Below are 121,896 nucleotides of genomic sequence, written 5' to 3' on the forward strand. Positions count from 1 at the left end.
TGCTACCTACCTTGGACACAAAATTAAATCATAGATCATCCTGCTGAAATGGTTAGAAATTCATCTATTGTTGAAGTTGTGAAAAGTGAAGCTTTCAGCATTATAGTTGATGAGAATAAAGACATTAGCTAGAAGGAACAAATGTACCTTGCCATTTAGTGCTACTACAGTGGGCATGTACATGAACGTTTTCTTCCTTTCGAGGCAGGAGAGCACCTGGATGCTGCTACGCTGACACAGAAAGTCATTGAAAGTTTACAGAGAAATGGTCTGAACTATAAAATTCACTTAGTGGGGCAAGCATATGATGTGTACTGAGTTATGAGGTGAAAGAACAGAGGTGTACAAGCACTTTTTTGGAGTGACACCATACGTCACACACTCCAGAGGAATGGCATGCATGGGTATTGTCCACGGAGCAAGCCTCTCCTAAAGCCCAGGCACATAAATAGCACGCCTAGAATTTACCAGGGCCCATTCTAAAAAAGATTAAGAGTACTGGGACTCTGTACTCAGGAGTAATGAGATAACAATCCGTTTTTGGAAATCATGGCTTCAAAACTGTATGGCGTGACAAAGGTAAGGATTTTAAAGACAAATCCATGGTTCCTACAGTGAAACATGGTGGTGGCAGTGTCCTTATGTGGGGCTGCATGAGAGCTGCTGGTGTCGGGGATCTGCATTTCATTGATGGCATCATGAACTCACAGATCTATTGCTCTATACTGAAAGGGAGAATGCTACCATCACTCTGTGCCCTTGGTCGTCATGCTATTTTCCAACATGACAATGATCCAAGACACACATTTAAAGCTACTGTTGCATTTCTAAAGAAGAACGGGGTGAAGGTGATTGAATGGCCACATGTATCTCCTTATCTGAACCCAAACAAACATCTATGGGGAATTCTGAAGAGATGAGTTGAGCATCATTCTCCAGGCAGCATCCAGGTTTTAAAAGAGGATGTTCTTAAAGAATAGAAAAAGACAGATGTCGCACTCTGCTGCCAACCTGTTAATTCCATGCATAGAAGACCTGGTTCTGTCCTTACAAATCACGTTGCTCAGTCAAAATACTAGATGTAGTGGTTGTTGTTGCAGGGTGCATTTATAAAATATTTATTTTTATGTTTTAACTAATTTAGTAAAACTGCAGATTTTGTGATCCAATTTATATTATTAACCTTGATTTCATATCAAAAGTTTTATATAAAAGATTTTTGGACATATTTGTTTGTGTTTATTAAGATGGTGATAAAAATCTGACTGTTCATAGGAGTGTTAAACGTTTAACAGCAGGAGGAGGCGTTGAGCTGTGTTCTGGATGTGGCTGGAGAAATGAAAACCTGATGATTGTGCTGAACTGAAATGAGGGTCTAAATGATCTGTGTCTAATTTAACTTTATGATTGAATTGTGTTGGAATGATTTGAATTTGATTCTAGCTACTTTTGAATTTCGACCTGTTTCCAGAAAACCTTCAGATAGTTTTTGTTGTAATATATGTAAATACACTTTTAAATAATACAACTATTATTTGATACTGTAGTAAATATTGAATATTTAAAATACTTGACAAGAGTTTGCTTTTTGAACCTCTTCGGAAATGAAAACTGGTCCTAGAATATGGTTTTTGTTGTAAACCTGAAGGTCAGCCCAAAAAGCTTGGCGGTAAAACAAGGTCTCTACCCTAATTTTGTTTACTAAGTCGCGAACTTTGACCTTTACACCAATTAAATATAAAACGCCACAAGACTAAAGGAATTAACTAAATAGCTCTTTGTCTTAAAATCACCAGAGAGATGACACTGAGGTGGTCTGGAGCAGTCCTTCCAGAGGTTAACAGGCTGTCCAGTGGACAGGAGACATGGAGACATCTAGATGTCTACAATACAAGAGAGTTACATCAGTAACATTCTGACCCACATGATTGATATAAAATGTAAAAGGTGTTGGTTTTCAGTGCAGATCCTGGAGAAACACCTTTTGTGACATATAGAAAAAAAGAGAAAGATCATTGAGATGAAGACACTGCTTTTGACCAGAAAGATTATTTCTAAACCAACTGATTATTGGGACTGAAAGGCCTATTTAACTTTTACTGTGTACTGCAACATAAAAACCTGTTTCTTGCTCATCTTTGTCCTGTTTTTCATAGTTTTGAAGTTTAAACCATTTGAAAGGCCACTGCATGAAGATACTGGAAGACACATGTCTAACTTTGCAGTGCCTGGCGAGAAAGGCCTGTTTTGATTGACACAAAAAATGTTTTAAATGATGTGACACATATTAAAGACCATACTGCCTGCATCTGTTCATTTTGGAGGGGATCAACTAATTTCCTTGTACATATGATGTGCTGTTCTGTATGAAACAAGCTCTGAGAGGTCAGGTAAGTAAAATATAAAAGCAACATTTCTTCCTGCCAAGTTTTAATGTAATGATTAACTGCTTTGCTCTGGGTGTGCACTTGGTCACAGTTCAAATACAAACCTATAAGAAAGAGGACAGTCCTTTCAAAGAACTGTGTATAGGTTGTGTAATGCTGACTACACAATATTTTAGAATCGCATGGAGGGGAGGTTAGTGGGAAGTAACACTGAATGATGGGTAGTAGTCCAGAACACTTAATTGCTGTTTTTTCCTTTAGAATAAGTAATAACTAAACAATATTGAGTAATAAAGAAATAGTCTAATTCAGTCTGGCCTTTAAATTTGATATTGCTACTATCTATGAACCAGTTTGAAGTAGAGCCTATTGAACTGTTATCAATAAAAGCTGATATGCAAACCGCCAGCAGAGATAGGTAGGTCATGATAACCTGCTGCACATGACTTACACTTCGCAGCATGTATCTGTAACTTGTTGAACAGCATATTAGAACAGGCTTTCTGTGTCTGTCTGTAAAAACCGAAGATTCACATATGAGTTATCACATTGCAGATCTGAAGCTGCAGGGCAGAGAAAGTTTTGTCAGTGTGGGAGGTATGATACAAGGTTACCGCACTGACCAAAGGTCTGTACAGTGTGTGCAGAGCAGAGCGGTGCAAAAACACACCAACAAGGAGAGGAGGAGTAACAAGGGGATTAAAGCAAAATGCTTGTCTGTGGTATTATGGATATAGAAATGTTTAAATCTTGATGATGACTTAGCAAAATTAAATTAATTGTCACACTGCATCAAAATGTTTGAACGTAGCTTATTTACATGCTCATCGTTACTATGATTTGCTTATTATGTTGACCCGCTATGCTGGTCACTTACATACTGCATCATATTTCATATTAATATTAAAATTTAGCATTTTACTCCAGACTCAGTCCACTGCTTCCGCAGGTCCCCCAAGGTCTGGAATCGGCCCTTCTCCACAATCTTCCTCAGGGTCCGGTCACCTCTTCTCGTTGTGCAGCGTTTTCTGCCACACTTTTTCCTTCCCACAGACTTCCCACCGAGGTGCCTTGATACAGCACTCTGGGAACAGCCTATTCGTTCAGAAATGTTTTTCTGTGTCTTACCCTCTTGCTTGAGGGTGTCAATACAGGTCCTTCTCAAAATATTAGCATATTGTGATAAAGTTCATTATTTTCCATAATGTCATGATGAAAATTGAACATTCATATATTTTAGATTCATTGCACACTAACTGAAATATTTCAGGTCTTTTATTGTCTTAATACGGATGATTTTGGCATACAGCTCATGAAAACCCAAAATTCCTATCTCACAAAATTAGCATATCATTAAAAGGGTCTCTAAACGAGCTATGAACCTAATCATCTGAATCAACGAGTTAACTCTAAACACCTGCAAAAGATTCCTGAGGCCTTTAAAACTCCCAGCCTGGTTCATCACTCAAAACCCCAATCATGGGTAAGACTGCTGACCTGACTGCTGTCCAGAAGGCCACTATTGACACCCTCAAGCAAGAGGGTAAGACACAGAAAGACATTTCTGAACGAATAGGATGTTCCTAGAGTGCTGTATCAAGGCACCTCAGTGGGAAGTCTGTGGGAAGGAAAAAGTGTGGCAGAAAACGCTGCACAACGAGAAGAGGTGACCGGACCCTGAGGAAGATTGTGGAGAAGGGCCGATTCCAGACCTTGGGGGACCTGCGGAAGCAGTGGACTGAGTCTGGAGTAGAAACATCCAGAGCCACCGTGCACAGGCGTGTGCAGGAAATGGGCTACAGGTGCCGCATTCCCCAGGTCAAGCCACTTTTGAACCAGAAACAGCGGCAGAAGCGCCTGACCTGGGCTACAGAGAAGCAGCACTGGACTGTTGCTCAGTGGTCCAAAGTACTTTTTTCGGATGAAAGCAAATTCTGCATGTCATTCGGAAATCAAGGTGCCAGAGTCTGGAGGAAGACTGGGGAGAAGGAAATGCCAAAATGCCAGAAGTCCAGTGTCAAGTACCCACAGTCAGTGATGGTCTGGGGTGCCGTGTCAGCTGCTGGTGTTGGTCCACTGTGTTTTATCAAAGGCAGGGTCAATGCAGCTAGCTATCAGGAGATTTTGGAGCACTTCATGCTTCCATCTGCTGAAAAGCTTTATGGAGATGAAGATTTCATTTTTCAGCACGACCTGGCACCTGCTCACAGTGCCAAAACCACTGGTAAATGGTTTACTGACCATGGTATCACTGTGCTCAATTGGCCTGCCAACTCTCCTGACCTGAACCCCATAGAGAATCTGTGGGATATTGTGAAGAGAACGTTGAGAGACTCAAGACCCAACACTCTGGATGAGCTAAAGGCCGCTATCGAAGCATCCTGGGCCTCCATAAGACCTCAGCAGTGCCACAGGCTGATTGCCTCCATGCCACGCCGCATTGAAGCAGTCATTTCTGCCAAAGGATTCCCGACCAAGTATTGAGTGGATAACTGTACATGATTATTTGAAGGTTGACGTTTTTTGTATTAAAAACACTTTTATTTTATTGGTCAGATGAAATATGCTAATTTTGTGAGATAGGAATTTTGGGTTTTCATGAGCTGTATGCCAAAATCTTCCGTATTAAGACAATAAAAGACCTGAAATATTTCAGTTAGTGTGCAATGAATCTAAAATATATGAATGTTAAATTTTCATCATTACATTATGGAAAATAATGAACTTTATCACAATATGCTAATATTTTGAGAAGGACCTGTATATTGGTAAAGCAAATTTATGATAAACATGTTATAAGAGATAAAAACTGTTACCAATGCATATAATCAACATTAGCTGTTGGTGCTATTTGTATTGTTTTTGTACCCCTGTTAGGTCTAAAGTCTCTTCCGCTGTTCCTTTGGGGTAGGAAGCATAAAAGTTTGGGAACCACTGGCCCAGATAGCAGACTGGACTGGGGACAAAGCAGCACAGCACAATCTACAAGAAGGGACATAGGAGACTATAGTCCTTGAGGAAGCTTAGGTCATTTAGCGCTGGCAGTAAAATGAGCTTCAAGAGCAGATTGTACAAAGAAGGATGTTTCATAAAATAAATATTATAATGAACAGTCCTAGAATCTTCTTTGAAAGGCTGTAATACAACAATAGTGTCAGTTAGAGTCTGAGTTAGAGGCTTCTTCAGATACATTGCAATAGACTCCTACAGAAGATCCTTCCCACCCACAGCCATCAACATCAACCATGACCAGGAAGAAACTTGGGTGGTTTGAGTTAAAACATTCAAATTCTCCTTAGGATTAATAAAATATTTTGCTTTAATTTAATTTATTTTATTGTATCTTATATCTAGAGACCATTCTTCTTAGCAAAATAGCTCAAACTAAGTCAGATTGGGTAGAAAGTGTCTCTCAATATCCATTCTCAAGTCTTGCCACTGATTCTCAGTTGCATTTATGTCTGGGGTTTGGTCCATTCTAACAAATAAATATGCTATGATCTAAATCATTCCATTGTTGCTCTTGCTGTAAGTTTAGCTCTGTTGTCGTGCTGGAAGTTGAACCTACAACCTGCTTTTGTGAATAGGCCTATTTTTATATGTAAGTTTTAGTCTTTACTTTACTTTTTGATGTTGGGGTTTATATTTTTACTGAGCACATGGCATTCAAAAAAACAGCACATCAAGTCAGGCTCTAATGATGTAGAGCCTGAGCACTGGTATGAAATTTAGACAGGATGTAGGAAACTTTATTTTTGTTATTGATTTTTACATTTGAATGCATTTTACCAGATTTCTTCTGTTTTTGTTTTTACACTGTTTCAGATCATCAAACAATGTTAATATTCATCATGTATACCCACTTAGAGTTATAGGAAGGTGCTGGTGCCTATTGTCTATCTCCAGTGATCACTGGGCAAGAGGCAGGTTTAAAAACCCTTTAAGTTGACAAGAAATATTGTTTCTGTTGAAAAATAAACGCCTTTATCTTCATAAATATGAAATCTTTATTAATAATTTCCGATAAAATAATGCAAGGCAAAATTGATTCCTGATTTGCTCATTTAACTTTATTATTTACCTAATCAAAATTATAAAAGAAGCACTATGTAAATACTATTATATACTCTCAACTGTAGAGAAATGCGGTTTATATGGGATCCAACATAACACAAACTATACTGAAATGCGTGACAAGTTACTTCAAGTTTTGAAGAAAAACTGAACACATTTTTGTAAGTTCAAGAAAACACAAATAATCTGACATTTTAATGTTTCAGATCAGTTTATTACCATCCGCAGTCCTTTATAAAACAGACCTATTTTTGTCTGCATTTCAGAAATGAGAAACATACAGACATTTATAAATCATACTTTATAGATCAAATTAGCAAGATGGCGCCGATGATGGCCGCCTCGGAGCTTCTCTCTCTCTTTAAACTCGGACCTCCACGGATCAGCGGTTCTCTGCTTCACCGAGACATGGCTGAGTGAAAACATCCCAGACCGTGCACTGCTGATGCCGGACTTCCAGCTGCTCAGAGCAGATCGCAGTGCGGAGCTATTGGGGAAGAGGCGAGGAGGCGGAATCTGTTTTATATAAATGAAGGGTAGTGCAGAGACGTAAAAGTGCTGGAGAAACATGTAGTTCTGATCTGGAGTCATTTTCCAGAATCTGTAAACCGTTTTATTCACCGAGAGAGTTTTCCTCGTTTATAATAATTGGCTCATATTTTCCACTTCTGCTGCTGAAAAACATCTTGCTGAGCTGATTACAGACCTGGAGAAAAAATACACGGACTCTTTCATCATAATACTGGGAGATTTTAACAGAGCAAACCTCTCTAATGAACTCCCCAAATACAGACAGCATATTAAGTGTCCCACCAGAGACAAAAACACACTGGACCATTGTTACACAGCTTTAAAGGACTCATATCATGCTGTTACCAGGGCTGCTCTGGGTTTTTCGGATCATTCTCTTATCCACCTCATCCCAACCTACAGACAGAAACTAAGAGCTTCCAAACCCAAGGTTCACACTGTTAAGAAGTGGACTGAGGAATCAAAGCAGACGCTACAGGCCTGCTTTGAATGCACAGACTGGACTGTTTTTGAAACTTCAGCCACTGACTTAAACCAACTAACTGATGTGGTGACATCATACATCAGTTTCTGTGAGGATATGTGTGTGCAGACCAAGACCTTCTGCACCTTTGGGAACAACAAGCCATGGTTTACTCCACACCTCAGGAATCTCTGCGGGGAAAAGGAAGAAGCTCACAGCAGTGGAGATTGGGCGTGGTACAGGCAGGCCAGGAACAGACTAACAAAGGAGATCAAAGCAGCCAAGAGAAGCTACAGTGAGAAGCTGAAGAACAACCTTTCTACTGGTGATGCTTCAGCTGTATGGACTGGTCTGAGAAACCTGACTGCCTACAAGAGCCCCTCCACCCATCCTGAACAGAGTCGTCTCCTGGCCAACCATCTGAATGGCTTCTACTGCAGACATGACAAGAAGCCATTCACACCTCAAACCATCTCCTCCACATCCCATTCAGGAACAAGTTCTTCCCACAAAGCTACCAACCCCCCACCAACAGATCCTCTGCCTGCACTAAAGATCTCCGAGGAAGATGTAAACAAGCTCTTTCAGCGCATGAAAACAAAGAAAGCTGGAGGACCTGATAATGTCTGTTTGTAGACTTCAGCTCGGCCTTCAACACCATTATACCAGACATCCTCCACCAGAGGCTCACCCAGCTCACCGTCCCAGCCTCCACCAGTCAGTGGATCAACAGCTTCCTGACAGACCGACAGCAGCAGGTGAGACTGGGGAGCATCTTCTCCTGATCCAGATCAATAAGTACTGGTGACCCCAGGGATGTGTTCTATACCCACTCCTCTTCTCCCTGTACACAAATGACTGCACCTCATCGGACTCGTTCGTGAAACCCCTGAAGTTTGCAGATGACACCACTGTCATTGGACTGATCCAGGACGGTGATGAGTCTGCATACAGACAGCAGGTGGATCGGCTGGTACACCGGTGGGGTCAGAACTACCTTGAACTGAACCCACTCAAGACTGTGGAAAAGGTGGTGGACTTTCGGAGAACACCACCCCCATACACCTCACCATCCTCAACAACACTGTATCGGCCGTGGACCACTTCAGGTTCTTAGGAACCACCATCTCTGAGGACCTGAGATGGTCTTCACACATTCAATTCAATTCAATTTATTGGAAATATGAATCTGAGAATATTATTTAATATTTAATAACCTAACCCTAATAATTTGGGATTTAATCAATTCTGTTCTTTCAAACCATAAAACAAACTATAAAGCTCCTGAATGGATACATGCATCAAATTAGGTCAGATATTAAACTAACTGCAAAGTTAATTCGATTTCAGATTGTGGTCTTATACAAAACACAGCCTCTGGATACAGATGTGCAGCAACTGTCTGGATGGTGAGGTTAACTGAAGTTAAACCAAGTCTCAAGTTATTGCTTACACAGAAGAAACCAGACTGAGTCCGAACATCTAAAATTTTGCCTATGTAGCAGAGTTGATTGTTACTAGCACGGAGATATTTGAGTTATTAATTTTGAGGAACGTCTAAAATTGTGAACTCCTGGAGTTGTCACGAGTTATAATGTTCTCTTAAATATAATCAGTGACATCTGATGTTAGAACTCCGATGTTTTGAGTCCTATTGTGACCAGTGACAGCTGGTTTTAAGCTAATCACTTGGTACCTCAATAATGTGCAGTTGTGGTTTTATTCATTCACATTTATGTACAGTGCAAGCTGTTCATAATAATGCCCACCCAGGGACGCCACTATATTGGAAATATGAATCTGAGAATATTATTTAATATTTAATATTAATATTTTAATATTAATATTTTAATATTTTACCAAATAATATTTTGGCCTGTTAAGGATTGTCCTGTGAATACCAGCCCTATTAAGGCGATGGTATTAGGACAGAATAGAAAGGTGTGAGACGAGCTCTGGCATTATTGAACAGCATAAACTCTGTACACATATGGAATGAATTCACACAATTTCTTAAAATACAAGAATTTATTAACAAAAATAAGTCAACTCGAAGTCAAACATATTTCAATCAACAAACTCTTTACTATGCTAAAACAATTCAACTAAACTACCAAGCAGAATTAAAGAATAATGAAGACTAATGGACTATGTGCAATATAAACAAGTTGATTAAAGATGATTGGAAATCATGACCAAAAGAGTGATGCAACATTAGCATGCAATGTTTATGTTTGAGAACCAAGGATTATCTTGAAGAATCTGGAAGTGAAGTTAAGTTAGTTTTGGAACTAACTTAGAAAATAATCAGCAACATTTAGACAACCCTTCACAATGCAAAATCAGATTAAATATTATTTTAATAAAATAATGTTTTGAATAATGATCTGCTGAATAAAACCAACCTCCTGGATGACTAATTCTCAACAGTGTCTAATTAACTGCCTTTATTTATTAAAATAATATTTGAAGAAATATTATTGAGTACTTTGGAAAAGAGCCAAATCTTTCTGGAGAAATGGGGCTTAATGGTGTTTACTTAGTTATCAACTCTAGCAAATGATGTTCAGGGACTATTATTCACTAGCTTGAAAACTAACAACCTTTCTGTTGACTAGCCGTAATGCTAGCACACGTGTTCTTACCGGCTAGCCGTTGGGCTAAAGTGCTAAGCTAGAAGATAGCTTAGCACCAGAATCAACACATACCTTTAAAATACCAGGGTTACAATGCATAAGCGCGGACGGCGCGTTATGAGCAATGTTCTGGTTAAAACCACCCTTTAAATAAAGTTTATCTTAGCTTTAAAACATACAAAGAACACAAACCGGCCTGTGTGCTACAGGTAGCATGCTAGCACCAAGATAGCCGAGTTCCACAAAACAAACTTCATAGAATGAAAACGTTCAGATTATTTCATCCTAACTGTTAATCTGTTAATCTGCCCAAACCCAACCTCTGAACCTGTTGAGGGAATGTTGTCCAAGGGCGAAGTTTGAAGAAGATATCCGTCGTGAACAAAGAGTTAGCTTCCCGCTAACTTCCTCAGTTTCCTCCGATCAGAAGGTGCATTCGTTCTGTGAACAAAGGTTAGCTTCCCGCTAACCTCCAGCTGTGGATGAAGAACGAACGTTGTCCGCTGCGGTCTCCGCCGTCTTCGGGGCTTCTCTCGAACAGTTTTGCTTCTGTGGGGCCTCGAAGAGAAAATGTAAGAAACTCTTACACCTTAACTTCCCCGTTCATGAATGAAAATACCGGATACACAGACAGTATTTCATTCTACTTAACTTTGCATATGATCGGTGATCGTATGCTTCGGATCCAGTTGAATTTATGTCTTTTTGCCAGCAAAAGACATCAGCGCGCTTTCCCCTCCTATCCGGTTCCTATGGAAGGCCGCGTGGAAGAGAAAGATTTGTGTAAAGGTGGGGGCTTTTATTTGGGTAATGGCGCCACAGGAAGTCTGCAGTTACCCCCTTTCCTGGCTGTGCTGGAAGAAGGTTAATGCACTTTATTTTGAAAAGTTCCAGGAAAGTATGTACCAGAGTTTTAGTGTTGAAACCCATGGCTGTGGTCCCAATAAATTCAAAAATACTTTATTAATCCCAAAGGGAAATTAAATGTTGTTATAGCTCATATTATGAGGGTTTCCTCAAAGAGTCGTTGTAGATGCTGATGGCTGTGGGCAGGAAGGATCTCCTGTAGCGCTCCGTCTTACAGCAGATCTGAAGAAGCCTCTGACTGAAGACACTGTTGTTATAGGACAGTCTCATAAAGAGGATGCTCAGGGTTCTCCATAATGTTCTTCATTTTATGAAGAATCCGTCTTTCCACAATGATCTCCAGAGGTTCCAGAGGAGACCCCAGAACAGAGCCAGCCTTCTTTATCAGCTTGTTGAGCTTTTTTAAGTCCCTGGCTCTGATGCTGCTTCCCCAGGAGATGATGGTAGAAGAGATCACACTTTCCACAACAGACTTATAGAAGATATACAGCATCTTGCTGCAAACACCAAAGGACCTAAGCTCCCTCAAGAAGAACAGTCTGCTCTGTCCCTTCTTGTCGATGGCTTCACAGTTGCATCTCCACTCTAGTCTGTTGTCCAGGTGAACACCGAGGTATTTATACTCCTCCACCACCTCCATTTCTTCTTCCATGATAGAAATAGTTTTTGACTTATTCCTGTTTCTCTTAAAATCTACAATCATCTCCTTTGTTTTAGTCATGTTCAAAATGAGATGATTGTTTCCACACCAGGCCATAAAGCGGTCCACCACCTTCCTGTACTCAGCTTCTTGTCCATCTCTGATCCACCCCACGACTGCAGAATCATCTGAGTATTTCTGTAGATGACAGGAGTCTGTCTTGTACTGGAAGTCTGAGGTGTACAGATTGAAAAGGAATGGTGAGAGTACAGTCCCCTGTGGTGCTCCTGTGCTGCTGACTACCTGGTTAGACTCACAACCCTTCAGTCTCACAAACTGTGGTCTGTTTGTCAGGTAGTCTTTGATCCAGGAGATTGTTGAGGCCTCCACCTGAGTCTTCTGGAGTTTCTGACAAAGCAAATCAGGTTGGATTGTATTAAATGTTCTGGAGAAATCAAAGAACATGATCCTCATAGTGCTGCTGGCTTTGTCCAGATGACAGTGGGTTTGTTGAAGCAGGTGTATGATGGCATCTTCAACTCCAACTCCACAGCGATAAGCAAACTGAAGGAGATCCTGATGGTTTACTGTTTGCTTACTTAGGTGGGCCAACAGGAGTCTCTCTAGGACCTTCATGATGTGAGATGTCATGGCAACAGGTCTATAGTCATTGAGGACTGATGGGTGAGTTTTCTTTGATACCGGAACAAGACAGGAGGTCTTCCACAACACCGGAACCTTCTTCTGGGCCAGGCTAAGGTTGAAGAGGTGCTGCAGAATCTCACAGAGCTGCTCTGCACAGGCCTTCGGGACTCTAGGGCTGACATGATCTGAACCTGCAGCCTTATTCCGATTCAGTCTCTCCAGTTGCCTCTTCACCTGACATCTTGAGACACACAGGTGGAAGGAGGAGGCAAAGGAAGCATCAGCATCTTCTGATATGGTTGAAGGCAAACATGTAGAAGCAGAAGGGTCTAGGGCTGAGGTGGAAGATAAAAAATGTGAGATGTTACTGGACAGCTGTGGGTCCTGTGGGTCAAAGGAAGGTGGAATGTCTGTTTGGCTGTGAGCAGGAGAGGAGGATGTGAAGCTTGTTTCTGAACTGAACCCATTGAAGAAGTGTACCGGAGTCAAATTCTTTGTTTGTATGTACGAACTTGGCAATAAAGCTGATTCTGAAATTACTATCAACAGATACCTTAACTTAAGATTTTAAATTAATTTGATCTACTAATTCTATTTGTTAAAATCAAAAATAAAGTTAAAGTTAATCAAAATACAGCTTATATACAGAAACTGTTGCAGTTACAAACACATTATAGCATGAAGGTACATTTAAGTAGTTTGTACGTGATTGATATTGCTCCAAAACATAGTTATAAGTACCCGGAATAAAGAGTCAGGATGTAGAAAAACAACTAACTTAATTTTAGATTCCATACAATGCACAATGTAATTAAATTAAAATGAACACAATTTTTCAAATGCTCTGCAAACAGTAGGGATGTGAATTTAACAAGGCTGACAGTTTGATGACATATGTCTGATTGAGAAATTAAATTGTCTGAAAACATGTTGCTGGGAAATAGTTTGGACCCCACTTTCATACCTTTAAAACTTCCCTGTAGAAAAAGATGGAACACAAATGTGAAGGATCTTACCCAGTGGCAACCAAAAGACGCAAGAATAAAAAACAATTGATATAAAATATAAAGTATCAAAACTAAGTCTAATAATATATATCACATTGACATTTTCATAATACCCAGCAACAATCAGGGAAAAATCAAAACATTTTGGCTTTTATGTCCCTGTGTGAAATTAGAGATGAACATCATTACCAACACCTAAAATGTAAAACTCTGAACTCACAATCACAGGTTTTAAATTTTCAAACTAGGGTTCTGTTGAGAGGTTATGAGCAGGTAATGTCTTACCTGCTGTGCATAACTCTTTTGGGAACTTTCGTTTTGTATTAGTATTAGGTGTTTGATGATAAATGAAGCTCTTGAGACAACATATAATGTTATGTTCGTGGCAATGAGAGAAAAAGATATTTGGAGGAAAACATAGAGTAAGAATTTCACAAAGCAGAAGCCCTGCTTTGAAGAATGTGTAACACGTGTAAAATGATAGTCCATACTTGTCTACAGGTTTTTCTCTGTTTCTAATGTACTCTAATGCTAAAAAAAAGAACTCACAAATGCACAGTTTTGTGTGCAGAAATAAAAAGAAGGGCATCTGTCTCTATTAGTGCTGCATGATAAGTAACAAATCTTTAGTTGGTAATATTATTGCAAAATAGGGTTATGATTGCAATTGCAATGTATACACATCCTAACATCAGCATCGTTGTGTTGATGTTGAGCCAGTGTGTGCATCTGATTTAATCTGCTGCAACTTCATCCTTTCGATCAGAATTTGAACTAATAATGTAACAAGAAGGGCTCTTAACTTAAAGGTAAACTTCACTAAAAACGCACCATCACTCAGATTGTTCGGTGGTGAAAGGTATGAGGCAGCACCGTTGTTTGTCATGTACAGACAGCGGTTATCATTCAATCAGCAACCTGTGCAGCCTACTGTTTTTTGCTGGTTGTATCTATTCCAAGGTATCATGGTCCCAAACATCGTCCTTCAGTGAGTTGCTTTGTCTCATTTTCCTCTGAAATCAAGGCATCTCCAGCACTTGTGGAAGTGTCTCCTGTTGGGTGAGAAGCAATCTTCTTCAGGAGGTTCTCAGATTGAAGCAGTTCCTGGGTCCAAGCATGACAGACATCTTCTATTCCTGAACCATTTCCTCCATACTCTGGAGGCAAAACATCTGGCAAGAAGAAGTCACTTAAAGTGTGGTGAAAGTCTGTACCGTGCATATGGACCTACAACAGAGAAAACATATTGTTTTACCATAAACCTCAGGAGACATCCACAGCAGATATTTGTGTGTAAACCAGAACATAAGAAAATAGTTCTTTGCTGCATGTGGTATAGTAAATCATTGTGTGAAAGAGAAATATGATGATGAGTCTCACCCTCTGCTTGATCTTATCTGGCAAAAAGGGCCGAATCATTGCAAACACTGGACGGAAGAACATTGGCTCATTGACCAGATGAATTCCTCTCACTTTTAGTGGAAAGGAGTCCTGAACAAAGGAATATAGAATCACATTAAGTGTTGCACACAATAATATTGTTAATCCAGTATTATTTATGTGTTTAATTTGTTCAACAGGAAAGGATAGAAAGGTTAGAATTGAGTCTTGGATGTCATTTTCATCCCATGTCACGTTCATACCGAAAGCACAGAGGATATCTTTCTGGCGAGGGAAGGGTTAATCTGCAGGGCATGGCCTAAACTCCACCCCTTTAGGTCAAATACTGCCTTAACACCTCGCCTCTGGGTTTCTGTCTCCCTGGAGATGATTTCCGATGTCATCAGGCTGACCCTGAACACCTGGAGGGCTGACCAGTCTTTTGGGTTCCATTGCCCTGTAGAAAGGACACAGTAGGATTTTGGATAAACCTTAATGCCAATAGATGAGAGGCTGGGTACACCCTGGACAGTTCACCAGTCCATCACATATCAACACAAAGGCACAAAAACATGCGTACATACACTCACCTAATGACAAAAGAGAGTGGACAAAAACCTAACATGCATTATTTTGAAGAGTGCGAGGAAGTTGGTGTAGCTGAAGAAACCTCTTGTGAGATACACCTCATACACCCACAGAGGACTCTGTGGGTGTATGAGGTGTATCTCACACTAAATGGCCCTGGCTGATATTTGTGCTGTTGTACCATGCTGCCTTAAACAAACATTCCTTAACTGGTCCAATGTCAGTAGGTAGTGGCGCCCCTTGAAGTTGGACACATGCTACATCCTGTTAGTCCTCTCCTGTAACAGGTTGGACTGAAAATGTTGTATTTTATTTTATTTGTTTTAACCTTGTCCTGTCCGGCAGAGTAGCACTCAGAATTGTTGTTTGAATGCCAAGAAACTGCATATGTTGTAACTTGCTCTTTGAGGTCAGTCAGATAAGCACTTGATCACAGTGTACATCTGAGCTGCTCCCACAAATGTTTGTTTGCTAAGATCAGGGATCAGCCTGGCCACGGATCAGCCTGGTCAAGGATCAGCCTGGTCAAGGATCAGCCTGGCCACGGATCAGCCTGGTCAGGGATCAGCCCGACCGCGGATCAGCCTGGCCACCAGCCTGGCCACGAATCAGCCTGGCCACGGATCAGCCTTGTCAAGGATCAGCCTGGCCACGGATCAGCCTGGCCACGGATCAGCCTGGTCAAGGCTCAGCCTGGTCAAGGATCAGCCTGACTGCGGATCAGCCTGGCCACCAGCCTGGCCACGGATCAGCCTGGCCACTGATCTTGCATAGACATGTCTTTGCAAGATCCTATTGAGGTCCTGGTTACTTGTGTTAACCTTATTTTCATTAAATTTCCAACTTGGACTCAGTTTTCATTAAAACATTATTTTTTATCTTCTTTGGTTTTGCTTTCCCTGCCTGCGTTGGGTCCTCTCACCACACCAACAACAACATCCCACACAGTTGTAGCTTCAGTCCAACAACAGGTCTCGAATGTTAATGCAATGGGACAGAGAACCAATAGCACAGCTCAATTACATTGTGGAATAACACATGTTAAAAAACGGATGGCAGGCGCAGATATCATCAGGTTGTGAAATGATCCTTCTTCGGTGTGGTCTGTCATATGGAACCAGAACCTTTATGATCTGTGTAGTTGTCATCAGGTACTTGCTGGTTTCCAAAGTCAGGCCAGTGTGACATCTTTATGCCTCATACCCTGGGTGATTTCACAAAAACAAAATCACCTGACACAAAATATCTGTTAACAGCTATTAGTTGTGAACTCTACCAATCCAGGCTTTATAGAAGCGGATGTGTGACAGAAGACGGAAGAAGAGTGACAGGAAAAAAAACCTTACTTGAAAGAAAGCCATGTTTGCCAGAAGATATGTAGGTGACACCACAAACATGTGGAAGGGGTGCTTTAGTCAGATCAGACCAGAATTTTACCATTTGGCCTTTGTGCAAAACTTTTGTTATGGAAAATAAATATTACACATCACCCAGAACACAAGATCTGCCTGGTAACATGGTGGTTGCAGCATCAACTCTTTCTGGAGGACACTTTTTCTCTGTCTCCCGCACCCCTCCCATATCTGCCCTGCTTCAGCTCTGTGTCTTGTCTTCTTTTTGGAGCCTCTTCTTGCATATCTTCCAAATTCGTAGTTATGGATTTGGTCAGCTGGTCTCTCAATGCAACTGATCAAATTTTCTCGACGAGAAGACAGGGTGAAGGAGAGCCCAACTTGTCCGGACTGGACATTTTTCTCTAGATACACAATGGACTCCTGGCAGAAGTGGAGGATTCTGTGTTTGTCGATAATGTCAGTCGAGGATGTGAAAGATATGTATATAATTGGATGTTTGATATCAGGATTTCTGCTTTTTGGAGCCAGCGGTTACCTGGCATATCGAGAGATTCACAGAATGTCAGCAGCTGTTCTGGCAACTGTGAGGCTGCCTGGTATGTGTGATGGGATCTTCAGGGCGATCAACACTCTGTCTCAGTCTGCAACAGACTGAGATGTTACGTGAGCTGAATCGCAGACTGGATGTGATCCTTAGGATCGCAGGCAGGTTGCGGTTCCTGGACTCAGGGGTGAAATGGGATAAATCTTGGAGAATGTTGTTCGCTCAGATCGGGCGAAAGACCAGGAATTTGACTGTTTGGATTCCCCATTGAGAAGCACCAGCGAGACTCTCAAGGCTGACGAAAAATTAAGAGTCAGCCTAACCCAAATAATTATTGTTTTTCTGAATCTGGCTCCCCTGCACGGCCTTGATGGCTGGCTATCTTCAACTTCTCCTGGAAGTTATGTAAACATGACGCTCTGCTCCCTCTGCCCCCCTCCCTTCCCTGAGGACATCTGTGGACCTGCTCAGAACTTGGCCGTTTGATGTACATTCCAACGAACCATCAAGGACAATGGCCTCTGGGACAGTGCTTCATGGACTTACTTGCACACACTCACTCGCACACACACACACATGCTCAAGATAAACATATGCACCCCTCACACCACCTTCACCGTTCCCGGCATGATGTTGTTTGGTCAATTTGTTGCTTCTTTGTTCTGAGGTTTTTTGCAATCTCAAACTGTATCCTGCTAAGGATAAAGTGTGAAATATGATTTTTTTCCTCTACTTACCTAATGTGGTCTCTTTTCTCATCTAACAAGGGCAGCACCTGTAAGTGGGCAGCAAAGCCTCGGTGACCCGTCCCCCCCTTGTCTTGTGTCATGATGTATGTTTGGATGGGTTGTACTGGAATTCTAATTTCCCCTCGAGGATCAATAAAGTATCTTTGAATTGAATTGAATTGAATTGAATCATACCATACCATACCATACCATACCATACCATACCATACCATACCATACCAGCTTTATTTATAAAGCACTTTAAACACCCACAAGACCAAAAACACTCATAAAATACAATAGTCATAAAGTAGAGAAGGTGAAATATAAAAGCAGTAATAAAATAAATAAAATATAAACACAATAAAACAAAGTCAAACATCTCAGATTGTGCCAAAAGCCAAAGAAAAGAGAGGCTCTTAAGAAGGGATTTAAAAACAGCAAGTTAAGAGGCCTGTCTTATGCCCAAAGGATGGTCATTCCATGGCTTTGAGGCTGCTACAGAAAAAGCACGGTCCCCTCTGAGCTTCCGCTTTGTCTTTGGCACCATCAGGAACAACTGGTCAGCTGACCTGAGGGTGTGTAAAGATGTAACAGCTCAGACAAATAGGGAGGGGCAAGGCCATTAAGAGCTCTAAAAGCAAACTAAAAGGATTTTAAAATGAATCCTAAAATGTACTGGCAACCAGTGTAAAGAAGCTAAAACAGGGGAAATATGGCGAAATTTCCAAGTACCTGATAAAAGACATTTTGTACCCTCTGAAGCTGGGAAATGCACGAATTACCAACTCCTATATAAAGTGCATTACAGTAGTCTAGCCGTGTGGTCACAAATGCATGAATAACAGTTTCAAAGTGCTGTCTAGAAAGAATAGGTTTTACTTTGGCTAGCTGCCTTAAGTGTAAAAACTGGACTTTACAACAGCTCTAATGTGAAATTCAAGCTTAAGACCAGCATCCATCTTGACCCCTAAATTTGTAATGACCAGCTTGACATACTTGGCCAAGGAGCCAACATCGGTCAGGGAATCTTCACTGGATCTGCCAAAAAACATTACCTTTGTCTTATCTTCATTAAGTTTTAAGATGTTTAGTGCCATCCAGGTCTTCAAATCTTCCAGACATAAAAACAGAGACTGAAGAGAGGCAGAGTAAATGGACTGAACTTATATAGTGCTTTTCCAGTCATACAGACTGCTCAAAGCACTTTACACTAGAGCCACATTCATCCAATCGCACTCACTAACGCTCACACATTCATACACTGATACGCAGATCAGTAGGCAACTTGAGGTTGCACAGGGGCACATTGACATATGGCAGGAGGAAGCTGGAATTGAACCCACAACCTTCTGATTGCAAGACAACTACTCTTCCTACTGAGCCAGGAGTCTGCCTTCTTTAGCAGTACATAAATCTGTGTGTCATCCGCGTAGCAATGAAAGGATATCTCATATTTCCTAAGAATAGAGCCAAGAGGAAGGAGGTACAACAGCAAAAGGAGAGGGCCTAGAACCGAGCCCTGTGGGACACCACAGTGGAGCAGAGGAGGACATATGGCCATCCAGAAATACACAAACGTACGCTTGGCCAAATAAGATTTAAACCAATAATTCAAAGCTATATGACCTATGCCCACCCAATGTTCCAAATGGGAGAGTAAAAGTCTGTGGTTGACTGTGTCAAAAGCAGCTGATAAATCTAACAGCACCAGGACAACATAGTCACCAGAGTCAGTTGCTAAAAATATATCATTAAAAATTTTTTAAATAGCTGACTGCGTGCTATGAAATGTTTTAAAACCAGACTGAAAAACCTCTAAAATATTTTGTTCAATGAGATAGTCCATCAACTGATTATAGACTACCTTCTCAAAAATGTTTTAAAGGAAAGGTAACAGCAGGATCCAAAGTTGGTTTCTTAATTGGAGGCTGGACAACTGCATGTTTCAAATTCTCAGGAACAACACCTGAACACAAGTTGCTATTTACAAGGGCAAGGACTGAAGGACCTATAGTAAGAAAAACATCGTTGAATAATCTAGGTGGAATAGCATCATCCAGAGAACCAGTTGGCCTTAAGTGACTAATCACCTCCTGCAAAGATTGCAAGGTCACACATTCAAAGCTGTGGAAAACAGCAGAACAAGGCACAAAAACTGAAGGGTCATAAATAGAGGGTATGATCTGGGCCCTCATAGAAGTGACTTTTTCAACAAATATGTGTAAAAAGCTTTCACATACAGCAGGTGAAGTCTCCATACAACCACTATGTGGAGCATTTAGAACAGAGTCAAAAGTTTTAAATAAAACAGAAGGATTGTGACTGTTTTGATAGAATCATGCGCAGGGGATGCTTTTCTTCAGAATGGACAGGGAAGATCTTTATTCATAAAACAGTTCGGAAAACCATCCTTGTACTTTATAGTGAGGCAATATGTTTGGTTGGTATATTATAAAATCCCAATAACAAATGTCGAAGCTTCTGCTCATAATGTGATAAAATGTAAATAAATAAATAAAATAAGATTGTAAATATTTTTGGAAGCTACTGCATTCTTCAAGGTAATAGTGTCACCTACCTCATGTCTGCAGAGCTTTAACACAGCATGCACAAACACAAACACACAGCTATACACACCAATCCTGTAGATAAGCACCCTGCTGCCAGCGCGATCCCGTTGTGGGAGAACAGCATGGTATGATGTTTTGAGGAGGCCAAACACAGATAAAGGAGACAGGCATGTGCTGATCTCAGGACTCTCCTTCCTCCAGTGCAGGTAGTTCAGCAAGAGCTGAAACAACATGTTAAAGAATTCTTACAGCTGTGCTGTCCCATACATGATCTCTGCATTTGACTGGAAAGTCAATTTGATATACAGTATATACAATGATATTCAATAAATTACAATATACATTTTGATGAGACTTGTTTTTCAGATTAAAGTACCTTTCTACCTTTCTTTAGTGTATTGAGTTACTGAAATAAGTGAACTTTTCAATAAAATTCTAATTTATTGAATATATATATATAGTCAGTCAGTTTCTACCACTTATTCCATAGTGGGTCGCGGGGGAGCTGGTGCCTATCTCCAGCAGTCTATGGGCGAGAGGCCGGGTACACCCTGGACAGGTCACCAGTCCATCACAGGGCAACACACAAACAACCATGCACACACTCATTCATACACCTAAGGGCAATTTAGAGTGACCAATTAACCTAACAGGCATGTCTTTGGACTGTGGGAGGAAGCCGGAGTACCCGGTGAGAACCCACACATGCACGGGGAGAACATGCAAACTCCATGCAGAAAGACCCCCGGCTGGGAATTGAACCTTGTTGCTGCAAGGCAACAGTGCTACCAACTGCGCCACCGTGCAGCCCCCTATATATGTATTATATATATATATAATATATATATATATATATATATATATATATATATATATATATATATATATATAGGATATATATATATATATATATATCCTATATATATATATATATATATAGGATATATATATATATAATATATATGAGCTAAGGGCGCACTGCGATGTGTAGTAGTGCAACTTTAAAAAGTGACACCGAAACAAAAGAAGAGGACTCCAAGCTATCACTAAACTCTGCAGTGGAGAAACAAAGGTGAACCGAACCTGAGCTTTCAGCGTTTATAAACAATAAAAAACAACAATAGAAAAAAGTCAAATTATTGTAACAGCTATTTCTGTGGTAAAGTTAGACTAGTTATGTCACAATTGCAGAGCCCTGACCCACTTGGCTGGGCTCACACTGCTTTTCAGTCTATGCAGCTCAGTTGTTTGTCAGACATCAGTATTTTTCAGTCTGTTCACACTTTAGGGTGGTCTGTTTCCAAATAAACAAGTAATGGTTCTCTTAGTATACAGAGTAAAAAGAAAACAGAGTCAAACTAAGCCAGATTTCTAGATATCATGTTTTTTTAGGGAGTAATTTATTTTTCACCGGAATTCTGAAATGTTGCTAAATCAACAGCTGGACTTGCGAAAGTAGTCAACAATGTTGTTTGTTTAAGCTTTATGTGTTTTACATAATTATATAGAATGGTTGTCACAGCTCATCTTTTTTGTGTGTTAAATATTAAACCAAACAATATTACTGCAGAATTCAGACTGTTTAATATCTTTGTTTTTGAGATTATTTTTCCGGCACTGGTGGCCTTCAATTTGTTATTTGTAAAAGTTACTCGGTACTTGAGTAGTCATTTTACCAAACATTTTTTAAGTCTTACTTGAAGAATTAGTAGGATGAGTACTTTTAAAAATATAACGCTACTCTTACTAGAATATAATTTCTGAATGCTCTGCCAACCTCTACTTACACCTGACACAGATGATGCTGCCCAAGATGCTAAAGGTCCCAGAGAGAGGTGGAGGCATCAAAAGAGGGAAGAAAATCAAGATTTAGCACAACTGATATATCATTCCATGATTAAGCAACAATTTCATTATCGTATAAGCTTCTAACAGGTGTAGCACTATCTGGCTTTAGCAGCCGTAATTGACATCTTTTCTGTGCTGTGAATAAGACAGATGTTCATCCTTACATTTCAAGCACATTGTCTCTCTTTTCATTGGAATATTTCTCTCTGTTGATGGTGTCTGACTTAACCGGACAATTATTAAATCTGATTTTTTTTTTTACTTAAATGTTTTCTTGTTGATCTTTTCATGGTGTTGCGTAGTACTAAAATACTTAAACATTCTTTGCTTATTTTGTATATTTATAATGACTAAATATATGAAAAAACCTACAAATAAAACAAATAAAAGCCTCATTTACACAGCTAAGAAAATCAAATGCACAACAACTGAGACGACATTGTTGTAAATATATAAATAAATAAACTGAAACTATCTGTGTAGTTATGCTGCTATAGGTTTAGGCTGCTGGAGGACATAATGACCACTTTCACCCTCTTCGCTACATTCTCATACTACTCTCAAATTTTGCATTATTTGCTGGTATTTCAGTTTTTAAACTTTATGTTCTCTCTCTTTTCTCTTCCTAGAAGCTACACCTGGCCTGACTCTGTGTCTATCTGTGACACCTTTCTGGAGAGGGGCATCGTCCGAGCTTCTGCTGGCAACAACTTAATGCTCACCCTCTACCGATGATCCACATAGCCCTGTCTTTTAGTGTTTAACCCTTTCTCTCTCCTAGACATGGCTACTGACTGAGCTTCTACTGTAACTAACTCTATGTGCTCTCTTTCAGACTCTAACCTTGAAAACTGGCTCAGAGTTTATCTGTTCTTTCTTTCTAGATGAAACGACTAAAGGAGCTACATCCATTAATATTTACTTTTCCTTCCCATAGAAAGGACTCCTGGTTCAGTACTTCTTTGTTCTCTTTGTGTCTCTGCTCTGTTCTCTCAAACCTCCAGTCGGTCGTGGCAGATGGCCGCTCACACTGAGCCTGGTTCTGGTTCTGCTGGAGGTTTCTTCCTGTTAAAAGGGAGTTTTTCCTCTCCACTGTCGCTACATGCATGCTCAGTATGAGGGATTGCTGCAGAGTCAACACCAGTGACTGTCCACTGTCTCTACATGCTCATCCAGGAGGAGTGAATGCTGCAAGTCACTGACTGGATGCAATCTGCTGGGTTTCCTTAGATAGAAAAACTTTTTATCCAATTTGAATAAATAACTGAATCTGACTGAACTGTTCAATGGTTACGATTAATAGGAATGTATGAACCTGACTTTGTGAAGTGCCTGGAGACGACATGTTGTGAATTGGCGCTATATAAATAAACTGAATTGAATTGAACTGTTGATGGGCAAAGGTCTGGCACTGAAAAGATGAGACAGCTTTAACATTCTTATTCAATCCTGCTTATAACCAAGACCTTTTAAAATATATCTGATTAGTTTGCAATTACCCATATTATTTTTAATGTTCTATTTTTATACTCTATCTTTGTGAATCGCATTATGAAGGGGCTAGGTAAATAAATGTAGCTAGGCCATTTATTCCCAGCTCATAGTTAACTATAAAACAAGCTATGGAAAATTCACAATTTATCAGGTCTGAATATTATAAAGGAAATAACAGTGATGCTGTGGAGACTGGACTTAACTGGACTTGTTGGTTCTCAAATTAAATTCTGCTCCATTAAACCTTGGTTCGACTGATCCGTGATATGATAGAAATTAAAGCTCCACACATAATTTTTGTAGCAACACAACTAGTTCCATTGTCTAACTTCTAAACTGTTTTGGTCTCAAACTTTAAACCTTTGGCACTTTATGTATAAAATGGACTGCAGTTTAAAACGTAATATCCTTGTCAACAGTTTTTAATAATTGAAAATATTTGGACTCACTTGTAACTTTAGTGCTAAAAACAAAGACAGCAACCCTGAAACTTTCCCAAATAACCGACCGAATTAGTATTTTCCAGCTGGGAATGAATGCATTGGTCCTGTACCTTCAGAGAGAGCGCCAGGTCGAAGTCTCTGGCGCGGAGGAACCTGATGAGAAAGCAGTCGGAGAAGGTTCCCACAGCGGAGAGCTCATCGGCCTGCAGGGCTGCCCGCCTGAGGTTCACCAAGTACGGCCTCAGATGCTCGGAGTCGTCCGGGAGCTCTGTGAGCTGAGAACCGTTCATATCGCACTCAGGTCGGGTTTCTGTTGCTGCTGAGCTCCTCTGAAGGGTTCTAGAAACCGGCAAAAGGGGCCGGTCTGACCCGCAGAGGGCAGGGACGGGGTGGGCGGGATTGTGTGAGTCGGTGTGCTCTTGTTTACTGTAATCAAGGAATTTAACTTTTAGTTTTTCTTTCATACTTTTTCTGGTTTGTTTCAAGCTCCAAGTTATGAACTCGGTTTAACAACAAACATGTTTCACCACATTATAAACTGAATAAACTTTAAGAAGTTTTAGAATATTTCCCGTCATACATATACTGATGGGCTGATGGGTACTCCAGCTTCCTCCTACAGTCCAAAACATGATTGTTAGGTGAATTGGTCTCTCCAAATTGCCCTTAGGTGTACATGGTTGTTTGTCCTGTGTCCTAGATGTGTCGTTCCCGTAGACCGCTGGACCCTGTATTCTAACATCTCTATGTCTATGTCTGATAACAGTTATTTATCGTCACAGAAACAGTTTTCTGTTTGATTGTCTGCTGGTTGCATTTAACATTAATCACTTACATTTGTTCCAAATTTAATTGGGATTAAATGCAGAAAAACTAAAGGTATGTTGTTTTCAAACAAAAAGGAAGTCCCTGTAGTTTCCTCTGCTATTATGTCCACACGAGGTATCCCAATTCAATAGTGGTATGAATATTAATGTTATGAGTTGTGTTAAGAATATTTGGAATTTTAATTGATGAAAATGTGTTTTAATTTCCATATTAGTCTTTTAAAAATGCATTTTTTGGAGACTGAAATCTATCACAGGATCGAAACGTCTAACCCACAACTGCACTTTACCATCCCTTGTAAATTGGCCCAAATCTTCCACTGGTTTACTACCAGTGTAACTAACTTCCTATATGTCACTTAAACAGAGAAATACATACATTATATAGGTAATAATCTGGCTGTGGATATTTTATTAATTACTAGATTTCCTATACAGAAGCAACAATAGAAAAGCAGCATTTCACATTTTGGAGCAAATGGAACACTTTGAAGTTTTTGTTTTACTTCCTCAGCATTAGTTGTCACAACAGTTTGATGGGAAAGTCAAATTTTATTCAGTGGTGCTGAAAATTCACAAAAACATAAGAAACGAAGAATTGCCCAGCAAAAACCAGTGTTTTAAAACAAAGGGAACAAGGTTTGATGTTTCGTCTTTGCAAGCTTAGTGGAGATTATCGAAATCAAATTAGTGTATGGTTAAATTAATTTTGTTTCTGAAGTTGTTTTAAGGCTTTGTGTGTTTTTGAGAAGAATATTGATATGATAGAACGTGCTTTGTGGAAACATTCAGTTTGTATCCTAAGTATTCTACGCTATCTGCCTTGAGGACACTACTGACTGTACTTCATATCAGAAGTAATCCAGACATAACAGGAACTGAAAATATTTGCTTCATTTTAATATGTGAAGACATACTGAGAAGTGATATCTTTAATTTTAAAATGTAAAAATATTTTTAGAATGTTTGATAAGTTACTGTCAGTCACAGTTATCTTAAAAAGTGAAAGATTTAAATATTTGTTATCACACATTTCAGAAAGTAAAACTCATATGTTGAATAGATTCATTATACATAAAATAAAATAAAAATTCAAGGCTTTATTTCTTGTAATTTTGATGATTCTGGCTAACAGAACCAAACAATCAAAATCCCAGTGTTGCAGAAAATTACAAAATTGTAAAAAAGCAAACTCAAAACATCTGCAAAGGTTTCCTGAGGCTCTAAATGGTCTCTCAGTCTGGGTCAGTAGGCTACACAGTCATGGGGAAGACTGCCGACTGGACAGATGTCCAGAAGACAGTCATTGACACCATCCACATGGAGGATAAGCCACAAAAGGAGTTATTGCTAAAAAAGCTGGTTGTTCACAGAATGCTGTATCCAAGCATTTTCATCGAAAGTTGAGTGGAAGGAAAAAGTGTGGGAGGAAAAGGTGTGGCAGCAACAGGGATAACTGCAACGTTAAGAGGATTATCAGACAAAATCAATTTAAGAATTCTGGGGGACCTTCACAAAGAGTGGACTGAGGCTGGAGTCATAACCCCATAGAAAATCTATGGAGTATTGTCAAGAGGACTTGATGAAGGCAATGATGACCTGAAGGCAGCTATCAAAGCAATCTGGGTTTCCATTTCACCTCAGTAGAACCTCAGGTTCACTGCTGCCATGCCATGTTACATTAATGCAATCATTTATGCAAAAGGAGCCCAGACCAAGTAGTAAGTGAATAGAAATAAACATAGTTTTCAGAAGCTTGACATTTTTGTATAAAATGTCCTTGTTTTTATGTAATATTCCAATTGTTTGAGACACTGAAGTTTGGATTTATTTGTCAGTAACAGTTATAAGAAAGAAGGCGTGAAATATTTCACTCTATCTAAAATGAATTTATAAACTATATGTGTTTCACTTTCTGAAAGGAGTGACAAAATATAATAAACTTTTTCACAATATTAAAACTTTGAGATGTGTCTGTATGTAAAACCCAATTCTGCCAACTATCACTTGGCATTTTAATTCTATCCTTTCAGCGCCATCTGCCTGTTATAAAGTGAAATCAGAAACTACTCTTTCAGAAAGAAATCCATGAAAAACATCTCATATTTATTTTGCTCATAACCCCACTTTTCTGGACAGAGGATGTTTGTATTTACATCTGGTGTCCCTATCAGTGCATATAAGACACTTCGCTGGTCATGATCAGATGTCCTCATGGGAACCAAAGTCCACTCCTGAAACAGTTTCATGTAATTTTGGCTGTGACATTGCTTTGTTGGATAATTGTCCCATTTTGTCTAGCCATGAGCGCTTCCACAGGTGTCTAATTTCCCTCATCTTCCTCTGTGTCTTCAGAGTCTGACTCTAAGCATTTACAGCCAAAACGTGCTGTTCATGCATTGCTGGTCTGATGCAGTAGGATGGAAGATGGCACACAGTCTGGCATCTTTAATCGTACTTTGACTGGAGTTACTATCAAAATTTTTTGTATTAAGCTCACACAGTGTGGTACGTCCAATTCCTGCATAATTGTTGAAATCTCACACTGTGTGCTAGGCTTTAGAGATACTCCAAACATTTAACATGTGGAAGTGAACAAATCTACATCAGTGCAATGAAAGCATCTGCACAGCATACCATGTTAGAAAGTATTTTTATTATTTGTCTATTGATGTGACATCTGAGTGAGACACATAAATTCTGTAATAGTTGCACATGCATGTAGTTTGATGTATGGTTTTGACCTACATCTACATAATATCAGTGGCAGTCTGGCTTAGCTGGTGATCAAATAGTGTATGCTAGAGCATCACACCACACAGGACAGGGATGCTGGAGCATTATTTAACTAAGGCAGCATGTTTTCAGACTTCAACTGAAACCGAAATTCAAGAAAGACACAACAGCGTGATTGGGGATATTAAAATGAAGGTGTTGGGGTTAAGCTGTCAAATTAAAGGAAGAAGCATAGGGGTTCCCTCAGGGTACAGATTTGGTCCCAGGCTTCCTATTATAGTGGAACAATTCAGTAGCATTTTTATGGGAAGTGTTACGTTGTTTAGCACAAATTCATTGATGGAATCCTTGCCAACAAGAGAAAGATGCATTACAATAATCACAATAACAAATTTCTGAAACATGCTGTCCATAAACAGCTCAAGGGACAGCCCATCACTGGGAAACAGGAATTTGTGTTGAGAATGAGGACAAAACTTTTGCTTTGAGTATGCAAGCATCGGTTAGCCCTTAACGACCACCCAGAACCCCCTACTCTGTCAGGAACCACCACAAAATACCTCAAGTGACATCATCTTAGCCAGATGCTCTAAAGACAGCCAAGCCCCCGTGATCCATTCAGCAAGTTGCTCAGGGTGAAGACCCGATTCATTGTTGTACTGCCAGGACAAAAACCATACTTTGCCTCCTGAATCTGAGCTTTTACAATCATTTGGCGACTCCTGTTGGTCTTTACAGTAAATGCCTGCATGAGAACTAAACCAAATTGAACTTTTTATTTTCTGATATTAACATCTGGATACATTTAGGATTCAGAAAGGTTATTTACCAATGCTTTGAATAACAAAGGCTTTTAATTGATAGGTCATTTAAATTGGGTCTTCTATGAAACCTGGGGCTTTTCAAAAAATGCTGCCAGCACAGGGAGTAGGAGTCAAGCTGAAAGGTGGAGAAAAAGTCCCACAAACAACACCTCTTTCCAGACGCTTTTTTACATCATTACATGTTACTGAGCACCATTCAGTAATAGCACTTTATTTTATCTATTTGTAAAACTAAAGTTTATCTTTTTTTTTTTTTGTTGAATATGAAAAAAAAATCTAGAGCTGGTTCTACTGAATTTACAGGAATGATGTGCATCGTTCAGCCGTATTTTGTAAAGTACTTTCCTGAGGCTGGGGAAGCACGTCTCTGACTCCCTGACCATCAGCACCGGTTCCCCCCAAGGCTGTGTTCTCTCTCCTCTGCTCTTCTCCCTGTACACCAACAGCTGCACCTCCAGTCACCAGTCTGTCAAGCTTCTGAAGTTTGCGGACGACACCACCCTGATCGGACTCATCTCTGATGGTGACGAGTCTGCGTACAGATGGGAGGTGGACCATCTGTTGGACTGGTGCAGCCAGAAGAACCTTGAGCTCAACGCTCTAAAGACAGTGGAGATAGTTGTGGACTTCAGGCAGAACCCAGCCCCACCTGCCCCCATCACCCTCTGTGACTCCACAATTGACACTGTGGAATCTTTCCGCTTCCTGGGAACCATCATCTCCCAGGATCTCAAGTGGGAGCCAAACATCAGCTCCCTCATCAAGAAAGCCCAGCAGAGGATGTTCTTCCTGCGGCAGCTGAAGAAATTCAACCTGCCAAAGACTATGATGGTGCACTTCTACACAGCCATCATTGAGTCCATCCTCACCTCCTCCATCACCATCTGGTACGCCGCTGCTACAGCCAAGGATAAGGGCAGGCTGCAGCGTGTCATTCGGTCTGCTGAGAAGGTGATTGGCTGCAGTCTACTGTCGCTCCAGGAACTGTACACCTCCAGGACCCTGAAGCGGGCAGGGAAGATTCTGGCTGATCCCTCCCACCCCGGTCACAGACTCTTTGAGACTCTCCCCTCTGGCAGGAGGCTGCGGTCCATCCGGACCAAAACCTCACGCCACAAGAACAGTTTTTTCCCATCTGCCACCAGCCTGGTTAACAAAGCCCGGAAACCACCCTGACACTCTCCCTTTCTCCCCCCCCCCTTTTTTTGCTGACAGGACACCTGTAACCTGTAACTCTATGCGTTACACTAACGCTCAGCATGGACTCCTGCTTTACTTGCACAATGATCACCTGCACTGTTGTACTGCTATATTTATATTATATTGTAGATATGTTTATACTGTTTAATTTGTATTGTATTGCACTGACTACGCCAAAACAAATTCCTTGTATGTCCAAAAACGTACTTGGCAATAAAGCTTTTCTGATTCTGATTCTGATTCACGCTTTCATTTCTTTTTAGATGTTTCTTTGTTTTTATGGAAACTCCAGATCTGCAGCAACGTGAGTTTGATGCAAATCACATCAAACATAAATTGATAAGGTTAAGGAGAAGTGGATATTAGCCTTTGGAACTCATCTTAAATGAACACCCCAAACAGGATTGGTGAGAAAGGGCAGCCCTGGTCCAAACCGCACTCTGAAACAGACCTGAATTTGTGTTGAGAAAGCACAGCTTTTGCTTTGGGCATACAAGCGTCAGTTAGCCCTTAACCACCGCCCAGACCCTGTACTCTGTAAAAGGTATGACCCAGACCCTGTTTATGTATACTGCATCAAAATACCTTGAGTAACATGATCTTAGGTCCTCTCCAGGTCCACAAAAGACAAACAAACTTCCATGATCTCTTCAGCAAGTCAGGAAGAGTAAAGATCTGTCCAACTGCCAGGACAAAAACTGTACAGATCCTCCTGAATCTAAGGTCTGAAAATCAGTTGGTACCTCATGTTGTCTTTACAGTGTTGTGGAATTTTCTTATCAAAGTGGGTAGAAGTTGACTCATAACAAGAGAAAATCCGGACTTTTTCTCAATAAGTTTTATTCAAAGGCATTCAGCGTTTGAAGACCCTGACACTGAGGTTAGTCAGTGAAACAGAGCCCCGAACGCTATTTACACACAGTATTTATACCAGAACAAGACAGTGTTATCTCAACTGCAAAGAGTCTGTGTTTTACGACCCTAACCCCTTCTCGGGTTCAAAGGTGACAAGGTTACCTAGGAACAACCATCTACTCTCCCAAAGGCATCACCCTGAAAAATGGCCTTAACCATTAAACCTCTGATAATGACTTTTACAGCTTTCTCCAATAACACAGAGGTTCAGGAGAGTGAGGTAACCCAAACGTCATACACTGTGGAATGCTTACTGCAAGAATTTCCATCACACTCCTTTCGTCTGATTACAAGATAATCACAACTAAAGGAAAATTATTCCAAACCCTCAGCTAACAGATAATCCAAAGCCATTCTAGTTTGCAAACTCATCGTTCTAATAGTTTAGGCTGATTGAATAAGTTGTGACCGTAGGTAGTAAGTGAGCTAGATAACATACTCCAGACCAAGTAGCAGGCAGATACAGATATGATCTATTTCCACACATCCAACCCATGTTCTTAGGACACAAAAACCCATCTCTACTAGGAAAAGTAACAAGAACCCTGGTTAATTTACCTGCCATGCCATACAATTAACCTCCATCCGGTAAGGCTGTAAGATTAAGAGTTAACACAAAGAGATCTGGAGCCAAAGATTCTGAAATAGTATAAGGATCAGTCCTGACAGGACAAGGTCTAGATGTATTAATGTGGGTCAAGGCACATGAAACTGGTATAATAGTTTTACAACCCTCCGTCTTTCCAAGGAAATAAGGTGTACTTTCCTCCTGTGTAATACAAATATCTGGATCATTAATCGGATTTCTAATACCCCAAATTCTATAAAGAGTTCCTGTAGACGCACACGTTAAATTAGTCTCACTAGAAAATCTACTAACATTTCTGCTTTTTCTTACAGTATAATTCCTCACAGTTTTGATGCATCAGTTGCCACCAAACATTATCAGTATGATCATAGTAGTCAGAAAAGTGATGAATCTCTCTTCGAATCCGCTGATGAATATTATTAGTCAGATTAACCACACATTGTCTTTGCTGTACCTTTCCCAAAATGAACACAAGAGTTATAAAAAATATTTGCAATACCAATCATTAGCATCAGAACAGACCATCTTCCATTTAACTACATCGTGACCTTGAAGTGGAATGTCCTTTCTTCTGGTACTGAAAGCAAACAGTTTTTTTTTCAAAGAAAACAAATTATAAACACAACTTAAAAAACAAAAAATCCTGCTGTCTCTCCTGAGTGGCTTCAAGCTGCCCTGTTACTAGTCTGGTACAGGTGGGCGGTTGTAGGAAAAATATATTTAGAAACAGGAACTCTAACCTGCTGGAAGTTAGGCTTCCATAGTCCAACTAAACAACGGTGGAAATGAACACATTCAAATTTGTAATAATACCATAATGATAAATATCAAGCAATAACCATAAAAGTTAGATAAAAGCATCCGAGATTTCCTCCTCAGAGTCAGTCTCGCTGTCAAAGTGGGAGGAAAGAATCTCTCACTGTGGTGTGTGTGCAGTGAGGCAAATGACCTTATGATTTCTAACTTTCAGGCAATGCGATGGCCTTAAGTAGATTCTGAAATAACGTTGCACTGCCCAAGGGATTATTGTGCCCTTGTAAGAACAGTGTTCTTCAACCACCTGTTCAATCACTCGCCAGTGATCAGCTTACAGTTCTTTGTCTTGTGGTAGTCCGCTGTCCTCACACCTTTCAGCCGTGGATGATCCAGTTAGAAGATGACTTGTGTCCTGGAAGCCAGATGAAGCTGGAGGAGCTGGAGCTTTCCTGCAGCTTTCCTGCAGCTTTCCTGGGTGTCTAGTAGGATCTGATATGGGCCATTCCAGCGCTGGACTTCCAGTGTTTTCTCCTAAATTCTCTGAGCAGAATCCAGTCGCCAGGAATAAAGGACTGGAGGGTGGAAGTGGCTGTTTCTGGTAATGCAGCCTTCACCGTCTGTGAAACTTGAGAAAACACAGTGGACAGGTTTTGACAGTAAAACAACATCCTACCTTCACACAAAGATGTGGAAGAAAATGATCTTGGCAATATCCCCATGTCCAAATTAGGAGACCTGCCACACAGCACTTCAAAAGGACTGAGATTTGCCTGTGTCCTTTGTCTCAATCTCATATAAGTGAGAACAATAGGTAGAACCTTCACAACACTTGGCTAATTTTCAATTCAAAGTCCCATTCTCAAACCTAAGTGCTTAACTACATGAACTTCATCAAAACATCCAACAAAATCCAAAGAATTGATCTTCTGACTTCACCTGATATACTAGCAGTAACCATCAGCTAAATATTCTGAATATCAAAAATGTGACATGATGTTTGAGGAAGGCCTGATTACACGTAAATATTTCATAGTTTCAGAATACCCAAAAAGAATTTCAAAAATGGTCTAATCTGTGGAGATATAAAATTTCACAAAAGAATCAACAGCATAAATTCAGAGAGGTTTTCGGAATGTGGTCTTAGGAAGCTATGCACCATTTAAAAACAATGTACAACGTCTCTCTCGCGTTGTCACTAAGTCCTCACTGGAGGTATGAGCTACCCTTTTTTCCATGAGTGCTAAAACTTTTGGAACCCCATGTTGCTTTATTCTGACATTCCCCTCTTCTGGCGCAGGGTCCAACCCATGCAACAATCCAGCAAAAGGTTTGTACAAAAATGTTCTAGTAACCAAGATCACATTACATAGAACCAAAGAAATTAATTCTGACATAACTATGTGTCATTATGAATTTAACGAAAGCAACATAAAGAAAATCCAGATGTTTTTAACTGCAATTCAGTTCCATTAACAACTAAACACAAACTTTAATTATTCAGTTCATCAATGTCTCACTTAGAAACTAGTCACATATCATCCTGATTTGTCTTGTATGAAGATGAGTATTAGATTAATGGACATCTAATGTAATTCAGATGCATAAACCCTACAAATTGAATATCATAAATAATTCCCACCAAGTATAAAGTCATAACAGATTCTTTATCAAAAATATATTCCTTACTTTTTGCATATCTTGAATTGTCAGCTAGCTTAATGGCACCAGGAAAACTTCCAATCTAATAAATCACCAATGATTCTGCATGCAAAACTAATTCTTCAAACTAGTTTAAACTATTTCATTAACCTTTTAATAGTAAAACACATAAATCTAAAAGTCATGCTACATCCTTAATTATTATACAAAAAAACATGTTTTTAAGGCAACAATCACTACAAGCATTTTGATTCTATTGTCTCTTAAACAGTGTTAAAACTCAGGAAGGGAGGTGCTGAGCGTTTCCATGACAGCAAAGGTATGAACCAACCTGGTAGGTGGGCGGAGTCAGGCAGAACTAACCTTTGATTGGCAGCTTCTGGGCGGATCCACAGTTTCTTCATTCCAACCCATCTTAATGAACCTTAAACTACAAAACTGTTAACATGCACCTACCTCAGAAACAAGCTGCTTCTTAACTCTCCTGAAAACTCAAAGTTTTAATCAATCTTGGATTTAGAAACATTATTCTAAACATGGATTATTGTTTCATGCAACATATAAACAAACATTCATTCCATCAAAACAAAGACAAAACATCAAAGACAGACAAATGGCCAAATTTGAAGCTTCAAGAATTAAAAGAAATTTTTAACAATCTCTTTTCAGAATATGTTTTCTCAACCATATCTTTTATTGCTGTAATTGATCAATGTTGTTATGATAATCTTCAGGATCCTTTTTAAGATGAGTGCACATAGTCCAAAAAATCTCAAAGTATTTAGAAGCACAGCAACAGTTTTCTCTTATATGAATCCAAATTTACTGATGCTGAAACCTTTTGCTAATTCTTTGTACTGTAACTCTATAATAATAACTACAATCCTGAGAGTTATTGTTATACAGGTCCTTCTCAAAAAATTAGCATATTGTGATAAAGTTAATTATTTTCTATAATGTAATGATGAAAATTTAATATTCATATATTTTCGATTCATTGCACACTAACTGAAATATTTCAGGTCTTTTATTGTCTTAATACGGATGATTTTGGCATACAGCTCATGAAAACCCAAAATTCCTATCTCACAAAATTAGCATATTTCATCCGACCAATAAAAGAAAAGTGTTTTTAATACAAAAAACGTCAACCTTCAAATACTCATGTACAGTTATGCACTCAATACTTGGTCGGGAATCCTTTTGCAGAAATGACTGCTTCAATGCGGCGTGGCATGGAGGCAATCAGCCTGTGGCACTGCTGAGGTCTTATGGAGGCCCAGGATGCTTCGATAGCGGCCTTTAGCTCATCCAGAGTGTTGGGTCTTGAGTCTCTCAACGTTCTCTTCACAATATCCCACAGATTCTCTATGGGGTTCAGGTCAGGAGAGTTGGCAGGCCAATTGAGCACAGTGATACCATGGTCAGTAAATCATTTACCAGTGGTTTTGGCACTGTGAGCAGGTGCCAGGTCGTGCTGAAAAATGAAATCTTCATCTCCATAAAGCTTTTCAGCAGATGGAAGCATGAAGTGCTCCAAAATCTCCTGATAGCTAGCTGCATTGACCCTGCCCTTGATAAAACACAGTGTACCAACACCAGCAGCTGACACGGCACCCCAGACCATCACTGATTGTGGGTACTTGACACTGGACTTCTGGCATTTTGGCATTTCCTTCTCCCCAGTCTTCCTCCAGACTCTGGCACCTTGATTTCCGAATGACATGCAGAATTTGCTTTCATCCGAAAAAAGTACTTTGGACCACTGAGCAACAGTCCAGTGCTGCTTCTCTGTAGCCCAGGTCAGGCGCTTCTGCCGCTGTTTCTGGTTCAAAAGTGGCTTGACCTGGGGAATGCGGCACCTGTAGCCCATTTCCTGCACACGCCTGTGCACGGTGGCTCTGGATGTTTCTACTCCAGACTCAGTCCACTGCTTCCGCAGGTCCCCCAAGGTCTGGAATCTGTGTCCCCAGAGTAGAAATTTTTGAGTATTATTGCATTTCAAAGCCACCAAATGACTGGAACTCATCATTGGCTTAGATCTATTTTAATAAGTAATCAGCCTACCTTTAATTAAGTATTATAATTTTATGGACCAAAATCTATGGCTTACAGGCTTCAGGAGTCCAGGAACCACAAGTTGAGTACTACTGCATTGAACAATGGTGTTAACGTTCTGCAGAGATTGAAGGATTGGCTAAATATATTGTTTCTGCTTGGACCATAATCAGATTTAAAATTATTAGTTCACAGCTCCTAATTTACCTCAGATCATATTTGCTTCTAGTATTCCAGTACTTTAATTAATCTGCATTATATGATTTTTCTTCTTTTTTCTTTTTACTATTAAATACAATTAAAGTAGGAACATAGTAACCTTTCCCAAAAGTGTTGTTTAAAAGCTAGTAGTGTTTGAATTCATCTGCATTAATCTGCATTTTATCTGATTTTGTTTTTTAGTTGTTTTTGTTTTTTATATTAAATACAAAAATAAATAAAAAAATAAGGATAAATCTACCCTCCTGTGTGTATTTTCTCATTATTTAACAAGTAATCGGCAGAGTGAGCATAAGGCAGAGATGGCAGGAAGACGGCTGATGAAGAAAGTATATTATAGCCCTTCAAATCCGGGAAGTTTTGGGGGTGTAGATAGGCTGAGGAGGGTTATGCAAGATGAAACGGGAAAGAAGGTTGCGGTTGAAAAAGTTAAAGATTTTTTATCAGGAGAAGATACCTATACTCTACATAAACCTGCAAGAATAAAGTTCCCGAGAAACAGAGTTTTTGTCACCAGACCATTGAGGCAGTTCCAGGCTGATCTCTGTGACATGCAAGCTCTGGCCATGGAAAATGATGGTTATAATTATTTATTAACAGTCATTGACATCTTTTCAAAAAGGGCGTATGTACGAGTTTTGAAGAGGAAAACAGCCGCTGAGGTGGTAAAGGCATTTGAATCAGTTTTTAAAGAAAGTCAGATCCCCAAAAAACTTCAGACTGATGCCGGTAAAGAATTTTTTAACAAGAAATTTAAGGTTTTAATGGAGAAACACGGTATTGAACATTTTGCCACAGCGAGTGAAGCAAAAGCTTCAGTGGTCGAGAGATTTAACAAGGATTAAAAACAAGTATGTGGAGATATTTTACAGCTAACAATACCCGGCGGTACGTCGATGTACTGCAAAACCTAGCTAGAAGCTACAACCATTCCTACCACTCCGGCATTAAAATGAGCCCTTTGGAGTTGACCCCAGAAAATGCCTTTCAAGTGTTTCAGAATCTGTATGATGTCAAGTCCAACAGATATTGCAAGGACTCAGTGACAATGTTTAAACAAGGGGATCTTGTCAGAATATCCAAGGTCCGTGGAGTGTTTGACAAAAAATACGAACAGAGTTTTACGGATGAAGTGTTTACAGTGTATGACCGGATACCCCGTTCTCCTCCTGTATACAAACTCAAAGATTTGGATGGAGAACCTATCGAGGGTTCCTTTTACGCTGAGGAACTTCAAAAAGTAAAAATATTTAACGACAAGATGTATCAAGTGGAAAAAATATTAAAGCGACGTACGGTCAAGGGAGTCAAACAGGTTTTTGTACGCTGGAAAAATTGGCCTGAGAAATTCAACAGTTGGATCAAGTTTGATGAACTTCGAAACGTATAAAAAAGGTTTGCACTAAACCTCACAGTTGACACAGCATCATGAACCGTCAGGTAGAGGATGATGGCTTTTACGTTACTCTTCCATCTAATGCTAGCATGGAAGTGTTTAAAAATAATACCAGTTCAAGTTTCCGTGTAAATGTAGCTCAACATATTGATTTAGAAGGCCAATGGATGGTTGCATTAGCAGAGATTTCATACCCTCATACATGGCATAATTTACCGGATTATGATTTCTACTTTGAATGGAGGAAGGTTGGTGATGTGGAGATCAATACGCAAAGGATCAGAAGTGGCTACTATAACAGCGTTATTCAACTCGAGACAGAGATGGAAATCTTTTTCAAAAAATTGAAATCGGGTTTACGCATTAAATTCAGCAAAGTTCAAAAGAGATTTGCATTTCAAGCAAACAGTCTGTATGAAATACGCTTCTTCAGCACTCTAGCTTATATGATGGGTGTGAAACCAGGGGAATGGATTCATGTTTCTGAACCAAAACTGGCTCCTTTTCCGGCGGATATAAAGGCTGGTTTCTATCACCTATACTGTTACAGCGACGTGGTCAGCCCACAAATAGTAGGCGACACTTTTGCACCTTTACTGCGGACCGTCAAAGTACAAGGCGACTTCAGTGATATGATTACTCAGACGTTTAACCCCGCCCACTACCTTCCAGTTTCCAGAAGACATATTGAAAATATCAATATAGAAATTAAATCGGACCAAAACGTTCCTGTAAATTTCGTCTATGGAAAGACCGTCATAAGACTACACTTCAGACCGGTGATATCACAACGTAGCCTGAGATAAATTTTATTTGTATAAACTATTCCAGAGATATATATAACCTCTAAGACTGATTGATTATCATTCATATTACCCTGGTCCTTCAACACTGCATCAAGCAGGCAAGAGAGAACATGGCACATCTAAGTCTGAGACGTGATCCGAATTGCTTTGTAAATTACTATGTAAGTCAATCAGGTGGTAATCTGCCAGGGTTTTATGGGGCCCCGGTCATGTACGGACGCGGAATTGAATCATTATTTTCAAAATTATTCCGCTTCGTATCCCCTCTGGTTAAAAAAGGATTTGCAATTGCAAAACCCCATCTTAAAACGGCTGCATCAAATATCGCTTCGGATGTCATCGGTAGAGCCGTGAGTAAAATGAGTGGTTCTACACACACCGACGGTCAAGAAGGTTCAGGAATTATGGTTTTATCCAAAAGACCCAGAACAAGACCCCCTGGTGATCGTTTAAGGACAGTTAAAAAACAACAACAAACACGAAAAAGGAGATCAGTCGCAGCTGACAAACAAAGAGGAAGGAAGTCATCCGCAAGTTTTGATATATTTAAATAATGGCTCTTTTACATAACAAATCATCAGAGTGCACGCTGGTAGAGTTGGACTTATTTTCTGCCCCGATGACGCAGCTATCGATCGAAGATAAAATTTACACCGAGATCCAGCCTTTATCAGCAATCACTGATGGAGGCCCGATCGAGTTTTTCATTCCGGGAGACGGAGAAATGTATCTGGATCTCAACGATACGTTGTTGCATCTAAGAGTGAAAATTACTAACGAGGATGGAACAAACCTGCCAGATGATGCACCTGTAGGGCTCATCAACTACCCGTTAAACACCATCTTCAGTCAGTGTGATGTCACTCTCGGAGATCGATTGATTTCACAATCCAGCGCTACACATCCATATAGAGCCATGATTGAGACATTGTTAAACTTTTCTGAGGATTCTTTAAAAACCCAGTTTAGCTCTGGTCTTTTTTATAAAGACACTGCAGGTGCTCTGAACTCTATTGTTACAACTAACGGCCCTAACCAAGGTCTTAACAGCAGAGCAGGCTTTACGGCAAATTCCAGGGAGGTACATCTCCTAGGCCCCCTGCATGCAGACATATTTTTCTGTGAAAGACTTCTTTTAAACTCTGTTGACCTCAAAATTAAACTTACAAGAGCCAACGATGCCTTTTGTCTCATGGCAGCAAGAGACTCTACTTTCAAACTCAGGATATTAGGAGCATCTCTTTTTATCAAAAAAGTTACTGTCTCTCCAGCTGTACGACTGGGTCACACTACAGCTTTAATGAAAGCAAATGTTCTCTATCCACTTTCACGTGTGAATGTAAAAACATATTCCATCCCTGAAAATTCAAGGGTATGCAACCAAGATAATCTTTTCTTAGGTGTCTTTCCCAAGTATGTGGTGATTGCATTACTGGATCATGATGCTTTTACAGGAACACGCAATCTCAATCCGTTTGACTTTAATCATTTTGATATGGAATATTTAGCTTTGTGTAAGGATGGCAGACAAATTCCAGCTAAGGCCTTCCAGCCCAATTTTAACCAAGGTAATTCAGTGAGAGAGCATTACAACTTGTTTACGGCTACAGGACGACATCTAAAAGATCTTCCACTGAGTATATCACGTCAGGAATTTAATCAAGGATACTCTCTATTCACATTTAATCATTACCCGGGTGAGGACACAGATGCTCTATCTCCAGTTTCCAGTGGGAATTTAAGACTGGAAATGCGTTTCAGAAACCCGTTGCCTCATACCACCATGCTGATCATCTATGCTTGTTATGACTCTATTTTAGAGATTGATTCAAAGAGGCGTGTTCTGGTGGATTATTATTAATCTAATCAGACATGAATAATCATGAAATTAAGAACATACTGCATCATCTGCTGGGAGATTTGTTTTGCGGTGTGTGGCCGTGCGACCAGCTGCCGCTGCTAGCTGATAAATTCCCAGGGCCGGCCTACTTTATAGTGAACACACATCCTTCACACATGCCTGGAGAACACTGGCTAGCTCTGACTTTGGATGAGAATGGTCAATCCAGCTTTTTTGACTCTTATGGATTCTCTCCGGATTTCGAGTTCTACCCGTCAAGCATCGTAACATTTTTAGAAGACAGATCCTCAAAAATATTGTATCATAATAATCAGCTTCAAAACACTATGTCCACTGTGTGCGGTCACCATTGCATTTTTTATCTATGTCATAGAGCGTGCGGATTATCACTGCAGCAAGTGTTGTCGAAATACATCGGAGGTGTGATTAAGAATGATTTAATGGTATCTAACTTTGTGAAAAAATATCAGAAATGTGTCGTTAATCAAAGTTGTACATTTTATACTCACGGAACATGCTCTTTGGAGATGTTTCTGGATTGTTATGGAATTTAAATTGTCTTTTTTTTTTTTTTATTGTTTGTTTTTTTCTTATGATTTAATATTTGTGTAATGACATCATATGTTAGTGTGTGAAGTAGAGAACGAAGTTAGACTTGAAAAATATAATCAATAAATATTTTATTGAATAAAAGAAATAGGCTACATGTTTCATTTTTTTATAACAGTTTATGGTGAAAATGTAATCCATCGGGGTGGTAGTGTCGTCTTACGAAGAGACTTTTTTGACTTCCCATCAGCATTTTTTGGATCTTCCAGCTCGACCAGTAGGGAGAATGAGTTATCTGCCTTCTTCTTTTTCTTCTCTGCTTAACGCTGGGGGTGTACCCCCATTTTCAATAGATGTACCCCCTGTTTTGAACCGTCTATATTCATCACGAGCATAAGGGTTAATGACTGAAGATATGGGGATGTTTACCTCTGACAAGGTATGTAGAAAGTCTGACCACCCTTGGGGTAGCCATGCTCCAGATGTTTTAAACGGAAGCATGAGATTTTTCAACAAATCAATCATGTGGGACCCTTTTATAACATTTCCTTTAAATACAAATTCACCTCGCGAAGTCCAACTCTCACTTGTTTCGGATAATTTCTTCAAAATGTACTCGGCATTTTTACGATTGTGTTTAGGAAGGCTTTTCAGTACATCCGTAAGAACCTGATCCTTAGGGGCCTCGTCCTGCCCTGGGCCTTGTTTTTCTTGGGACCGCTCATGTTCAGGAACCTCTGTGTCACGCTGCAGCGTTAAACTGACCCGCTGTTTTTCTTCTTTGACACCTTGCTTAAGTAAAGTCAGATACCTCTGGAGAAGAGCATCGTATCTCTTGATTTTTTCATAAGAAATCAAACCGGGCTCGTTTAATATCGCTCTCATTTCAGCATCCAAATTCTCCTCCGCCGTCTGTCTGATGGACGTGTCTGACTGGGTCAGACGCTTGAATTGATGAGGTGAAATGAGAAACATCTTCTGCGATGTTCTGAGAGACATTATCTCCTGATGATTCCACCCACTAGATCACCGATCAAGGGTGCAAGAGCCGTTAAGATGGGGAGAATAAAACCACCTCGTTGCTTTTTGAGAGCCAACTGTTTAGTTTTTATCCCGGTTCTTTTATCACCCAACAATCTGATGATATTTCTTTGTTTCTTCAATTGTCGGTGTTGAGAGGGTGATAGTTTAATGTTACCTTTTAGGATATTCAGTGCAATCTCGCACAGAGCCTGAATAAAGTCGGGAGAGCAGTGTGCGAGAATATCTTTACGTTTCTGTGGACAGGCCTGGTACAAAGCTCTGAATAATGGTAAATTCCTTTTTATACGCACAGACATGATGACTTACTTTGTTCTGGGCACGTACACAGCAGGCCACTGCTGAGGAAGTATCCCCGTTCTCAGTCTGAAATGTTCTGGGCAGGTAGGCGTAAAATCAATGATTAAATATCCATGAGCTTCTCTCGTTGCGTCTTCAAAACTCTCCAAGAAGAGACCCTTTTGAGATGGAAACATTTGACGGGCCAGTATATTCAGCTGGAGTTTATCTCTCGGGTTCTTAAACAACACCATATAATTACAGTTCAAACTAATAGTGCGACTGAACTTTCCCTGATGAAAAACATTCTGAGTCAACATCATAACACTCATATTACGATGGTGACGAAACTGGGTAAAGACCTTCATCACGTTTTCATCATCTGAGGCTTGAGCGATAACATTGTCTAGAATAATCAGATGATTCTGATCAGGAGGAAACAGGTTTTCATCTTCAAAAGAATGAGGCAATCCTTCCACAAAGGTAATATTTTTATTCATCTTCTGCAATTCAGCATACATGGGTTGAAAAGATGTGTAAATCCATACAATATTTTCTGGAACAATATCCATGACATGATTACAGTTTTGTAAAATACTTTTTACAAAGAAAGTTTTCCCACAGCCGCTGGGTCCAACTATCATACATGAGAAAGGGACTCTAAATCTAGGATCAAAATCAATCTCCTGTAAATCCATGTGACTTTTTATTTTATTTCTTCTTCAACTCTAATAACCGAAAGGCAGAGTTGTCCCGTCAGAAAAAAGGCATCTCTTATCATACACCAGTCGAAACTTTTTAAGAAATGTCGCGTTTGTCAAACGGAATCTCTTTTTATCCCTCCTGATCGTGTGTTGAGGGATTTCAATGACACCCTCAGTTGACCCCTGTAAGTAGCCCTCGACCAGCCCTTTGATGCTGTCAAAATTGACCCTCTCGCTGCATTCATGCGTCTGAGTGAAGCCTTTAGCACGTATCATTACATTTTTACGGTTTTTGGTCTGGTATGCATAACTCTTGGGTCCTGTCGATGCAAACTCCGAAATGCTGTCACCATCTAACTCGTCAGTAAGATCACCCAGATAATTCCCCAATTCCAGAGGAGTTTCACCGCTTTTTGTCACATAAATCAAACTGTCCGTGTCAATATAAATCAATCTGTCTCCTGTAACTTCTCCATGCTGCTGAGAAGTTTTAAACGTGCATAAGCGGTGGTGAATGCTGCAATAAACACATTATTTGTCTTACTTGGTGGATATATGACACGTTTGCTGTAGTTCCACTGCACTACACACATTTCAAGGTTGAAAAAATGAAAATACTTAACCCTGTATTTACTCGAGAACATGAAGCTGAAAAAGTCTTCAGGGTTAGTGATGACTGTGGTCTGAGACAGATCACTTCTTTGCGCAAATTTCCCCCAAAAACTGTTTAAACACAATTTTGCAACCTGCCTTTTGGCAGGATTCACCTCGATTTTTTCAGGGTCTAATTGGATGCCCTGATGCAGTTTGTAGTCGCTTATATACTTTGACTTACTCTCCTGATCCACTGCTTCAGACGGGTAGCCTGAAGCCTCCTGCTTACCCTTTAAAAAGCAATGAATGTAACCTTTAAAGATTGTATCACTTCTCTTTTCAAAATGCCACACCTCTGTGATTTTAGCAAGACGATACCCACATTGTAACGCTTTACAGAGTTCTACACTCACCCATACACCCGTCAGAGCTCTGTCCTTATCATTATGCATGCAGGGACCTGACTGGTTATTTATTTCAGCGCATGTGCGGCAGAGAGTGAACACAAGTTTACCTTGGGATGTTCTGTAAGGTAAAACAGGGAACAACAGGTTACGTGGTGGGTAGACCACAGCTTTGATTATACCGAAGTAGCTGCTGGGGTCATCAAAATCTTTGTAAATGATGGTGGGGTGTCCGAGGGGAAAAACGCAGTTGGCGTTTACATAAGGGTACAGAGATGTGTAATCCACATAGTGTACAGTTTCACCCGGTCCCGCTGTGTACCTCAACTTCATAGGACAGGTGCGTCCACCATACAGAGCATCCCGGGGGGATAGCGGTTCGGGTGCGTTAACTTTCTCAAGAAAGCTGATCACCCCAGGGTCTGATTTTTTCATTTCAATCCACTCATGCTTCCAGATGACCTCGAGACGAAGGCCGTACACAGTTTGGAGCACCTTGCTTCTCTCAACATTCGTGGCGTAAAACTGTTCAAATGCCACCCCTCTCAACGGACACTTGTCATGAGGCATGTAACACCTTTTACAGCCGTGGAAAAAACAGCCGTAAAATTCAAATGCAACTTTGACACCGTTAATCTCTGCATACCCATCCACTGAATATGGCCCGATTTTCTTTTCACCCCTATTTAATGCATGCTCGATAAATATGGCTCTGCTGTCTGCAATCCAGCCGAGCCATTGAATGGACGCGCTGGAGAACGTTTTACTGCTACGTCTGTAGTCCAGAGGTGATGGAATGGCTAAGGTTTGAGGAGGAAGGAAATTGGTTACAAAAACCTTCATGTAGGCTGATGCTATTGTGATACTTTTAAACGGATCCACACTTGTCTCCTTAAAGAACTCGTCTCTGAATTTTAAGCATCCTTGAAAAAGAATTTCAACGTCATTTTTACAATAACGAATAGCTTCTTTTTTAAAGTCAAAGACCTCTTTGCTCGCTTCTCTGTACCAGCTGCTAAACACCTGTTGTTCTTGAAGACTCATGCGTTCTACAGCGTAGCAGGGTGGAGGAGGAAAAGGCCCCACATACTGGAGACGTTGTTCAGAGGAAAATAGTTGGGGGAAAAAACCCTTGCTTTGATCGGTAAAGCCTAACGCTTTCGGCATGGCGCTAAGCTTTTTGCACATAAATGACAGGCTATCAATGTATTTTAACCTGTAATCAGGGTCGGTTAAACAGAGAAGTTTACTTCCTACCATGACGAGATGAGGTTTAATCCCTAACTGCAGCATTGCATTGAGGATCAGGTAACCATCGTACCCCCGCGCATTGTGCGCTATTAAGGTGAAGCCTCTGTACTTTGGCCTCCTGAAATGCAGGAGAAATTTTTGGGTGCAATTCAGTCCATAAGCGTACCATTCATCACCTTTCAACGTTTTAGCACAGACCAGAAAGGGGGTATGCACGCCGCTCTCATTGACGAGGCATTCGAAATCATAAAAAATCAGTTTATCATCAAGCTGATTAATTGCACTGCAAGGCAGAATGTAACACTTATGATCATCGCATGTAATGTCTAGGCTGGGGGGTACATTCTCACCGCAAATACTGCATTTTACATTACACACGTGTGGTTTATTCGGTTTACTGATTGGAATAACGTATATCCGTTTGCATACTTTACACAGTTTTACCAACTCACAGTCACTCATAGGCCTTTCAGCACTATTTCTGATGCGCGGTTCCCTGTGTCTGCTGAAACATGAGGAATTACGACAGATTCTTTGACAGCCTGCACAGCTTACAGGATTGCTAATTTCTTGCATACATTTATATGTTCGACACACTGGACAATAACCTTCACAATAGTGTGTATTTGCATTATCATAGCTGGTGTAACAGTAATTACAAATATATCTGCACCCCATAAAACCTTTGAGATTTTTTATCCCATAGTAATGACCTTGAAATAACAGCAAAAACAGAGGGTTTGAACGATCGGGGAAACTGGTCTCAAATTTACACAGAGCAGTAGAGCCCGTGGTTCTGTGAAACACTACAATTTTTCTCTTCAGAATGGTTTCAAATTTACCAATATCACTAAAAGTAACTGCTGTTTGCTCGTCGAGGCCTGCCTGATGCTGCCATCTCCTCCCCAGTTCTACAGCACGGTGATCCGTGAGCTCAGGATCAGAGACGTGTGCGAGGCTGATTGCAAAACATAACTGATTACCGGTATTGTTTATAACATACAAATGACGCATTTTCTTATTAAACAGTTCACAGTCTAACGTTCCTGCAGCTTTACGCTTAGAACCTCCTGCTGGGTCATTAACAACCTGAAGAACAAATTCCATGTTATTATCTACAGGTATATTTGCATTCGATTGTACTAAATCGTCGAGGAAGTTTTCGAAAGCAGGCAGGATCATATTTCCATCATCTGTAACAGTAAATGTGATGTGACGATTGAGATTTTCACCCACTAATTCCAGCTGCACAACGTCGTTACGTCTGGTTAAAGATCTTGCAGCGTCGGCTAATTCAATGAGAATACGCATGATGTTTGTATAGAATGCGGCTAAATCTGGAACGTTACTTGGACAGGGCGGCGGTATGGTAAAAGGTCTCCTTATTTCATGGTTATTAAAATGTTCACGTTCAACCACGGCTGGAGGGTTTCGTCCTATTTGATCAGAACTAACTGCTACGTCCGTATTGAAATGACCCCCGTGATGATCTGCGGCAGGTGACGTAGAAGGATTCTGATGAGTGTCAGGTGGATCATTTTGCTCAATACTGAGTGGACAAAATGCGCTATTTAAATCGTAAAGAGCCTGATTGATTACGTTTAAAACGTCACCGTGCCGATCTGCGGCGTGTGACGTAGAAGGATTCTGATGACTGTCAGGTGAATCATTTTGCTGAAAGCCGAGTGGAGAAGGTGCTCTATTTAAATCTTCAAGAGCCTGATTGATTACGTTTAAAAAGTCACCGTGCTGATGTTCATTTATTACATTTTCACTGTTAGCAGGAGATGCATTTAAAACGATGTTATCTGCTACTTCTGCATTAACGGGAATTTCGTTAAGTTCATTAACTAAATTTCTTATTTCATCCAGGGCAAGTCTGATTCGGTTATCCATTTCTATGAACATAAGAAAAAAAATAAAAAATAAAACTAACCTACAGAAAAACAAAAACAAAACACAGTGATCAGTTCAGTTTAAAATCACCTTAATGTCACCAAAATGCTTCTTTAACAGAATCTGACATGCTGCCAGAAGCGTTAACGATGAGGCCTTATTACGAAGATCCCGTGAGGCTGTAGAGACTGTCTTCCTGCGTTGTCCGTTTCTGTGGCCAATCTGTCCTACCATCAACGTTACCTCTCGTAAGGAGAATGAACAAAAAAATAAAAAAATAAATACAAATATGTATATATATTGAAATAATCACATTAAAGCTGAAAAAAACCCCAAAAAAAAAACAAAACAAACAAAGGAATTCAAATTAATTCAGTATGTATGTATGAATTAAAACGTACCGTTCATTAATCCACTCACTAGCGTAGCTCTGGTTTGTAGCGCAGAGAGTTGCTGTCTTCTGGCCGGGGTTAAATATTCTGTAAAAACCGAAGACAATAAAAGTTATCTTACGCTGCGCAGCACAGCGTTCATAAATAAAACGAAAATAGTTTTTAAAATACACAAGTTTTTTTTTTTAATCTTACTCCGATTCTTTGCGGTAAAACCTCCAGATTTCACTTCTTGTTGGACTGAAACGGTGCCTCTCTGCTGAAAGCTGTCTTGATCTTTGAAAAGCGACCTTCTGGTGGGCGGAATCAATGTGGCATCTTTGGATGTATCTGTAAACAGGTTTATATGGCATTTTATTGAACTATGCTTAAAATACATATATATATATATATTGTTTTTATTTAATTTTTATTTTTTTCCTACCTTGCTGCTGCTGCTCGACAGCTGTGTCTTCCACAGAGCTCTCAGTCGAATCTGTAAACAGTTTTTATCTGAGGTTTAAAATACATTCACTCTCAAAGAAAAATAGTTAGTTCTTAGGACTTACTTTCTGGAGGTGCCGGTAACTTATCCGGTGTGTCTTCAGGGGAAATGATGATAATTGGCGGAGGAGTATTCAAAGAATCGGTTTTAATTTCTGTGTTAGAAGAAAGTTCAGTTGTTGTTGGGGGTTTCTCTTGTTTGGAAATAATTCGCCTCCTCAATTTTGACTGTCGATTCCAGCCGCTGAACCCTCCAACTTGATCATTCGGGTTTACCTCTCTCATCAAATCTATAAATTGAAACATTGTCAAGGGTTAACTATAATATATATATATATATATATATATATTTTATTGCATTTAACATTTACTTACCATTTTCTGATTGTGTCAAGATGAAATCATCAAGGTCATCAGCGGTGGGTTCTATGACAAAGAAACAAATATATATAAACAAAATTAGATAACATTCACATGCATTTAATGATTTCTTAAAGATGAATACTTACTTACTTACGTTTAAAGATGTCATTGTACTTTTGTGAATTATCAGAAATAGAAGCCACAATTTCCAGGTTTCCTGAAATATTTACCGACATTTTTTTTTGTCAGTACTGGTATTTTTCAATGTAACAAGTGTTGTGTTTCAAAGACATTCAGCATTTGAAGACCCTGACACTGAGGTTAGCCAATGAAACAGAGCCCCCGAACAACATTTACACACAGTATTTATACCAGAACATGACAGTGTTATCTGCTGTGGAATTTTCCTAACCATCAAAACTTCTGATAATGGTTTTTGCAGCTAGCTTTCTCCAATAACACAGAGGTTCAGAGGCAATCCAAATGACAGTGTTATCTCAACTGCAAATACTCTATGTTTTAAGACCAAAACCCTTCTTGAGTTCAAAGGTGATATGTTACCTAACTGCCCTTCCTGACATCGCCCCTAACAGATGGATATAGAATAACTGTAACTCCCTGAATAACCTTTTACTCTAAGATGAAAAGTAAATGTTTTAGAAAAGCTACAGGTAACTAAAATTATCATTCCTTTTTCCTAAAATGGAGTCTCTCATTATTCAAAACAAACACATCATTGCTAGAGTCAATTTATAACTTGGAAACAGTATACTGAAGTTCTTTTTTTTTCTGTTAATCTCATATTCGTCTTACTTCTTTCAGCTGCTTTTCCAGTATGTTGACGCAGAAGCTGAACGTTTTTCTCGTTCCATCGATGTAGTGAAGCACAATCTTTTAATTTACTTTTAGGTCTTTTTCTATTTTGAACTGATTTAGACTGGCTCATATATTCAACAAATAGGTCCTGCTGTAAAGCAAAATGAACTTACAATTCTGTCAGGTTACACAGTTCATTTATTAGGATTTCATGTGATAGGTCAACATTAAGTTGATTATACCTTTAAAATATAAAAGGATGCACGTCTTTTTTGTTTTTAGATGTATTAACGCCTGAAAAACATACAGATTATTAATAACACCCTTAAACACACCCCTGTGTGTTTTAATTGGCTCATTTAAGGCCCTCCCCGTAACACCCTTAAACACACCCCTGTGTTTTAATTGACTCATTTAAGGTATCGCCCCTAATGACGACAACCAATCAGCATCCACGGTTACGCCCCCTTGGACACACCACCTGCTTGACCACATGACCTCCCGCCCACATGGCGCCAACCGGAAGTCCCGCCCTCACCGGACGTCCCGCCCACCTGTCAAAACGTTTGATGAAAGGGTGTACTTAAATTCTCTCTCATGTGACACGCTTGCTTGACGTTGACAGATATAGCGGGTTAAAATATTATTTTAGGGTTAGAAAAGTATCTTTAAAAGGGTGATAACTTAACTCATTTGATACTTTCCAGTTCATTCTTTTAGAGAAACAAGTTCTCTTTCGACGTGGAATATTCAGGGTCAATTATTATAGTTATTACAAGTTATTAAAAAGCAGAGGAAGTTACAACATCTCCAAAACTCAGCAGTAACCATGTGTTTCTATGTTATTCTCAGGACAGATCTGATGAAGGAGCATTTTTTAAAACCCAGCGCATGCGTAAAACCTGATGGGTCTCTTTCAGGTATTATTTTCTGTTGTCAGATTTTGTATCCCATAAATCTAATGGGTAGAGACCTCATTAAAACAGGCTTAGTTCTACTGCAGATGGTCTTCATACAGTCTCTGACACAGTATTTACAGTTTGGTGCAGTTTTTGTCCGCAAGTGCTAACTGACGCTTATGGAAAGTACAAATTCATTGTTTTTCACCTCTTCCCAGCAGCTGCTGGGAAGAGGTTATATTAGGTTTTTCTTCCCTCTTCTGATTCATGCAGCGTGTTGATTTACACTGTACCTTATATCAGGTCCTGACAAAAACTATGAAAGGCTTGGTTCTGCAGGTCCTTTTTTCTCCCTTTGGAGAAGGAAAGGAAACCTGATCAGTTCTGTGTTGCATAGGAATATTAAAACACTTGTTGTTTTCTAAGATATCACCAGCTAAAAACTTTTAAAACTTTTGAGAGTAATTGGTTTTGTTAAACACATTTTCCTTGGTAAAACAAACCTTTAAAATGAGAATGAAAAAATTGGGTTATTTGTGAAGGTAAGAAAGAATCTGATTGGACAGTGGTACCACACAAAAATTAAACTAATCTCATGTTTCCTAAAAGACTCTGCATGAAAAGGCCTTCAGAACCGTGGAGTTATTTTCCACCACAGTACCAAGTTTTTAAGCATGCTTTTTCTTTATTTTAAAACAGATCTGTGTTTTTGTTTTGTTTTGTTTTTGGCTTTTTAGCATAATGTTTGTCTGAAGCTTCTTATGAACTGGGATAGGAGCAAATATGATCTGAGGTAAATTAGGAGCTGTGAACTCATAATTTTAAATCTGATTATTGTCCAAGCAGAAATAATATATTTAGCCAATCCTTCAATCTCTGCAGAACGTTAACACCATTGTTCAATGCAGTAGTATTCAACTTGTGGTTCCTGGACTCCTGAAGCCTGTAAGCCATAGATTTTGGGTCCATAAAATTATAATATTTAATTAAAGGTAGACCGATTACTTATTAAAACAGATCTAAGCCAATGATGAGTTCCAGCCATTTGGTGGCTTTGAAATGCAATAATACTCAAAATTTCTACTCTGGGGAACACAGATTGGGGTTGAAGAGTTTTGTTTTGGAACCAAGGTTAGGATTTTTATAACGGAATAAAGATAAGTAAAATCCTTCATTTTAGGAAAAGAAAAGAAATAAAGGCCCTCTCAATACTAAAGAGGATGGTCGACTTAAACTCAAGTCTCCTTGTTTGATTTCTTAGGGTTTAAAGATTAAAAGAATACATAGGAGTTGAAAGGTACACAAGATAATTTCAGATTACTAAGAGATAAAATATTGGAACATTTATCACCATTTGGATTGTAAAAGAGGGGTTCTAGTAATAATTTTCTCCCCAACTCTCAAAATTTAAATAGCCCAAATTAAAGAAAATTATGTTTGTTCTTTTTGAAACACTATGTGGGAAAAAGTCCAATTTGGAGTCAAGCTTCTTATCTTAATTTCTGATTAAGTCAAACACTGCAGTTTTGTTTAGTTTGGGTATAACATAAAAATGTCAATGCTGAGTTTTCTAATTTCCCCTCGGGGATCAATAAAGTATCTTTGTATTTGAATGGAATTAAATTAAAAATACTTCTTTGCATTTAACTTGAAATTCTGCAATACAGCTGTGATCAAATTGAGCAAAACAAAAAGTGAACTATAACAATAACTCTCAGGATTGTAGTTATTATTATAGAGTTACAGTACAAAGAATTAGCAAAAGGTTTCAGCATCAGTAAATTTGGATTCATTTAAGAGAAAACTGTTGCTGTGCTTCTAAATAGTTTGAGACCTTTTTGGACTATGTGCACTCATCTTAAAAAGGATCCTGAAGATTGTCATAACAAAATTGATCAATTATAGCATTAAAAGATATGGTTGAGAAAACATATTCTGAAAAGAGATTGTTAATAATTTCTTTGAATTCTTGAAGCTTCAAATTTGGCCATTTGTTTGTCTTTGATGTTTTGTTTTTGTTTTGTTGGAATGAATGTTTGTTTATATGTTGCATGAAACAATAATCCATGTTTAGAATAATGTTTCTAAATCCCAGATTGATTAAAACTTTGAGTTTTCAGGAGAGTTAAGAAGCAGCTTGTTTCTGAGGTAGGTTCATGTTAACAGTTTTGCAGTTTAAGGATCACTAATATGGAATTGAGACAAAGGACACAGGCAAATCTCAGTCTTTTTGAAGTGCTGTGTGGCAGGTCTCCTAATTTGGACATGGGGATATTGCCAAGATCATTTTCTTCCACATCTTTGTGTGAAGATAGGATGTTGTTACTGTCAAAACCTGTCCACTGTGTTTTCTCAAGTTTCACAGACGGTGAAGGCTGCATTACCAGAAACAGCCACTTCCACCCTCCAGTCCTTTATTCCTGGCGACTGGATTCTCCTCAGAGAATTTAGGAGAAAACACAGGAAGTCCAGCGCTGGAATGGCCCATATCAGATCCTACTAGACACCCAGGAAAGCTGCAGGAAAGCTCCAGCTCCTCCAGCTTCATCTGGCTTCCAGGACAAGTCATCTTCCAACTGGATCATCCACGGCCTGAAAGGTGTGAGGACAGCGGACCACCACAAGACAAAGAACTGTAAGCTGATCACTGGCGGGTGATTGAAGAGGTGGTTGAAGAACACTGTTCTTACAAGGGCACAATAATCCCTTGGGCAGTGCAACGATATTTCAGTCTCTACTTAAGGCCATCGCATTGCCTGAAAGTTAGAAATCATAAGGTCATTTGCCTCACTGCACACACACCACAGTGAGAGATTCTTTCCTCCCACTTTGACAGCGAGACTGACTCTGAGGAGGAAATCTCGGATGCTTTTATCTAACTTTTATGGTTATTGCTTGATATTTATCATTATGGTATTATTACAAATTTGAATGTGTTCATTTCCACTGTTGTTTAGTTGGACTACGGAAGCCTATCTTCCAGCAGGTTAGAGTTCCTGTTTCTAAATATATTTCTAGGGGAGCTTCCTACAACCGCCCACCTGTACCAGACTAGTAACAGGGCAGCTTGAAGCCACTCAGGAGAGACAGCAGGATTTTTTGTTTTTTAAGTTGTGTTTATAATTTGTTTTCTTTGAAAAAAAAACTGTTTGCTTTCAGTACCAGAAGAAAGGACATTCCACTTCAAAGTCACGATGCAGTTAAATGGACTGTTCTGATGCTAATGATTGGTATTGCAAGTATTTTTATAACTCTTGTGTTCATTTGGGGAAAGGTACAGCAATGACAATGTAAGGCTAATCTGAGGAATTATGCTAATAATATTCATCACTTTTCTGACTACTATGATCATACTGATAATGTTTGGTGGCAACTGATGCATCAAAACTGTGAGGAATTATAGTGTAAGGGAAAGCAGAAATGTTAGTAGATTTTCTAGTGAGACTAATTTAACGTGTGCGTCTACAGGAACTCTTTATAGAATTCAGGGTATTAGAAATCCGATTAAAGATCCAGATATTTGTATTACACAGGAGGAAAGTACACCTTATTTCCTTGGGAAGACAGTAGGTTGCGAACCTATTATATCTGTTTTATGTGCTTTAATCAACAGACATAAATTTGAGTCATGTCCTATCAGAACTGATCCTTATACTATTTCTGAATCTTTGGTCCCAGATCCCTTTGTGTTAACTTTTAATCTTACTGCTTTATCTGAGGAAGGTTTCACTGTTCTAACTACGGAGCAGCAGGCTATAAGAACTATGAGTTTGCAAATAGAATGGCTTTGGATTATCTGTTAGCTGAGAGGGGTGATGGTTTTGAAGAATTTTCCTTTAGTTGTGATTATCTTGTAATCAGAAGAAGGGAGTGTAATGGAAATTCTTTTATTAAGTGTTCTAAAGTGTGTGACCTTTGGGTTACCTCACTTCTGTGAACATCTGTGTTAGAGGAGGAAGCTGTAAAAGCCATTATCAGAAGTTTAATGGTTAAGACCCATCTTTTAGGACAATGTCAGGAAGGGCAGTTAGGTCTGTTCCTAGATAACCTTGTCACCTTTGAACTCAAGAAGGGTTTGGGTCATAAAACACAGACTCTTTGCAGTTGAGATAACACTGTCATGTTCTGGTATAAATACTGTGTAAATGTTGATCGGGGCTCTGTTCAACTGACTTGCTCGGTGACAGAGTCATTCAAACGCTGATGCCTTTGAATAAAACTTATAAAGACAAAGTCCGGATTTTCTCTTGTTATGAGTCAACTTCTACCCACTTTGATAAGAAAATTCCACAACAAACTATTCCTACAAAATATTAAAACTATTGTTATCAGGTCCTGGTTTGATTAAGTTAAACAAAAGACAGCAGTCTGAGGTTTTATTCACACTCTCAGTTGCTGTGTATGGCCAACTGAACACTGGTGTCTGCATGAATACCTCCAGGAGGTATTCATGCACACCCACATCTGCTGTGTTAAACTGTCCAAGTTTAACCTGGCACTTTTGTCTATCATAGAGAGAGAGAGAGGGAGAGACGGACCACACTGTCTAAAGACATCAATATTGAGTTGATTGGTCTCTCTAAATTGCCCTTAAGTATAAGTGTGCATGGCTGTTTGTCCTGACACTAAATGTCACTATACAAGAACAATGCCTTAGAAAGGTTTTTAGCACCAGATCCAATGATTGAAATGTATATACTTATAGATATGATTAAGTCAGCTTAATCGAAAACAATCAAAGTTGAGATGTGAAATTATAAATCAGAAAATGGGACTGGAACTCTGCTATTTTGTGTATGTATAGGCTGAATATTTAGAATGTATTGGAGCGTGAGGTAATGGACAGAAATCCAGCAGGAGCAGGAATAACTAGGACAAAGAAAATTCTCCCATACTGCTCTCAACCTGGAGTTTGCAACACGCAACTATAACAAGGAAAGCTCCAAACAGGAAACATGCAAAAGAGAAGTGTTCTTTTGCAAACTTATGATTAAGTTTGGGTCATAAAAAACAAATCTGGATATACCCAATTTGGGGCTATTATCAGATTTACTGTAAAATCGAGAGAAAAGACCTTTAGGTAAGAACCACACTTTGTAAGCCATTTCACTTGTTTAATCATCTGTTGTTGGGTTTTTAGGTTGTTGCGTAGTGACCTACTGTCTTGAGTTTTTGAGGCAAATCTACTTATGTGATCATTAGACTGAACTCTAGATAATAGAAATTAGAACTTTGTCTTACAAAACAATAATATTTTAGGGTCTGACTTACACAAACCTCTGGGCACCCATCATACAAATTAGATTCTGTCAATCTGATTAGATCACCTCTCTTTTTCATGATTAGGTTATACCAAACATCTCATTGTACAAACAGTAGGTAAGGACACACACACACACACACACACACACACACACACACACACACACACACACACAGTCACATTCTTGTTACAGAACAAAAACACACACCCTAAGGCTGACTGTAATAGGACCATCTAATGGACGGGCCTGCAGGATAAGCAAATGATCAGTTTTGTGCAGAAAGGTGTAGATCCATCTGAATGCTCAAAACAATAGAATCAAGTAGACTTTTTGTTTAGTATTTCAGCCCATCAAAGAAGGTAAGGGGTTTAAGCATTAGTAACAATGATCAACTTTTCTTACTAGGGATAGAAATTTATTATCTGAATAAATATGCTTCCAAAAAATGAGCAAAATACAGAAGCATCTGCAAACGCGGATAGTGGACAAAGATTAGGGAAGATGGGAAAGAAAATGTTCTGGAATTGATGTACACACAAAATAATTCTTCATTCAGCATCAATTTTACAACTCCTAGCATTTTCACAGAGTGAACAATAAACGACCTGATCAGACCTCTTTGCCATAATGGAATAGGAAATGATTCATATAGTGAAAATTCACAACAAATGTCGTCTCAAGACATTTTACAAAAAATAACCCAAAAAGGTTAGTTCAATCCAATAATACAGAGAGATTCCAAGTCAATTACATTCATTCCAATTGATTATCAAACAATGCTGTCAATTTCAGTTTATTATTCTAATTGGTTACAAGTTTTTTATATATTGAAATCCAGCAGATCGCAGCATTTAGTCCTCCTGGATGAGCATGTATCAGTGGACTGTTGCTTGCATTGTGTCGTTGACATTGAAGCAATACCTCAAACTGAGCATGCATATGGCGACTGTGGAAAGGAAAACTCCCCTTTATTAGGAAGAAACCTCCAGCAGAACCAGGCTCAGTGTGAGCAGACATCTGCCACGACCGACTGGGGGTTTGAGAGAACAGAGCAGAGACACAAACAATACAGATCCCAGAGTACTTTTTTTGCTAAAAAAGTAGAGAGTAAATGGCAAGGGTAGCTTTTAATAAAATTAACTTGACTGCGTTGTTTGATAACTAGGATCAAATTGTATTGTATACAATTGAATCTGTCAGTACGATTAGATTGAATGGAGTTTAGTAAAGTGCCTTGAGACAACATTTGTTGTGAAGTGGTCCTGCATAAATTAACTGAATTAAATTAAACAACTAATGAAAACATGACATTTAAAATGAGACATTTTACATTATTACATCAGACCAATAAAAAGCATCGCTTTAATACAGAATTGTGGGCTAAACTAAGAAGTATGTTTAATTCCTGCTTTAAGGTTTTTTCAAAAGGTACTTTTAGTCTGAAAAATGAACTATGCATATTCTAACTTTGTGACTATGACTGTATTTTAATAAAAAATGTGGGATTCCTATTTGTGTTTTGTCAATTTTTTTTAATTTATTTCTCTGTACCCTTGCAGCAATAATTAATTCCAGAACTACTGCAATGAACTCTCTCACTCAGTTTTCTTTAACATAGAAAGTACTCCAGAACCATCTATGTTTTTTTCTGTTTTTGTTCTGTTCTCTTAACCCTCAAGCAGTTGTGGGAGATGGACCAGGTTCTAAACAGTGGTCAACAGGGGCCAGTGCCCCTGAAGACCTGGTCTTGGCCTGTACTGAAGACATAATACTAAATCAGTTTAATATGAAGATATGTGCAGGGATAGAAACCGTAACTGATTGGTCCCTTGGACCAATTTTATTTTTTACCTTTACAGTTTTACTTTAACAATGAATTAAAAATTAAGGTGTTGCACTTTTAACTTCAGCCGTATTAAGAAAAGAGTAATATATGAAATAAGGAAATGTTACCCAGTTATTTTGTTTCATTCTTTTTTTCTGTGCGCTCATGAAAAAACAATGGCCCCACCCTGGCCCCCCTGGTAAACCTGGGCAACAACTGGCACTGAGATGGACACTCCTGGGGGTTTCTTCCTGGTACAAGGGAGTTTCTTTCACTGTCCCAAATTTGTTGTTCAGAAGGAGAGAGTCAATGCCTGAATGCAATCAGCTGGGCTTCCATAACTGTATTATGAATTGAATTTGACTGCACTTTATTATCACCAGGATTAAACTGCAATGCATGTCATAAAATTTTAATTTGTCTTTATGATTAGACTGCATTAGTTTGTATTTCTGTATAGGAACTGGATGTGTTTGCCTTGAAATTGCATTTATTGTGGACTGATTTGTACCAAAGTAATGTCTGCATTATAGCTGAATCTGAAGTTTGTTTGAGGCCCTGATGTGTTTTAGGTGACTATAGATGAACCAGTCGATCATTAAAAGATTTTAAAAATTCATCTGGAATAAACTTGATTTGTAACTGTTTACAGGTATACATGTTTACTTTTTTATGATTGTAATAGTAATTATTTGCCACATTTTCGTTCTGATTCATTATCCCCAAAATATCATGTACTAAATAAAATAATATCATGGCTAATATTTGACAGAAAAAATAACCTAATGTTTAGAAGCCATCATCAATTTGGCTGCAATACCAAAGCATCTCTTAACCGCTGGTTTAAGGAGGTTTCGATATTAAACGGTGAGGCCACAAAAGCAGGGAGGAGAGGCCACGCCACGCCACGCCACTGGGTCTACCATCTTGCCACGTTCCAGGGGAACACGGGGGGCGGGACAAAGATAAAGACTATCCACACGGTTGAATAAGCCCAACGCTTCTCGAAACCTTATTGGCTTCCAGATCTGTTAGACCCGCCTATTTCCGTAGGCGCCACTTTTTATTGGCTGTGAGAGCTGCCAGGCATACAGCGGATGGGTTTGTCCTCCTGGTTCATAGAACTCGGATCTCAAACAATTTTTGATTTCTTTTCTCTGCTTGAACTGCAGCGGTAAACTGATCCAGGTTCAGTTCTTTCATATACTCAGCATGGCTTCAAAGAAAAACGCAAAAGGAAGCACAAAATCCAAAGGTGCGTTGTTGCTAATCTTGTTTATTGTGTTATTCTAATGCGTTCAACGTCAGGTATCAAAGCTAGGCCCGCGGAAGTTTGGTAGCTGGGTTTCAAGTTTCCCTCTAGTGAATACTCTGACATTGCAAGTGATGTCACCGTGCTGTGTTCTGAGTGTTTAATGGTTACTCCGCAGATTTCTGCACGCATGTAAACAGTTTCAGCGCAACCTCACTGCTAACACGTCAACACAGCTGCGTCAGAATGAGTGCTCCTTAGCTTTGGCTCTATGGTGTTAAACGATTTGCTCAAACATGCTTTAATTGCTTGGGATATTATGTCAAGCGTTTTAATAGCAGCGTGTTCAATGATCACCGCTCTACCTTGGTCTGCTCGGTAGTTGTGAGGGTTGGTTGGGTTGGTTGGTTAGTTGGTTAGTTGGCGGCTGCAGCGACAGAGATTACTGTGGGACGCCGCTTCTCACGCACAGATGACGCCGGTCTCCTCCTGCTCTCTGCAGCATGGAGGCCTCTTGCGTCTCTCCTCGGAAACTCTGGGTCACACACCGACTTTTCTCAGTGTCTATCAACTGTGCGACAGTATACCATCCTGCGGGTGGTCCCGTGGTCCAGTAACCAATCAGCACTGAATCAGTTGTAGAATTACGTCTCCTCTAGCGTCAGGCACAGCTGCACAGGGAACTAATGCTGCAGTAAGTCTTTAATGTTGTTGCATGACGGTAAGAAATGATGAAGACCATGTCAGAATTCCCAATAACTCCTGAGTTGTTGAGTTGACAAACAGTTTTCCCACATTTTCTTATTGAGTGCAACTTCACCCTTTCCTGAGGAGGCCAAATTTCTTGGTTAGGTTTGAAGATCCAACTCCAAACTCCAAATCAGTGAAGTTCTCAAGCTTCTTGCTGAGTGATTGAACAGTAAAAGGAGTGTTTGAGTTAATTGATCTGATGGACTGTAATGTGCACTTTGTCAGCATTACTTCAGTTGTGTTATATGATGAAACCCTGGCAGTGGCTCGTCAAATACCTCAGCTTACCAAACCGTGGAGTGCAAACAGTGACCTGTTTGCCAGGTGTTTGAATGTCTGATCACTGGACTCTCAGAATGCTTTAGGGCTTTCTTTGTGACTAGTATATTAGGTGATTAAACAGTTTATATTCAGAAATGAACATACAGCCACCATAGGCTCCTAAATGATTTATTGAACTTTTTCTTTTCTCTTCAGGGTAGAGTAATATCACAACTTCTACATTATCAAACCAAGGCTGGTTGCACAAGACTTAGTCTACTGTGTATTTTTTTTTTCCTTATCCAAACAGGGTAAATATCCATCTATAAATACATCTCTACTAATATTTGATCAAATGTCCATTTGAAAAGTGCAGGGAAACCACATGCTGACATTTGACCACTTTTCTTATCAGAAATGGTGGAATTAGTTTCCTGGCAGAGATCTGGTGTTATAGGTAGTCCAAATATTTCCAGCATCAATAAGGAAGGGGGCATACCAGAGGGGATCATTGTCCTGTTGGAACACCCAGCTGTGTCCAAGCAAAATGTTAAGGAATTCCTCATTGAGAAAGCAAAATGGGTCATCAGCATACTGCTGCCACCACCATGCTTGACAGTGGGTACACTTTTAAAAAATGTTTTAGACATGTTTTGTCATTGTGGCCAAAGCTCTCACTGTTTCTGATCTTACAAGCATTGGGCTAGTTCCTGTGGGCAGTCGCAAATTTCAGTTGAGCTTGAAGGTGTTCTTGTTCAGAACTTTATGTCCAATGCTGATGTTAAAATCACTTCACTGTGGAAAGTGACCTTGGCTCTCCACCATCTTCCAGTTTGTAATCGGTTGGACGGTTGGTGATTTCTCTGTTGTAGTTGAACCTTCTAATCAGTTTCCTTTTATCTGGGAACAGTTTGAGTCAGATTGGTTGGCATGTTTAGGACCAAGCTGGGAGGTCCAACAGGAATGGGCAGTGGAAAGGGGAAAGTAAAGCTTTTTGTGTTGCTCCCAACCTTAACCTTATGAATATGTATGGGCTAACTAGTTCAAAGCAAAGTCAGTGTCAGGAAATTGACCAGTTTAAATGAACTTGACCATTTCTGATAAAGAGCGGTCAAACATCAAGGCGGAATTATGCCAGAAGTTTGCTGATTGACCATGTGTGGAACACAGATAATCCCTAGCCAATTCAAACATACGTACCCAAGTGTTGTTTTTATAATCTGCTGAAGTTATATAATTATTCCTCTCTGAAAAGAGGACAGATCAACTGCATCATTAAAGGCCCCAAATTAATGCCATTAATGAGTGAATTTAAATCTGGAGCTGTACAGGTCCTTCTCAAAATATTAGCATATTGTGATAAAGTTCATTATTTTCCATAATGTAATGATGAAAATTTAACATTCATATATTTTAGAGTCATTGCACATTAACTGAAATATTTCAGGTCTTTTATTGTCTTAATTCGGATGATTGTGGCATACAGTTCATGAAAACCCAAAATTCCTATCTCACAAAATTAGCATATTTCATCCGACCAATAAAGAAGAGTGTTTTTAATACAAAAAACGTCAACCTTCAAATAATCATGTACAGTTATGCACTCAATACTTGGTTGGGAATCCTTTTGCAGAAATGACTGCTTCAGTGCGGCGTGGCATGGAGGCAATCAGCCTGTGGCACTGCTGAGGTCTTATGGAGGCCCAGGATGCTTCGATAGCGGCCTTTAGCTCATCCAGAGTGTTGGGTCTTGAGTCTCTCAACATTCTCTTCACAATATCCCACAGATTCTCTGTGGGGTTCAGGTCAGGAGAGTTGGCTGGCCAATTGAGCACAGTGATACCATGGTCAGTAAACCATTTACCAGTGGTTTTGGCACTGTGAGCAGGTGCCAGGTCGTGCTGAAAAATGAAATCTTCATCTCCATAAAGCTTTTCAGCAGATGGAAGCATGAAGTGCTCCAAAATCTCCTGATAGCTAGCTGCATTGACCCTGCCCTTGATAAAACACAGTGGACCAACACCAGCAGCTGACACGGCACCCCAGACCATCACTGACTGTGGGTACTTGACACTGGACTTCTGGCATGTTGGCATTTCCTTCTCCCCAGTCTTCTTCCAGACTCTGGCACCTTGATTTCCGAATGACATGCAGAATTTGCTTTCATCCGAAAAAAAGTACTTTTGACCACTTAGCAACAGTCCAGTGCTGCTTCTCTGTAGCCCAGGTCAGGCGCTTCTGGTTCAAAAGTGGCTTGACCTGGGGAATGCGGCACCTGTAGCCCATTTCCTGCACACGCCTGTGCACGGTGGCTCTGGATGTTTCTACTCCAGACTCAGCCAACTGCTTCCGCAGGTCCCCCAAGGTCTGGAATCGGCCCTTCTCCACAATCTTCCTCAGGGTCCGGTCACCTCTTCTCGTTGTGCAGCGTTTTCTGCCACACTTTTTCCTTCCCACAGACTTCCCACTGAGGTGCCTTGATACAGCACTCTGGGAACAGCCTATTCGTTCAGAAATTTATTTCTGTGTCTTACCCTCTTGCTTGAGGGTGTCAATAGTGGCCTTCTGGACAGCAGTCAGGTCGGCAGTCTTACCCATGATTGGGGTTTTGAGTGATGAACCAGGCTGGGAGTTTTAAAGGCCTCAGGAATCTTTTGCAGGTGTTTAGAGTTAACTCGTTGATTCAGATGATTAGGTTCATAGCTCGTTTAGAGACCCTTTTAATGATATGCTAATTTTGTGAGATAGGAATTTTGGGTTTTCATGAGCTGTATGCCAAAATCATCCGTATTAAGACAATAAAAGACCTGAAATATTTCAGTTAGTGTGCAATGAATCTAAAATATATGAATGTTAAATTTTCATCATGACATTATGGAAAATAATGAACTTTATCACAATATGCTAATATTTTGAGAAGGACCTGTATATTATTGATCCAGGATCACTGCTCTCAGCTTATTTGTCCTTACATGTCTATATTGCTGTCCCTCAGGACTCCTCCTCCCCTGTCCACCATCCTGGGAGCTGCTGAACTGTGGAGACATGGAAGGGTAACAGCCTTGTCTGTTCCTCTGGGACTGCTTTGTGATGCAGTGTTTTCAGTTTTTCTTTTTTTCATTGAATTTGCATAGTGTCACTGAAATCCCTAAATGCAAATACCTGAATATGACCTTGCATGGAAGTGCGGTGCTGTGTTCATTTGTTTTTCACTTGGAGCTGCATTGTGTCTGCAGTTAAAGAAAACTGTACTTAGTAAGTCTAAATCCAATTCTGCAGCCTTGTTTCTACTATTGGGAAGCTGATTCTGTTGAGATGTATTCAGAACATTATTGAATTAAGGTGTTTTAGCAGCTCTAGACTTCGTGTTTGTATCCTTAGAAATTTGGACAACAAATAGTGAAAATCACAGTAGGCCCCTTTATAAACTTTTACTGGAGACTGAAGAGTTTCTAGTGATAACGTGATGCTGTTAGTTTGAAGAATTAGTTGTTTAAAATAATTCTTCATGAAGAATTATTTTAAACAAGGCATAACAGACAGTAGAAATGTGTATGTTTTAAGCTGTTTTCCTTTATTTTCAGCTAATACTAGGGGACTTTCGTTCTTCTCCCAGCAAACCCAGATATGGGACTTGTTTCTTACTGCTTTTGGTGTGCCAAGGTCCCAGCCTCCCATCACTGGAATGTACTTTCCAACTTCTGATTCCAGTGTTTTAAAACTGAATCGGCCAGGGTTTCTGCTAAGGAATACTTGTAATAGACAGTGTGGAGTCCCACGAAGTGGATAATCTGATGATCCCCACTTTTTAAAAACGAACGGGTAAAAAATAAAAGGGCCACCAGTTTGTGTCAAAGGGTACAAAACAAGGAGAGCCGGAATGTAGTCAGTAGGTTTCCAAAATACATGTGAGTGTGGGACGCAAGAGCATGCATGCTTGTAAAAAGCCTGCAGGGGAAGAACTGGGTTTAGGAACTCAGCAGCACTTACATAAGGCTTAAGAGGAGTAGCTTGACTTGAACAATGCGTAGAGGGTGTCACAGAGAGAAGAGTCTCAAAAGCAAGTTCTCCATTTGTTTGGAGAGGACTGTGAGGGCACGAGTGCAGCTTTGTGTGTGAATTAACGGCTGGAGTAATAATAATAATATAATATGGAAGACATAGAAGAACAGAATGGTATGTTATGCAATGTTTTCTGTTTTGGCACAGCTGTTTCTGTTTGGTGTGTCTGCATTTGTGAAGGCGCAGGATAGCAGGCTCTTTGCACGAAGTGTTCTGTATACATATTTTACTTGGGATAATTATTAGACAGCACTGGAAAAATGTTCAGTATTATGCTGGTCACATTTTTCCCCATAAAGATGAGCAAACTGAATCCTTTGGACTACAACCATTTCTTTTACAGCTAACACTGAATACTGCCTTGCAGTATCAAGTTGACTTGAGTGATGTCAATCATTTAATGTTACACTAGCTGTCTAAGTAGGTACATTAACGGCTGCTGACGGGGGTGGGTTAGGGCAGCTGGATCAATACATTTTTTGCACAACTTCGTATTCTCCAAAAAGGAGCTTAAAAAGGGCTAAATTCACAACAGGTGTTTGATCCATGAATCAACCAATAAATGTCCTGGTCCAATCAGAATTGATATTTAAACAGTCCTCATTATACTGATCACATTTTGACATCATGAGACCAAAACACCTAACGACTGATCAACAGAACCTCACCATTGTGAGGCTTCAACCAGGATGTTCTCAGACAGAAGTGGCCACTGAGCCTAGAGTATCACTGATTGTCATCACCAGGTTGTAACAGAGAGACTGGAAGAGTCACAGAATGTGACGTGGCAATGGTATCTAGAACCTGTTCTAAACAGGAATACAAAAAAAAAAAAACCAAAGTATGGAGCAGATAGGAAGGGGAAGAAGGAGAGAGGTGAGTAAGTGAGAAGAAGTTTGAATGCAATATCAGTCATGTCTTGAAATGTTGAATATTAGTTAATTTTCTGTTAGTTACAGAATGCCGTGGGTGGAGGCCCAGCTAAGATGATCATAACCTTCCATGACTGTAAGGTTAATCGTTTACTCTAAAATTTCCCTTAGGTGTGTGTGTGTGTGTGTGTGTGTGTGTGTGTGTGTGTGTGTGTGCATGGTGGTTTGTCCTTTATGTCTCTGTGTTGCCCGGTGATGGACTTGCCTCTCACCCCATGACCGCTGGGGATGGGTACCTGGGTACCAGTTCCCCTTTGACCTTGCAAGAACAAGGGGATTAAGATGACAGATGGCTAGAATTTAGTTTTTTTTTATTAGCTGTAAGCAAACATTACTACCAGAAGTGAGTTTATATTTTTAATTAAATAACTGAAAGAAGTTTGCTATTACAGAACATTTTCATTGAATGAGACACACCCATATATAAGTCTGTGCTTTTGTTAATCAAAATAACTTTTTAAATCTTAATACATTAGTTTTGCCAGGATACTTCGAGCATCGAATTAGTGGTCTTTAAATAAGTTGGTTCTTTTAGGGTGTTTAACTTGTTATACTCTTGTCTGTATTCATTGACATTAATTGTGGTTTAATCTGTACTTAGAATTTTCAGTTTGGTTTGATTTGATCCAGACATTAAAGTGCTCATCCTGTTTAAGCTCATTGGTGCTCAGGGAAACATTTGTCAGAATCTTCTTGCATGAACCAGATTTTCTGGCTCTGCCAAATGTGTTCCAGCACAACTACAGATGTCACAGTAGGAGTGTTATTTAGGACTTCGCTTACTTTGTGGTGGTTCAATTTAAAAAGGAACTACACGTTTTCTTTTTTCTCTAGCCACATTTATAACGAGTGCTAGAATGTTTAATTCATGTAAATTGATTTTATTCAAAGCACATTTTATTCAAACTTTTCTGTAGCTGTGAATTTACATCAAAACTTACAAAAAAGCTGGCTCAGGACTGAAGAAAAACTCTTTTGCTACTTTGATCTCAATGATAAAGAACCATAATTTTATCGTCATATCAGCTCACATTTACATGTATGTTAAGGTATGAAATTTAGACTAAGATCCCGGTTAAGAAACCTAATACTTAAGTAAAAAGAAAACTAAGTATAACATACAAATCTTAAAATAAATGGAAATCAGTAAAAATGTATGCAATGAAGAGCAAAAAAAAGAAATATGGACAGTTAAATAGTGAAGCTGAAATTAACTATGCAAAGTACTAAATATACGTGCAAAGCATGAGGTAGTCCTAAATGTTGCAGCTATAAGCAGGTTTACCGCTCCATGTAATTGATCGTGGCACGCAAAATAAAACCTGCCATACCTTCAGAATAAAGTTTTATATATATAATTTTTAGCAGCAGTGCAGCTACCGTGCCGTAAGGTGATGCAGGTGCAGAGGAATAAACAACCTTCTGTCCAAAATACAAGAATTTATTAACGTTTAGTTAAAATGTTTCATTCAAAAAAAACTCTGACTAGGCTAGTAACATTCAGCTGTACTAAGTTAGAATCAAAATAAGAAGAATTTATTAACTCAAGGAAAAAATGGTGAAAAGGAACAAATAAGAATGAAACTTAAACTAATAACCAATAAAATTATGCAGTGATATCGCAGTTCAGTGTGAGTATTTATATTTAAGAATCAAGGTTTTAGAGCAATTGCGGATAATTCCAAAGTAGCGCTGAAAGCTAACTGAGAACAACTAGTGTTGAACCAGTTCACAATGCAAAGCAGAAGGGGAAAATAATTTTTTTGTTTTTGCTAAATTATAAATTGCTAACATTTTGCATAATAAAATGTTATGTTAACTAGTCTTCACAGTGACTAATTGAATAGACTACTGGATTACCAAGATGGCGGTGAAAAGTGGCTATGTACTCACAATTTGGCAGATGCACTGTAGGAGTGATGATGTCACATTTAGCGGCTCAGCTAACGCCCAAAGACAGTAGCACTGCAGCGCTATTCAGCAACCCCTCTAATTCCCACATATACGTCAAGTACCACTAATACAAAAATTGATGTGTGTGTGTGAATGCTGGCAGCGTGCTATGGCCGATCATTGCACGAACAGAGCGAGCTGTGTAGTAAACACAGAACTAATAGTGGCTACCTTCTTAGCATTAGCAAAACTGTTGCAGCTAGTGGAGGCACACTTTAGCACATTTATTTATTATGTAAGGACTAATCATTTAATTTCCCTTTGGGATTAATAAAGTATTTTTGAATTTAATTGAATTAATTAGACATATTATATGCAGGTTAGTGAGAGGAGATCAAGGGACAAAACGGAGCAAGCTCATGTTACTGGACCATTGGTGTTTAAATCACTTATTGAAATAATATTTGTCGCAACTTTAAAGCACAACCTAAAACAAATTTTGTAGCATCAGGATTAAGTGGCGTAATTCACTCAAACAGTTGAGCACCATAAGCAAAGCAAAACGCATCAAAGTAGACTGTATTTAAATTGATATATCCTAAACCAGTTTTCTCTGCCCAGACGCAACCTCTGTCTGAGAGCATGCTGAGTTCAGCAAGTTCGATGAACAGAGAAAACGCACCTACAAGTTAACTGGACCGGTTCTACTCATTTTCTGTGGCATACATGGTCCATCTGACCTCACCTCTGAGTCTGGAGGTGGTGGTCTGCAGATTAAAAGCATATACCTTACAAACTGAATTTTCAGTAAAGAGATTATTGCTCTTATTTCTCATAGTCACTGCAGACACATGGTGCAACTCCTTTTTAAATTCTAGGGTTTTATATAGTGTGTGTGTGTAGAGCTTGCTGTATTAATGGAACAATAACTGACGGAGACTGGAAGCAGTTTGGCTATTAATTCCTGATAATCAGGGGGTGCCCCAACTTGGACATTTTTATTAAATTTGTAACTTTGATAATGATAATTACTTTGGCAGTTTTTAATAGTTATTTATAGCCAAATTTAGACCCGGAGTGTGCAGATGACTCCAATGGTCCAATGACTCACTCGGTAAGGGTTTGATTGTTGCTCAAGTAGGAGGTTAATCCACAGACAGTAGTAGTTTATTCCACACAATGTTTCATGGATATTGCTGTAACATAAGATTTCGAAGATTTTTGGCTTTTTAATAAGTTTTTGTCTCCACTTGGGAGCAAATTTCCATTGACTCTCCCTCCACTTTGTTCCAGGCTGTGGAGGACAGTGACTGTGTTCCTTTCTCTGTCTGTATGTCAGGGCCAGCTGGTTTAACAGCACTATAAATAGCTGTGAATGACCTCTGCATCCATACCAGGTGCACAACAAGAGTAACTTACTGACGGACCTCAAAGAAAACAAGTCAGGAGGGAAGGGCCAGATAGAAACACAAAGGAAGAAGCAAAGGCGGGGACTAAAAGCCGCTCTTTTCACTTAAGTTAAGTCAAGCTCTCATACTGGAGGGATGGGTGATCCGGCAAACCTGGTGGATTCCGTCACACCGCCTGTTGTCACAGCGATTCCTGCAGGAAAAATGCAAGGTGAGGAACGGGTCTACCCATGATCCGCTGAGTGGGGCTTATGGAAGCACAGGGCAGCTCCAAGGTCATTGAATGGGACTGATTGTTGGGTACAAAGTGAAGGACAGTTGTCTTCTGAAGCTCCAGTAATTTATCCAGGATTAAAAACTCGGCAGTCTGTGTTTCCAGGTCTTTCTTTCTTAATTGCTTTGTCGGTTATTATTACCATATATTATAAGCATTTGTCATAAGAGTTTAATGGATACTGGTACTGTAATGTATCTAAATTTTGGTCACATTTGTGAAATTAAACAAATCAACCTGTAAATAATAACTGACTATTCCATCTGGATGGTGTAGTTTTTCTGCTGTTATAAGTCTACCTGTACATTCATTTTTTTTTTTTTTTTACACAATAACTTATTTGTTTTCAGTTCAACAAATGGAGCACATAGCTTTGTATCACAGTAAAACTTGTTCTGTTTAAATCCTTCCTGATGCAGGGACCTCCCTGAGAGGTTAAAGGCTTTTTAAACATTCCATGCGTTTCTGCCGGGTTGGTTGGCTTTCAGTTTGGAACCGGAACACTATTTGGGCATGTCTCTGAAGTTTGATCTTGCAAAACACATTACCCCTTTAACACCTGTTCATTCTTTCTGCCATATCTCCCATCATGCATTGTTGGATGTCTTTGGCACACCCGGAATAACTTTCTGGATCTGGTTCATCCTTATTTGTTTTTTGCTCCGTCCTGCAGAGGCACTCTTGTGGACTTTCTGGAGATGGATCAGTTTCATTTACCTGCACAGATTTACAATATTTTAACTTTCTACTTGAAAAATTTTATTTGGGATGCACCAGTTGATAGTCAAGCTATGGAAAATTTAACTGACCCATGCTTAAATGTTTCTTACTGGGGATTAGCAAGTCAAACCCTAAAGTCTTTTATTTTGTTTATTTAATAGATCAAAACCTAAAATCCCCTCTTTTACTTAAGTATGTAAATGACCAATAAACAACTAGTTTTATTAGTAGTGAAAATGTTGTGCTATGACAAATGTGTTTAGTTTGTCTAGAACTGTCAGCATAAAACTGCTGATACAGAAATGAGTGGATTTGTTGTTTGAACTGCTAATATTACTGCTGACTCAGCTGTTCACTGAGAACATCTGTATAAAGAATGTGTTTTTTTAGACAAGGTGAACTGGCGCTTGCATAAAATAATTGCTGTTCAGTTAGTCGTCATTTAAACGTTCTTGCAAATGAAAACTTAATCCAATCTTAAACCTGGTGTTATGCGTTTTTGTTCCAGATGCTACTAAAACCCAGTCAGCCAGTAAGAATGGGAAGAAGGCAGACTCTGGCTCCAGCAGCAGCAGTTTCTTCACCTGGTTCATCGTGCTGGCCCTGCTTGGTGTCTGGACATCTGTAGCTGTGGTCTACTTTGACTTGGTTGACTATCAAGGAGTTCTTGGTGGGTACATGTTGGAACATATATCCACAACTAGCAAGAACGTAGCATGTGGTTTGCCATGAGGGAGCTCCTCATTTTTTTCCGGTCTTCATGTGTGTTTAAATACAAGTTAATGTTGACCATTTGATGGCAACTAATCTAATCCACTTTAACCATGTTAAATAGTAGCTATTGCTAATATACTTTACCATGCTTGTTTGGGCCCTTTTCTATGAGCGGTAATTTTAACCAAATTCTTTAGGAAAAATGATTAAGTGACTTTAGTTAGGCCAATCAAATAAAGTCAATAAAAAAGGCAGGCTATGCATGCAACCAGCTACCTTTTTTAAAGGGATAGCTCAGATTTTAGAATTGGAGTTGTGTTAGGAGGTTATGACATGTTAGTGCTGCGTTGTTAGCGTCTTCACTTTGATAAAACAGAGATTATAGTTCCGCCCTAAGGTCGGAAGTGCTACCAAAGCAAAAACAGGTTTGTTCCACCCTAGAACTACTTCAGCCTCAATAAATGTCCTGGTGATTTATGTGCCTGCTTTTATAAACCTTTGCACACTCAGTGTTTGCATTAGTCAGGTGTTGGCAAATTTACACTGGAGACTATGGTAGGGTGCAGTCTGTAACATTGACTTTCCTATGTTAATCTACTGTAAAATGAAACATGTTTGCCATATCCAGCCAGGGTGACTGTTAGGGGTGGAATCTTTTGGCATTAGTGAATCTATTCAGTTCCGATTCAGAGGGCCAAGATGCAACTATAAATCAATTGAAGTAACTGTCACTTGCCGCTGCAGGGAGTTATTTTAACAGAACTACAAAAAATCTAAACTATGCGGTTGAGGGAACAGAAACTGCACCAAGACAGCATTATCATAAAGTCATGTTGGTAGTGACTGGTGAGAGCAGTGTGCCTTACAATGGGCATGGGCCAGTATGACATTCACAAACTATGATAACCCTGAAATACAGATCAGTAAAAATGCAGCCTTTTAAAAATGTGTAAATGTAGTAGTACTTTTAGATTTTGTTGGTGGTTCAGCAATGTTACCAAAATGTGCACAGTACTAATGAATACAAGATGTGTTTGGTAACTGCGGCTCAATATATAACATCTGTGTATCTGTTAACACCTGAATCCAAACGGCTGTGGGTCTGAGTGTTGGCGCGCTTGTGAATACAAGGTTTCTCCATTTAAAAATATACAGTAGCAAGTGTGAGGAGCCACAGACCTGCCACCCTGAAAAAGAAAAATGTATTTAAGTAAAATAATAAAAAATGCAAACACTCTCAAATAATAAAAATATGTGAAACTACCCTCCGTTTGTGTAATAATTATTTCCAAAATGAACCTCTGCAATTTTTCTGTAGTTTAAACACCGATTTAAAGATCTTAAGCAGAGTTCTTAACAAAACTATCTGTAAACCAGAGGAAAAACAGGTCAAATATAAACCAGTATTTATTACTGTTTAATCTGGGAATAAATGCTGCTTTTTATTACAAAGTGGAACATCTAAATAAAAAGGGGGGACGACAATTATTATGGGCTGCAATAAATCCGTTTCATCTTCATCTATTTTTGCTGTATTTCCACAGTAGTAGCATGCCACGATGCATGACTTGCAAAACTTAATATGGTTGCAAGTTTAAAATCCTCAGATCTCCAGGTTTGCTTTGAACTGTCAGTTCCTGTAAGTTGATTTTGTTTGCTGTGATTCTGCTTGGTTCTGCACTACCAGATCACTCTATGCTATGAGTTTTGTGAGACTTATAAGTTTTCACATTTTAAAGGTATATCTGGGGAATTAGTGCTGGATTTTCAAAGGAAGAAAATGTTTGAGAAACTTGATTTATAAACCTAATCTTGTTGTATCTTTTAAATGCATGTCTGTATGATTTTTAGATCAGTGACTTCTGATTAATCAACACCCTAATAAAAAATACTTTCTTGTCTGTATGTATCTTTGATTGATGTATGCCATATGAATTTGTTCTGTTTTGTTTGCTAACCTTGCTGTTCTTCCAAATTTCTTGTTTTGCATGCAGACAAGGCTAAGGGCATACAGATTAACCTGTCTGAAACATTGCAAGGTAAAAACACAAGACCTGTTTCTGTTTTTTATAAATCAGTATTCTACAGATGCATCTATTCTAAAATGCTCAGTATTGCACAAACCTGTTTTGCAAGCCAAAGTACATTCTGCACATTTCAGCACAGCATGCCTTTGAATGCGCTGAACTGGACTGCCTGCAGTTCTGACCTACCCCCCCCCTGTGAAACATCTAGTGCATTATAAAGTGAACTGGAAGCAAACGAGGAGACTGCCAAATGTTTTCCTTTCACATCAACTAATCTTGTAGCACGAATAAAATGTTTGCTCATATTTGAACACGTTGGAAATATGTTTAGGTTTGGCAGGTCACTAAATCATATTTTAAGATAAGATTCCTTTGTCATTGCATACACAGAGCATAGCGTACACAACGTGATTCAGGTACGCTCCACAGGTGCCCAGATGGAGAGCGCAAAGCGTGAAAGTATGCACCAGCCTTTTGTTCTGACCAATTATTATTTTTACACTATTAAGGCTGTTTGTGGCATTCAATAAGATCTAAGGCTGTAAATCTCCAGACTGCATCAGTCCACAGTAAAACAATCTCCAATTTAAAACACAAACTGACCTGCTGATTGCTCTTATCTTAGCTCATATTATAGTTAGAGGTAACATAAAAGAAACATTTACCTCATAGTGAGGGTCTGCAGGGAACGTCTGGCGGACCCCTTGGCCAGGGATGTATTCAACTCCCACCTCCGGGAGAGCTTTGACCAGATTCCGGGGGATGTTGGAGACATAGAGTCCGAGTGGACCATGTTCTCCGCATCTATTGTCGATGCTGCTGCCCGTAGCTGCGGCCGTAAGGTCTGCGGTGCCTGTCACGACAGCAATCCCAGAACCCGGTGGTGGACACCGGCAGTAAGGGACGCTGTCAAGCTGAAGAAGGAGTCCTAACGGCTGTGGTTGGCCTGTGGGACTCCTGAGGGGGCTGATGAGTACCATGAGGCCAAGCGTGCCAGGGCCCGGGCTGTGGCAGAGGCAGAAACTGGGGCCTGGGAGGAGTTCGGTGAGGCCATGGAGAAGGACTACCGGTTGGCCTCGAAGCAATTCTGGCAAACCGTCTGGCGCCTCAGGAGGGGGAAGCAGTGCTTCGCCAACACAGTTTACGGTGGGGGTGCGAGGCTGCTGACCTCGACCGATAGTCGAACCTCGGCTTCAGGAGGAGCAGTGTGGTTTTCGTCCCAGCCGTGGAACACTGGACCAGCTCTATACCCTCTACAGGGTGCTCGAGGGTTCATGGGAGTTTGCCCAACCGGTCCACATGTGTTTTGTGGACCTGGAGAAGGCATTCAACTGTGTCCCTCATGATGCCCTGTGGGGGGTGCTCCAGGAGTATGGAATCGGGGGCCCTTTATTAGGGGCCATCCGATCTCAGTGCCGGCAATGCGAACCAAACCCCTGCTCCGCTTGTACAAAGTCGGACCTGTTCCCGGTGGATTTCTAGATGCAGCCAAGGGCCGGAGGGGGTCTGGTTTGGGGACCAGAGGATTTCGTCTCTTCTTTTTGCAGATGACATGGTCCTGCTGGCGGCTGGGATGAGGATCAGCTCCTCCAAGTCCGAGGCCATGGTTCTGGACCGGAAAAGAGTGGCTTGTCCTCTTCAAGTTGGAGGGGAGTTCCTGCCTCAAGTGGAGGAGTTTAAGTATCTCGGGGTCTTGTTCACGAGTGAGGGAAGAATGGAGCGGGAGATCGACAGACGGATCGGTGCGGCTGCCGCAGTAATGGGGGCACTGTGCCGGTCCGTTGTGGTGAAGAGAGAGCTGAGCCGAAAAGCAAAGCTCTCGATTTACCGGTCGGTCTACGTTCCTACCCTCACCTATGGCCATGAACCCGGATACAAGCGGCTGAAATGAGCTTCCTCCGTAGGGTGGCCGGGCACTCCCTTAGAGATAGGGCGAGGAGCTCGGCCATCCGGGAGGAACTCGGAGTAGAGCCGCTGCTCCTCCACATCGAGAGGAGCCAGTTGAGGTGGCTTGGGCATCTATACCGGATGCCTCCTGGACGCCTTCCTCGTGAGGTGTTCCAGGCACGTCCCACCGGGAGGAGGCCCAGGGGACGGCCCAGGACACGCTGGAGGGACTATGTCTCTCGGCTGGCCTGGGAACCCCTTGGGGTCCCCCCGGAGGAGCTGGAGGAGGTGTCTGGGGAGAGGGACGTCTGGGTGTCTCTGCTGAGTCTGCTGCCCCGCGACCCGGTCCCGGATAAGCGAAGACGACGAGTACGAGTACTATTAAGGCTGTTTTTGGCATTCAAAGAATAAGATCTAATGGTGCGTTCACACCGAATGCGGATTCTTCCAATATTTCGCGTCATTTGTGTGCTTTTGCCCGCTTCACATTCCGCGTGAACTCAGCGTTGCCAAATGGCAACGCTTCGCCGCATCATCAAATAGGAGGAGCTTCTATGTGCTGCTTGCTGGTTTCAACTGAACATGGCGGACATGGATTTCATGGACTTAATTATGGTGTTTTACCTGTGGAGAGCCGAAAAACGCCGCCGACGTCCCTGGGTTCACCAGATTCTTCAGGGATGGGAACAGTTTGAAGAGTACCACCACCTTCTCCAGGAGCTGCGTCTGGATGACGGTCGATTTCAGCGGTACTTCCGTCTATCTAGGACCCAGTTCGAAAATCTGCTGTCCCATGTTGGGAGACGAATCGGCCTCCGGGACACCAATTACCGGCGTTGTATCCCCGCTGCTGAACGCCTGTCCATCTGTCTTCGGTGAGTAAATAAATCTAAGCTCAGTAAAAAAAAAACAGCCGATTTTTAATGTCCACATCTCCTAAATATAAGATATTTGTGCCTAAACATTACCAGGCCAGGTCCTTTCTGTACTTGTCTCGGTAAAAGTAATTAGTTGAGTCATACGACTCTGGCTTGCTGGACACTGCCACTATGATCTGGTCCTCCATCTTTACTGACAACCGCTTCTTCTCTGCTGTGGTCTTTCACCCTACGTCACAGCCACATCCAGTCCCTGATTGGTTGACGCGACGCGAATTTAGGAAAAAGTTCAGATTTTTCAACTCTTCCATCACTCTCGCTCCCGCTTCGCTTGTCGCGCCTTCCGCGCCACGTCCTTCGCCTCCTTCGCACCGCTCCGCTCCCGAATGCGCCTCTACATAGGGATAACATGTAAATCGGCCGCTCCTATCGCAGAATCCGCGTTCGGTGTGAACGCACCCTAAGGATGTAAATCTCCAGACTGCATCAGTCCACAGTAAAACAATCTCAAATTTAAAACACAAACTGACCTGCTGATTGCTCTTATCTTAGCTCATATTATAGTTACAGGTAACATTAAAGAAACATTTACCTCCAGTGTCATGGTTTGGAATATTGTGAATTCTCAGTTCATTTGACACATTAAATATTTCCTTTCATCATTTTTGTAAACAGGATTTTCCTCTTTAAACCCAAGACTTTCAATACATGAACCTGGCTATTAAGCTCTCTGTGTGGAACCTAGTTAAGATGATGGTAGAACCACTGGATTGTAGTAACATAATGAGTAGTATCCCAAGAACTTGGTTGGCATTATTAAAGAATAACTTTACTTCTTTGTTAGTTTTGTTACTTTACCAGCCAGCAGGGATGTATAATGATATTGCATGCAGAGAAATGCAGTAATTATAGAGGTGTAACGGGAAAATTTCCGCTACAGCCCTGTCAGTTCAGTATGCATGTGTTCCAAACAAATAGTGTTGTTTCAGATCTGAATGCATCTGAATGTGTGCAATGTAATGTTCTCTAGTGCACCTTTTAATTGCCAATTTTAATAAAAGTGGCACCAAGACAACAGTGAGCACTCCCGGCTGTTACTAAAATCTGTTGTTTGGGAACATTAAGGTTTCTAATGCAGCTACAGTGGACAAAGAAAGGTGGACCGAAGCAGAACGTTATTTCAGTGTACGCATCTTTCAACAGAAATAATGTATATAGCTCGCTCTGCACTTAACCTGAATTACTCACCTGAAACAACATCAAGCTTAATGGAAACCTCACTGGTACTGGAGAAAAAGGAGCTGATGTCCAAATGGCTCCCAGTAGCATATAGTCAGCCCAAACTCTACGTGGTTTAAAATGCAAGTCAAAGAAATCTCAGCTGGAATTTTCCCAACAGCTAGTCATGCTGCATTCAGGTACAGCTGGTATAATCCAGGCATTTGAGTTGCCTGCATATACAGGTCCTTCTCAAAAAATTAGCATATTGTGATAAAGTTCATTATTTTCTATAATGTCATGATGAAAATTTAACATTCATATATTTTAGATTCATTGCACACTAACTGAAATATTTCAAGTCTTTTATTGTCTTCATACGGATGATTTTGGCATACAGCTCATGAAAACCCAAAATTCCTATCTCACAAAATTAGCATATTTCATCCGACCAATAAAAGAAAAGTGTTTTTAATACAAAAAACGTCAACCTTCAAATAATCATGTACAGTTATGCACTCAATACTTGGTCGGGAATCCTTTTGCAGAAATGACTGCTTCAATGCGGCGTGGCATGGAGGCAATCAGCCTGTAGCACTGCTGAGGTCTTATGGAGGCCCAGGATGCTTCGATAGCGGCCTTTAGCTCATCCAGAGTGTTGGGTCTTGAGTCTCTCAACGTTCTCTTCACAATATCCCACAGATTCTCTATGGGGTTCAGGTCAGGAGAGTTGGCAGGCCAATTGAGCACAGTGATACCATGGTCAGTAAACCATTTACCAGTGGTTTTGGCATTGTGAGCAGGTGCCAGGTCGTGCTGAAAAATGAAATCTTCATCTCCATAAAGCTTTTCAGCAGATGGAAGCATGAAGTGCTCCAAAATCTCCTGATAGCTAGCTGCATTGACCCTGCCCTTGATAAAACACAGTGGACCAACACCAGCAGCTGACACGGCACCCCAGACCATCACTGACTGTGGGTACTTGACACTGGACTTCTGGCATTTTGGCATTTCCTTCTCCCCAGTCTTCCTCCAGACTCTGGCACCTTGATTTCCGAATGACATGCAGAATTTGCTTTCATCCGAAAAAAGTACTTTGGACCACTGAGCAACAGTCCAGTGCTGCTTCTCTGTAGCCCAGGTCTGGGGAATGCGGCACCTGTAGCCCATTTCCTGCACACGCCTGTGCACGGTGGCTCTGGATGTTTCTACTCCAGACTCAGTCCACTGCTTCCGCAGGTCCCCCAAGGTCTGGAATCGGCCCTTCTCCACAATCTTCCTCAGGGTCCGGTCACCTCTTCTCGTTGTGCAGCGTTTTCTGCCACACTTTTTCCTTCCCACAGACTTCCCACTGAGGTGCCTTGATGCAGCACTCTGGGAACAGCCTATTCGTTCAGAAATGTCTTTCTGTGTCTTACCCTCTTGCTTGAGGGTGTCAATAGTGGCCTTCTGGACATCAGTCAGGTCGGCAGTCTTACCCATGATTGGGGTTTTGAGTGATGAACCAGGCTGGGAGTTTTAAAGGCCTCAGGAATCTTTTGCAGGTGTTTAGAGTTAACTCGTTGATTCAGATGATTAGGTTCATAGCTCGTTTAGAGATCCTTTTAATGATATGCTAATTTTGTGAGATAGGAATTTTGGGTTTTCATGAGCTGTATGCCAAAATCATCCGTATTAAGACAATAAAAGACCTGAAATATTTCAGTTAGTGTGCAATGAATCTAAAATATATGAATGTTAAATTTTCATCATGACATTATGGAAAATAATGAACTTTATCACAATATGCTAATATTTTGAGAAGGACCTGTACTACTATATTCATTGAAAAAAGAATATTGTAGTATTCACAGACCAAATCTGCAGTCAGTTTTTAACTCTCCACTTAAGTTTTAGAACCCGATGAATCGACTTAATTTCAGAAATTTTAATATATTATATATATATATATATATATTTGTTCACTGCTGACCAAAGTAAAAAAAATCATACAATCACATTTATTTTTCTCAACTGAAGTGTGTACAGAAATCGTACTGAACCGTGACTTTAAAACCCAAAGAGGTGATTTTTTAATTTTAATTTTTTTTGTGTGTACTGTTACACCCCTCAGTGAATGTTGCTGATTGTGTTGTGAGATACATGTATCTTGAGAGCCTCTGTGAGAACAAACCTATACTGAATATTTGTGCCTTCTGCAGGTAAACTGGCAGCATACGACACAGATGGAGACGGGGACTTTGATGTTGAGGATGCCAAAGTGCTGCTTGGCAAGTGGATTTATCTCGTTTATAACCAACATAGCATTTATTTGACCTGCTAACAAAGGGAAAAATAATCTTTTGGATTTTGGATGGTTAGCTTGTGTCCGCTTTGAATTAGCAGTGCACTTAAATGAGATTTGGGTTTCTTTTGCTTGGCTAACACTGAGATAACTGTTTATTCTGATAATATAAATGTTTTTTCTAAAAATCTTTACCTTTTACATCAGAAAGCTTTGGGTCTTCTTAGTCAGTCCTAGACCTGCCCAGTAAAATGATTTTAAGGGCATTGGAGCAGTAAAACTCTCTGAAGTCTCAGCATTACAAGGTTTGTGCTCTGCAGTAAGGCTTAAAGTGATCCAACAAACTTCCTTAGAGCCGTCGCTTTAACTGAAAGCATCTTTTAAAAGGCCACAATATAATGTATAGCAAAGCCTCTCTTCCCTCATGTCATTTCTATGTTTTTTACATGGAGCCTGGTGATTATAAATGGCAAATTGTTTTTGTCAGAACCTTGAAACATAACATCAAATAATAATATGGGATACTTCCATTCATACCAGTCTTGGCTTTTATTATGTACGTTTAAAAGCTCACCCTCCCTATTCCTTATTTTCTTTCTGGAAATAAATTCTCTGTAGCACGTTTTAAAAGGTTTCAGTATATAATTTGGGTCCTAGACTAGACTGATTGTTTTTAACACACACACACACACATTGAGAACTACTGCAGGTCTACACACAAACAGCTTTGGAGGAAAACTATTGTAACTTTTTGTTACAATACAGATGAAATTCTTATGTGTCAACTAAAAATATTGATGTTGACTGATTTTCGAATTATCGAAGCCCTGCTGGCGTCCCCTGTCGCATGTGGCTCAGAACCATAACAGCTGCGTGTTGACTTTATTCCTCAGTGTAACATTTGTCCTTTCGCTAATCAAACTGGTAGAATTGCTGACAAGAGATATCTCAGGTCCAGCCTGTAGTGTTTTTGAACATGTCTATAAACTGTTACATTTTATCAGCTACTTGACTGTGCTGCATTCATAGACCAGGAGAAGAAACCAAAAATACCTATTGAAGCTTCAAATCTACCAGCCTCTGGTCAGGTTGTTCAAACAGAAAATTGGCCAGTTCCAATGCACTGAGGAATCAGTGCATTTCTACTTAACAGCAGCATTGTTTTTTAAGACATAGGTCAGTACTTTGCTGACCCCATCAATTATACTTTGCAGAACTGGTTTCTAGTGTTTCATATTAAACCCTTTTGCAATAATATTTAGTATAAATAAATATTTATACTATATATAGTAGAATATAGGAGCTGAGTAAAACTATCCTGTTAATTCTTTAACATTTTACTGGACCTTGTTTAAATGGCTTTGTGTCTCCTATAGCCCATCTATACCAAATGGGAATGTGTTAGATTGGCTCTTTATCTTTTTTTTTGTGTGTTTACGTATTTTTGACTCAGATATACATTAAAACTTATTTTTAAACATTAAAGCATATTTTTAAATGTCGCAGTCCTTGCTGGCAGTTTGTTCACTGTTACACAAAGTGTGCTCTTTTCAGCTCCTACATAACATGGGCTTTTTGGTGGGATTCCACTGCCCATGAAACATAGTAGCTTTATATTTTTACCATATTCTTTAATTTATTATTTATTTTTGATTTTTTTTATTAATTAGTTTCTTTCTGTTCACTGTTTCTCGACCTCCTCATTAGTTTGTACCTTTCCGGGTGCAGACTCAGGCCACAGTAAACCCATGCAGCCTTAGTTTTCCTCTAGCTTTCAGTGTATTGTCTGTTCTCATGGCTGTCTGCACATTGTGATCAGTGTAATGGTTGTTTTTCTTTAACAGTTTAAATTTACCACATATGCACTCTTCATAGACATTCTTCTTCATAATACCATAGCTTTAACCCGAACCAGCGGTTTCAGTGGATCATGTGCAGATAGTCTGACTGTGGTTCTAGTGGTGTGAATAGTTCCCTTGCTGCCTAACCTTCGTTTTAAACTTCTCTTGCCTTCTCCTCTTGTTTCTCCCCCTCCTTCTTTCTCCTCCTACCCCTTTCAGCACATCTTTTCCCTTCATTTGATCAACCTTTCTTTTTTTTTTTCCACCTCATGTATGTTGTTTACTGCTTTTCGTTCTCACCTCCACACGTTTGGCACCTGAACTTCCCCCGCACTTCATCCAACCCCTCACCCTCTTGTTTGAGTAGGCCTGACCAGTGTGGGCCACGTTGAGGGGGAAGCCCAGATTCTGGATTGGTTAGAAGAAGTGGAGGAAGGTGGCAGTGATTGGTTAAACAGTTTCTTCACTTTCCTGTACGGTCTGATAAACCCACTGGAGTCCCTGGAGGATGAGGAGGATCATGGCACCTCAAGAGGAGTCATGAAGGGACACGAGGTGGATGAGGAGGATGAAGATGAGGAAGAAGTCAGACAACGAGGGGCCAAGGATGATGGAAATAAGGGTCAAAAGATCGTCATAGTCGGCCTCCATAACCAATAGCAAAAAGCCAACAGTGGCAGCCCTGTGCACCTTTTAGCTGAGGGGCTTCATCATCCAGGAGACACAGTTGGTTAGAAAAACAGTGCAGTGTTTGTTCCCTGCAGGTACTGTTGTTTTTATTTAATTTTTTACAGTAGTTTTTTACATGTACCAATGCCTCCAGTCTGGCTGTGTTGTAAAGCCCAACCCAGGGTTCCACCTGGAGTTTCTTTAATCACAGCCTATAAACCTTCTCTGTTTCTTTATAAAGCACAGAATTGTGCCAAAAAGTCACCTCAGGGCACTTGACATTCACAAGGGCCAATCAAAAATCAACTTATGTTCAGTGCAATTCAGTAAAGTTCATTTCATTCTCTGCAGTAAGACTCAAATGCATTCCAATGACACAGAGTGCAACTTAATCAGTTATATTACAGTTCCAAGCAGTCAGGTTCAGGAGAGCATACTAATTAGTAAAGTTATCTAAGGCCTCCTGTCATGTCTTTACTTGGATGAACCCCCCTTATGTTGAGCTAGCACAAAGTGACAGTAGAGAGGAATGGCTGCTTTTTAGCAGGAAGAAAACTACATCAGAACCAGGCTCTGGATGAGCAGCTGTCTGCTACAACAGACCGGGGGATGAGGGAGTGAACACTGATGCGAACTTTACTAACTGTATTCCTGCATCAGCAGATCTTTTCCTATAATGTCAGATCCTCTGCCTTGGTAAGGAGAGGATCCTCAGGACTGTTACAATTTCCTACCTTTTAAGAATTTATAAATACATTTCTGCACAAGCCTGTTGGCAAAAGCCAGTAATACTGTAAACAAGATGAAGTGTGGTGAGGCTTTGCACTTTTCTATGGCGGCAGAAAATGGTCACTACAGACTGTTGTATAGTTTGCATGCATTTGTACTTTTGCTCCCTCTTTCAAGCTTTTTGTTATTATATTGAGCCAATTTTCTTCCCTGGTAAGAATAAAGCTTTTGTATTTAGATTAAAAGAAGGCACAAATGTTACCGTACATGAATGATTCACCAGAATGCCACTGGAATGTGGATACCACAGCTGGATCTTCTTCTGGCATTGTATGATGTTTCTCACCTTCATGCTAAACTGGAAAATTGTCAAAAGGCATGAAACGGTTTTATGCCATGAGACACACAATGCAACATACTTCTTTTTGAAAGAAACTAGAATCATTCTCATTGTGATTATAATGTTTTAATGGGTTGGTTACTGTTGGAGGTAACTTGGACATATGCAGCTCTGAGCTCCTTATAGACATTGGCAATTGCAAATGTTTTAAGTTGAACTCTTTTGACCGTTTAGCCTGAAGTATATTATGAAACCCTAATGAGGCTCACTCTTGTTGAAGACTGTGTCCATTAGAGATGAACAAAATAGATTTAAAATGTTGCCGCAGTATTTTGTGGTATTAACTACTCTAATAATAAAGGAGATGTATGAAGGATCTCCAAATTCAAGAGTTGTTTTTTTTGTTAAATATTGCGATAACATCTGTTCCGATATATGCCTTTTTTTCCTCTTTCCTCTCTCTCTGTGCTTCCAACACTCTGTGACCTTTAGCATCTTGGCCACTGTCATTCGTGTCCAGTGTGAACGTCTTAGGCTGTGGGAGTCAGTCAAACTGGCTAAATATTACATTAGCATGGAAAATACAAGGTCATAACATTTTGAATATATGTTTTTTTTGTACTTTTTATATTGACATTTATCCATAGATCAAGCTCACTATTAAGGTCAAGAACGCTTATCTCCTTATTAAGATGGATGAGCTTGATTGTCGGTATTTCCAAACAATAAACATTGAGTAAAATGACTGTATACATTATATTGATAAAAGTATTCACTTTTCTTCTTTCACACACATACAAACTTGAACAATTACATGTTCATCTTTGCTAAGAGTGCTTCATACAAATATTTTATCAGTCTTCCAGAATTACATTTATGAGGTCAGACCTTGACGTTGGACAACCATGCCTGGCTTATAAGTCTTCTTCTAAAGGTGTTCTGTCAGTTTAAGGTCAGGACAATGTGCAGGCCCACCAAACTTGCTCATCCATGTCTTTACAGACCTTGCTTTGTGCTCTGGTGCACAGTCTTGTATGAATGGGAAGGGATCATCCCCAAGCTGCTCGCACAAAGTTGGATGCAAGTTTCCAAAGTGTTTTGTTATACTAAAGCATTAAGAGTTCCTTTCACCTTAACAAGGAAGCTGAGCACTTAAACACTTAAACAACCCCAAACCATCCACCAAATTTTTCTCTTGATACAATGCAGTCAGGCAAGTGTCGTTCCCCTGGCAACTGCCAAACGCAGACTCATCCAGTGCATTGCCAGAAAGGTATGATACACCTCCCCTACTCTAGAGTCCAGTGTTGGTGTGCTTTACACCACTACTTCTGACGTTTTGCATTGCACCTGGTGATGGAAGGCTGGGATGCAGCTGCTAGGCCGTGGGAACCCATTCCTTGAAGCTTTCTATTTACTGTTCTTCAGCTAATCTGAAGACCTCATAAAGGTTAGATGTCAGTAGTTATTGACTCAGTAGAAAATTGGCGACCTCTGCACACTATGAGCCTCATCATTCTCTGAACCCGCTCTGGTTTTGTCTGGCCTACCACTTTGTGACTGAGTTGCTGTAATTCCCAATAACTTCCACTTTGTAACAATAACCCTAACAGTTTGAGTGTGAAATATTTAATAGTCAGGAACTTTCCCGACTGGTTGGAGCCATGCTGGAAATCACTGAGGTCCTGAGAACTACCCATATTTTCGCAAGTAGTTGCAGAAGCCATCTGTATGCCTAGCTGCTGGGGTTTATATACCTGTGGCAGTGATTGGAACACCTCAGTTTAATGATTTGGAGGCGTGAGTAAATACTTTAGTTAATAGTGTATATTAAGCAGTGATCAGGTTCTTGTATGTTCTAAAGGAATCCAGCTTCACTTTAAAATTTGTCCCTTTCTCTTGTGTTAAGGTTGGTTGGTTAAAAGTGAGAAGAAAGACTCTCCTTTAGCAGACTGATGTTTTATAATAATTGCATTTTAAATGCTATATTCCTGTTTATTTGCAAATAATCTGATTTAATTTACAAGTTTAATTATGTAAAAAAGGATACAATGTCGATGAGATGCAGTGTATGAAGTAGTGGTGTTCAGTCTCTAAGCTTTTAACATGTTTCCTATGTTCCCTGTCAGGTATGGAAATGGGTCATTACTGTCATGGCTACTCCTAAAACACTGCTCAGTTTATTGCAGGAAACCTTTTCTCTCATATTCAGCAAACTGTAAAACTGCTGCGAAGTTATAAAAGATCTGAAGTTGTTGCTTTTACTTTATGGATCCGGTTGTGACATTTAGATGGCTCAAAAAGTGACATCAGCATAGAGAGACCTCTTATCTTAGTTCTATTTTTTTTTTTTTACAGCCAATTCTTCACCCGAGTCTTACTCTAGTCAGTATAGCTGTACTGCTAACAGCTGAGCCTTGTCCTTTATCAAAGGCTAAAGCTATTGGTCAGATTATCACAACACTAGTCTGTGTGTAGAGGGCAGCCATTTTTCCCCTCTATGGTTCATGCTGTCAGTGACTGTTGCAGGCTTTTAGCTGAAACCTGCTGCAGGTGTATGCGGTGAATGTAAAACAGGGTGTGTTTTTTTGAGTCAGAGTTTGGCGTGAACTCTCAGGGTTGTTATGAATGCAAGGCTGACACCTGAATTCAAAAACAGGCTTTTCTTGATGTTAAATGAACTGCCTGCAGCTTTAGATCATTGCACAAATTACACTTCACAAACCGAGACAGAGCAGAAAAACCAGAGCTTTATACAGAACTTTATAGCGAGTTTCACCTGGGCGGCCAAGTCCCCTTACTTTAGGCCCACCTGTTAACCAGGAAAACACTTTTATGCAGAACATGCTAAACTAGTCATACATAGGTATGGGCCCATTTTCTCACAATATGATAGAGGAAAAATACCATAGTTTCACAATATCATGTTTTCTACACAATTGGTTAAAATAAAAAATGTAATTGGTTGACACTTTCTGCACCATAACTGCCCACGTTTATAGCAACCAGAAATGGCAGCAGCTGAAGTAAGGGCAGCACTGCCCTTAACGCGTGCTTCAGTCGGGGAAAAAAAGTCCAGTCACACAAGAGCTTCCTCTGGCATCGGCTGTTAAGGAGTTTTAAAGCATTGGAAAGGAATACCGACAGCGTTTAAAACATTGATGCATGTATCTGCACATGACTGGTTACACCAGATGCCTTCTTATCCTCATCTTTTGAGTTATTACATATTACAGTTTCTGCCAGAAATACCAAGTTTACATAGCAACAATCCAGGGTTCCTCATTTGAACTTTCTTCCTCTAGTGACTGGTGCATCACTGGGTGAAAACGTTATAGACATAGAAAAGATGCAAAACTGATCCTCAATCTCCGCCATTTCAAGCCTGATAATCATGTTTTATATCTTAAAGATCCAAGCTGTCTGATACCTTTTAAAAAAAGTATGTATTACTCTACAAATTCCTATCTTCATATTCAACTGACGTTTGTCATCCTTGCTTTGCTGAGTTATCAACTTTTAAAGGTTGAATCAATGACATGAGGAGATCAGAGGGCTGTTTAAAAGCATTGTTTTGACACACTACGGTTCAGAAAATGTATGTAATACACACCTGTTAATTGTGTGTTACCAGCATATAGTATCGCATGACTTTTGCCATTGCTAGTTTGGTTCCTTTTTATCCCTGTTCCTCATTTTCTGTGTGTTCAGTTAAGCAGAGCAGGGAAGGAAACAAAGGTTGACAAGAACAGATATTTGGTGCTCAGGAATTTTAACCCTTATCTGGTTTTTTATGTAACATTAGATGATAAAACTGCAGAAGAGGCATGCAGAGGAGCTAAAAAAGGTATAGTTGCAACAGCCACATGCATGAAGCTGTGCTCTGTTACAAGTGTAGCCTGCACTAACGAGTGCTGTTTGACCCACTCATAAATGATTTTGGTCTTGGACTAAACAAAGTTTAAGAATACAAACTAAAACTCCCTGTTTTTGGTTTTCACTTGAATGAAGTCTCAGTTTAACAAGACTGGTTTGTAGGGATTCACAGCTGTTTGCTATGGGTAGACATCCTGAATGTATCCTGTGACACTCCCATGACAGCCTGCTGTGAACCTGAGCATGGTCTTGTTCCTCGGTCTTACTTTGATTGGTGAGACACCAAACAGTGTTGTTGATGGTTCTATCCCAGAAACACCTTCTCCGAGAGATGTTGGCTTGAAGCTTCGAGAGGCTCTGAAGCAGCAGCTGGCTATCATCCATGAACGTGTGGAGGCCAAGAAGCTCGCTAAGCTTGCCCTAGCTGAAGTCAGGCATCTGCTGGCAAAAGAAAAGGAGGAAACGGAGCTGGACCTGGGAAGGAAAGAAATTACTGCCAGAGTGAAGGAGAGAGTGGCCAACAGACTAAAAGAGGAGGAGGAAAATATGGAAAAAGAAGAGATTGACAAGGCTTTGGAAAAAGTGCGAAATAAAAAGGCTAAACAGAACGAAGAGGAAAAGGAAGAAGAGGCCAAAAAAGATGGAGTGGGGAAGAAAGCAAAAAAAGGAGGGGAAACGGTGCTGGGAAAGGAAGTAAAGAGTGAAGAAAAGGAAAAAGGCAAATCAACCATCAAAGAAAAATGGAAGAAAATGAATGCAGAGAAAAGTATTAAAGGAAGAAAGAAATAAACCCCAACTCTGTACATTTTACATGAAAGTTAATCCCATATGCAGCCATTTTTATTTAAAGTCAAGTCATGTTATGCTGAATGGTATTTATCTCGGCATTAAGTACCAAAAACCTACTGAAAGGTGGGATTAGTGGTCTGGGTCCGCTTTACCTTTTTTCAGGCAAGATTCCTGTTTTTTTTTTTTTTGTTTGTTTCTCCAGTGTTTGAATAAGATAAGGTGGACATTGGAATCAGCTGAGATTTGTGTACTGTTGAACCAGTTCATCTATTTGCTTTTGTGATGAGACTGATACCAGCTATCATAGAGCAAGAGGAACAGTGAAATAACCTCTAATATGACTTATTCACTTCCTTTCCCTGTGAGGGAAAATGGGAACAGTTTAGCTGAGTGAAAAAAGATTTTCATACACTTTTTGTGATTACAAATGTTACTTTCTCACCATAGAAATATTTTCTAGGGTTTTTAAGTGTAAAATAGCCATAAGTGTTGAGTGAGATCCAGTGAGAGGGCTACAATATAGCTGTTTTTACTTATATCCACTCTCCTTGCAGCAACTCTCCTCCAGGATTTATCAGAAAAATAGATAAGACTGCCTAAAAAAACATGAAACTGTTTTTGCTGAATTAAAAATCTTTATTTCCTGTTAAAAATGTCAGAATTTATGTTCTGAGGCTTAACATTAACAAGCATTTATGTTGTACCTTTTTATGACTTAAATTATTTCAATTGAAATATGAAAAACTGGTAAATGGTACAGAATTAAAAATGGAAAGAATCTGATGATCTACTAACCATAAAGCTCCAGGGTTCCTACGTTTTAACTTAGATTCTTTGGGATAGTCAATTCTTTAGAAAAATAAATTAACGAATGTAGCTTGTAAAATGTAAGGTAAGTTTATTTATATAGGGCTTTTCAGCAACGAGACACTCAAAATGCTGTAATAAATTAATAAATGTAATAAATTGAATTTTCTCTAGCCATTAAAGACTTCTCATGTAACTACTTTTGAATTATTTATTTATTTTTTTGTAGAAATTGGCATGGGACATTGGGTGTTCTTCATACATCCATAACTATATTTTGTATCAGGAAAATATTGCTTCCCATAGCCTTACTGCACAATGGATGCTGTATCATACACCGTTTGATCACAAGCTAAGCCAGCCTGCCGCAGATTTTTTTTTTTTTAGGAGATTATTTCAACACTAGTGCTGCAGGACCTAACTGTCATTTATACTGCAAATATGCAACACTACTACATAAACAATGCATCTTCAGCTGAAATGGTTCAGCAATGACAACTTTACTTAATCTCACACTGCAGACGTTTTACTCACCACTGAAAGCTGGATGTTTCAGACTGATTGAAAAAACTTATGCGATTACTTACTTCCTGACCCAGCCAGGAAGTAGCAGAACACTGAATTCCACTGCATTGTTCTCGGTATACAAGCACTATTCAGAACTGGAGATAATCAGAAACAACACACACTTCAGACATTACGGCACTTGATGTTTGTTACTCAGTCTCTTTCATGTTCTCATGCTTAAACTCATGTAAAAGAAACCGCCAACTTGCATAGCCAGATGGGAAATGGTGTGACGGCACCTTTCGGTTTTCACTGGTAACTTCATAAATGTTGCTCCCAACGGTACCCATTAAATGCCTGAACAGTTTTTAATTGCAGTTTCATTATTTCTTGTTAACCACATTGTTTAACAGTGGAAAAAAATGGGAGAAAATCACCCCTTTCAAATGTATAATGTAAACTGTAAGAACCTTCATTACTGGATAGACAGGATTACAAAAGGACCCATACCTCAACAATATTGTAATGTTGAATTGCAAAGAGAAACCTCAGTCTGCAAAAGAAACCCAAAGCCATTAAAAGAGGTTGATCAGAAATGGTTAGTGGGAATTGTGTTGTTCAATAACTGGTGTTGTTCCATTACACCGTAACAACACCAGTTATTGCTAGGGTTGCGTTAAGCAGTGGGTTTACTAGACCGGGTTCATAAATATGACTTTTCTTCAGTAAGGTCACAAATGTGTATCTTCAGTAGTCAAAGATTTGTTACCTGACGAACGTTTTCACATTTTCTCATGTTGCAACAAACATCAGTGTAAGTTGATGGGTTTTAGTGAACATACAGCTAAACACATTGGAGACCAAGGAATAAAGCAGGTCTGGGAAAAAATGTGGAGACGTTTAAAGCAGGGTTTAGTGATAAAATGATGTCCCAAGTTTTAAACGCCTCACAGAGATGGTAGGTTTGCAGTTTTGCCATACTCTTTCTAAGACCTGTATGTCCACCTAAACAAAACTGTCTGAACTCGCCAACCCCACCATGAAATATGGCAATGGCAGCATCATGCTGTGGGACACCTTTCTTCAGTGGGGGCAGGGAAGCTGGTCAGATGGATGGAGCTAAATACAGGGCAATCCTAGAGGAAAACCTGTTATGTTAAGACAGGCTTGGAACTGTGCTGGAAGTTCACCTTCCAGCAGGACAGCCAGAGCTACACTGGCATTGTTTAGATTAAAGCATATTGATGTGTTAGGGTGAGTCCAGTCAAAGTCCAGACCTAAATCCAATCTGTGGCAGGAGTTGAACATTGTTTTTCAGATGCTCTTCATCCAATACAGGTCCTTCTCAAAATATTAGCATATTGTGATAAAGTTCATTATTTTCCATAATGTCATGATGAAAATTTAACATTCATATATTTTAGATTCATTGCACACTAACTGAAATATTTCAGGTCTTTTATTGTCTTAATACGGATGATTTTGGCATACAGCTCATGAAAACCCAAAATTCCTATCTCACAAAATTAGCATATCATTAAAAGGGTCTCTAAACGAGCTATGAACCTAATCATCTGAATCAACGAGTTAACTCTAAACACCTGCAAAAGATTCCTGAGGCCTTTAAAACTCCCAGCCTGGTTCATCACTCAAAACCCCAATCATGGGTAAGACTGCCAACCTGACTGCTGTCCAGAAGGCCACTATTGACACCCTCAAGCAAGAGGGTAAGACACAGAAAGAAATTTCTGAACGAATAGGCTGTTCCCAGAGTGCTGTATCAAGGCACCTCAGTGGGAAGTCTGTGGGAAGGAAAAAGTGTGGCAGAAAACGCTGCACAACGATAAGAGGTGACCGGACCCTGAGGAAGATTGTGGAGAAGGGCCGATTCCAGACCTTGGGGGACCTGCGGAAGCAGTGGACTGAGTCTGGAGTAGAAACATCCAGAGCCACCGTGCACAGGCGTGTGCAGGAAATGGGCTACAGGTGCTGCATTCCCCAGGTCAAGCCACTTTTGAACCAGAAACAGCGGCAGAAGCGCCTGACCTGGGCTACAGAGAAGCAGCACTGGACTGTTGCTCAGTGGTCCAAAGTACTTTTTTCGGATGAAAGCAAATTCTGCATGTCATTCGGAAATCAAGGTGCCAGAGTCTGGAGGAAGACTGGGGAGAAGGAAATGCCAAAATGCCAGAAGTCCAGTGTCAAGTACCCACAGTCAGTGATGGTCTGGGGTGCCGTGTCAGCTGCTGGTGTTGGTCCACTGTGTTTTATCAAGGGCAGGGTCAATGCAGCTAGCTATCAGGAGATTTTGGAGCACTTCATGCTTCCATCTGCTGAAAAGCTTTATGGAGATGAAGATTTCATTTTTCAGCACGACCTGGCACCTGCTCACAGTGCCAAAACCACTGGTAAATGGTTTACTGACCATGGTATCACTGTGCTCAATTGGCCTGCCAACTCTCCTGACCTGAACCCCATAGAGAATCTGTGGAATATTGTGAAGAGAACGTTGAGAGACTCAAGACCCAACACTCTGGATGAGCTAAAGGCCGCTATCGAGGCATTCTGGGCCTCCATAAGACCTCAGCAGTGCCACAGGCTGATTGCCTCCATGCCACGCCGCATTGAAGCAGTCATTTCTGCCAAAGGATTCCCGACCAAGTATTGAGTGGATAACTGTACATGATTATTTGAAGGTTGACGTTTTTTGTATTAAAAACACTTTTCTTTTATTGGTCGGATGAAATATGCTGATTTTGTGAGATAGGAATTTTGGGTTTTCAAGAGCTGTATGCCAAAATCATCCGTATTAAGACAATAAAAGACCTGAAATATTTCAGTTAGTGTGCAATGAATCTAAAATATATGAATGTTAAATTTTCATCATGACATTATGGAAAATAATGAACTTTATCACAATATGCTAATATTTTGAGAAGGACCTGTATGTCTGAGCCCTGGCTATTTTGCATGAAAGAATGGGCAAAGCTTTCAGATGCAGAACTGGTAGAAAGGTGGTTCTACAAAGTCTTGATTCAGGTAGCCTGCTTCCAAATAAACACATTTTCAGACTTTAATTTGTGAAGTGTTTTTAAAATTAATTATTAATTCATTCACAACCTTTACTTATATACAGGGATTGGACAATAAAAACTGAAACACCTGTCATTTTAGTGTGGGAGGTTTCATGGCTAAATTGGACCAGCCTGGTAGCCAGTCTTCATTGATTGCACATTGCACCAGTAAGAGCAGCACAAGAATCTAGCACAAGAATACTTGTGCTAGATGGGCGCGTCATTGCCAAGGACTACCGAACCATTCTTGAGGACCATGTGCATCCAATGGTTCAAACATTGTATCCTGAAGGCGGTGCCGTGTATCAGGATGACAATGCACCAATACACACAGCAAGACTGGTGAAAGATTGGTTTGATGAACATGAAAGTGAAGTTGAACATCTCCCATGGCCTGCACAGTCACCAGATCTAAATATTATTGAGCCACTTTGGGGTGTTTTGGAGGAGCGAGTCAGGAAACGTTTTCCTCCACCAGTATCATGTAGTGACCTGGCCACTATCCTGCAAGAAGAATGGCTTAAAATCCCTCTGACCACTGTGCAGGACTTGTATATGTCATTCCCAAGACGATTTGACGCTGTATTGGCCGCAAAAGGAGGCCCTACACCATACTAATAAATTATTGTGGTCTAAAACCAGGTGTTTCAGTTTCATTGTCCAACCCCTGTAAGTAAGTCCCATTGAGAAACAAGGTCTCATTTTTCATGAGAGGCCTAATTAAGCCATCATAGAAATCCTAATTCTTACTTCTACTTTAATTATTTTCTACCTCTATCACAGAAAAGTCCCCCAAAAATGTAGAAGTTTGAGGGTATAGTGTGACAATGTGAGAAAAACAATTACAGGATGTGAATACTTTTTATATGGCACTGTACATATGACAGTATTAAACATACAATGCTCTTTATACCTGTACTTTACACATACATAAGCCCTATCAACAATATGCTCATTATTTAATGTAGGGCTGAAAGAGAAGGCTGTTGTCACCACCACCTGTAGCCAGGAGGCTGCTTCTCCTGTGGATGCTGATGAACCTGAACAAACACCTGAAGGTACCACATGTTCTATATTTGGTCTTCACAAACAGATTGCTGGTAGAAGGAACCAAGGTACTGAGTGGGACATTACTTCATATTACAAGCCTTACAGATTAAAATGTATCACTGAAACGAGGTAGATGGTATTGATGTATTTCAGAAATGTATTTTTAAATGTATTTCTTTAACAAATGATATAAAACAGTAATGACCTGAAAGAGTCCTCATCCTTAAAGAGATCCGTGGAATTTCTACCAGGGTTTTCAGCCAGTAGCTCTTTGGTGCTGAACTACAATTTTCTTCATGTCCTGATCTTTTGCCAGCCATAATTGAAGTTGACCCTGTGCCTGTGGAAGATGTGACTGAGGAAGAGATTGAAGCTGTTGTGGCAGAAAATACTGTTGCGCAATCACCAGGTAACCGTCAGCCAATCATTTATTATTATTATTATTATTATTACTCTCCTGATACTGGGTCCATGATATCTGGTTATCATTCACATTTTTCTGTGTTGTGAGCATGAGTGGGCATCTCTTTCAGCTTCTTTCTTAGCAGCTATCTTTGAGGTTTCTGGAGCAGTTTCGTTGAGAGATTGTCTAACTTGATGTAGAACATTCAGCAAATATAAATCTGTGGTCCTGCATCAGTAATAATGAGAAAATGTTTGTTTCAACAAAAAGACATTTGTGTACACCTCTCTTCTCTGTTCTAGAACCTGAAGTACCTGCTGAACCTGAGGTGGTAGCACCTGAGCCTGAACCAGAGCCCGTGGAGATTCCTGAGGTTAGAACGGTCCAAATAGTAAATGCTAAATCCCCAGCTTAGATTTTATGTTGGTATGTTCTTTCAGTCTAGATACATCTTAAACTGTTTTAAACTCACACATTTTCTGTTGTTTCTTGATTGATGACCAGAAACCAAAGAAATGAAAGAGGTCACAATCAGTCTGGTATGTCAGCAAATTTGAGCTCCTTTATAAAAATACATTTTGTCATCATACCAACCCTGAAGTATTCAGTTAGTCCCAAATAACCTTCTAAAAGCTGGGAAGAGTTACAAGGTCATGTCCACCCATCTACAGTCAGGAAGATTGTTCAAAGATGGAAAACACTTAAACAGCAGCCAATCTTCCCCCTAAGCATCCTGTAGTTAGCATGTTAAATGTTTAAGGTCGGAACATCATGATCATGAAGTCCAGATGGTTTGTTGAAAAAAAGCTTCTTCTGTTCAGAGTATAATGGCTTCAATTTAAAAGTTGCATGTAAAACAAGTCCTGGTGCTTCTGGATCAATCATGAAACCACACAGATGTTTGGTTAAGATCCACATCACCCATCTATGCGAACAGCTGCTTTCTAGTATAGACTCAACAACAGAAGTTACAGACGTGGTAAATGTTAAAAAGCACGTGTTAAGGTTTTAAGGGTGAGTAGATATAAATGGACTTTTCACAAAGTCAGGAACCAGAAACTTGTAACAATAAAGGACTCTTGACAACCAAACCTCCCAGAACCAAGGGTTTGTGAAAAAAGTGAAGATTTTATTTAAAAACAAGCAGTTAAAGGTTCTTCTTTTCATAAACACCCCAAAACCTCCTCAATAACATCAGTTCTAAGCTTTTCTATAATGCATGAATAACATGCAGGGAGGGAATAAAATGGGGAAAAGCATAGAGAACGGATTCTCTATGGCAAGGAGGGAGTTTTTGGCGTTCTGTTGCTGGAAGCCTTAAATGGACTTCCTTTCCACCCTCAGTGGTATATCACTTCCTTAGCCTTCATGGAAGCTGGTTGCTGCAGGCTCCTCCAGCCCTCAGATGGTCCACCTCTCCTTCAGACGGATGGCCTCTCGTGCCCCCTGTCCACGGCATAGTTTTCTCCCTCTCTTGTGAATACTTGGTTTCTGCATTGAAACCTAAAGGAGGGAACATGAGTGTCTGTTTCTTTTCACTTTTAGGAGTCATAACAATTCTATTTAATTTAGATATAATTTATTCAGTTTTTAAATCCAGTGCATTAAAAATGTTTCATCTTTTTTTCCAACAGAAATATGAGCTTTAGAAAAACGGAATATTGTATTATGACCTGTGATAGCAGCACAAAGTGTGAAGAGAAAAGACCAGAAATTAGTTCTTCAGGATGTAAAGTCAAATGATTCATTGGAATTTCCTTCATAACATTTGAAATTTTTTTTTATTCCTTCAACATTTGTTGTTTTTAATATAATTTAGGCAAGTACAGGGACGTTCATGCCTGCAAAGTTTATAAAACATCAGTTTGATAATTAGTAGAACCACATATGGATTGTGGTCAGACTGGGTTTAGGTATACATTTGTACCTGCTGCATTTGTGCTTGTGAGGTTGACATTGTTGTAAAAGAAAGTCCTTGAATGTAACAGATTTTAGGATAGAAAACATCTATTAGCCCTGCTTCCAGCTTTGATCTTTTCTTACCAGTTGGGTTAAATGTTAAATTTGAAGTGTAACGTTTGTGTAAAGGCTGGTAATATCAAGGTGGTGTTTTATGTTTTAGGTGATGGAGGAAGATCCAGAGGTGCTTGAGGAGGAGCTTCCTTCTGTGGATGAGGATACACCTGAAGACCAGGCTGAGGAGGAGGTCTGTGATGGTGCTGCATCATGATTGTGCAGGAGTTTAATACTATTACTTCAGCTGGAAGTATGGATGCATACGGTGGAATAGAAGTATCTTAACAGAGTTAAAACACACTCAGTTCTGTTGTCTATTACGTTAGGTGTCTGATACATCTCAGTAGATACATGTTTTATATCAGTAATTCAGCTCAAAAGGTGAAACTCAAATAGACCATAAACTTATTTAGATTTAACAAACAGTTCAGCTTTAAGCGCTCATTTCTGTTAAGTTTGATTATTGTTTGAGCAAGTATGGAGAGCAGATACTTTACAGTACATGGAACAGAGTACCTTTTACATGAGGTACTACAGTTTATTAATGTAACACAGTTTCACAGCAAAGGTCATCTCAAGGCCCATTGCAAGATAGAGATCCAGTTGATTAACAGAAATACAGTATAAAAATCAATAGACTGATTCAAATTCAATTACATGTATTCCAATTAAGTCTTAGTTCTACAACATTGCAGTCAAGTTTTATATCCCCATCCACACAGAGCACAGAAGCACTGGTCCAGGAATACTTTCTGTAGCCCCTTCATGTCATCCTTTCTTTCCTAGATCTATATGTTTGTCAACCCTTGTGACCAAATGAAAAGTGGCAGTGGTGACTAGTGCACACAGAGCAGGTTCCAGTTCTTGTTTGATTGAGAAATATGCTGATCTAAGCATCTGATGGAGATCATGACATGCTTAAGATTGTATTGCTTGTATTAAAAGCACTAAACACTTTGGGCAGCCTGTAGGAAATCCAAACAGGAACAATCTTCTACAAGTTAAGGCTTTGAGTTTTAAGCCATGCCCTGTTATTCCACACTTACAGCCAAATGATCTGAACGTTAACATGGTCCACACAATATCACATCGTATTGTATGATGTCAAAAGGAGGAAGTGATGGTTGTTTTTATTGTGTACGTATGGTTTGAAAGAGGCAGTGTGGGCGGGTTTCCTGCTGGAAAATGAAATCAGCATCTCCTTAAACAGAGGGAAGCATGAAGTGCTTTAAAGGTTCCTGACCAATAGCAGCAGAAGACATGGACCCAAAATCATCACTGAGTGTGCAAAGTTCACACTGGACCTCAAGCTGCTTGGTTTCTGAGCCTCTCCAGACTCTTAACCACACACAGTAAGATGCTTCTGATGTTCACTCTGGTTCATCAGTGACTTTCACACAAGGAATCCTACAGTTGTAGCCCAGGTCCTGGATACCACCGCTGCTTGCAGTAGCTCTTGAAGCTCTGCCGTCCATGTCTTTTAAATATTCCTCCAAACTCTTAAAAAAGGTTTTGCTTAACAGGCTTCTCAAAGCTACAGTTTTTCCCGTTGCTGTGTACCTTCTTGACAATTTTTCCTTCCACCAAACTTTCAGTTACTACGCCTGGATAGAGCACTGTAGCAATATCAAGTGTTTTTCTAGTCATATCGACCACTCAACGACCACTTTACACTAGAGCCACATTCACTCGATCTTGTTTTGTAGCTCACTCTTCTTATGGAGGATCCCTGTCTGCTGGGCAACTGTCAACTCAGCATTACTCAATGGCCTACATAGTTATAAGCCATAATTATTAAACCTCAAATAAAAGCTTGAAATACATATTCCTGTGTGTAATGAATCTGTTTTATTTTTTGAATTGATTTATTAAAATAACAATTGCTATGCTATTGTAATTCCTTGAGATGCAGCTGTAGGATTGTTCTACAAACAGGAACTTTAGGTGTGTTTTTCATAAATTGAGTCATTTCTGCCATTGTATGACTCAGGTTGCTCCTGAAGAGGACGAGGCAGCAGCTGGGGAGGAAGCAGAGGAAATGGCAGGAGATGAGCCAGCTGAGGAACCAACAGAAGAGGCCAGGGATGCACTCGAGGAATCTTTTTACGAGGCAGTGGAACTAACCGAGGTGAATTCTGATGACTCCATAGAATGGGAGAGTGTTCCTGTTGAAGAATCTGTTGAGGAGCCAGTTGAGCTGGAGGATACTCCAGCTGAAGAAGAGGCAGAGGAGACCTTTACAGAAGAAGCTGTTGAGGAAGTAGCAGCCACAGAAGAGGAGACTGCTCCCTCAGAAGAATCTGCAGAAGAAGCTGTCGAAGATGTGGCTGAACTGGACGAGGTGGGGGAAGCTCATTCAGAGGAGCCTGCTGGGGAGGTGGCACCAGAAGAGGCTTTTGTTGCAGAAGATGAAGCTGTGGAAGAGACTGCATTCGCAGAGGAACCTGCTATAGAAGAAGTAGCTGTGGAGGAGGACACATTCTTAGCGGAACAAACTACAGAAGAAGAAGCTGTTGAGCAGCAAACTGATGATGAAGAGGCAGTTACAGAAGAGGAAATCGAGGAGGCCACCGATGAAGCTGGCATGGAGGCAGCTCCTGAAGAATTAGATGAAGATCAAACATTTCCAGGTAAGAAAAACTCATAAAAATAAAAACAAACATCTAGCGCTGAAGTTCACATAGTCTAGTCTGTGTTTGGTTCTGATGAGCTTAACATGGTTTGGTTCTCAAGCAAACAAGTATTTATTTACATACCTGTATTTTAAGGGTCACACTCATAGTGTCTCTTTTTCATTGATAACTTACAGACACAGATGAAATGACAGAAGAGGTAGAGGAAACAGAGGAAGGTAGGTGCTCATTGTAAATGGTTTTCCCTTTTATAATGGTCCTCATGGACTCACTTTTCCATCTGTGTGTTTCAAAGCTGCAGCAGCCTTTGCTGAGACAGAGGAACAGCTTAAGGATGAGCCCACAGGTAAAAAGTCATTTTAACATTCCAAATGAGAGCTGCAGAGATGGGGTACAGTGGCCTGGAACTTTAGTCAAACTAGTACTACAACCCTGTGTATTTTATTAGGAGTTTATGTGATGCACCAAAGAAATGATGAAGGTGGAGAAAAAGGAAAAGTAATTTAATGGCACAACTAAGAGTGTGGCATGCATTTATTTTCATACAACTTTAATCTGATACCCTAAATCAAATCTAGCGCAACCAATTGTCTTTAGAAGCCACCTAATCAATAAATACAATGGACCTGTGTGTAATTTAATTTCATTATAAATGCAGGAGTCCTGTTTCTGGCCTCAAAGGTTTGTTAGATAACATTAGTGAACAAACGGCATCTTAAAGACCAGGGAACCCAGCAGACAAGTCAGACAGGAAGCCGAGGAGAACTTTAAAGCAGCATGAAATAATATTCAACACTTTAAATGTGTCAGAGAGCTCTGCTCAATCCATCATCTGAACATTGAAAGAGGACGGACCAACTGCAAACATACCAAGACATGGCTGTCGACCTTACCTGAGACCCAGGCAAGGAGAGAATGAATTAGAACCCCATGGAAACTGAGTGAACTGCAGAAACACACATCTCTGAAAGAATCTGTTGACAGGACAACTATTAGACAGTCACTCCACAAACTTGGCCATTCTGGAAAAGGTAAGAAGAAAGCTTTGTTTAAACAAAGTAATGGCTGATCACAGCAAACGTGATAAAAGTTGCTTTTTTCAGAGGAAAACAGAGTAGGACCTTTTGGTGTACAAGCCAAAGTTTAGCATAACACAGCACATCAACCCTAAACACACAATCTCCACTGTGAAACATGGCAATGGTGGCACCATGGTGCTGAAGGAACGAGAGTTTTTCCATGGCAATCCTGGAAAAAAAATAACAAACCTGTCAGACACTACTGTTAGGATAACCTATGGACGTTTACTCTTTGTTTGGATGGGGCTCCTAACATATTTTAGTGCAGGTTCACTCAGTCGTGTGCAGATGAAACTTACAGAAAGGTTGTTCTCCCACTTTATAAATTCTGTGCGTCGGTTAAAAACATCTTAAAATTAAATGACTAGTGTTTCAGCTGCTCTCCTACACACAGAGCTGTCTGTGGATGTCTGACCTCGGCAGATCATGCAGACCTGGGCATGCAGTAGACAATACAGTCTCTCTTAAATTTTACAGGCCGTTAAGGAAAACACCTGCTTGTTAAATCATTAACATAACGTCAAGTTTGTATTTACGGTGTTCAGGTACCATACAGGAGTTCCGTCTGCTGTAAGGCACCTTCCAAAAGGTGTTGGTAGATGTGTTGACTTGTTTTCTTCCTTCCTACAGAAACGTAGAGGCAGCAGCAGTCACTGTGCTGATGGAGCCGCGACCCACTATGGATCGGCACTATCTGAGCATGCTCAGAATGATGCATCTCTCCACGTACAGAGAAGTTTCCATGACAACCCTACTCCCATCTTCAATTCCTCTTTTTAGAACGTTCCTTTAGTAAAATGTGAGATGATGGATGAATTGTTTACTAATATGGTATTTCTCAGTTTCATTCCTTTATGCATCCTTTTTTTTTATTTTGCATGTAAATTGCCCGATTTGCTGACAGTTTTGAGGGATATGTGTGTCTACCCTACAGTATCAAACAATTTCTCAGCTTCATTTTCAAGTCTGAATATTTTTTGTTTTTATATGGAGCCAGATTCTGCTGCAGTTTTATTAACGTTTGTGTATTCAAACTTTGAGGTCTGGGGGCGACAAAATCTAAAACAATTGCTCTGAGTGCAGCCGGAAACCCTTTCTGCCTTCCGACCAGTAACACTCTTTTCTTTTTGTCTAGTTAGTCCAGTCAACTCTGCTCCTTCTCATCATACTCTCAATAAAATGTAAGATCAACTCTGGCCAGTTTAGATTCTATGCAAAGGGGTGCTAGCATGCCCTCCCCACTCCTGACCAGGTAAAATACCACTCCTGGATGAGCCATATGCTAAGACTCTGAGGGAAAGGTGTGTGTGTGTGTGTGTGTGTGTGTGTGTGTGTGTGTGTGTGTGTCTGCACGCAGTTGGGTTTGTCTGTTGATGAGCGTTTATCCAATCAGTTCTTTCTGAGCCCTTGTAATCAGGTTGTGCCGTTTATTTCGAGACTTTACTCCTCTCGTTCTTCCCCTCAGTGTGATTGTGTATTTCTTCTGTAAACTCCTAGCTGTTTCTTTATCTCATTACCTGAAAAGAAAATAAGTGTTCTTAAGTTTTAAATGAAAACTTGAGGTCATTAAGTCTGAACTGTGATGAACATGATGTCCTGTAGAACATGCACTACTTTTCCCTTCAACATGCCAGCTGTGGATTCAGGCAGGATTAAAGCATCCAAACGCTCCTGTAAAACATGACTCACCTCCGACTCATGAAGGGTCACAGATCAGCCGTTATGTTTTTGAGGAAATCCGACTTCAGCTAGCTGTGGGTCAAATAGTATTGTTTAACATGGGGAAATGTACTTCCTGCTTCTGTCCTAAAGGGACAACTAGGGACAATTTTATTTGATCATTTCCGTTTACCTTTGTGACATGTGGACCTAATGAAATATCAGACAAATTCACTGAACTTTACATTAACTCAGAATACAGAGCATTTAGCAGGCTAATCTGCAAATAAAATCAGCATCCATCACCATGGATCCGATGAGGTCCAAACCACACACTACCAAACTGAGATACTGACCAAACTGTTCAGTCCATGAATCGCTAGTTTGAAAGGAGCAGCTTGGTTTTTGGTGTCACAGTCCCTGTTTGTCTCTAATCCTATAACGATCACTTTGTTTAAGGATGTGTGCTAGCTGTGTTTTTTTGTCCTGGTTTGTTCGACGTCTCACTCTTAAGGCGTGGACTGAAAGACCTTTTTATTGTTGAACATTACAAACTTTAGTAAAAGAGCTTCTAGATTTTTAAAATGAACATTTATAAAAGTATGAGAAAAGATGTGAATTTAACTTTTCAGAAAAATCTTTTAAGAAGCCATAAGCTGTTTGACAGCCAGGTTGGAGGGACCAGGCCACTTTCATTGTATAACAAAACAAAAGGAGGCACAATTGCCTAAAAGGCACAGAGCAGCCAGATCACACCAGAGAATCCCTGTGAAACAGTTCATTAGTAATGTGTAATCTACAGTGCCTGAGCATCCGGACCCTGTGCAGGGTCTTCAAGCATCAGGAGGTACAAGTGTGCAGGGAAGCATACATTAGAACTGGCTGCCTCTGTCTCAGTGTTTTCTGTTTTTCAGCCTGCTGCTGTTCTCTGGACAGTGACTGTAGTAAATAAATTATTCTGATGCCACGATGGTTTGTTTTTAATTTTTGAAGTGGCATCATTTTCTGTAAAAACTGTTTTGGAAGCTATAATAAAAGGTTTGGGACAAACATGTCCAGGTTTTCATTCTTTTAATAATGTACATATTGCTCAGTGTATTAAGGTTCAAACTCTTTTAGTGTGACCTGTGAGGCTCAAGCTACACAACCCCCGGTAAATAATATGGAATCTCAACTTTTGGAAAATGTTGCTTTAATCTTTTTGGGCGATATTTAAAGGAACCCTTTTTAATTTAGATTATAATATCAAGTCAGTTAAAAGTGGGCACAGAGATTCACAAAGATTCTTGGAATCCTCTCAGAGCACGCCTATTTTAGCCTAAAACTTACTTCTGTGTCTTTCCAAGGACTCCTAGCTTAAGAGTGATTGTTATCTGCTGAGAATGGCTCTAAGCAAGGAGACGTCAGAAATGACTGTCTTAATGAGGATATATGGTTGACCCCATTGCTAGGCGTGACAGTTTTCTAAGAGCTGTGATTGGTTGTTAAAGTGCCGGTCACATGCCTTCCCCACATGCTGGTGAGCATTTTCGAAAGAAATCTCTGCACCAAGGCCCCCTGGGACCACAGAGAATGCTCCTGAGGTTGCAAAGATACAGTCTTACAGTGACCTGCAAGCCTGGCAAGGAGCTTCATATTGCTGATACCCTGAGCCCTGCATTCTTATGAGAGAACAAAGAGGATTTGTTGGAAAAGGAGCTGAAGGTAAACATGGTTACACCTCAACTACCCATGTCAGAGGAAAAGAAAAACAAGTTAAGACAAGTTACAGCAGAGGATATAGAACTGCAACTAGAGAAAGACATAGCTGAAAGAGGATAGCCAAATGAACGACATGCAGTTCCTACAGAAATTCGGCCCCACTGGTCTTTCAAAAATGAGATAACCTACACATCTGGACTGATGTTCAAGGGAGCAAAGATCATACAGTACAGACCAAACGTTTGGACACACCTTCTCATTCAAAGAGTTTTCTTTATTTTCATGACTATGAATATTGTAGCTTCACACTGAAGGCATCAAAACTATGAATGAACACATGTGGAATTATATACTGAACAAAAAAGTGTGAAACAACTGAAAATATGTCTTATATTCTAGGTTCTTCAAAGTAGTCACCTTTTACTTTGATTACTGCTCCGCACACTCTTGGCATTCTGTTGATGAGCTTCAAGAGGTAGTCACCTGAAATGGTTTTCCAACAGTCTTGAAGGAGTTCCCAGAGATGCTTAGCACTTGTTGGTCCTTTTGCCTTCACTCTGCGGTCCAGCTCACCCCAAACCATCTCGATTGGGTTCAGATCCGGTGACTGTGGAGGCCAGGTCATCTGGCGCAGCACCCCATCACTCTCCTTCTTGGTCAAATAGCCCATACACAGCCTGGAGATGTGTTTGGGGTCATTGATAACGACATAATAAATCAGACATATTACGTCTACTCCCACACATGCCCAGTTCAATGGTCAAGCAGAGAGGACCATACAGACTACAAAGAATTTGCTGAAAAAAGCAGAAAACGAGACTCATCAGACCAGGCAACGTTTTTCCAATCTTCTTTTGTCCAATTTTGGTGAGCCTGTGTGATTTGTAGCAGTTTCCTGTTCTTAGCTGACAGGAGTGGTCTGCTGCTGTAGCCCATCCACCTCAAGGTTCGATGTGTTGTGCGTTCAGAGATGCTCTTCTGCATGTTTGCTTGTTTTATTTGTAACTTATCTCTCAGCCAGAAACTACAGAAAGGTTTGACTAAACTACTTTAAGTCAGTGACACTGATTTTTTGAGGACTTTTTTATGTTATCCACTTCTGTGAGAAGGACCAGGCGACCTTAGGAGCAGCAGCACTTTTCATGGTAATACAAGCTAATCATTATAAGATGACTTCCTATTCCAAAGATGATTTCGACAAAGTTCTCCAGAATATAGCAGTGATAGAAATTAAAATTCAATGACATGAAGTGAATGTGGAGTTAAATGCTGGGTATGCAAATGATATTACCCTGTCGATGATTACAGGTCCTTCTCAAAATATTAGCATATTGTGATAAAGTTCATTATTTTCCATAATGTCATGATGAAAATTTAACATTCATATATTTTAGATTCATTGCACACTAACTGAAATATTTCAGGTCTTTTATTCTCTTAATACGGATGATTTTGGCATACAGCTCATGAAAACCCAAAATTCCTATCTCACAAAATTAGCATATTTCATCCGACCAATAAAAGAAAAGTGTTTTTAATACAAAAAACGTCAACCTTCAAATAATCATGTACAGTTATCCACTCAATACTTGGTCAGGAATCCTTTGGCAGAAATGACTGCTTCAATGCGGCGTGGCATGGAGGCAATCAGCCTGTGGCACTGCTGAGGTCTTATGGAGGCCCAGGATGCTTCGATAGCGGCCTTTAGCTCATCCAGAGTGTTGGGTCTTGAGTCTCTCAACGTTCTCTTCACAATATCCCACAGATTCTCTATGGGGTTCAGGTCAGGAGAGTTGGCAGGCCAATTGAGCACAGTGATACCATGGTCAGTAAACCATTTACCAGTGGTTTTGGCACTGTGAGCAGGTGCCAGGTCGTGCTGAAAAATGAAATCTTCATCTCTATAAAGCTTTTCAGCAGATGGAAGCATGAAGTGCTCCAAAATCTCCTGATAGCTAGCTGCATTGACCCTGCCCTTGATAAAACACAGTGGACCAACACCAGCAGCTGACACGGCACCCCAGACCATCACTGACTGTGGGTACTTGACACTGGACTTCTGGCATTTTGGCATTTCCTTCTCCCCAGTCTTCCTCCAGACTCTGGCACCTTGATTTCCGAATGACATGCAGAATTTCCTTTCATCTGAAAAAAGTACTTTGGACCACTGAGCAACAGTCCAGTGCTGCTTCACTGTAGCCCAGGTCAGGCTCTTCTGCCGCTGTTTCTGGTTCAAAAGTGGCTTGACCTGGGGAATGCGGCAACTGTAGCCCATTTCCTGCACACGCCTGTGCACGGTGGCTCTGGATGTTTCTACTCCAGACTCAGTCCACTGCTTCCGCAGGTCCCCCAAGGTCTGGAATCGGCCCTTCTCCACAATCTTCCTCAGGGTCCGGTCACCTCTTCTCGTTGTGCAGCGTTTTCTGCCACACTTTTTCCTTCCCACAGACTTCCCACTGAGGTGCCTTGATACAGCACTCTGGGAACAGCCTATTCGTTCAGAAATGTCTTTCTGTGTCTTACCCTCTTGCTTGAGGGTGTCAATAGTGGCCTTCTGGACAGCAGTCAGGTCGGCAGTCTTACCCATGATTGGGGTTTTGAGTGATGAACCAGGCTGGGAGTTTTAAAGGCCTCAGGAATCTTTTGCAGGTGTTTAGAGTTAACTCGTTGATTCAGATGATTAGGTTCATAGCTCGTTTAGAGACCCTTTTAATGATATGCTAATTTTGTGATATAGGAATTTTGGGTTTTCATGAGCTGTATGCCAAAATCATCCGTATTAAGACAATAAAAGACCTGAAATATTTCAGTTAGTGTGCAATGAATCTAAAATATATGAATGTTAAATTTTCATCATTACATTATTGAAAATAATTAACTTTATCACAATATGCTAATATTTTGAGAAGGACCTGTATAAACCGTATAAGTCTGACAAACAGCTACCACCACCGAGGAAAAAAAAAATCTGATATAAATGAGATTAATGAGTCCTCCCTGGAGCTCTCTTGGTACAGAGCCAAAGGATAAATATTTCCTTCGGATCTGGGTGTATGGACAACATGAAGAACCAGGCACCTATATGAAACAGCCGTGCCGGGACTGCAGAGAACCATTTCTTCAAGCTCAGCATCAAGGAGAAAACAGCAGCAGTCTGTGGTCACCACAAACAATATGAGCAAACCAACGGTAAACACTAAAAATTCCACTAGAAAACAGGTTTGCCACACATCCAAGACAGATTCCCTGAAGGAAAGCTGTTCTTCAAACACCAGAGAGAGGTATGAGAAGAGACTAAGCTCTAAATGGTTTCCTCCTAAACGGCTTCAGAAAAAGCCAGCCACCTAAACTGGTACACTTACAGTGGTTGGCTCTTACAACATGTTGTAACATGTTCCAACAGTGAAAATGCTCATCATACACACATTCATGTTGTGAAGCGAAAAACAGAAATCTTGAAACCGGATTTTATTCATGAACAAAGTTGAATTTCTCCACATCAAGGTGTTTTTCAGTGGACCTCTGCCAACAAAATACATTAAAGTTTTATTGCTGTTGTATCAACCTTCCAGACCATTCAGGTCTTCTGGTTCCAGTCTGCTCTGCATCCCTAGAATCGGAACCAAACGTGGAGAAGCAGCATTCAGTTTTTATAAAGAGCTACAACTTTAGTAAGTTTGTGTCTGAGATTCTGCCAGTTCTGCAGAGTGACCCAAATAAAATAAGTTCAGTACATTTTACAAACGTTATGGGTATTATATAAAATGTCAGTTATTGTATTGTAGTTTCATCTAGAAAATTTTGATTAGTGTTGAAAAATGTGTTCATTTTAGTAATCCAATTAAGTGTAACTATCTTTTATAGATTCATTACACAGAGATTGCTTATTGTTTACAGCTAAATAAAACTCCAAAATTAAGTTTTTCTAACAATGAGTAAAAAAAAAACAACAAAAAAACTGATTTTAAAACAGTTATGTTATATTATGACCATGTTATTGCCTACATGGTCATGAGGAACACTGCTTACTTAATGGTTTTCCAAAGAAGGAGATGGATGATCATCAATTCAATTCACATTAGTTTTATTTATATAGCCCCAATTCACAACATGTCATCTCAAGGTACTTTACAAAGTCAGCTCAATGGAATCATACAGATTTCAAGTCAGGTACAAACATTCTAATTAATCCTATCAAACAGTGCAGTAGGATTCAGTTTATTGTTCAAATTGGATAAAAAGTTTTTCTATCTAAGGAAACCCAGCAGATTGCATCCAGTCAGTGACTTGCAGCATTCACTCCTCCTGGATGAGCATGTAGAGACAGTGGACAGTCACTGGTGTTGACTTTGCAGCAATCCCTCATACTGAGCATGCATGTAGCGACAGTGGAGAGGAAAAACTCCCTTCTAACAGGAAGAAACCTCCAGCAGAACCAGAACCAGGCTCAGTGTGAGCGGCCATCTGCCTGGGGGTTTGAGAGAACAGACCAGAGACACAAAGAGAACAAAGAAGCACTGATCCAGGAGTACTTTCTATGGGAAAGCAAAGTGAAACATTAATGGCTGTCGCTCCTTTAGAGGCCTCATCTAGGAGAGAAAGACAGCTAAGCAGATGAACTCTGAGCCAGTTTTCAAGTCTAGAGCATGAAATAGAGCACATAGTTAGTCACAATAGAAGTTCAGCCAGTAGCTATGTCTAGGAGTGACAGGGTTAAACGCTGACAGACAGGGTCAAGTGTATCATCTGTAGAAGGTGAGCATTAAGTTGTTAGCAGCAGCAGCTTTGACGATGAACGCCTCCAGGAAGGTGCCACAGCTAAACACAGCTGGGTCCGATGTAGCTTCTAGAAAGAGAAAAAACTGAGAGAGAACATACAGAGGTTGGACAATGAAACTGAAACACCTGTCATTTTAGTGTGGGAGGTTTCATGGCTAAATTGGACCAGCCTGGTAGCCAGTCTTCATTGATTGCACATTGCACCAGTAAGAGCAGAGTGTGAAGGTTCAATTAGCAGGATAAGAGCACAGTTTTGCTCAAAATATTGAAATGCACACAACATTATGGGTGACATACCAGAGTTCAAAAGAGGACAAATTGTTGGTGCATGTCTTGCTGGCGCATCTGTGACCAGGACAGCAAGTCTTTGTGATGTATCAAGAGCCACGGTATCCAGGGTAATGTCAGCATACCACCAAGAAGGATGAACCACATCCAACAGGATTAACTGTGGACGTAAGAGGAAGCTGTCTGAAAGGGATGTTCGGGTGCTAACCCGGATTGTATCCAAAAAACATAAAACCACGGCTGCCCAAATCACGGCAGAATTAAATGTGCACCTCAACTCTCCTGTTTCCACCTGAACTGTCCATCAGGAGCTCCACAGGGTCAATATACACGGCCGGGCTGCTATAGCCAAACCTTTGGTCACTCATGCCAATGACAAACATCGGTTTCAATGGTGCAAGGAGCACAAATCTTGGGCTGCAGACAATGTGAAACATGTATTGTTCTCTGATGAGTCCACCTTTACTGTTTTCCCCACATCCGGGAGAGTTACGGTGTGGAGAAGCCCCAAAGAAGCGTACCACCCAGACTGTTGCATGCCCAGAGTGAAGCATGGGGGTGGATCAGTGATGGTTTGGGCTGCCATATCATGGCATTCCCTTGGCCCAATACTTGTGCTAGATGGGCGCGTCACTGCCAAGGACTACCGAACCATTCTTGAGGACCATGTGCATCCAATGGTTCAAACATTGTATCCTGAAGGCGGTGTCGTGTATCAGGATGACAATGCACCAATACACACAGCAAGACTGGTGAAAGATTGGTTTGATGAACATGAAAGTGAAGTTGAACGTCTCCCATGGCCTGCACAGTCACCAGATCTAAATATTATTGAGCCACTTTGGGGTGTTTTGGAGGAGCGAGTCAGGAAATGTTTTCCTCAACCAGTATCATGTAGTGACCTGGCCACTATCCTGCAAGAAGAATGGCTTAAAATCCCTCTGACCACTGTGCAGGACTTGTATATGTCATTCCCAAGACGAATTGATGCTGTATTGGCCGCAAAAGGAGGCCCTACACCATACTAATAAATTATTGTGGTCTAAAGCCAGGTGTTTCAGTTTCATTGTCCAACCCCTGTAGAGTCAAAAGCTGAAATAACAGCAAATAACACAAAATTGGAGAGCAGTATGAGAATGTAGCAGAGAAAGTAAAAGTGGTCATTATGTCCTCCAGCAGCCTAAGCCTATAGCAGCATAACTACAGAGATAGCTCAGGATAAACTAAGCCACTCTAACTATAAGCTTTATCAAAAAGGAAAGTTTTAAGCCTAGCCTTGAAAGTAGACAGGGTGTCTGCCTCACGGACTAAAACTGGGAGCTGGTTCCACAGGACAGGAGCTTGATAACTAAAGGATCTGCCTCCCATTCTACTTCTAGAGACTCTAGGAACCACCAGTAAACCTGCAGTCTGAGAACCAAGTGCTGTGTTAGGAACATATGGAACAATCAGATCTCTGATGTTTGATGGAGCTAGATCATTAAGGGCTTTATATGTAAGGAGGAGAATTCTATTCGTGATTCTGAAAACATCTGGGGCAGATTCTCAAGGCATGTGCAGCAGCTGGAGTCAGCACTCTGTGTATTCGGAAACACACACGTGTCCAGGACATGGAACAACTGTCAGACCTTTTGTGAGCCAGTCCTAAACTAGAGATGTCAGAAGAGTCTTTCTTGGGATAATGAGAATAAGGACTGGGCTGTTGGCAGTGGTCTGAACTTCTCTTTTCAGATGAGAGTACATTTTGCATTTCATTTAGATCCCAAAGTCTGGAGGTAGAGTGTAGAGGCACAGAATCCAAACCATTTTAATTCCAATGTCAAATTTCTACAGTTGGTGATGATTTGGTCAGCCATATCATCAGTTGATGTTGATTAAGTCCAAAGTCAGAGCAGCATTCTATCGGGACCTTTAGAGCACATTCTGCTTCTCTCTGCTGACAAGTGTTAGATAAAAAAGATTAAGATTAGCTTTGCATTTTTGGAGACAGATGATGATTTAATTTTCTAGCAGAGTTTGTCACAGTGACTCAGCCCTGACCTCAGCATCTGACCTCAGCCCTGTAGAGAATCAATGGGCTGTTGTGGAAAGGAAGATGAAAGACATGAGAGCCAACAATAGAGACAAGCTGAAGACCGCTAGAAAAGCAACCTGGGCTTCCTGAACAACTCAGTAGAACCACTGGATGATCGCTCTAATGCCACGCCGCACTGATGCACCATTATATAAATGTACTCCCAATTAAAGATTGAATGCAAATAATGTAAAGTACCTGAACATACTTTTCAGTAGGCCTACATTTCTGGGTTCTTTTTTATTGGTCTTATGTTATTTTATATTCTTCTGAGAAACAAAATTTAAGATTTTCAAGAGCTGTTAGCCATCAAAATCAACAGAAATAAACCTTTAAATACATCAATCTGTGTTTAATCAATGACAAGCTGATATTAGAATTGGATCGTTGTACCAACTTTGACCAAAAGGTGTCGTCCCATCTCTGTCCTTTAGGCCTATCTGAGTTTGTCAAAGCAGGTTCCATCACATAATATAAAGCATGCAGTGTTTTAGGTTCATGTTCTACCCAGGACCTGCAGTCACAGCATGTTTTTATCCTTATCCAACAGTTTCTTTGTCAATGGAGGGTTTATTTTTTGTGATAGCTGGAGAACTGTCATCTTTACTAAAATGTTACTGTTAGTTAAGTGCTTTTTATTTGATCATGGATCAGCTGACGCTTTGACCCCTTGACAGAACTGATTCACCTTTGTTGCAACCTTAATGTTCTGTTTGAGTCATCTTAAGGTTAACTGGATAAGCCTCCCCTGGGACTGACACAGCCACAGTACAAACAGTGGTGCGAACCAGTTAATGACCTGAACAGAACACAACAATGCAACCTTGTATACACACGTTTAAATATGGTTTATGTTTGCAATAAAAATGTTCTTCATACTCATTGTTGAACCAGGGGGTTGTAGCAGTAGGAGCCACATGGAGGCCACCAAACGAGGCTTCTTCAAATATGCTGTAAGACGGAGCGCTACAGGAGATCCTTCCTGCCCACAGCCATTAGCATCTACATCGGCTCTTTGAAGAAACCTTCATAATATGAGCTATAACAACATTTAATTTCCCTTTGGGATTAATAAAGTATTTTTGAATTTAATTTAATTGAATTGGTTTGTGGCCACATAAAGAAGAGTTTCCAGGTTTGTTAGTAGAGCTGGAGGACTAATTGGTCGTTCTTGTCTGGGCCCACGGGGTGTACCACTTTAGTGTTGCACATAGTGTCATGGGTATTTTGCACATGTCAAACCTTATCAAATGATTTAGCATCCATGTGGAGGCATATATTCCATTCTATATTCACAATAAATCAAACACAAGTTGGTCATTTTAGAACATTGTGCTTGTCATTTTTACTCCATCACAAAATTTTATTTATTCTTTAACAAACCAACACTAGATCTAGTCTGCACTAAAGTATGGAAAAATGCTTCCCTTTCCAATGTAGCACAACAGATTTAGGGAATAAGATACATTTTTCTATTCCCATATAAATCTGTTCAGGGTAACAGTCTGGAAGGCATGGAGCCCAGCAGGCAAAAAGTGGTTTACACCTGATAGGTGTCAATCCTATAGTGTGTACCAACAAAGAGACACAACACAAACAACCATCCACCCACACACAAAAGAGCTTGGGTCCAAATGGCCAAACATGGATGTTCCTCAACTATGGGAAGAACCAGAGTTCATGCTTTGTGTGGTAGAACATTTGTTATATTCATTGAAATATTGCTTCTCACAGTTCACTGAGGCAGCCTCCATGTGACCAAAGAAAGGAAGAAAATGCATTATTGCAAATTTTCGAAAATGAAACCAAACCTTCACTGTCATCTAAAAGCGGCATTGGTTCTGATCCAGTCTCCCCCGTCCCTCAGATAAATGAGGCTCGCCTTGTCATAACAGAAACTTCTGCAGACTTAGTTGGAGCTCTCTTCTCTCGATCCTGACTTCATCTCTTCCTTTTTTGTTGTGTCTGTTTGTATGTGTGATCTTATGTGGTGAAGTGAGCTTCTATGTGTTGTTTCCATTGTTAACTTTTGAACCGGCCAACCAAAGCCCACCCAGCAGGATAATTGTGACGTATGTTTGTGCAAATGCATACACACGTGGTTATATGTAGCTCATATAATATAAATATACACACAAAGATATTGCATTTCTATACAAAAATGTTTCTCGTGTCTCTGCACCCACTCCCAGTCTGTTTGGTCTCCTAGCTCTTCGTCCTGTTATTGCCATGGAAACCCAGATGAAATTGCAGAGTTGCAGCAGCAGTGAGGGGAGCCGGTGGAAAACATGGAATGACTGAGGAAGACAGGAGGGACAGTTTCGCACATTTTTTTATTTAAACATCTCATTGGACGAGGTGGGATCATCATTACCACATCAAATCTGCATCTGCATCTTGTGGAACCAGTAGTATTTAGGTCAGCAGCTATGTCACTTTGTTGCCGAGCAGTCTTTCAGCGCTCTGCTATTGAAAAGCTCAGCCCACACTGTAACAGGCAGTAAATACTGCTGTGTTTCTCATGATTCAGACTGATCCAGATTTAAATGACTTTATAATGTTCCAAGTAGGCCTTAATCACTGTCACTCACATAGCTATTAATAGCATGAAACACTTCCATGAGCACATCCCCTTCTTCTGCTCTTCTTGTTTACAGTGATGTTCATTTGAGTTGGCAATCTAAAGCTAATCAACACTCTGACTAGAAGAAATGACAGCCAAAATCAATGCTTTTGATAGCAATTATCACACTTACAGTCCCTTGCAAACATACTCATTCCCCTTGACAGACCAACACAAAGTAGAACATGATTGTGAAGTGGAAAGAAAATCATACATGGTTTTCTTAATTTCTATCAAACATCTGAATAGTGTAGCATGCATTTGTATTCAGTCCCCTAGCCACTTTTTTCTCTTTTGTCTTGTGGGGCCTGGTTTGCACACATGGACTGAAAATTATGCATGAAGATCATCTCTGAACAGCAATTGTCAAGTCTTCCCACAGATCCTCAAATGGTTTGTTTGGACTTTATTTGGACCCTTCTGACACATGAATACGCTTTGATCTAAAACAGTCAATTGCAACTCTGGCTGTGTGTTTAGGTATGTTATCATCCTGGGAGGGGAATCTTTGCCCGAGTATAATTGTAGCCTTTTGGGGGCTCACACATCTTCTCTTTAATTCTGACAAGCAACCATGTTCCTGCTGAAGAAAAGCATTCTTACAACAAGATGCTGCTCCTAACATGCTTCACAGCAGTGATTATAGGCTCAGGGTAATGTGCACTGTTAGTTTTTCTCCACATACAGTGCCTTGCATGAAGGCCAGAAGTTCAGTTTTGGTCTAATCTGTCCAGAGCTCCTACCTCATACATGGCTTGTGGCAAAAATACCTGGCATATCAGTTTAGGTGGACGTCCATGTCTTGGTAGGTCTGTATTTGGTCCATCCTCTTTCCATGTTTAGATGATTGATTGAACAGAGCTCTGTGAGATGTTCAAAGGTTGGAATTTTGTTTTATAACCTGACCCTTCTCAAACATCTCCAAAACCTTCTGTCTGACCCTTCTGCTGTGTTTCTTGGTATCCATGATGCTCTCTGTTCAAAACTATTCTCTACTTATTTTGAAATAAGGATATCCTCATTTGGGTTGAAGGCATCTCTCTCTTATTTTCCATGTATCTTCTAAAATCCTATAATGTCAGAGTGAGACAAAAATGGAAACGTGACAATTTTATTTAATCTGGCAAAAATTCCATTCCATTACTCCTAAAATCCTGTGCAGACAATTTTAAAGGTAAAATAGTAGGTGTACTAACCCAACTTTGTTGGCCTTCCCTTTTTTGATCAGCTCTACCAGAAGGGTCACAGTACCTGCCAAGACAACTGTGACAAGTACAAGACTCAGACAACAATGTTCTAAGGAGAGACTACACCAAAGTGTGGATGTCACAATGCCAAAGAATATTTGGGGAACAAATAAAGAAAATACATCATATTAACATAAACACTGCATACCAATTCTCAGCCACAGTGGATAAGGGATGATGCTTTGGACTTGTTTTGCAGCCACAGGACCTGAATACCTTGTGGTCATTCCGCTGGTCATGAACTCCTTTGTAAAGTTTCAGCTAAAGCTGAACCCAAAATCGTTCATTTGAATCCAACCAATTAGGTAGACTACAGGCATGTCCTGAAGACAAAAAAAACTGCATGACAGAAGTTGTTGTCTTTGGACCAGAGTTTATGAAACTGTGAGAGACTGGGCAGATCAAGCATGAGGACACAGTAATAATTTTCAAAGAACATGGGTTTTCTTTCCCCAAAATAACAAAATTCAAACAATTGTTACAGGGCCCTTAAAAGAGGTCCAATGAAGAAACTAAACTCAAGACAAAAAATCAAGGTTTAACATAACAAAACCTCAAACTAACTGCTCAAAACAAACAAACTGACCTCCTACACAACAAACAAAGGGGACTTAAATACTGACTGATCAGACCAGACTGACACACTGAGGAAGAGGGAAGGGAAACATCGACAAAAATGTTAGTAACAAAAATAACTAAACACAGTTAGCTTAAGAACTACTACTAATAACTAAACAAAATAGGGAAAATCACAAAAGCAAAGAGAACTTATGCAACAATTAGAATAAAGACTCCATGGTCTTCCCCCATGGTGGAGCTCCAGATGGTATCACCCAATCAATCAGTCAATCGGGGATTGGAGTGTGCCAGCCAGAGTCCATTGCTTCAGTTCAAGGTACTCCCCCACAGCACCAGCAAAGAAAATACAAAACATTTTTAAATATTTGACAAAATTAAATATACAAAAGTTAACCAAATGTGTGCCCTACAATTAGAACTAAAGTATTTCAATATTGTCAAATGAAAATGTAACAGAAACCTATGTATTTATGCTGCAGTGGATGTGTATATGAAAAAGCGTTGGTGTGTGGGGTTACCGACTGTGTGGCTGCAGGTGTGGCCATCACCCCACCCCACCCTCTTTAAAACTGCCACTAGGACAGCGAGAGAGAACGTCAGCACATTTTCTTTTCCAGAGGTGTGCTGGACCTTAAACCAATATGGTTGCATAGCCAGGTACCACCGGGTAATTATTCCATTAGTGTCTTTCATGCAGCTCAGCCACTGAAGTGCCTTGTGGTCAGGTCAGTCTGCAAGATAAACTCTCTCCCAAGACGGTAATATTTGAAGGAATCGTGCGCCCATTTGATAGCCAAAGCTTCTTTCTCCACTGAGGCATACTGCTCTTCTCGGGGTTGTAGCTTGTGACTAATGAAGGCTATGGGATGCTGGTCCTCTAGTGAGCCCTGTAGAAGTACGCCTCCAACACCCCTTTCAGAAGCATCTGTTTGCAATACAAAATCCTTTTCAAAATCTAGACTGGATTCTTTCTCAGAGATTGCTGGATGTCTCGAAAAGCTGCAACTGCTTCTTGACTCCACTGAACCTGATTTGGGCACCGCAAACCTGTCAAATCCGTCAAGGCAGCTGCTCTAGCTGAAAAGTTTGCATTAAAGCGATTGTAGAAGCTGGCCATCCCAAGGAAGGATCTCAGCTGCTTTTTAATCTGTGGAAGCGGAGCAGATGCAATAGCTCTGACTTTATCAACTTGTGGCTTTATAACCCCACCTCCAACTGTGAAACCAAGGTACCCCATCTTCGCCCAAAAATCGTCCTTAGATGTTTCAGGTGTTCTTCCCAGGTTCCACTATAAATGACAATGTCATAAGATATGCACAGGCATAATCAGCAAGACCATACAGTACCTGGTCCATCTTTGGAAAGTGGCGGGGGCTCCATGTAGACCAAATGGCAGAACAGTGAACTCAAACAGCCCCCATGATGTGCGGAAAGTTGTTCACTCCTTTGAGCCTTCACCGAGAACAACCTGCCAATAGCCCTTAGAGAGATCAATGGTGGATAAATATTTAGCTTTCCTCAGATGCTCTATCAGTTCATCCATTCGTGGTGTAGGGTATGAATCAAAATTTAAAACAGAGTTCAGATACCGGAAATCAATAGATTTAAGTTGTTCTAGTTCTCTGCGATGGACTGGCGACCTGTCCAGGGTGAACCCTGCCTCTCGCCCATAGACTGCTGGAGATAGGCACCAGCTCCCCCGCGACCCACTATGGAATAAGCGGTAGAAAATGACTCACTGGCTGACTGACTGACTAGTTCTTGAGAAGTAGAACAACTGGACTCACTTTTTGAGGACCGAATAATTCTCAAGGACAGCATGAGGTCCCCTTCTTTCTTCAGTGCTTCCAGAAGACATTCAGGGACCCTGTAACTCATGCATCTGACTGGCGCCTTCTCTTTCAGGACATTGTTATGTTCCACCAAATTTGTTCAGCCTGGATATTTTTGGAATACATCTGAAGTAATGAGAGTTTTTTCCACATGGCGTTGTTCATCAGTGAGGTGGCTCAGATCCACGTTGGACGCAGACTGTGATGGTAAATATTCATCCGTTTCTTCATCCTCTCCCATATGCTGAATGAACAAGACATCTGCTTCTTTCCTAGATCACGGGAGCCACTCTTTAAGCAGATTTACTTGCAGCACTCTGGTAGATTGTTGGAGCCCCGGGGTGGCAACCTTGTAGGTCGTAGGACCCAACTTCTTCTGCACTACCAAGGTACCCTGCCACTTTGCCAGAAGCTTGCTATCATTTGTAGGCAATATTACCAGCACCTTTTGACCTGGTTCAAATCTTCTTTCCCTTGCTGAACGATCATACCAAGCTTTTTGGGACATTTGTGCAACTACCATATGTGTTTGAGCTAATGCACTCATTTTTTCCAGTTTCTCACTCATCTGTAGGACATTGGAAATTACATTAACTGGCTTCTCTCCTTCCTGGGTCCCTTCCCACATCTCCTTTAACAAGGTAAGAGGGCCCCTGACATCTGCCCCTAACTATCACCCTAACCCAGAGATACCAAGATGGCGCCGACGATGGCCGCCTCGGAGCTTCGCTCTCTCTTTGTTTGTGTATTTTTTGTGTTTTTAGGCTTTTCGAACCACATTTCTGTGGTCTCATTCAGTAGAGAGGAACTTCTCAACATCAGAGAGTCCTCTCTTGGGATTTTTTCACCATCTTTCATCGATCCGAGATTCACTGAGCTTCTGGTGAGCGGAGCCGCAGCACTCCATGGGATACTGCGACGAAAGCGTCGGAGGGAAACCGTATTGTTGCGCTGGTAAAGCTCCGCCAAAGAGGACTTCGTACACCACTGACTTCAATCCACCTGGCAAATGTCTGCTCTCTAAGCAACAAGATGGACGAGCTGCTTCTTCTCACCGGTAAAAACATGGACCTCCACGGATCAGCGGTTCTCTGCTTTACCGTGACATGGCTGAGTGAAAACATCCCGGACCGCGCAATGCTGATGCCGGACTTCCAGCTGTTCAGAACTATCGGGGAAGAGGCGAGGAGGCGGAATCTGCTTTTATATAAATGAAGGTTGGTGCAGAGACGTAAAAGTGCTGGAAAAACATGTAGTTCTGATCTGGAGTCATTTTCCATAATCTGTAAACCGTTTTATTCACCGAAAGAGTTTTCCTCGTTTATAATAATTGGCTCATATTTTCCACCGCATGGCTGCACTTCTGCTGCAGAAAAATATCTTGCTGAGCTGATTACAGACCTGGAGAAAAAATACATGGACTCTTTCATCATAATACTGGGAGATTTTAACAGAGCAAACCTCTCAAATGAACTCCCCAAATACAGACAGCATATTAAGTGTCCCACCAGAGACAAAAACACACTGGACCATTGTTACACAGCTTTAAAGGACTCATATCATGCTGTTACCAGGGCTGCTCTGGGTTTTTCAGATCATTATCTAATCCACCTCATCCCAACCTACAGACAGAGACTAAGAGCTTCCAAACCCAAGGTTCACACTGTTAAGAAGTGGACTGAGGAATCAAAGCAGTTGCTTTGAATGCACAGACTGGACTGTTTTTGAAACCTCAGCCACTGACTTAAACCAACTAACTGATGTGGTGACATCATACATCAGTTTCTGTGAGGACATGGGTGTGCAGACCAAGACCTTCTGCACCTTTGGGAACAACAAGCCATGGTTTACTCCACACCTCAGGAATCTGAGCAGGGAAAAGGAAGAAGCTCACAGCAGTGGAGATTGGGCGCAGTACAGGCAGGCCAGGAACAAACTAACAAAGGAGATCAAAGCAGCCAAGAGAAGCTACAGTGAGAAGCTGAAGAACAGCCTTTCTACTGGTGACACTTCAGCTGTATGGACTGGTCTGAGAAACCTGACTGCCTATAGGAGCCCCCCCACCCATCCTGAACAGAGTCGTCTCCTGGCCAACCGTCTGAATGGCTTCTACTGCAGACATGACAAGAAGCCATTCACACCTCAAATCATCTCCTCCACATCCCATTCAGGAACAAATTTGACCCGTAAAACAACCAACCCCCCACCATCAGATCCTCTGCCTGCACTAAAGATCTCCGAGGAAGATGTAAACAGGCTCTTTCAGCGCATGACAACAAAGAAAGCTGGAGAACCTGATAACATCTCCCCATCATGCCTGAAAGCCTGTGCAAATCAACTCGCTCCGATCTTCACAAGGATCTTCAGCAAATCACTGGAGAAATGTGAGGTCCCCTCCTGCCTCAAACGATCCACCATCATCCCGGTGCCCAAGAAACCCACCATCCTAGGATTAAATGACTACAGGCCTGTAGCCCTGACGTCTGTGGTCATGAAATCCTTTGAGCGGCTGGTGTTGAAGCACCTGAAAGACATCACAAGCCCCCTGCTGGACCCCCTGCAATTTGCTTACCGAGCAAACAGGTCAGCAGATGATGCTGTTAACTTAGGTCTACACTTCATCCTGCAACAACTCGACCACCCAGGGACGTACGCCAGGAACCTGTTTGTAGATTTCAGCTCGGCCTTCAACACCATCATACCAGACATCCTCCACCAGAAGCTCACCCAGCTCAACGTCCCAGCCTCCACCTGTCAGTGGATCAACAGCTTCCTGACGGACCAGCAGCAGGTGAGACTGGGGAGCATCTTCTCCCGATCCAGATCAATAAGTACTGGTGCCCCCCAGGGGTGTGTTCTATCCCCACTCCTCTTCTCTCTGTACACAAATGACTGCACCTCATCGGACTCGTCCGTGAAACTCCTTAAGTTTGCAGATGGCACCACTGTCATTGGACTGATCCAGGACGGTGATGAGTCTGCATACAGACAGCAGGTGGATCGGCTGGTCCACTGGTGCGGTCAGAACTACCTTGAACTGAACCCACTCAAGACTGTGGGAATGGTGGTGGACTTTCGGAGAACACCACCCCCATACACCCTCCTCACCATCCTCAACAACACCATGTCAGTTGTGGACCACTTCAGGTTCCTAGGAACCACCATCTCTGAGGACCTGAAATGATCTTCACACATAGAGTGCCGAACAACAGAATACAGATGTTGTAAATGCACCTTTTTATTTATATGTGTGTATATTTGTATATTGTATGTATGTATACTCTTTAGTGCAAAAAACAAAAACCAGAGAGCAACAACAAATTCCTTGTTTGTATGAACGAACTTGGCAATGAAGCTGATTCTGATTCTGACCTCATAACCATAAAGAAGTATTACCCCATGGCTGTCATGGTTGACACGCCTCTTCAACATTGCGTGGCGGTCGGGGACAGTGCCACTGGACTGGCAGACTGGGGTGGTGGTCAGCTTCAGGAGGAGCAGTGTGGTTTTTGCCCCAGCCGTGGAACACTGGACCAGCTCTATTCCCTCTACGGGGTACTCGAGGGTTCATTGGAGTTTCCCAACTGGTCCACATGTGTTTTGTGGACATGGAGAAAGCATTTGACTGTGTCCCTCATGATGCCCTGTGGGGGGTGCTCCAGGACTATGGAATCGGGGACCCTTTATTAGGGGCCATCTGGTCTCTGTACAAGTGGAGCAGGAGTTTAGTCCGCATTGCCGGCACATGTTGGACTCCGGCAGGGCTGCCCTTTGTCACCGGTCCTGTTCATAACTTTTATGGACAGGATTTCTAGGCGCAGCCAAAGGCTGGGGGGGTCTGGTTTAGGGACCAGTGGATTTCGTCTCTTCTTTTTGCAGATGAGGTGGTCCTGCTGGCCCCCTCTAGCCAAGACCTAAAGCGTGCGCTGGGGCGGTTTGCAGCCGAGTGTGAAGCGGCTGGGATGAAGATCAGCTCCACCAAGTGGTTCTCGACCGCAAAAGGATGGCTTGTCCTCTTCAGATTGGAGGGGAGTTCCTGCCTCAAGTGAAGGAGTTCAAGTATCTTGGGGTCTTGTTCACGAGTGAGGGAAGAATGGAGCAGGAGATCAACAGACAGATCAGTACAACTGCCACAGTAATGGGGACGCTGTGCCGGTCCGTTGTGGTGAAGAGAGAGCTGAGCTGAAAAGCTCGGTTTACGTTCCTACCCTTACCTATGGCCATAAACGTTGGGTCATGACCAAAAGAAAGAGATCCCGACTACAAGCGTCTGAAATGAGCTTCCTCCATAGGGTGGCCGGGCACTCCCTTAGAGATAGGGTGAGGAGCCCGGCCATCCTGGAGGGGCTCGGAGCAGAGCCGCTGCTCCTCCACATCGAGAGGAGCCAGTTGAGGTGGCTTGGGCATCTATACCGGATGCCTCCTGGACGCTGTCCTCGTGAGGTGTTCCAGGCACGCCCCACCAGGAGGAAGCCCAGGGGACGGCCCAGGACACGCTGGAGGGACTATGTCTCTCGGCTGGCCTGGGAACGCCTTGGGCTCCCCCCGGAGGAGCTGGAGGAGGTGCCTAAGGAGAGGGACGTCTGGGTGTCTCTGCTGAGTCTGCTGCCCCCGCGACCCGGTCCTGGATAAAGCGGAAGACGACGAGTACGAGTACAAGTACAAATTATAAGAACAAATCATAATTAGAAGAAATAAATTCTAACCAAAAATCATTTCCTATGAATAAAGTTCAGATATACACTCTGGTGGTGTGATTGTTGGGATCACACCCCTTAATAATTACAATTAGTTAATTATCATTATTAATTAATAATTATTAATCAAAACCCATAGATTGCTGGAGATGGGCACCAGCTCTCCCGTGACCCACTATGGAATAAGCGGTAGAAAATGACTGACTAATCAAAACCACGCCAAATATCAATGTGTTATTGTTAGGGTTTGAAAACTTTTGTATTGTTTATCACTCATGTCTGCTCTAAGTGCTTTTCCCTCCTACATGCCACAGAAAGGGAGTTTGGGAGACGAATGAGTTATGATTACCAAGTCCTCACTCCCTCTCTGTTTAAAATCAAGACACATGAACCCTAATCTTTCTGACCCCACACACACACACACACACACACACACACACACACCCTGAATGTTTGTTGAGCTGTGTGTGAACCAGCATGTATAAATAAAGAGAGAGGGGTGCCAACCCTTTGTAGTCTGTACTGCAGAGCTACCCTTGCAAGTAAATTGACAGTATCGTTCTTGCCTCTGAGTTGACTAAATAATACCTAACAGTTATCAATCGTTTCACCATGTGGAACACTAACTTTATCTTGACAGATAATCAGTCAGACAAAATAAAACACAAATGCTGTCTCTTTATCTATGTGAAAATGTATTAAACCAATAGTCCCTCTTACAAATGACTATTCTGGTCAGCAACTTCCACCTAACTAAGCATGCACTATTCTACAAAAACTGGTACACTAATAACCAAAATTAAGGATATGAGTTGGAGGGTAGATGGAGATCAAACCAGCAGTTTATGGACAAGTGAGAACAACACAACAATTTGAATTAACTTTTGGAAAGCAGAACAGATCCACTACACAATGAAGCCTTTCTCCTTGTGTGCATCTCGACAGCGGCAATTAGCTGGTAGAACGGTAGGACCATGCCCCAGACTCGGAGCATCTAGCAGCTGGCCCCTTTGCCACTAACAGCTGATAGCCCCAAATCTCGAACAAAGGGTTGTAAAACTCTAAGGCGGGAGTCCGGTGGAAAAACTTCAAGGGTCATAAAATGATGGAATGAACAATGGAGTGGCCAGGCCACGAGGTCCGGACTGCAGTCTGTTTCAAATGAAAAACCTCCAAAGTTCAGCTTTAACTCCTGGCTGATTGCCAATCAGCCAGGACGAACGCATCCAACTTGAGCGCAATCATTTGTTGCGCTTCCACAGTATTCAAACAGCAAATCAAAACAGTTCAGCAGAGAACATTTCAATCAATATTGCATGCAACAAGTTAATACCTTGCATTAACTAATGGTGATACAAATTCACCTTAACTATGCCTCAACCTGCCGAAACCTCTAAACACACCTATCGGATTTAATATAAAAGAACGAAATTACTTTTATGTTGATTTCTTCTCCTCAATGGATTTAGGATGGGTCATAGGTCTGAAGAAAAACAGGGGGGGACCAGCGTGTCACACATCTGTGATCAACTCAAAAACTGTAAACTTCTAATCCGTCCAAAATGGGGAAAAAATTAGGAACCGTTGCAGTCGACTGAAAAACAAGTGGTCTCCATGGAAATAAAACCTTTGTGGACTTTCACCTGCGCCTGGTACATCTAACGGTCTTTGATCGGGATATAAAACTTCTGATCTTCTTTTATCAGACAGATTTCCAGCTTTCAAGCTCTTCCAGGAATGGCCAGTGTGGAGGAAAAGTAAACCCACCCATGAGCTTCTATTCTCCAGAGGTTTCAGAGGTTTTCCAGCTTCGATGTTCATCGCTGCGCTGAATGCTGAGCTGCGCATGTTGAACAGAATGTCAAACTCACTCCATAAACTGCCTCCGTCCCTCCCTCGGCTCCCACTTCACTTATGTCCTCATTCGTAGCCTGGTCACCTCCTGTCTTCACTACTGTAATTCTCTCCTCTATGGTCATCCCACCACATCCAAAATCCAATTTTAACTACTTCTCATTACTTTTAAGGCCATTGACAACCTTGCACCACCTTACCTGTCCCAGCTCCTCCGCATTCATACATCCTCTTGCTCCCTCAGATCTTCTTCCTCAGGCCATTCACCTCTCTGTCCCCTCTGTCTGCCTGAACACCTTCTCTTACTTGGCCCACCAGCTCTGGAATCATCTGCAATATTGATTCCCTTGCTCAGTTTAAAATCTGCCTCAAAACTCATCTTTTTAAATTTGCATAAACCTGTAAGTTGCTGTTGTTGTTTTGTTGGTTTACTATTTTGCTGCATTTAACTTGTCTTGTACAGTGTATTTGAGTGTTATGAAAGGTAATTTGAAGTAAAATGCATTATTATTATTATTATTACTTATTCTGGATAACATTAAATTGGCCTACGGTAATAAAGCAAAGAACCTTGGTGTTATTATTGACCAGTACGTAATATTGCCAAGATTAGAAATATCCTGTCCAAGAGTGACACTGAAAAACTAGTCCATGCATTTGTTACTTCAAGGCTGGACTATTGTAATTCTTTACTATCAGGATGTCCACAAAATGCAGTTATTTTCTAATTAAACAAATTATTATTAAAATGATTTAAAAAATAATTATTATTATTTCAATTTAAAATTCTCCTCCTCACATATAAAGCCCTTAATGATCTAGCTCCATCATACTTCAGAGATCTGATTGTTCCATATGTTCCTAACAGAGCACTTTGTTCTCAGACTGCAGGTTTACTGGTGGTTCCTAGAGTCTCTAGAAGTAGAATGGGAGGCAGATCCTTTAGTTATCAGGCTCCTCTCCTGTGGAACCAGCTCCCAGTTTTAGTCCGTGAGGCAGACACCCTGTCTACTTTTAAGGCTAGGCTTAAAACTTTCCTTTTTGATAAAGCTTATAATTAGAGTGGCTTAGATTATCCTGAGCTATCTCTGTAGTTATGCTGCTATAGGCTTAGGCTGCTGGAGGACATGATGACCACTTTCACCCTCTCTGCTACATTCTCCTACTATTCTCCCTTTTTTATTATTAGCTGTTTGCACCAGTGCAGCACATATTGTTTCAAAGCACTTTACAAAAAAATCTATTCCATTGACAGACTCAAAGTCAAGTACATATATTCCATTTGATTTTAGTCAAGTTAAGTCAAGTCAAGTCAAGTTTATTTATATAGCGCTTTTCAGCAACAAGGCATCAAGGTGCTGTACACAAGGAAAAACATTA

General features: G+C 40.5%; 3 protein-coding genes across 6 annotated transcripts; 2 read left to right on the forward strand and 1 right to left on the reverse strand.

Annotated features, from left to right (window-relative positions):
* Positions 1-12,663: 12,663 nt before the first annotated feature.
* Positions 12,664-24,521, reverse strand: ttpa (tocopherol (alpha) transfer protein). Its single transcript, XM_047369002.1, has 5 exons — positions 24,314-24,521; positions 20,486-20,639; positions 14,894-15,087; positions 14,631-14,741; positions 12,664-14,477 (listed from the first exon to the last, which is right to left on the reverse strand). Exons 1-5 carry the CDS (start codon positions 24,491-24,493, stop codon positions 14,214-14,216), a joined length of 903 nt encoding a protein of 300 aa, XP_047224958.1. The 5' UTR covers positions 24,494-24,521; the 3' UTR covers positions 12,664-14,213.
* A 33,371-nt stretch (positions 24,522-57,892) lies between these two features.
* On the forward strand, positions 57,893-99,896 carry LOC124869790 (aspartyl/asparaginyl beta-hydroxylase-like). Of its 4 annotated transcripts, none has more exons than XM_047367918.1 (12): positions 57,893-58,064; positions 68,871-69,032; positions 71,071-71,115; positions 77,288-77,356; positions 90,971-91,060; positions 91,369-91,461; positions 91,758-91,828; positions 93,578-93,661; positions 95,462-96,101; positions 96,281-96,322; positions 96,400-96,450; positions 97,814-99,896. In XM_047367918.1, exons 1-12 carry the CDS (start codon positions 58,022-58,024, stop codon positions 97,819-97,821), a joined length of 1,398 nt encoding a protein of 465 aa, XP_047223874.1. In that variant the 5' UTR covers positions 57,893-58,021; the 3' UTR covers positions 97,822-99,896. The 4 variants fall into 4 exon arrangements, with proteins under 4 accessions (XP_047223874.1, XP_047223876.1, XP_047223875.1 ...); XM_047367920.1 differs by lacking the exon at positions 57,893-58,064 and adding an exon at positions 63,098-63,248; XM_047367917.1 differs by lacking the exon at positions 57,893-58,064 and adding an exon at positions 67,385-67,579.
* On the forward strand, positions 84,808-86,617 carry LOC124869791 (cilia- and flagella-associated protein 251-like). The gene has a single exon (XM_047367921.1). It carries the CDS (start codon positions 85,069-85,071, stop codon positions 85,612-85,614), a length of 546 nt encoding a protein of 181 aa, XP_047223877.1. The 5' UTR covers positions 84,808-85,068; the 3' UTR covers positions 85,615-86,617.
* Positions 99,897-121,896: the final 22,000 nt, after the last annotated feature.

Source organism: Girardinichthys multiradiatus, chromosome 6 (assembly GCF_021462225.1).
Source record: "Girardinichthys multiradiatus isolate DD_20200921_A chromosome 6, DD_fGirMul_XY1, whole genome shotgun sequence".
NCBI classification, from domain to species: domain Eukaryota; kingdom Metazoa; phylum Chordata; class Actinopteri; order Cyprinodontiformes; family Goodeidae; genus Girardinichthys; species Girardinichthys multiradiatus.

Coding starts and splice junctions, on each gene's coding strand:
- LOC124869790 (XM_047367917.1), top strand. CDS start 67,504: ATGGGTGATCCGGCAAACCTGGTGGATTCCGTCACACCGCCTGTTGTC. Junction 69,033..71,070: donor TGACTATCAAGGAGTTCTTG/GTGGGTACATGT, acceptor TTTTGCATGCAG/ACAAGGCTAAGGGCATACAG. Junction 91,829..93,577: donor AGCCCGTGGAGATTCCTGAG/GTTAGAACGGTC, acceptor TTTATGTTTTAG/GTGATGGAGGAAGATCCAGA.
- ttpa (XM_047369002.1), bottom strand. CDS start 24,493: ATGAACGGTTCTCAGCTCACAGAGCTCCCGGACGACTCCGAGCATCTG. Junction 15,088..20,485: donor GGTGCTTATCTACAGGATTG/GTGTGTATAGCT, acceptor TCCTTTCTACAG/GGCAATGGAACCCAAAAGAC. Junction 14,742..14,893: donor AGATATCCTCTGTGCTTTCG/GTATGAACGTGA, acceptor TCCTTTGTTCAG/GACTCCTTTCCACTAAAAGT.
- LOC124869791 (XM_047367921.1), top strand. CDS start 85,069: ATGGTCTTGTTCCTCGGTCTTACTTTGATTGGTGAGACACCAAACAGT.